The sequence below is a fragment of the Synchiropus splendidus genome, chromosome 3 (genome assembly GCF_027744825.2).
Source record: "Synchiropus splendidus isolate RoL2022-P1 chromosome 3, RoL_Sspl_1.0, whole genome shotgun sequence".
NCBI classification, from domain to species: Eukaryota; Metazoa; Chordata; class Actinopteri; order Syngnathiformes; family Callionymidae; genus Synchiropus; species Synchiropus splendidus.
In genome coordinates, this window is record NC_071336.1 from 25,708,395 (window position 1) to 25,852,573 (window position 144,179).

At 42.9% G+C, this 144,179-nt stretch overlaps 3 protein-coding genes across 6 annotated transcripts; all 3 read right to left on the bottom strand.

The window, feature by feature from the left end:
• Positions 1-13,074: 13,074 nt before the first annotated feature.
• rab18a (RAB18A, member RAS oncogene family) lies at positions 13,075-23,747 on the bottom strand. Its single transcript, XM_053861048.1, has 7 exons — positions 23,552-23,747; positions 20,848-20,903; positions 17,609-17,670; positions 17,350-17,422; positions 16,472-16,590; positions 16,024-16,090; positions 13,075-14,522 (listed from the first exon to the last, which is right to left on the bottom strand). Exons 1-7 carry the CDS (start codon positions 23,617-23,619, stop codon positions 14,353-14,355), a joined length of 615 nt encoding a protein of 204 aa, XP_053717023.1. The 5' UTR covers positions 23,620-23,747; the 3' UTR covers positions 13,075-14,352.
• Positions 23,748-25,012: 1,265 nt separating this feature from the next.
• itgb1a (integrin, beta 1a) lies at positions 25,013-55,369 on the bottom strand. Of its 3 annotated transcripts, none has more exons than XM_053859201.1 (16): positions 55,057-55,369; positions 38,464-38,524; positions 37,929-38,014; positions 37,033-37,252; positions 36,797-36,967; positions 35,758-35,996; positions 35,357-35,512; positions 35,191-35,286; positions 34,279-34,368; positions 33,991-34,131; positions 32,750-32,952; positions 32,437-32,675; positions 32,148-32,370; positions 29,356-29,591; positions 29,036-29,202; positions 25,013-26,915 (listed from the first exon to the last, which is right to left on the bottom strand). In XM_053859201.1, exons 2-16 carry the CDS (start codon positions 38,522-38,524, stop codon positions 26,850-26,852), a joined length of 2,394 nt encoding a protein of 797 aa, XP_053715176.1. In that variant the 5' UTR covers positions 55,057-55,369; the 3' UTR covers positions 25,013-26,849. The 3 variants fall into 3 exon arrangements, with proteins under 3 accessions (XP_053715176.1, XP_053715177.1, XP_053715178.1); XM_053859202.1 differs by lacking the exon at positions 55,057-55,369 and adding an exon at positions 43,910-44,014; XM_053859203.1 differs by lacking the exon at positions 55,057-55,369 and adding an exon at positions 43,787-43,935.
• A 5,438-nt stretch (positions 55,370-60,807) lies between these two features.
• Positions 60,808-110,671, bottom strand: nrp1a (neuropilin 1a). Of its 2 annotated transcripts, none has more exons than XM_053859270.1 (18): positions 110,239-110,671; positions 108,886-109,222; positions 107,867-108,041; positions 95,359-95,540; positions 89,412-89,639; positions 86,602-86,757; positions 84,132-84,298; positions 75,708-75,863; positions 73,404-73,548; positions 69,279-69,604; positions 68,248-68,392; positions 66,531-66,623; positions 65,899-65,949; positions 64,269-64,412; positions 63,926-64,203; positions 63,752-63,848; positions 62,809-62,862; positions 60,808-62,731 (listed from the first exon to the last, which is right to left on the bottom strand). In XM_053859270.1, exons 2-18 carry the CDS (start codon positions 108,950-108,952, stop codon positions 62,445-62,447), a joined length of 2,751 nt encoding a protein of 916 aa, XP_053715245.1. In that variant the 5' UTR covers positions 108,953-109,222; positions 110,239-110,671; the 3' UTR covers positions 60,808-62,444. The 2 variants fall into 2 exon arrangements, with proteins under 2 accessions (XP_053715245.1, XP_053715244.1); XM_053859269.1 differs by having other exon boundaries at positions 66,510-66,623.
• Between the last annotated feature and the right edge of the window lie 33,508 nt (positions 110,672-144,179).

Sequence of the window (144,179 nt, forward strand, 5' to 3'; positions counted from 1 at the left end):
CTAAACTGACTTAATCCCCGTCCAGTTTCGCTGCGAAGCTCAGTAAAGCCGCCGGATCTGGAACTAGCACAAGCGTACAGAGGTCCGTTCCGTCCTCATCTGCGTCCAACACCCAAACAGACCCACCGTGCAGTCACATGGAGAGAATCCTTCTGTTTGTTTGGACGGGGATGTTTCTCATGGACATCCTCAGAGAACTCCAGTACACACACACACACACACACACATGCTCAGACTGCTGTACTGGGATAATCAGGATGCAGACATGAGGTGGGAAAACTGATGGACCGGTGAAAAGCCAACAAGCGCTGCATCAACGTGGAGAAATCAAAAGGCGATTGTGGATTTCTGTGCAGACCATCACCAGCCTCTTGAACCAGCTGTGGAGTCTGTCCAGGGTACAAGAGCCACAGGGGAAAATCTCAGGAAGTTACTTCAACACAACTGTCCTACAGATGTGTGGTCAAAACTGTTAAAAAAAATCTAATACTGCAGCTCCTCTCCATAAAGGGGTGCTATTGTTTTTGTTTTTCGTCAGTTACTAGTCTCACATACTCAGATTTAAATAAAAATGTTAGATTTGAATTGACCAAGATATACTTAAATTACCAAAACGGCTGCTTTGCACCAAATATTTTTTGTTTTTTTTACTGCGAAACTACAAAAATGGCTGATGCAAACGGTCAGTGATTCCACTGCGGTTTCAACTGCTCCAAAATATGAATCACAGAGGTATTTACAGCAGCTGAGATAAATCTGAAACTAAAAACAAAACCAACTCACACCATCATCTGGGTATCATGGAAGCAGCTGCGTTTCAAGACGTAAAGCTGGAAGCCATGTGACGTCACATTAACTCCCGAGGAAGATGCCGACCAATAACACTCTTCTTTCACACTTCTGCATGTGTATAGCTGTCATTTCATCTTACTGATGCTGTAAAAGAAAAAAAAACATAGATGACTCTCTGACCTCTTCAACATAGACTTTCTTTGTTCTCCTCTCTGCTCCTGCAAAACAGCTTTTTTATCTTTCTTGTTTCGCTCCGAGATGTGCGACAGTGCTAATAATATAAAAAGACACTTCTGTGTGAGGGTGGAAATCACCGAAGACAGAGGGGAGGGAAAAAAAAAAACCCTTGTAAAGTCAGGATTAACAAATAAGAGGCTTGTTCTGATGTGGCGTTTGAACGTTTACACGCCCTCAAGTGGTTTGACAGCAGTTATAAGTAGCCTATCCACGTTTCCAAGTGGTGACTCTTTGTATAACAACCCAACACAGCTCCGTTCTAACAAACACCCCCCGAGATATAAACAGGAATCACTCAGGAGCTGGAGTGAGATGCCGCACTTCAGAGGCAAACAGAAGCCCTGAAACACAACGGCAGCCGGGGGAACATAAATAAGAGCGCCGCGGCTGCTGCTCTCTCAGTGTAATATTTTATCACAGAAAAGCTAAATAAATTCCTCAGTACAGTCAAGTGAAACCACGTCAATGCAGCAGATGTAAGAAATGGCAGCTGCCGGAGGAATGCGGTTTGGCAGCGCACGAGGCCTGGGAGCGGGTCTGGAGGGTCCTCTCACGTTAACACTTTGTATTTGGGAACACTGGGATGTGATGTCGAACGGGTCGAGGCGGATTCAGTTGCATTTGTGTATATTTGTTCAAAATGGTCAGAGATCCAGGTGGAAGACTGGGACTCTCCTACGTCCTAATTTCATTGAGCTCTTGTATTTTTAAGAAGAGCTTCGAAGGTGACCTTCTTACCGCAGCATCTTCGCGAGCTTGACACGCGATGAAAAGTCTTCCAAAATAAGTTACCCTCTTTCAGACTCCACTGTGTTCACTCTCCCAGATGCTACTCATAACTTCATTTTATTTACTTGTCCTCGCACCATCAGATAAACGCGAGCCATAAAAACATGTAGCGGAGCTGTCGAGATGAACAACCTCCCTGCGGGTGACTTGAGTTTCTTGAAAGCAGGTTGTAATTCTGTTTAGTGGGAGGACGCTCAGCGGACATCAATGCTGACTACGTGTGTCGGGGCTCGGCTATAAATTAATCCAACGCTCCTAACCACCGGTTCTGATGGCCTTTAAGGACAGCATCTCAGATGAGGACGCGACGGTGTCCTCAGGATGCCTTTCTGGAGATGATGCAGAGTAAAAACCACATTCATTCTCGGCATGAAATGTCCAAGGTAGGCAGCGACTTGGTTCAGAAGTGAGGGGAGAGTGGGATCTGCAGACTACTTCTGTGGTGAGTTGTAAGTCCTCCACTTACCGCCACAAGGTTTGACCAAAAGAACAAGACAATCACCGGCTTCTCAAGACTGTCTGGTTCCTAATGAACGGTGGGTATAACAGGAGCAAAAGCATATTTAATGAGATCTGATCTAATGACTGGTGCTGAACAGAACAACATTTAGAGTGTTAGAGTGATTCACTTACAGACATAAGCAATTTAAAAATCAAATTCAATGACATCTCAAAAGCTAAGACTGAGGACTTATATAAAACAATATAAATGTGGCAAGTGTTCGGCTGGACACATCCAAAGCAAAGTCAACCACAGATACAGGAGGCAACACATTTCTTTTGTGTGTCTCTGTGTTCTTGTACTTCTATCTTGGTGAGAAGTTTTTCTTTGTGAGAGTTTTTAATCAACAGTGAGGACATTTTGGCCGGTCCTCACATTGTCAAGCCTCATTTTGAGGGTTAAAACTACAAAATAGCTTGGTTATTATAATTGGGTTTTAGTTTGGTTAAGAGTAAGCCATTTGTTTTAGATGGTTAGGTTTAGGGTGAGGGTGTCAATGACAGTCCTCACTAAGATAGGAAGACTAATGTGTGTTTGTGTGTGTGTGAGACATCAAAAAAAAAAAAAAAAAAAAAAAAAAAAAAAAATATATATATATATATATATATATATATATATTTAGATATTTAGCTACTAATACTAATACTGTAGTGCTGACTGCCTGCAAGATGGCAGTCGTAAGACACAGGTCAAAGCAGATGCACCAACTTCCAACTACTTCTATGAGGGGACAACACAAAGTTCTGAGACTCGGCCACACAGTCCAATGCACCACACCCGATGTTCATCAATCTCTTAACTAGTGATTCCATGTAGGATCACACTGCAGTATGCAATTATTCTGGTCACTCCACTTTGTGGAAGGGATGCACCTCAACAACGCACCAGTCCATCTCTGCTGAGCTGCGAGGGAAACTGCTCTCCAGGTTTCTTGCCCACAGTGACTTCCACCTCTTTCCCCAAAACACTTTCAGGGCCAGAGATTTGAGGATGACAATGAGCTGAACACATCTGTGGGAGGTTGGTAAGGTGACCAAGATGATGGCTGTTGGACGGGACAATGTCAAAACTATTCGATATCCCCTCGTAAAACGTCTCCTTCACATTCCACCACAGGCCTCTGTGACAGCTGCTAGCAAGTGCTCCTTCCTCAGCAAAGTCACCGCACATCACTGTGATGTATATTTGCTACTGTCCTCTGTAAATATTTGAGCGGGCCACCGCTGCCTGCTGGGAAGTGAAGCTCCATGGAGCTGCACGCTTCATCCAAACACCACTGATGCAAGCAGGGTGTTTGTGAAAGCAGGAATATATGAAGCAGGGCAGTAACTCAGCAGGGTAATAACATGAACCATATTGCAACAGAACATGGGGAGCGGTAGACAAAATAGGCACCGCAGTACTGTAGCTTCTATTACACCCAGTGATTCAGACACGATGGCGAGGAGCACAGCCAGGCTGCAGGGCTTCTCATAAACGTAAAAACCGAGCTTACGTATCGTATAACACAAGTGCTGCTGTGGAAAACTATACCTGACACTGATGCACGGTGCGCTGTTGTCCGACAACTGGGGCCCGGGATTAGATTCTGGAGCAAGTCAAAGCCCCCCGAGCGACTTTAGAGGAGAGCAAACGAAAAACATTCAGAGCATTTCCTGGCCAGCAAGCAGGCTGCATTTGGAAACACAATGGCACAGTGTTCTACACACCTTTCCACTGAGTTCCCTTCAATCACCCTCACACACCGACACTAACCAACGGTGGATCCACTTTACTCGCTCCCATCTCACGTAGCAAATACCAAAGTCATGAGAGCAAAAAGGGTTTTTATTTTAGCGCCCCCTATCCTACACCTTGACACAACCACCGCCGTCCTTTGAGTGCACCTTAAACAAGCAAGCCGAGCCAAGCACCTATTCAGGGGCTCCAGGGAGCCAGAGATCAAACCGGCTCCCTGCCCATTAGCGAGACAGTACCAGCACTCTAGCTGGGCTGAACGACCCTGAACCGATGCGGTTACAAAACACTTGTCTGTTATTCTACAGAATCAGTATGGAAGGAAGCCCTGCTTCCAACTAGGCTACGGACACACACATTGTTTGAGTGAAACTGAAAACCAGGTACATGAGAGTTCTACAGTGTTAGTGTGACCTGGCCACCGCCTCCTTGGAGAAAAGGTTATTTGACTTGGGCTTGCTAGCAGGAGAGCAGATATGGAGGGTCGGATGATGCACTTCCAAATTAAATCACCAGCCTTGAAAGGTCATCCTGCGGTGCACAGACATGAAGCTGAACTGAGGCTTCAAATGTGTCACGTATCAACATCTTCAGAGAAACAGTGACCTCCGGTTAAAAACCACCAGTAAAAGGTACGTATCGTTTCTGTACTTTTCAAACAGACTTCAGCGTCTATATACATGCATCAGGCGGATAAGATTATGACCACTTTCTCAGGTGGAGTATTTTCCTCATTCTTGACTTCTGAATTTTTCTGTTTTCAATGGTCAAGAATTTAAAAAATGAAGTTCAACAGAGGTGGATTCAAAGAGACAAACCCAATAGTTAACTCAGACTCAAATGCTCACACTGACCAAACTACAAGAGCCCAGATCTACATGCAATACTTCAATAAAAAAGTGACTTACCTGGTGAGTCAAATGGATTCAAAGCATCTTTTAGTCAAGTGATTCTTAGGGCCGGGGCCCACAGTTGGGCCGCTGAAAGGTTTTTTGTTTCACACTTTGGGCCATGTGAACTGCGAGACGCTCAGTTTTAATACATTAGCCACATATGGTGGCAGTAGTGTGTCACCGAATTGACTTGACAGCTGCAAATCTGTGATAGTTAATAACTATGGAGTTGGTTCTTGAAAAGAAAAAAATGATGAAGTGATGCTGCTCTCCAACTGTAAAAACTGTTGATGAAAGCACCCGTTGAAGACGTTTTGAAAATGAATGACAACATTTTATGGCGATACCTTCATCTACACTTTACTTATATCTTCTCTGGAGTTTAAATAAAATATATTATTTTTATTTTAGGACATTTAGACATGGTTTTATGATATTTATATTTCCACTTTTCTCAACATTTTGCATCAAGTGTATTTTTTCTTTAGTAAATGTGATGAATATGTCTTGCACCTGGTTCTGCTTCTGCTTGGACTTTTCGATGACAAATAAATATCTTTGCGATGATCACATGGTTTCATGTCATTTCACAAGTATTGTTCATGTGCATGTAGATGAAATATGGTTGTTGGTCGCAAATGAAACCAAGAGTAATGAATAGAATGGAAGAGAATAGAATAGGCTTTATTGCCATTGTAGGAGATGATACAACGAAAGTGAGTGGCATCTGCCTTGTGCAACAGCATAATAATAAAAACTAGGTGGTAATAAAGTGCAGCGCTGTGTCAACAAAAGATGCTGATATGTACAGGAATTAAAAAGTTAAAAAGTTAAGGAGGTAAATGTTGTTGTTATTATCTATTACTTGAATGGGTCCCGAGCCCATTTGTTCGGGGAAAGATGGGGCCCGAGTTCAAAAAGGTTAGGAACCCCTTTTCTAGTCCAAAGTGCCCAAACTTTTCCTTCTTCGAAACATGTACTGTATAACATGTACTGATCATGGAAGATGTTGTTTATAACTAGCATGTCGTGCTCACACATGGATGAGGTCTGGTACAAACTTCAACATGTCGACTATTAAAGGTCTGAAGAACAGTCTTTTGTCCCATAATTCACGGCAGCAGTCGACGAAAGATAATGCTGGTTTTCCGTGTTTATTTATTTATGCATTTTTGAAGTTCTTGCCACCCAAAAAAAATCTGTAGTTTGGGCCCAAGGCATTGCCAAGTCTCCCATTCAGCCTCATGTTCAAACTTTTCCCGAGCCACAATCATTTAAAAGACGAAACCGTATATTTAAATCCACACTGTCTTAAGTTGTTCAGAGTGGGTCTCCTGGTTTTGCGGCTCACTGTTCACCCTCTGGTCCGACCCCAAGCATCAAATCATCTTGGCAAAGAAAAATAATCCATGCAATTACAACACAGGGCCCAGATTATTTATTTAAAATAATGAATTTGTTTCTATACATGCCAATCATTTCTCGTCGGGGGGAGTTTATTAATGTGGCTTTTCTCCTCGGTGCCGCGGCCGAGCCCCATCCGTGACCATGTTTGAGGCACATGGAAAACCAACCCCCCTGTTGATACAAAGTGATTAGTTTATTGTAGAAGCCCGCCACCTCCGTTCACGGCTATTAGCGTCCAGGTTGTCGTGGCAGCAGGAGACGGCAGCCGGACAATGACGACACAAGCCTCGAATCAGAGATGGAGAAGCAACAGGAGGCAGGAAGGATTACCAGTGATGAGATGATGGATGAAGTTGGTCCTGCTACCACTTTGACTGCAGGGAATCCTGTGCTCTTCCTGCTGCCGCTCCGTCCGCGGCTCACATGCTTGTTGCTCCAGTAACCCGAGGACCTGTCAGGATCCTCCCCCACTGAGAGGGGAGTTTGCTCTCCCAGGGCCAGGGCCCTCCTGCTTTCTTTAGGGCTTGGTGCACGGGGGTCGTGTTTTTGAAAACAAGACTGAGTTACAATACAATCATTTAGGTTGAAATTAGATTGACAGAATATCAAAATAAGTGGAAACTCAATTACAGCCTCATTACGGGCTGAATTTTCTAACATGGGTCCGGGGCCAAAGGTTCCCACCAAACAAGGAGGCTCGGTTCCTGCGTACCCCAGGACGGTTCTTATTAAGTTATGCAGGTGATTGATGGGTGGACGTGCCGTTCTTCCCTCGACGCGGATGTGGCTCCGTTTTAGCGATGACAGAACTCCCATTAATTCTTGATGCAGCTTTTTCCCAAATACGTTCGAGTCCATTCAGGTAGTGCGTCTGGCAGAGCCACTATTTGATCTAACAATATTGATACCAAGGCCACACAAGGCGTTCCAAGGATCATCAGAGCAGGCCAGGAAACGGGAGGTTGACTTCCCTGCAATAAAACAGACTCTCGGGCCTAGTGCAGGTCACAGCACTCAAAACAGATCAGGCATGAAACTAGACACGGCTGATGCCTGAGCGAACGTTAGAGGGACCAAAAACACATCGAGGTCCACACAATCAAAGTGTTTCCACCTGCAGTGACAGAGCCATCAGTTCTGGCCGGGCCGGTCATTAGCTCCCGGCGCACTCACCAGTAACCTAAGAGAGGCTTCTGGCCCACTTCAGAAGTGAGAGGTATTTTCCTTTACCTCACCTCTGACGTGGAACAGGAAAGCTAAATTAAGGGTATTGTCACTTTGGATTCAGCTCAGCTGTATATGCTTACAACGATGAGTGAAAGGTCGATTCATCATTATGTGGTTCCTTTACTTAGCCATTGATAACAGTCAACTGTTACTGGGTTGCTGAAAAGAGCCACATTGGTTACAGCACATCCCTGTGTGTCGCAAAGTTGCTAGTTCACGTCCGGCGTATGTCTCTCCTCCATGCATTTTTAAAATTCATACATTTTACTGTGATCCTCCTCGAAATATCAGGGGGCTTAGATAGAAATGTGTTCGCCATTTACATTGACATTTCGCAGGAATAGCTCTTACTTTTTCATCTTATTTCCTGTATAAACAATCATCTCAATAGCAACTTGACCAAAATTGCAGTCAGTTTGGTGGCTCAGTTGGTGAAGAGTTGCATGAAACTACAAGATCTGCAGTGGTACCTTGGTTTTCGAAGTCCCGGAATTCGAACAAAAATTTTGAGATTTTTTTGCTTCAGATTTCGAATGAAAATCCAGAACTTGAAAGCCCCTGGAAAAAAGCTGGAAAAACATAAGGTGCGCGGACCGATCAGCTGACCCACGACGCTCTTTGTTATTGTGTATAATGCAGCCTCTGTATGCAGACGTGTCCCGTTAGCTACATTTACTGACAGTTTTTTCTTCATATTGAGGTGTAAAACCTTTCCTGTCTCTGCACTGGACCGTGGTAGAGTGTCACAGGGGAGGTGCTGGAGCGCTCACTCCAGGGTTTGATGTCCTGTTGTGGGCTGGAGCTGGGACAGGGATGAGGCGAGTCTGGGACAGAGCGTGACTTGGTTTATGACTTTGTCACAGCCAAACTGCACAGAAGCGCACATTCAGAGCTGGACACACACCGGGCACCTCTTCACTTCTGGAGAGACGTCACTCACTCGGCAACCCCTCCCACATGCAGCGGCCACACACATAGAGGAACAGCCACCTGCAGCAGACACTCTACATTCACTCCTACAAAAGACTATTTTAAGGTTTGGAACGCATTATTTCTTTTTCCATTCATTGTAATGGGAAAAATCGATTCAGATTTCAAACAATTCGCTTCTCGAACGGCCGTCTGGAACAGATTGTGGTGGAGAACCGAGGTGCCACTGTATTTCCATCCACAGTAGAGTTACTTCTGTATCGGCGATGGGAGAGTCCGACCTCTGCAGAAAGCACATCCCGAAGACTCTCAATGGGGTTAATGTCTGAACACAACATAGCACAGAGCACAGTGGTTCCTGGCACTGTCACCTAGGAATATACCCACACAATCAAGGAAGAATAAATCCATTGATGGAATAACACGCTCATTCAGTCCACTCAGGTATTCAGCTGACACCACTCTTTGGCCAAATAATGCTGCTTCCTTTGGCCAGGTAGGCCATCATCTTAATTGTGGGTTTCAAATTCCATTCCATGCTGGACTCAGCAATTGTTCATTCTTTAGGACTCGGGAAAAACATCATATCACTCGCACACTACGGTGGCTATGGAAAACACAGCGGACGGTAATGTCCTGCTCGGAAAGACTGGAGGATGCAGTTCAGCAACTCTGGAAGTGGTTTTATTGAAACAATGACCAACCAAGTCGGGAAGTCATATTTTATTTGATCTCACTTCTAAAGGTCCCACGTCTCACTACGATGGTGATGTGTGTGCATGCAAAGGCGATGTAAAGCTGAGGCTATGGGTGACTAACTGTTATTAAAGATGAAATGATCAAATGTATAAAAGCGATGACCCGTAACACATCCCAGGGTAGACCTGTTTACAAGTAACATCCGACTTACGACTGGAATCGGTTCTGACTAACCGGTCGTAAATCAGATCGCATGTAAGTCAAATGCCATTCAAAATGCCCGACGCGAGGGTTATAGGTACGACTGTATAGGATACACCATGTCAATCTGTTGCGTTTTTAAGCAACTTTTTCTGTAGAATACTATTATGTACAAAGCTGTTTACAGCCACAATTGTCGTACGCGTTGCTGGCATGCTACGTGCTGCTGTGCCAGAGACTGAAAAAAAAAAAAAAGTAAAAAAAGTAAGCTGCAGGCTGTGGTCGTAAGTACAGGTGGACGTCAGTCGAGCAGGTCGTAAGTCGGATGTTACCTTGTATGGCAGTTTCCAGTGTTTTATTTGAGGAAAACTCCCAAAAGAAACAACATAGGTCTGTTACTCGCGGAACTAAAGTCATGCATTCCAGCTGGATATATGAAGAGATGGACCGCGTGACGACAGTTTGGATTAGAGAGAGATTTACATCAGTTAAAAAAAAAATCCTGGCGGAAACTCTGAGCTGCAGAACAAAAATAGGGAAATGATTTTGGACAATTCGCGGCACGTCAACCAGTCAGAGCCCAGATTATATGGTAACGTGTGCAGAGGGTAAATTCACCAATATTCTATGCAGTACTACCCAAAATGTGCCTTTGTATGAGACAGAAATGTAAAACAAATTTGTCTAAAGGAACATAAACGAAATGGTGTGTTCCTGAGGAGTTGTGCCATTCATATATATATATATATATATATATATATATATATATATATATATATATACTGAAAACCAACTGTCAGTTATTCAATAAATTCAACAGAATATATATATATATTCTGTTGAATTTATTGAATAACTGACAGTTGGTTTTCAGTCAGAGGAATGGTGCCACAAAAAGTCGGAAGTTGTGAGGAACATGCCTATCGACCCGTCCCCCAGCAGACTGATCTTTTTAATGCCAGCCCAGTTTGTTGCCGGAAAACTGACCATTTGGGGCAAACGCAGCTTAAAACCACTCTACAGGAGACATTTCTGTCTTGTTCTGTAATTGTGCAAAAAATTTGATTGAGCCTTTTTGTCTTAACTTATCTTAGACGCTCAAGTCTTTCCATAAATGAGTGTAGAAACCCCGATGATGGCTTATGTTCCGATTCCGCATGAATTGGGAGAAGCAGAAATGAACTGAAAAACGAAGTCGTCACCCGGCAACATCAGTAGCTTAACCCGCAACTAATGAAACAGAGTATCAACAGAATTAGAGTGTGAAAATTAGAATTTTCACGACTTGTCAAAACCAACTTCACTTTGCTCAGCACTCCAGTTCTTTGGACCGGTTCTTTGTGGTTCCATGTTCTTAGATTGTTCTTGACTATAACATAATAAAGTAGTTGGCTGTAAATACAAACGTTTTATGTTGCCAAATACTTATATAGATATTAAGGAGATCATACACCACGAGTTGTTAAGAAGACGATGATCTCAGAAAGACTGATGTAAGGGAATCAAACCCCGTATGAAACAAAATCCAAGGTCTTGTAACATTTTCACACTTGACAGACAGCATGGCCGTCTTCTCTAATCCTGAAGGGCCATCGCTGCCGTCCAGGGAGCAGAAGACTCAGAACTAACCAGAGCCAGATCTGTTCAGATGCAGACAGCAGGACAGAAAGTCGTCCATCAAACTGCCGAACAGAGCTGTGCAGGACTGGGAGCGCAGGGCGGGTTGACAAGGACATTTGGCATGTGAGCTATTGTGCCAAACACAGTTTCTCATCCTCCCTCATATCCATCACAGCACAGCCAGTGGAGGTCCACGGACCAGAAACCACAACGCTACGTGGGCTGCTGCCAACTGTTTGGCTTGTGACCCCCTACAGCGAAACAGTACTGAACCGTTGCATTTGTTTCTTATGTGGGCTGTGACTAAGTTCCACTCTGGAGTTATGTTCTTTCCCTCTGTCATTATATACGTTTTGTTTCACGCTCCGTTTCAGTTATTGGACAAGGCAGGAAGCGAAAGCAACGGCTGAGGTGGACTCGCAACCAGGATCCATCCCAAGATGGGAGCGACTCAAATCTGCCTTTAACATTCTGCCAAGTTTTCAATTTGTTCGGGATTTTAAACCAAAAGGAGCGAACTGTTATATTTCTCTGAATCAAAACGTCCACTTTTTTTAATAGAAACCAGCAGTGACAGGTTGTTGGACGACTCGGAGTCTCTGCCTTGTAGCAGAAGTAAAATGATGAGGATTAAACAAACACATTCTTAGTTACATTCTTTTAATTACAATACCGCCGTTTATCCGGCTCGTCACATTAGCGAGCGTGTTATTCTTCTTTACAGAGAATTATTGCTTTTGGAAAGTGGAAAATTTGCTTTGGACGTCAGGCTGGACCAGACAAGCGTGTGGATGATTTCCCCCGTGGGCTCCCTTCACACCTTTTTGACAGCTTATCAAAAAGAAAATAAAGTTGGACGGCAAACTGCTTGTTCCGAACACAACTTTAATGTGACTTGAACAGATTTTTTTTTTCTTAAAAAAATGAATGTAAATCCAATACAACTGAATGGAAAAAAAATCTGTTATACTGGCCAATTTTTCGTAAAGAAAAAAAATCAAATTACACACAGTAAACTGAGTAAAGCTTTTTCTCTCGTAAGAAAACCGAAGCAAAATACAAAGCTTCCTGCTAACCGGATTAGCATTTTTAGTTTGAAACTTCCTTTAAAACCTTTATTAATGATGAAGCTTGGAGCAGGTTTCAGAGCTCAATAGGTGCCGCTCATTGACACTAAAATGAGATTACAGCTTCATGAAGCTTCATTTTTAAACTATAGACCTAGGATCGAAAAAAAAAAAAAAGGAATGGAGGTCTATGGGGTGACCGTCCCATAGACCTCCATTCATGTTTTTCATGCTCTGGATAACACGTGCTGTAACCTCAATTTGAGTGATAAAAAATAATGTGGGTTTTGACTATGTTTGTCATGTAATGTATGATGTATAAATTATTATATGTGAGATCTATGGCATATTTCAAGCTAGATCAGTAAATAGGTTTTATCTCTCCATTGACTGCCGGTCATAGTTTTTGGTTAACTTGAGGCGGAAGTAGAGGAGCGCTCCTCATAATGTTTTAGTTGCAATTGTTGCATTGCGTTTTGGGACTTGCATGAGTGGAGCTGTTCAATAGCTTTTTCAGGACACGACAATCGCACCAGAACAGCTGACATTTATCCAGACTCAGAGCAGAGGAAGCGTGGCGCTGCGCTATGTTGCACCACATGAAGGCTTGCTGTTTGACTGAGACATACTTTCAGACAGCGGCCTGAGATGTGGCTGAAGATGAAGGATGTGCTCTTGCGGCCAAGACAGACCCCTTCAAAAAAAAAAATCACTCAGGAATGAAACACATCCCAGCGAAAGCACTGCTGAAGTGATGTGCAGCTGCAGCAGTGTTTCCTGAACGCTCTGCCAAAAAAAAGGATGATTTAGATAGATCACACGTCTGGTGTCCGGGGCTTCTTTGGACACTGTTTAAACAAGGGGTCTTTATAGTGAGGACAGGGGGAATGTGAAGGGCGCAGAGCAAAGAAGCCGTCACCTAACAGCGACATTTCCAACGTGGCAACCATGACAGCAGAGTCATGGAATACACCGCGAATCGTGGAAAACACAGAACTTCATTATGGACGAGCGTGGGCAGCAGTTTTCATTGAAAAAAAGAGGTTTATTCAGTTTAATATAGAGGGCAGGTCATATGTTTACATTCAGCTGTACAGTTCGTTCCTGAATTCTCCCGCTTTATTCCTAAAATACACACAATTTACAAGGTTCGTCGTCGAAAGATAACAGCTAGACTAGTCAAGTAAAAGTGAGACTCCTTTCAAGGTAACACTTAAAACCTGTTTTTCCATTTGCAGCTTAACATAAGTTAATAGGTAAAAGCCTGTAGAGAAGATGTTCGGACAAACAAAGAATGGCACTCATGCAATTGGACACGCAAAAATAACTTTTTCTTCTCCGTCCTCTTTTGAACTACAGCTCTCAGAACACGCAGCAACACATGGGCACAACCAACAAGGTCGCGGGTGCAGGAGCTTCACTGCTCCACGGTGACACGGGTGCTGTAAAATCCATTAGCCATGTAGAGCCTCTGCTTTTCACTTTCCATCCTCGGCAGAAGCAGCCACATGACTCACTGTCCTGTTTAATATTGAACACTTTCCGTTGTCCCCGCCCGGGTCCAGAAGATCCGAGGTGAGCGACCGCAGCCGTGATACCTCCGATATTGCCTCTCAGATCGAGAGCGTGCCAGCAAGGGGCACTTCATTAAAGCAGCGCAAAAAAACAGACATGCAATTCAAGATGTTCCCTTTTTTCAGCAGTGGAAAGCCTGCTGCTCGCCACACGCTTTGATTTATGCTCCTTCCAAAATAAAAAAGTCAATTTAAGTAGTGTATCCCAGACTAATGAGGCAGTGGTGTTAAAACGAAGACGTGTCACAAACTCTTAACCGAGTGTTGCAACGGAGGCGGTTCGGGTAGATCGGCCTGTCGGCGAGATAAGCAGCAAACGCGACATGGGAGGGGCGATGCTAAAATAAAAAAGGCATGAGGGAAACAGGCATGCGCAGGTCGGGGGTGGAACAGCCAGCATTCATCGCATCACAGTTGAAGTAGAAATGAAGTTTGCTTCCATGTTAAATCTCTCTCTAAGAAACTTCAGCAAAGGAAAAGCATCTGAGAGGAGAGCAGGCCGAGCCGGTCCAGCGCCGCGTGCAAACGTGTTGAGTGTGTGTAAACATGGGTCAAGTGTGTGGACGGCAGCGCTCAGCAGCGCCTCGGCCGGTGAGGAGATCTTTCATGTCGTCGTGAATGCTCAAGGGTCTGAAGCCGTTTGCTCATGTTGGGATGTGTGAACACGTGCGTGTGGTCTAGACCAGGGAGCAGTAGCCGCCGCAGGATCCGCCTCCTGCATCCTCGTCGCTGAGCTGCACGCCTCTGCCGTGAGTCTCGCTCTGCCACAAACCTGGTGTCTGGATGATCTTCTCCACCAGCTCCTCGAACGCACACTGCACTCCGTCTCTGGTCTTCGCACTGGCTTCTGCATAAAGGCAACATGGAGAGCTTAGGAAACAACAGTCACACGATAGCAACACAGCTGCGCAACTTAATAATTTAAGAAGCCGTTTTGTCACCATGCACAACAACATATTTACAAAAGGGGAACCTGAACGTCAGATTAGAAAAAAAGTTTAAGTGAATATTTATATTCACATATTTGTCAAAGAGAAGCTAAGTTTACAGAGGGGATATAAATGATCTCACATCAATCATGTACATGGTAAGTGAAGTGAGAAGAAGTGATATGTTGATAAGCAGCGATTTAGGGTTGACACAGGAGTAAAATGCACAATTCAAAACAGATAAATAATGGTCATATCATCCACGTAACCTTCACAAGACAGTGACTGTGATAAGTTGAAGTCAAAAACAGGGATTCCAGCTATAGCGCTTTGACCTGTTTAAAACGAGTGAAACCTTTTGAATATCAATAAAACACACATTCAACAGTTCTTGGATGAATTTGAGAAAAGTCTTATTACATTTACAAATATCTGGTCATTTAAACTTCTACGGTGCTGAGGTTGGCGTTACTTTAAATACGCCTGACTCCTATAAAAACGTTTGCTTATCCAACAACAAGGCCGCAACAGGCTGCAAGCAAATAGCACACATCACATGGGGAAATATAAACCATATTTAAATATGCAATTCTACCATTATTGTTCAATACTGCATTTATTTAGAACTTTTCAACAACTGGAATTCTGTTTTTACTACTGTATAATGTTTTCATAGCGTAAGACGACTGAGAAAAGACAGACATCTTCTGCTGTGTCATTACTGGGGAAGTTACCGTGCAAGAGTGGCTTGTAAAACTACAGGTAGTTCAGCTTGGCGGTAGCTTGAACAGATTTGTTTTTGCCCTTGAAAAACATAGTTTTTTTCAATACAACTGTCGCTTTAACGCAATGTTAAATCACAATGTATACACACCACTACAGCCTGCGAAAACTTGACATGTTGACATAAGTCATGACAGAATTGATGCATCAATGCAACACAAAGCATGAGCTCAAATATGGCAATGGCTCGACTTGCACGGTCAAGGCCACATGGTTTAACAACAAAAAATGGCCCTAAAAGTAGTCAAAGTTACTTGACGCAGGACAAAATATGAATGTAGCTTAAATACCAGCAAGATCAACTACATGCAGCGCAAGTCTCCATTGTCTAACTTGAGATAAACAAGACGCTAATGCCAAGTACTGTTGTTTAATAACTGGCTCACGCAGACATTGTTAATGGTCTTCAACTGGATAGATATTAGTTTCAATAATAATTTGACACTGAAATACAAAACTGATATTTGTGCATTTAAAAATGGTGTCCACAGCTGAAATCTGGATATTTATTTTGCTCAGAAAATTCTAAATTTAGCAACTATTTTATAAATAGTGGAATTCTTTGCATTTCTCAGCAAGTGCAGGAGTCACCCATTCGCCGCAGGTCTGTGGGAGTGGGGAATCCTCCCGACTTACCTATAAAAAGCATGGAATGTTTCCTTGCGAACTTCAGGCCCACAGATCTGTCTAGCTCGTGGTTTTCCTAAAACAAAGGGAGAGGTAATGGCTGGGTCTGCTGGGCGGAGCAGCGGGGAAAAGTGAGTTTAACAGACAAAGAACAGGACACAATAAATTCATAATAGTCTACTTAGAGGGCACTTTTGTCCCCACTGACTGACTCTGGTGTCTTGCTCGGAACAAGAGCTGCCAAAAGCATTGAGAGTGGGTCTTTTAATTCAGTAATGCGTCAACCAGCTGGGGAAAATTATTCTCTTTTGCAATTTAGCGCCAAGTTCTGTGGGATTATAGGTGTAGTTAATGAGGAAAAAAAGAGATGAAGACAGCTTCATATGTGATACATTTCTCTCCTCGCTTCATCAGTAGCCGAGCAGAAACATGAGAGTAAAAACCCTTTGCCTCCAACCTTATCTATTTTGTTTCCGACCAGCATTTTCACCAGCTCGTTTCGCGTGCAGTACGTCTCCAGCTCGTTCAGCCAGTTGTCCAGCTTGGCAAAGGTTTCCCTGCGCGTCACGTCGTAGACTGCAGAACACAGCAGATCACAATCGATCAGGATCAAAATTCATTTGGATTGTTCCAGTTTCATCTTGCGTAAATCATGATATCCACATTTAAAATCCTGTAACCATGATTGTTGTTGAGTGAATTTTGATGGTCTCTGGAGCGGCTCATAACGTGAAGGAATGAGAATGGCCCAACCCATTTGGTGACTGAACAATAGCACTATGTATCAACAACATGTAAATAAAGACTCTCTCTTCTTCTTCTCTGTTTGTTTTGAGTCTGACTGAATCCCAAAACATTCAACAACAGCTAAAATGCTTCCCGATTTCCTTCATTATCCAACTTTATTTTCCCATTCTTCCTTCTCTGACTGGCTTTTCCAACCTGGGCTGCATCAGATGTACGCAATTATATAAATGAATTCATTAGCTTTGAAAATAAATGAGGTGGGAAAGTGCAGTCGACAAAAACAAAGAGCAGACAATAACACGCTGGACGGTCTCAGCAGACAGAAAAAAAAAGGCTTCTGTTTCCCAACATCATTAGAGCGGGTACAAACCACAAGGCTGCAGAGGAAGTCTGTTTAAAAGTTTTAGGATTGTCCCTGTGAGTCTGCATATAAACAAGCTCGTCCTCACCAAATGACATAAACTCGCTGCCAGAGAGTGAGAAAGTGTGTGGGAGCCCAGTCGCAGGATGAAAATCTATCACTCTTTAAAAGCAGGTTTATGCCTAAAACACAGGGTCTCAGGGACAGACGTCAGCAGGTTGGCTTACCCAGAATGACCCCCTGAGCACCACGGTAGTAGCTGGGCGTCAGGGTGCGGAAGCGTTCCTGACCGGCAGTGTCCTGGAAAAGACAAAAAAATACATCACTTGAAATAGAGCAAAAGCTGGACACACGGACATGAACAACTCAACAGGCAATAAACGTGTTACGCTGTCGCCACCTGCTGGCGACTTGAGGTAACCTCTGACTGAGCGCCATGGAGATGCGATTGAGGTGAAATGAATCTTCATGAAGCTCGTTTCTCACCCAGATGGCCAGCTTTGCCTTGTTCCCGTCCACAGTGATGGTCTTGACTTTGAAGTCGACACCTGAGTGAGAGAAAGGTCAGTCATCGTCATGGTGACCTGGCTCAACTGTCACAGACATCAACTATCATTGGGGACAAATCCTCCATTTGAGGATCTTCATCTTCTGCTGACCTTGAATTAAAGCAAGCAACCGAAAGAGTTTCATGGCAAACAACACTTGAAACACTGTTTTTCTAACTGTTGACAAAAAAACCTTCATACACTTGCGCTTGCCTCACCAGGAAAACTTCCTCAGCGCGAGCAACCTGCGGTGTTTGGACGTCAAGTCGACTCAAGTTTATCGCTCACTGACAGATTCAGACGTACACGTGTGACCGGTTGTTTTCACTTTAGGGAGCCATGTTTGGGGCCAAAACAGAGAGAGAGGAGGCTTGAAGAAGCACAACACGCTCTCTATCACTCACACATGCCGCACACACGAAGGAAAACACAGACAATATTTTAATAACAGGAAATTAAGAAGGCTTTGAGATGACCTAAGAAAAGTTTCGCTCGTAGCCACTGGCCACTGGATACAGTAAGTTGAAGGTTACATTTTGTATGCAGACATATGCAACTTCTATTCAATATGCCAGCCATGCTGGCATGTCCCAAGACAACTGCTTTACTTCTAAATTCCAAAAGCCATTTTTGTGAACACATATATGGCAATACAGTAGTGCAGTTGATTCCAGCTACTTTTTTTCTTCTAACCCAAGTACTTTTTCAGTACATTTGCGTGGCTTTCCACTCCACAGTTCTCCCACAGGCCAACAACTGGACACTCCAGGAAGGAAGAGTCACCAAGGCTCGGTGATGAAAGTCAGTATATGTGAGTGAGTGTTTGTTGTCTGGCAACCTGTCTAGGATGTCAACCTGCTACAAGCAGCACCAACCCAGTGACATTATTAAAGATTGGTCAAAATTAAACAAAGCATGAAGATGCATTTGAAACACTATTATTGCCAACTATTTCCTGGTTTTCCTGCATGACAGTTCCCTTCCAACTCCTCCATTATTACATCACTCTTTACTGCTTTTTATGTTTCCATAATTTGAGAATAGTATAATTCACTGTCTCCATGTCTTTGAGTATATTTATATTATACATTAAAAGCTGACAAAATAATTGGCAGTTACTTGAAAGTAACTGCAAGGAACACAGCAACACTTAATCTCCTATTTCAATCCAAAGCTTTCACCCTAGCAAAAAGTTGAAACCAGTTTCCACCTCAAAGAAAACTATACGACCAGCTAAAAAAAAAAGTTTCTTACTTTGAGGCAACATAAAGATTAATAAGATTGGCAGATTGTTCTTCAGTCTGGAAGACTAACGATGTAACTTTCACTAAATAAGATCGACTGAGCAGCTGTGCCATTCTCATCCACCTCATTTATTTTCAATAAAACCTGATAGCTGTGGCTGCGAATGTGACGGCCATTATCAAGACGTTCAAGCCAAGAATACACAACAGTCGCTCGCAGAGCCGTGCAATGAACCTTCGTGACTTGGACTGCTAAACAAGTAAAGAAAACATTTGTATGACTTAAATGTTTTGCCCGTGGCTGAGCAACAGATATGTAAAGTGAGCGCGGTCGATGAAGCCAGCTCAGATCCTGGACCAGATACCGGTTCACTGGATAGTTAAGGGAGAATAATGGAACCCATCTGCCAGCGCCGGCACCAGTCTGAGCTTTGGAAACGAACAAACCAATGAGATGAAGTGAAAAATTCAAGACGGATTTGTGCGCTCATCTGCAGTGTTTTGAATGTAACAGGATAAACAGAAAGGAAGGTTTTATTGTGATAGCAACCTTTTGGAAAATCTGAGTCACTATGTTGCTATTTGGCGTAGAAAGTCGTTTGATGGGCTGAGAAATACTTTACCAGTGCTACACCCAAACACGGCTGCTAGGGTGGTACGAAATGGAACTGTGGACAACTATGTACCGCTTAATATTTTCATCCAAAGTCCAGACATCTGCAGAACCACCACCTCACTTTCCAACACTGTTTTTGTCTGAGATATTCTAGGGTTTAAAACCTTAATGAAATGCCTTTTAAACTCATTGGTCATGACTGTGTTGTTTATAGACAGCTTGAAACAAAACCAAATTTGGTGACGATGATTGCGGATGAAACCATAGGCTTTTGCGTCACCAGAAATGAGACTAGGAATGCAGTCACACTCCACCTTGCCTCAGGTGCACTACCTGTAACTAGTTATTACACACTCCAGACTAGAGCTTTACTAAATCTAACAGTATCTCAGACAATTGCCACGGTGAAAACAAGCTAGCTTTAAGAGCAATCAAACATTTCAGTTGTTCTTTTCCTTGGTGTCAATATGCAATATACAAATCTGGAGCTGCTAAACGCAACTACAGTTATTTCCAGACTATAAAGCACACCGCAATATTAGCCGCACCCGCTGAATTTGAGAAGGAAAACAGATCTTGTTCATACATGAGCCGCAGGTTCAGTGGTGCTGTCTGCACTGTAGAAAGGTCAGTGGTGGACCTGGCTTAAGAACGCTTTTCAAAACTAGTTTTGAAAATGGGGTCCTGCATCCAGCAGAAACAAGCTGTATAATACGGAGGGTCTTGATTTATCCACGCTCACAATAGACAAGGTGAAGCTCTCCAGCCGGTATCAAGTCAGCGGCCACAACCCGACTCGCTTGTCTTAACGTCAGACTTTTGTGCTGAATGCAATCATTTATTGACATTAAAGCCCTCAAAATGCCCAAAAGCGCCCAAAGTTCCGACACCACTGCCGGTCTCAGCGGCTTGTCCTTGATTCCAGATCTCCAGGAGATTGACTCTGTTAACGGAGCTGCGGACACGTGGGCGAAAACGGCGCATTTTGAGGGCTTTAAGGGTAAATAAAAGGCTCTGATTTCATCGCCTCTGATTTAATATGATTTCTGCTCGTAAAAATCCATACATTAGCCACGCTGTTGTATAAGCCACATGGGCTCAGACTGCTAGAAAAAAGTAGCGGCTTATTGTCCAGAAATTACTGAATTTGGAAAGAGTCATTTATAGCCAAATTTTCCACGGAGCTAACTCTAACTGAGGAAACAACAATGACTTCCATAAACAGATTGTTGACGCTGCTCTTCTATTAAAAATTGTTCCTTGAATGATTCATCACTGATTTTCAGTGTAACTGAATCTCACTTGAGTGTTACTCACCTATTGTTGCCGACTGCTCGGGGTCAAAGGTGTCATCTGTGAATCTTAAAAGCAAGCTGTTGACCAGAACAGAAACAAAAGGTCAGGTCAGTATAACTCAGCGACAGACAGGAATCTTGTTTTTTTCCCTTCTCTTCACAGACACAGCCATATCTTCTACTAATCAGGGCCACCTTGCACAATTTCTGGATGACATCATGGGGAGATCATGGTGAGGAGGCCAGGGTTCATCTCTTAGCTATGACTAATCAACCTCAGACACTTTTAATTTCCAAAGTCATTACGTGGAAAAGCTGTTTTCTTTCAACCCAAACAAAGAAATTTGTTTTACTCTGCAACGCCAACAGCAGGAAGCTGGAGCGACGAGTGTTTATTGTTTGAGATCCACACAGGCCGATGAGCTGCTGGTGCAGACAGCCAAGTCCCAAATGTGTTCTGTGCAGTTCATTGGTGAGGTGAAAGGAAAACGCTGAACTAGCTGCCAGGTGAAAATCTCCAGGACCATTCGGAGGCCTCTACGGGTCGACTAATGACATCTATATAAGCAGTTTAAAAGTGAGGGCTACCTGCTTGATGACAAGACAAGTGGAGCCTGAAAATATTCACAACAATCAGGTTAATCATCATCATCATTATTTTTAAGTATCGGAAAACAGGCTGGACATCCATCCCCAGGCTCTTCAACCAGTTCAGACCGTGACCATCTGAAGAGTGAAAGAGGAGCATCTGATCTAATCTCTAGCAAAGAAACCCATATGAAGAAAGGCTATTTAACCAGAGTAGAATTTGAATTTAGATGGTTATTTTCATTTTTTTTATGAAGAGGTAATATATTGTTTAACTACATCAACACATCATGTGAGTTACACAGCTTTAAATAACAAAACCTCTGCCAATAAAGAATCCTTGACATAAAAATTTGTGGATCCAGACGGTTATCCGGGTCATTCCCAAAATTCAATCATTTGTTCCATGTCCCATTTTACGTTCCTCTGGAATTTCATGAATAAGTGTAACAGTAACAGTGAATAATGCGTTTTTTTGAGCACAGACAAACCAACGTCGCTGAAACAGAACTAAAACTTAATTTCCTGACCGGACTCAAACCCAGGCCTCGGTGGTGGAGCGCAGAATCCTAACCCATAAATGTCCAGGGAGTATGAAGAGCTTGAACAGAATTCCTGAAATGATGACTAAACCATTCCATATAATTCATTCCTTGTTCCATTTTCAACTTTCCCTGAAAATTTCATCAAAATTAGGTCCATAACTTTTCAGGTTATTTAGAACACAGACAAACAAACCACCACTGTCGACAACATAACCTCCTTGGCTGAGGAAATGAATGGAAACTGTTTCATGAACTCAAATGATGACGGCGGGAGAATTCAATGACATCCACATTCAGAGGTAAGAAAAGTTATGTTAAACCCCAAAGCTGCATCGGAAGGATGAACGGATGACAACAGAGCAGCCAGACCTCTGCCTGGAGAGAGACAGTGCAGGAAATAGCTTATACTGAATGCAATATAACTAAACCTACCCAGTTTTGGAAGTGGCATGATGAGTTTAAATATTTAGTTGGAATATATTTCCAAGGTCAATTATATCTTGAGAACATTTCTAGAAGCTCTAGTCGGTGTTGATTGATGCAATACAAGACATCTTTTTAATTCACCTGTGCCAAAATAGATACACAACAAGGATGTGGTTGCTTTAACACCTTTGGTAAAGTGCACACCAGGTGCAACGGTTGGTTTGAACATGTGCAATAGTGCAGAGGATCTGACAACGGCTAAAGGTCGCAGGAAGGAACAAGGTGTCTCGAAGAAGCAGGTGGGGTCTGATTCAGCTGTGTTGTTTACAATACAGTACAGTTGGTAGAGGAAAAGAATCCAAGGCAGACATTGACTGATTGACATTGACAGTGAAAATAAGAGAAGCTAACCTACTGATATATGGCATAATATGTCATGGCTGTGTTTTTTTTTTTTTTTTTTTTTTAAATAATCTGAAATTGACTGCAGGTGGCAGTTTCATATTAAAGGTTAGATGATCACTTCAAAAAACCAAAAAATCAGTTTATCAAGGTGAATATTTGAAGTACATGGATCACCACGGTGAATCATATTTAAAGGACAAAAATCATCTTAACTTTAAAATGCTATTTTATGATGTGTGCTCATGAATACGTCACTCAAACAAGCAGGGTCTTCTTTACTGGTCACTGTTAAAAAAAACTTTTTTTTTTTTTTTTTTACCAACAAACTAAAGCACAAACATGTAACTTCAATGTAAGTTTTCAGGTTGACCTGTGTTGATTCCCAGTATTCTTGTGATGAGGACACCCACTTTAGGGTCCAGTGGGCATTAAAACCTCCGCAGTGAGGCATTGCAGTACGGAATTCTGACATATATTCATTCGTATATACTGCACTTGAACAACGTTGGTGACCATAACACAAGATTTGTGCTGTTTTCGAGGAGAACAAACGATGTCACCCTTGGATAACGGATGCTACCTCTGGCTTGCACGACAAAACACAAGTACTCATGCAACATACAACGGGGAAAAGCCGTGTTTACATAGAAAATAATAACCAAAGGTGACAAACGAAACAGTACAATACGCGGTTTAGCAACTAGTCAACATGTGGCTAACGTGCTAACAGCTAACGCCACGACATCGATATCGTTTGCTCACCTCGACTTGCCAACGCCACTTTCGCCGATGATCAATATTTTTAAGGTGGTTAGAACGTCGTCTTCCATGGTTCTTCGACGACTCGCTGCGGTCTTCTTCTGTTGTTAAGTAAGACGATGCACAAATTGTCAGACCGATGTTCCTGTTTACAGCTAGAAGCAGAGATGGTAGGTCCACTGTAGCGGTGAGATGTCTCACTCCCACCAGATCCTGCAGGACCTTCCTCACTTCCGTGTCTAGATAACGGTTACGTAATAACAAATCACTGGTTAATGTAAATGTAATTAATGTTACTGAGTAAGTCACTTAAAATGGATTAAGAATACGATAATAGAAACAAATGTAAAAGCTGGGTTTGGGGGGTAAGGAAGAGGGTGAAGTGTGGATCAATTCATGGGCGGGTGCACTGATGACGATGACCTTTAGAGGGTAAAAGGTCAAATAATTTTATGTGTCTCAAAACGTATAATACTTCGGCGCATGTGTGCATCTGCAGTTTATATATGCCCTAGTGTACTAAAAAGAAACATCCCCTTTATTGGTTATTGGTTTCTTCACTTCACTCTCCACTTTCCTCCTGTATAGCTTGTTGACTTTTGCTTCAAAATAAACATTCAACATGGGCAAAAATGAGGTAATATTAAATGAGAAATGTGAAAGGAATATTGTTAAAATGGTTTTGTTTTGATTTAAATATATTCCAGGAATATATTCCAGGAAACTCGCTGAGAAGTATTGCAGGGAAACATCTGTAACACATACTGTAGCGTCATTCTTCAGCCCAGATCTGTTGCTGGGCCAGGGAGTCTCAAGGATCTTCACAAAAAGTGGGCATTTTCAGTCAGAACTATATATATATATATATATATATATATATATATATATATATATATATATATAGTCATTTTGTTTGCAAGCATTCCTCACAGACATAAAATTATTATAATAATTTATATCATTAATGATTTGATTTATGATCCATTTTCAAGGTAAAACAATGTCTGTCACATATTTGTTTCTCCGCCAATTGAATAAGCCCTTAAACAATGTGTAATAACATAAATGGACCAATAAACAATCATTTTTTGAAGTTTGGTTTTAAGAATGAACAGTTTTCTCACACATTGATATTGTCCACTTCTTTTTCATTGTCTACAGTCCCAGTAAATAATGTAGCTGCAATCCACTTTAGATTCTGAGGAAAGTGGACACTGACTCCAACAACCACAACCTACTTCCCAAGGAGACTTGTATCTAGTCAGTCACCGAGCATGTCACCTCGTCTTTGCAGGAAAATTCTGCAGCTCCTCTAGGAAGACACTTTTGGACAGACCTTGTGTGAAAAATGAATGACGCTTCCCATTTATTACTGAAGTCCTCCCACACAACATTCAAAACAAGACGGCATTTTCTGTACTATGACTCATTCACAGCACCATCATATGTCATGTAGAAACACCATCAGAAACACATTTTGTACTTTATTTAATAAATAACAGCAGGGTGGTCGGGGGAAGGGGCATGAAAGACAAGGCACTTGGCAACATGGAGCATGAGTGGGTGTGTATGTGACGCAGGACTTGCAATGAAGAGTGGAAGCTACAGAAGCCGACAGAAAGACACATACTCGATGCCAGAGACAAAAACACAGGAGAGGACCTGAGAGTAATAAAGTCATTATAGTTAGTCAGTACATCATGTCCGCTTAGCGATGAAAATAACTCAACAATTAACCATCTGTGACAAGTGGAACACTGTGCCTTTGCGATCACACAATCTGAGCTGACATTTAAATCGCTTCCTAAAACCTTCAAAATACAGAACGCTTGATAGGTGTGCATGTTGTGACCAAGAAGAAACTGGTCACACTGCACCATGACGTCACAAAACAATTTTACTTTGATCTATATACTTGTAACAAATAAGTTACCCACACCGGTGCGTCACAGAGTGAACAGGACATCGCTTGTTTTAAATTCTGTGAAGGATTCTTTTTGTAAAATACACTTCGTTTCCACTGAGCAATACAGATATTGCTCTTCACCAGTTAAAATACTGTTTAAAGTTCCCTACATAACTCACACATAACACGTGTGTAAATATTTGTGTCATAAATTAGCGGCGTCATTAGCATCCTCAAGTTATTGCTAACAGTAGCAACAGCACACAAACATTCATGGGCTAGTTATTCATCAACATGCATCTGCTTTTTGAGAGTATGGTATTATTATGTGTAGCCAGATGTCTCTTATGTTTTGACATCAGAAGATCATCATTACTATGTAAGAATAAACAACACAGGCTATTCAAAAATCTGTAATCTGACTGAATATAAAAACAAAAACATAGAATAAACTGAAGTTTGATGACTTCTAGGGCTGGCAATAGATTAAAAATTTTCATTGCGATGAATCGCATTGGATGTGAGTTAACTCAGGATTAATGGCAAATTACCCACACATTTCCTGTCTGTACTCTGTGTAACTTAAAGGAAGATTTTATCAACACAAGAGTGACTATTGATGTTTAACATGTTATGCTAGTATGTTTTAGAATCTTTCCAGTGGCTCTGAGGTGATTCAAAGAATGTTCTTTACAGTATCTGTCATGTTGAATTTTGTAGTAAACACATGTTGATGACATGATAATATTTCATTGTTCTCATAAAACTATTTATGATTTGTCTAATCTCTTAATAAGATTACATATTCATCACAATACATTATATGTACGATGATTTCATGTGAGTCATTTCAACACTGGTTGCTACATGAATACGAGTAGGTTTTGCGTTTGCGTTTAGAACAAGTACCCTAAGAAAAAACAGTCATGAATAGTTGACAGCAATATGATTAAACCCTTCTTGTCTCAACCGACTCTTAAATCTTTCTGTGGTTTCACTATATACACACCTGTATAAGTCGAACTACCCACTCTGACGATATACATATTAAACTCCTCAGGTCCTGCCTGGACACAGAAACACACACGGGGACGTCAGTGCACACACGGATGCCAGGAGAGAGAAGGCCGACATTACTTTTACGCACATTGGGTTGATAAAAAAAAAAAATCATCCGCCTCAAGTCCTTTGGCAGCAATGACTCCAGCAAAAATATATATTCACATACTGTACATCTAAAATACCACGAAAAGCATATAAACGTGTTAGTAAAAATACAGATGCCGTGTGTGTTATAATGTTGAAGCGACATGAAGAATCGATAAAATAAATGTCCCTCAGAGCCCAAACTGAAGGAGAATACTGCAGTCGTTCCATGCTGGATGGGAGAGTTCATCATTTGCCTTCGTATTTGGGGTTGACCACAGTTGTGACGGCACTTTTGTAGATGGGGTTTTCGCCCTGCAGACAGAGGGAGATTGTTATTGAGTCGCCAGATGTACGACAGGCAAGACAAAACAGATTATTAGCTTGGCAAACATGTCAACACAGCAACGTTAAATACAAGCCATGAAGCCTGTTGAGCCACAAGAGAAGATGACGGTTGGCATTTTTGAATGAAGCATTTTCACATTCCGCTGTGTTGGTATGATCCTGAGGTGGGTTCAATTTTAAATTTCAGAAGAGGCCACATTATATATTGTATTGAGGGACCGACCAGCCAAAACAAAGGATGAGAAAATGTGAAAAATACTTATGACAGCGGAAAATGATTAAAATAATTCTAATATATTGCATGATTTTTTTATTTACTTAGTGTACTTTTTAAAAATTTTCTCAATGGTTTCGTTCACTTTATTTGAAAGGGGGACAATATTTACCAAGAGCAAAAATTTAAAAAACATTTTAGTTTACAAAAAACAACACAAACATTATAGCTTAGGGGAGTGTCACACAAATAAAATACCTCAGACATAAACAAAAAAAGATGAAAGAGAGAGAAAGAAGAAAGAAAATAAAAATCTTTCATGATCAAATCTTTAGCTTCACGCCACATAAATACAAGCAGACTCTGGAATATACAGATTTTAAAATATTTAAAATCTCATCATTACAATTACTCTGCAGCAATGTTCTGCCGCAGAACACACCTCCAGTAAATTCATCATTTCACACACTCATGCAGTCACACCAAGGCCTCAGTACTAGTAGTAGGTCACACTGCCTGAAATAAGAAGAGCGAAAGCACAGAGTGCACAAACCAGCAGTCCATGCAGGAAAAGAGGAGGAACAGTACAAACTTAAAGAGCAGCAGCTTTACGTCCATAGCTGGGGTTCTGGAACTTATTGATAGGACTCTTGTATATTGGGTTCTCACTCTACGAGTGGAGGGTGATGACAGGAAGAGGAGAAAGCAACAGGATAAAACAAGGCAGAAAAGGTAAGAAATGGAAATGACAAATGCAATGAAAATAAACATTTGTAATGTGAATCACGAAACACTACGATCCATATTACTACTGAATTGTTCGTTTGTAAGCAACCCACAAAACAGACCAATGAATTTGACACAGACTTTGAGACAGAATTTGATTTCGGTGGTTTTCTGCAGGCCCTCCGGGATTTACAAATGTTCTGAATTTGGTTTAAAAGCAAATACATGGCGGAGAACTAAACACAAGACACATTTAAATGGCTAAAATGAATCACAAAGATTACAGCTATGAACCAGGCTTGAACCTAGCAGAAAGAAGAAAAATGACACCAGGAGGTGGTAAACAACAGAACCTTTCATATCAAGTAAGATACGAAATGTATAAAAGAACGCTTTCTAATCTATAATATAATGTATGTAACTATCAGTCATTATGGACTGATAGTTACAGGAATCTAAATTTTTCCTTTATCCATTTTTCCACCTTTAACTATGGTGGTTTTTGTTAACATTTGTTACTGTAGTTACATAGCTATTTAGGTTATAAAAAACAGACAAACAAACAAAAAAAACAGAGGCAAGACCATCGAAATTTGAACACCATCCAGTTATAATAATTCCAATATAACTCCAATAATAATAATAATAATAATAATAATAATAATTATTATTATTATTATTATTATTAAAACTATGGTTAATGTCTACAAGAATTACTACAATTTGATTCTTTTAAGTAAAACTTAACACAGCAAAATCGCAAGAGGACCAAATGATGAAAAATGGACACTTGAAAAGGAACTGTGAATGGAACCACAGTCAAGGATTGAAAATTGAATTAGACAAGCTTTAAGGTCATGGAAAAAAAACTTGCACTGAGAGGTAGAAGTTGAAATGTTGTAATACTGTATCTAGCCACTAGGTGGAAGCAAACAGTAACAAAAAAAGAATGAAGAAACCACAGCTGACGTTCACACGAGCTTATATTCCACAGCGGCAGACACTCCCTGGAAAGTAGTGCATAGAATTTCAAAAGCAGTCAACAGAGCCTTTTCCTCGATGAGCAACACAGACAGACCGAATATTCAATCCACCCTGAAAAGTATGTGCCGCACTAAATTCCTGAAATCTCTTGCGGTTCACTCACCGTGTCCCACTTTGCGTTCATCTTCTCCTTCTCAAACTTGGCGAACTCCCGTCTGTCATGGATAATCATCAGCAGCTTCCAGATGAGCAGCAGAGCGAGGCCGATCAGGACGATCCCGGCGACGACGCCCGCCACGATGGGGATGATGTCAGGCCCAGAGGGGCAGTCTGCGGAGCACAGCGGGGGGAGTCGTTTGACAAAACAGTCAAACCATAACAAGTTGGCAGGTGGAAAATAAACCCCATCGAGCAGCTGTGCATACAAATGGCTTCAGTTTTCCAGAATCCAAAACACATTCCTCCCCAGGTTAGTTAGCTCACCCAGGTTTTCCACCACGTGGACCACCTTCTCTGTGTTGTTCTTCACGGCGTAGGTGTAGTAGACCCAGCAGTCATTGGCGTCGCGCTCCTTGCAGTGCATCACAGGGTAGACGTCGTCGTTGGGTTGGGGCAGCTTTTCCCGGTCCTTCACCTTGATCAGTTTGAAGTGGCTGCACTCTTCCTCACACTTCTCCTTAGTCATCCCGGTCCCGAACGCCCGGCAGATGACACAGTTTCTGGACACAGCACAGAATCGTGCTCAGCTTGAATCACATTAGTTAGTATGACAAACAATCTCTATCGTGTCACTACTTCATGCACTAGTTTTAAAGCAATTTTGGTCTAAAAATTGTTCTTGCTGAATTCATTATCGAACATCAACAATTAAGTGCCTTTTTTGTTTCTTCATATTCGAAACCAAATTCAGAACAAGGAAAGTAAATTTAAATTCATTCATAATTAGCACTAAAGTTACACCAGTGAGAGCAACTACAGTACAGTTGATTATGGCAGAAATGTGCTTGAAAACATACACAAAATGTACTTGTGCAGTGCTTTCATGTCTTGTTCTTAAGTGGAGGAAACAAAAAAAGAAAATGAAAAGCAAAGGATCACTTTCAAGGACTGTCCCAATGGGGCCTAAGAAGTTTCCTTTGATGCCAGCGTCTGTCTCCCAGACACATTTAATAGAAACTTCTGCCTTTCTTGGGGAATTCAGCTAATAAATTTGAAATATAAATAAAGTTGGAAATGTGAGGTGAATCAAGATTGTAGTTCATATTCCATCGTATTCAAATGCTAGCTTCATAGTGGACTGGGTCGGACCCAATCTCACAGAGAAGCTTGCCATACAAGCAAAGTCGGGCACTTCCTGCTCTGTTGCTTTATGTATGAACTGACTGTCAACTTCTGCTTTACCAGGGTTGCTGGCACCAATCCCAGCTGCCACATGTGAGAGGTGGTGGTCACGGCGTGTGGCCACTCGGTCACCCACATACGAACAATAAAGCTACTCAAGTGTCTTCAGTAATTTGTGAAATTTGTGTGTGAGGATGTAGCCAGAACATGCAGTGCATTACCTAATCTAAACATTTTTCTTGCAATTCAATCGCAGTTACTGTGCTATTTACAGTGATTTTCAGTCCACCAACTCTTCTTATGTCTGCTTTGTAAATGACTTTAGCAGAGCCTAAATCACATGTACTGATCACTCAACAGTTCTCAACAGAGCTCCATGTTGGTTTGGAAGTAACTCTAGATGGATCATACAAGTAGCCAAATTTGGCAGTGAACTTTGTGTGTCTTCCCAGCAACATCTTGAGGTGCTGTATTAATGGGTGAGAATGTGGAAACTGGTTTCACGTCAGTAATTGTCATCTATGGACAATGCAGCAAGCTTGAAGCATGAGCTCAGCTCAGCTGAAAGCCTTAAACCTTCCACATCTGAATGGCCTGCAGGCAACTTCATCTTGAAATAAACAATATGACAACTGTAACAAAAGCTTAAACTGTCACAGAGGTCAAACCTCAATCACAGCTCAGACCCGTGAGTCACACACACACACACCTCTATAGACCCTGTAATAAACCCACACATGACTTCTGATGATGACAATGAGAGTATTCATTCACTGTTTTGGAAGCGAGAAATTCTTCACTCTTAATTCCTCGGTGAGCTAATCAAATATACATATAAAGACTGAGCTATTTGAAATGTGCCATTAATTCTAATATTTAACATAAAATGTGGTTTAGTTTCATCTGGAGTGATGCATTTGTCCTTCTATTCTGAGGACTGGAGTTAGTGAAGGAAATGTTTTGCATACTTATATAACCTCAGTGTCTAATGTTCCACAGTTGGTCTCCAACAAAAATAGCTTTACTCTAAGCCTATTTTCAGTAGATGGTCCACAGAACATTCTGATTCTACTCGTGGGGAATTATGCAGCATGAACTTCAATAGTACAAAGGAATACTAGAAAAAGTACTAGAACAATACTTTAAAAATATCCTAAAGACCACGTTATATTATATGAGAAAGAAAAAAAATATTGCAGAGCAAAATAAATAAACAAACTTTCTTAAATATAAAAATAAAAACAGAGGAGGAAAAAAAAACCAACTTCTTTTTAATCCAGGGCAAAAACTAAATATTTTTAAAGGAACAGAGGAGATTCATTAAATGTATCACTGGCCAGAGAGGTCATGATAAAACTAAGATATGAATCTTATCCATCTGAAAAAAGATACAAATGAATACAATATATTGTTCTTTGTCTTTCAGCATTTCCTATCAGGGCTGCCAGATAGTCAGATCCTCCATTTCCACAGTAACATGGCGCCGCACACAGTTTCAGCAGCAGCAGTATGTCAGCTGATGTTTTATCTCACAAACTGCTTTGTACTTTAATTTTGTTGTACTTCTTCCAATGACAAATATCTACTGTATTCTATACTCCACCACATCCATGAACACCAATGGTTGTCCTCCTTTGATCTTTACCGGGTGACTTCTGTCATCACATCTGTCACTCCCTGTATGAATAGCAGTAGGGGTATTGTTTTTATGATTCTGTATGTATGTTTTCAATCTACTTTCGTTGCTGTCAGTCTTTTTGATCATCTGTTTTTTTTTCTATTCAATCATATTCAGTCAATCAACCATGAGGGCATCTTCTTATTTTGTTCAACCAAAATAATCATTTCACATGAAGAAACAAAAGTTTTATTTGCATTAAATGAAAAGAAACAAATTCTTCCAAATGAGAGAAAGACGAGTGGACAACACTTACTTGAGTTCAGAACACACTCCAGGACAGGTGGGGCATGTTTCGCAGGTCGGGCCTTGAAACTTGGGGTCAGTGCACTTACAAGTGCCACATTCGCAGACTCCTCTGCCGTTACAAATGGCCTGGTTGCTGGCCATACACGTGCTGACGTCCAAAGAGCAGTCACAGGCACTTCCGGTCCAGTTCTCGTCGCAGACACACACCCTGCAGTCGCAGCGGCCGTGACCTTCAAGACAAAACCTCCGCTCACTTCTTGTTTTGTTACATAGAGCTGCGTTGACTTGCTGCTCACCTCCGCACAGTTTGTTTCCAGAGCGGTCACAGTTGAAGTTGTCGCACTCGCAGTACTGACCGCTGTACCTCTCCTCCGGGTTATCCCTCACTTTACATTCACAGTTGCCACACACACACTCTCCATTGTTGCTGCAGACGTCGGTACCGTTGTCTTTGCGGCAGGTTCGGTCCATATCCTCAGTGGCGACGTCATTACTGCTGCACTCACATAACTGGCCCACTCGCCCTTCATTACACCTGAAAATGAAAGACGTATGAGCACCTATCGCTTTAACTTGAACTCCAGTTGTCACGCCAGAGCCGGAACTCACTTGCAGGCGCCACATTCGAAGGTCCCATTACCAAAGAAGCAGACCTCGCTGTCCTTCACGCCGTCCTTGTGACACTCACACTCACAGATGAAGTTCAGGGTGATCTCCACCTCTTCGGTGAATCCGAGCGGCTTGATTGTTATCGTCTCAGGCTTGCCTTGTTTTGGGCAGCCCTGAGACGTCACACTGATGGAAAACGTTACCTAAAAGTACAAAAAAAAAATACTGAAATGAATTGAATGAATTATTATTTTTATAGATGAAAACAAAAACAAGTGTTATTAAAGTGTCATTAAACACACAAGACTTTATAACTAGACTTGGGCTAGAAGTATACATTTGAAACTAGTAGACTAATACAGTAGGAGACTTCAGAGGTCGGCTTTCGATGTCGACCTTTAGGGAGGAGCTTTGATCTCATGTGGCCTTCTGGAAGACGTATTGCACACATAAACACGGGGAGGGTTTCAGTCAGACAGCGGCTGGCAGTTACAGACCCTGATGGTAGCGTCCATATTTCCTCTTAATGCAATAAAGCATCATCAGTTTCAATAACCAGAGATGGGATACATACATTAGGGTGACCTGCTCTTTAAAGGTGAAGCGTATCACTGTGATTTGTTTAAATAAAAACTGTTTCCCTCCAACGTTGAACCAAGGGAAAGCTCTTTTTTTTCTCATTAATGGCTTTAATAATCAATGATGTGGCGCTCGAACATAATAATATGTATGACAGGATTGGAATTAATGCTAAACTAATTATATGACCTACTTTGTCCTAGAAAATGTGACGCAGAAGTGATGAGTAGCATGTTATGCTGTGCATGATCCAAGTCAAAGAACAGACAGATCTGAAGCTGATGCTTAAAGACATCAAAGACTAATTTAATCCTCAGTGAAGGAGTCGCTCAGAAATCTTGGGGTCATTTCGGCCTACTGACCCCAGCTTTCACTCTCACAAAGGAATTTAACCCAATGGGTTGCAGTAGACTGTCTCCCTTTCAAGCCACCCCCACAGATTGTCATCCGCTGACTCTTTTGTGTCCAACAGGTCACCATGTGCTTGCAGTACAAACCATGTCGTTGGCCTCTCTAAATTATACTTATCTGCTTTGTATGAACAAACAAATGAATTTGTCAACAGAAAAGACGGCGTCGGTTAAATAAACATCTTAAAAGTTGAACTTATTGATAACAAAAAAAAAAAATTCAGAAACACAAAATCTCATTCCGTCTCTCACCTTATCCCCAATAGAGATATTGGAGCACTTCCGTCCATTTTCTCCTTCGCTCACCAATCCGTTCTTACAGCGGGAAGTATATGAGATGGTCACTCCCTCTGGAAGCTTGCTGTTCTCCAAAATCACCTCAGAAGAGAGAGACTGCCCAAAAGAATGGAGATAGCAAAATGAATGTTGTGATTTCCTGCAATGGAATGCCAGGTTTGTTGACATCAAGCCCCGACGCTTGGATGAAGTGTTTACAAAGAGATAAGACGGTTCCAAGACGCTGACTGTGAGAGGACTTACGTTGTAAGCGTCAATAATGAGGTTGATCACGTTGCTGGAGTTGGCGGAGAGCGTGCCGACCGCTGACTTTGGTATCAGATTTTTCAGCTCCTGTGGGGGTCATGTGAAGTTCTTAAAACATGTCACAAGAATTCCATCACCAGCCGTCAGGAGCTGTGCAATATATTTCTTTCCGTTATTCGGCGGCTGAACACTGATTCCAACCCCGTTATTATGAGATTGTTATGGTTCTGAAGCATGGTAAAGCTACTGTGAGGCAGCGTAATGAAAGGACGCTGATCAGAGTCAGATGGAGCTCAGAGCAGGAGGAAACAATCAGAGCTCCAAGACACTGCAAACTCACAACAGATGCATCGACCCGGGCACATTTATTTTGAAAACAGTGGAGGATCTTCAAAATGTACACAAGCGAAAACAGGCGATGAAAGTATGAGGAAGATAAGCAGCAATTATATAACAACAATGGCAACCAAGTACAACATTCCACACAGCACTGACTGAATTTGAAGCACTGCTATCGCTGACTGTATAATACAAAAAAATGTGTTAAGAAATAAGTGAAATTATTATCCAACAAGGGTTACTGTAAGCCTCAGAGAATTGCTACGCTACAGTTGGCCTCCAAAAACCTGCTGATTTACTCTGTAGACGTAGAGAAGGGCTTGTTCATGCAGTACTTCCTCCAGTACTGCAGGGGGAGCAGCTTGCAAGGGCTATGCATTGCCATGAAGTAACATATCTACTTTGGTGAATAATTTTCTATTGAGAAGTTGATTCTGATTTTTGTGCGATACAAAACAAATGTTCCAAAAACACTCCTCTTCAGACATAATTCAAGCGCCTGTAGTTGAACTTCAGAACAGAACAGTTCTGGCCCTTCCATCAGTAAGTTTCCTTAACAAAACCACCCACCTGGTAAACTGGCTGGAACTCCTCTGTCACCGCAAATATGGTCTGAATGTTGTTGTCACTCAGCTTCTGAACCAGGTGAGCAATAGAAGGGTAGTCCTATGGAAAGCAAGAGGAAATGAGAAGAGTCGCTCACAGATATGCAGGAGACAGTCAGACTCCTACTCACATAATAGTGGCTCATGGTGTACATGTTGTTCTCCAGGTGACACTTGCCATCGTTGGGCAGCACGATGCCTCCAAGTTTGCCATCGCCTGCAAAGTGGAAGCCGGCGTCGGTGGAGAAAACCAGCAGACGAGTCACATTCCTCCATCCGATTTGCTCCTGAAGCATGGAGATGTTGTTAAAAGGGAATTGAGGGAAATATCTGCTTCCACTTAGATCTCAGAGGGTAATGGAGAGCTGGAGGAATACTGCAGATTATCGCTGTGTCCTAATAAATCTCATAAACACCAACTAGTCATAAAACAATCTACTGCAGCGTATAAATGTGTTTATTGCTGTTGTATCCCTCCGAGCAAGAGGAGCGGAACTAAACTGCATAACAAAGGGGGAGTGTTTTTTCTTACCCCACACACAGCCACTTGCATGATGGCGTCGAACCCTCCCTCAGGGGAATCCAGGTTTCCAGAGATGTGCTGCTGGCCCACCAGCGTGTTGAACTTTTTACCGTCACTGGTAAGTTTCAGGACGTTCTTGTAGCTGAAGGGGCTGGTGCAGTTCTGATCGCCCGTGCAAGGGTTCAACAGCTTAGCTGGGGTCGTGCTGATGTAGGGCATCACGGTTTTCTCCACAAAAGAACCAAAACCTTAAAGGAAAATCCAAAGGAATGCATTTTTTGATAAGGTAAAATGACCCAATCGAGAGGTCAGTGAACTCTCAAAGGTCCAGTATATTTGTACAGGTCAAAGAGAGTTCACTTCATCTTGGGAGGTGGAACATTCTTTTGAGTGGGTGCAGTAAAATACGACTGCGTCATATGTCCATATGAGCATTGTACGGTCGATAGACCCCATCACATCCTTTAAGTGGGGATGACACAGACGTTATGTTGATATAATAAATTACATAAACGTCCCACTCGCCTTTCTAGATGCATTTAAAAAAGTAGGTCAATCTGCTGAGGTACTAAACTGCATTGACAACTATGAACCATGCACAGCATGACATCACTAACAAAGGACATATTTTCTAGAGTTGACTCATTCACAATGCGCATGTTTTTGTGGATATCAATGTTTAATGTGGCGTACAATAGCTTTCAAAATGTTTACTTTTTACATTAAATGCTAATCGGGATAGTGTAAAGCCATTAGAAGGTAGGAGTCCAAACATACACTGTCGTAGTCTAGATACACAAAACTGATGGGTCACGCGCTTCAACACTAATACAGCATATAGCTCAGTTCATACGCGACTGTGAATAAGTAACATATTGCAAAAAAATAAAAAATCCAAATCCAATGACGAATAAAGTTTGGATGGCAGTCGACAAGACAGTATGGATGATCCTGACCAGCTAAATATAAAGGTCATCCCTAAATCTTGTGCATCCATTCTTTCACTGCATGAAAACATCAGAGAAGGGACGTCAGCAGCTGCTCTTACCTATCCGAAAGTCAGATGTGATCTTCTCCATCTCCAGCATTAAACTAGTGCCCAGGTTCTTCACGTTCTCCAGGTCGTCCTTCATGGAGTATGAGAGGTCCATCAAATAGTAAAGGTCGATGGGGTAGTCTTCTGCCCGTTTGAACGTGAGGTTGAAAGACTGGGGCTCGCCTGCGTAGACCATGTCAGTGTCAAATATCCATGTGAAGTTGTGACTGACGTCAGAAGCTACTCACCAGATCGCAGTTTGAGGCTGATTTTCTGAGGTTGGATCTGAGTGATCTCTTCTGGTTTCAGTTTCTCGGCTCCCTTTTGGCGGTTGGTCACCTTTTTGTCCTTGAGTGTCTTGCGTTCTCCCCGTGGGTTCTCGATCATGTTCTCATTGCAGCCTCGGTTCTTCAGGGACTGCAGTTCGTCACATCTGGTGGACACAGTCTCCCCTCGTTCCAGGAAGTCCTAATGTTGCAACAAAAAATATTCAGTCAAATAACGGTCATACAAAAAAAAATCTGATTTTCAGACTAAATTAGAAAAAAGCTTTACATCTAATGATTCCACCACAAACACACATGCGATGTGAAGAAGAGGCCTCACGAAGTGAAAAAGAAAACCTTCAATCCAGAGCTGGTCACATGATCAGATGTGCCTTTCATCATTGAAAATAAATGGGGGAATCTTTTACAACATCTACAAATCCAAATGAACCTACATCCCAAAAAAAAACAAATAACTTTTCAGTTAGTTTGTTTCCAACCAACCTTGAGGTTCCATTTAAATACTTACTTATTCTGCTAGCAAACACATTAACAGCCCTAATACATGAGGTGAAATAAGAATAACAATAATAGAGGAAAAATATGAAGTAAAAATGAAGACAAAAAAGTGCACTTATGGGGACCTAAATACAAGGTAACATAAGCAACATATGTGCAATAATTAAGGTATAGTAAATAAAAAAATAATAATTTTAATACTAATTACTGATCATGGCAAAACCCTTTCATTTTAAATCACAAGAAACTGAGGATTTAATCAGAGCAAACAACGTAGATGTGAAGATAAAACAATCCATGACGCTACAGTGAATTGTCAAGGTTTTAACTTGGGTTGCTGACGTCTGTGATTCACGTACCGGGTCTGTACACCAGCCGCACTTGGCTCCGGCCTGGATGCACTCCCCGCAGTATTTGGCGTTGGCGTTGATGCACTCATTGCCCTCTGCATGGAAAACAAAGAGAGAGCAGAAGAGGAGGCCGAGTCAGTGGGCGCAGCGCTTTAAGCCCCTCTGTGTTTACACGTCAGTTCATCTGGAACACTGAGGCTCTATCGTAATTGGAGACAGTGATGGAATATTTCAGTCGTTTCCATTCTGCCGAGGCGAAGCAGCGGTTTTTGATGACGCTGCTTCCACAACAAGAGCGAATGAAATCCTGCAGGAAACGTATATGTTAAAGCAGTTTCTGACTGTTCTATTTTCAGTTTGGGACTTTGATGGCGTCACAGTGTTCAGCGTGTTAGCTACTGGATCAGTCGTGTGCACTGTCATTTGAGTGTATAAGGAGAGCCCTTTGAGAAAATGGCTGCCTCATTTCTGAACTTGTGTTTACCTCACAGCAAATGTAACAAGCAACCGACAGCCACATAAAGGCAGCAGACAGCAACCTTACCTTTCTGAGCGTAGCAGTAGACTCCCAACAGTGTTGATATCAGCAGCAGCTTCAGGTCCATCTGTAAGAACAAGCAATCATCAGGCCTGCGAGTGACACAACAGAATCAATAAGCTTTTGTGTTGATATCATTTTGACAAAAGCCGCTGTTATGCTGGCTCGTCTGAATGCTTGATTCATCACTTCCTGGACAAAGGGGGCGGCGATGGGCTGGGGAATGTCTCACAGATGACAGATTAAATCTCTAAATGCTTCAGTTATAATTGGAGCCCATAAATTATCTCATGACAGGGAGCTGGCTATTTCCAGTGGGTCACAGGGCAACAGGAAGCTGATAGGCTCAGGCCACTGTCACACATAAAAACGTATGGATTGCCTCACTTTTCCCAAAACCGTCGACTGTAAATAGCATCTCCTCTAATCGAGGATATCGATCTGCTGTTTGCAAGGGGACCTTTCAGCCAGACTGGAATCCACTCTAGAGAATGGAACCTGTCCTACAAGCAGGGTCACAGCAACGATTGCCATATGTACTAGCTTTAGAAATAGCATTGCTATATTTGATGGCATAATGCTGCATCAGTATTTAAAGAACACCAGATGGACACTTATCAGATAGCTGCATATTTGTGTTTTTGCCTTGTATTAAGGCTGGTCTGCAGCAGAAATTCAGCCATGCGACATCCGCCTTCAGCTCCTGGTAATAGACAATGATCGAATTACGCTAACCAGTATAGCCAGTGGTCGGATCTCTAGTAATAAGACCAGCACCCGCGACATTCAAAGGGTAGCAAAGACTTGACGTTGATATGTTGGCCAGACACGCCACGCAAGAATCAGTCTATACTCCTCAGATACCTTTGGAACAAACCTGTTGTACAAATTTATCTCCCTTCATAACCCACCACGCAAGAGAGAAGTTATTCTACAATATTTTTAATGACCAAAAAAACTGGATACAGACAAAAATGTAGTCTCACATAAGGATGTTGAAATTGCTGTAGGATGTTCTCATGAAAAATGGAATTAAAGGTATATTTTCTGTCATTCAGGATTCTTGAAACTGTCTCTATGTTTTACTGATGAGGCAAAACAGGAATGGAATGTAGAAACATAAAATTGGGGTGGCAAAGCCCAAAGGGAAGGAGAGGAGTAAGAAAGAAAAAGAAAAACTGCAGAAATTGGACACATTCAGAAGTACATCACAGCGATTCAGGCCCTCCAACTCTGACAGCGCAAAAGAACGAAAGATGGATCGGCAGACGGATTCGCTGCACTGTCACTGTGTGAGTGTGAGTAGCATCTAGATTGTTGTGAGGTCATATTTTTGGGTAAAAATTTTGTGGGGTTGTACCCAGGTCTATACCCCACCGCACCAGCCTGGTACTTATTTGTTCCACCACTGCTGTGAAATATAACTAAATATAACATGAGTGCAGTTTTAATGCACAGAGATTGATATTGCAAGTTTTCTGTAGCACCAAATATTTTTCCCTTAAATAATGGCTACTGTATGCAAATATCCTGATATATCGTTTTGTCAATTTCTTGGTACTACACAGCTGTAACCCAGAATCCAAAAAAGGATAGACAGAAAAGTGTGTTTGATTTGAGGCAGTGGAATGTCTGAGAACACGCCAGCTCTCACTTATCTAGAGCTGTACTAATGAGTGACAGCTGAGGAAGCAAAACCGTCAAATCTGTTGACCCATGCGTAAACGTCCAGGCCGGCTAACAACGGACAGGGTTTAGCTAGTAGATCCTGGGATGACAGAAGCAAAAGGCCTGCTATTGGCTGCCTATTTCAAGCAGCAACAGTCCCTCACAGCAGTTCAAAAACAACCTGGTTGTAAGCAGCCCAAATAGCGTAGCGTTTGCTAGCGTTCAATGAATCATTTGAACTTGCTGCTCCTGTTATCAGGACAGTGTCTGCTACCGGCTATTCATAGAGGCTTCATTAAAAGTCCACATTCCGCCACACTGCACTAATAAAAAGCTCTGACGTTCAGTGGACACGGTGTTGACTGATGCATTCCTGAGTCCGTGTGTGTGTGTGTGTGTGTGTGTGTGTGTGTGTGTGTGTGTCAGTGTCCGTTTATACAGACACGCAGACTGCCTGTCTAACAGACTCCCAGATTAGATCTCCACGGCTGTATATGGGTGTGTGTACGTTGTCCACATGAGATAAACACAGGGGGCAACCTCACACTGTCATAGCTCCCTAACCCAAGGTACCTTATTCATTCATAGCTTCCAAATCAAGCCTCAGTTTTGTATGCCACATACATCGAGGGCCCCAACTAAGGAATATTTTGGTACTCAACTAGTCACCGACTAACATAACAATTAGTCGACTTATGATCAAACGACGTATGGTAGAGGAACATGCCAACTTGGCCGGTTGTGGTTCAGTTCTCATTTATATCAGTAATACCAATGTGGGTCTTAGTTGCAGTGTCTGTTTGTTGCTGCTATTTTGGGACCTTTTACAGTGTACAGGTGAACAGGTGAGAAAACACAAGCAATTCGAGCAAAACACTTGCAGCCACGGTCTTTTGCAGCTAGGTTTTTTTTTTTGGGCCGATACCAATTTTTGCCATTTTTTTCTTTTTTTCTTCTCAACTAAGTCACACACAAAAATCACTTTTAAAGCAAATAAATAACAAACAATAAAAAAGGCAAAGTGCTTATTATAAAATAAATATGTTTTATTCCCTTTTAACTAAACTAAGAACAGATCAAACCCACAATGTAATCTTCACTCATCGCTTGTTAAAGACCACAATGTTGTCCTCATGTCCAGAGAATAAGTGTCAGGAGTCCAGGTGCGGAATTAGCCGTTAGCCTCTTGGTAGCGCTCCGTCTAGCTTTAGCATTGCATTTGAGTCTGTGGGTACACACTACACATGTCGCGAGCTGCAACTCAGTTGTCATTTTTTGTTGACGGTATAAAAAGTATAAAAATAAGAATTAGAATTGACCTATTATTGTCGTTTGATCATGATGACAAATCATGACCGATAAATCGGCCAGACAATCGATCAGTGCAGCCCTACTTGCAACTTGATGTCGCATAGTTTTTGACATGGAAAATCATCGGGCACCACATTTTCACAATATACGGTGCAACTTTTCTTCATGTCATCTTTCATGTCGTAAGAGATGTCAGGGTGTCCCAAAACTGAAAATTATGACAAATTGTTTTTTTTCAGCAGGACGCCTAAAAATTGATGCCTGTACAGTGCCACTATCGGAGTGCCATCATACTGGGTTCCATGAAAAATTGGAATGGGTCTCAGCAATTCTCATGTTACCTAAAGCAAATTTGGAACAACCTGTCTCAAATGACAAGCGAAAAGCCTGATCTCCATTGTATCAAAAGGACGAAGAAGTGTCCAAATGGAAAACCTCCAAACATTTTTTTTCTGTGATCTTCTATGCATGGAATGTGAAGTCAGCGGTCATGCATCTATTCCGAGGCAGACCTGTCATCTGACAGCTTCAGAACTGTGACTCACACAGCTATCATGACTTCCCAAACACACCTGAGCCCTGTTCAAAAGCGAGGACTGTCTCATGCCCTATCATTTGGCAGGAGACGGTGAGCGATGGCAGACAGTGTGGTGTGCATGACTAAAATTGGCTACGCTTCTCTGGCATTCCTCAGAGACTGAGTTCACCCGGACAAGGGTGGAAGCCTGCAACAATCCCAGTGAACTTTGGGAAACCTGAGCCAGGACACCCATGATGTTGCTTATTCAGGGGGCCCTATTTATTACACAGATACTAAATTTGTAGCGATTAATGATGCGGTTACAAATGCAACTGAGCCAAAGCATCCCCTATGAAGTTGGCTGCAAGTGAAATGTCAAAATGCCTCAAAGCTCATATCACAATTATGAAACCAAACAGAAACACTTAGCTTATATCATTTATATAAAATATATTGCTTGCAGTTTTCACATTGAGTTCACAGGAATGTCATTCACAATAATCCAAGTTGGAATTGGATGTTATCTTAGCTCGATGATAACATGAGGAGTTACCTCTTTTTCCCATCACTCCATCTCATTAATCATAAGAGAAGGGAAACATCTCCACAATATACCATCAACTGAAGCGGAACAAAAGCTGCAGCTTAACATGAGCCTCACACACTTCAGCGATGGAGGAGTGGATGTTCACTCCTTATAATGAAGTTGAATTAAAAGTTCCTGGAAGCTCCCAACTCCAGAAAGCGCTTTCATGAATAACCAGCAGCCAAGTCAGGGAGGTGGAGAGCAAATGAAGCACAAGTAAGGCGCTTGTTCTGGCAAGGAATTGCGGTTCTCTTTATAGGAATCTGGATGGTTGTTCTCCTCCAGACGTGTAAAAAAAAAAGGAATGGAAAAGAAGGAAAAACAGGAAAGGGCGGTGCACCACGTCCAACTCTGAGGGAAGGTAAGGATCTCACAAATGTTCCCTGCCTCTGCTGAGTAGGTCTTTTCTCCCCTCCAAATGTTCTCAAGCCCACTTGCATAGTTTGTGGTTCTTGAGACAAATCAAGCTCCATTATTCTTCTAAAAATGCATTCTGAAATTTGTCCGCCAAATACAGCTTAGTTTGCATAGCCTGTTGGTTTGACTCAAGGAAAGACTTGCTACACCAGCTGTGAGGAGGAATCATGCTCTGTTCTCCCCTGTTGATGTCCTTGGACACATCTTCAAACATTAAAGTCTTTCAACATCACACACCCTTGTCTGGCACTGTTCAAATTCCACCTTAGCGGCATGACGGTCCAGCAGTTCTGAGCAAATCCCTGGTTTCAACCAGATGCGTTAGCATCACAGCTGTGTATTGGTATTTTGCAATACAATATGTATCCCGATACAGGAGTGGTGATAAGATACTTTTGAATACATTGCAATACTGTTAATTCAACAATATAATGTAATAAGAGCCATCATTTAAGGGGGGAAATCAGATGATGAAGTATCATATCATGTGCATGAAAACAAGTTTACTGTTGTGATGATGTGGGTCCACCTACACTATCAGTCAACCAAACAAAATAAAAAAGAAAACATTAATACAGCACAAGCGCCAAGTATTTATATTAACTTGCACCTGCAAGTATCAACAACAACAAAGACATTTTCACACAATCAAGTATTGCGATATTTCAGCAAAAATATTGACACAGTATCGCGGAATCAAGTATTGCAATGTTTGACTGGATATATATTTTGTTACGCTCCCAGTTGGTATGACATTTTCTCCTATTAATACACGCAAAACCTTACAACACAGCTTTCATTTGATAACGTGACACGACGCGATGTACCTTAGGGTCGGGAGACTCTTCAAGTAGGGAAAACCTGGACGTCACTAATATCTCAAGAACAGTACTCTTATGATCCACCAGTAATTTTATACCTATTAAGACGAGATCTGTGCTGATACTCACATTAGCTCTTAGCTAGTTCAGTTCAGTCCAGGAGTGTGCAAAGAATGATTGGTTGCACTACACCTTATAAGTCTATATATAAGTGATAAGTCACCTTATCAGCAAAGGACGTTTGTCTGAAAAGTGCAAAGACGTACGGATGACCTTTAAAGTAATTTAGTCAGGATAATCCCACAGTCATATTTGTGTACTTTGTGACACTGCCATCCTATTGTCATTCTTTTAACACTTTGTTCCCACAAACACAATTAAAAGAAAGAAAGACTCACAAGCATCTGTTTTTGTATTCTGATGATCTCAGTCAAACACGCCTCCTTTCTAATATCTTGAAAGGTAGCACACCAATTCATTTTGTTTCTGTGCTGTTCTTCTCGTTCACCCTCAATAAGTCTCTCAACCCGACCACATAACTCAATTCTCTCCCTCCGCACAGAGGAAACCAGTAACCCCTTGACATTGCATACCCTTCAAACGAACCCTGGTGTAGGACATATCCGAGACGCCTGACACGACTGAAGGAGAATACAAAACAGTGTCTGTCTGTCCAGGGCCCCTCCCCGCCTCTTTCAAAGGACCCGCTCATTTGAGACAAAAGCAATGAATCAGGGTGCCCTCTGAGACCATGACGGAAGATGTGATCCTCAAAGTGCTCCCACTTACTTTCGCTGCCCCCTCCTCCCATGAGAGGCCCATGTGATAAATAATACTAATGAGACACATGTAGATGTCCTTAGTCCGAGGGGCTTCTTCACTGTAGCAGAAATGCAGGCCACACTTGGCCTGTACCACAAAGACGAATAGTTTCCACATGACATGAGCCAATTCTTTCACCAAACCATTCCTGAGAGGAAGATTTCAACCCAGGAATGGTAGCGGTCGTTCAAAGAATTACTTTCCAGAAATCAACTTGCAACAGTAAAACCCTGTCAGAGTAGGGAACGTATGGTCTTAGATGACCAACACAAATGATTCCTTTCTTTAGCCACTTATCCAAAAATGTGCCACTGATCAATTAAAAGTGAGGTTGTTCCAGACTTCAACCTCAATGCCATCCAAGGCTTCTGTCGAGAGATTTATGTACTCAAGTATGCTGTTCTACATGGACTGTACTTCGAGATAGAACCATAGGTCCATGTCACGTAGACTTCTTATCAAGTTTCTGGCCCATTTCTTGGCACAAGCTTATGGCAACAGCAGTCCTTCCTGGCACACTGTCTTGACTACATGTTTCCCGACCCAAGAGTGAATCACCTCTGCTTTAATACCTCATACAGTATAAGGAGAGGCACTTCAGATGATGTCAGCAATTGATTGTGTTTCAAGATCAAGATATTATCGTCTCCTGTCGTATAATATTACAATCCATTAGTCAATGCGGTGACTGGCGGGGGTTGTTTGTAACATCACAGCATTCAGTTTTATTTTGAGGTTAAAATGTGGAGGTGACTGAGAACAAGTGAGCAGGTCTGAGTTCTCCACACTGTTTGCAGCTTTAAGTCTTCAATTTTTTTAGTAACATTAACATCTGTTGCGAAGATTCAAGCCGCACTTCTTGTCAAGGTATAGCACTCACTTTAAGTTTATCTTCAGTCATCCTCATGTCGACAAAACAACTGCAGTGTTTTGGGGGTCCACAATCAGTTAACAGAATTTCCATTTATTTCAAAGGAGAAATTTTAACTCAGAAGTCACAGCATTTTTGTTTCGCTGTTCGACCCTCGTTATTTTCGTCTTTGCAATTTGGGTCAATTATTAAGGTTTCACTGAAAGTGATAATAACATGTCGATGCCACATATGGAAATGCACACACCCCAGAATGTTAATATACATCTTGGGATTTCGTCTTAATTGTCTAGTGAAGAACAGACGTAGTCAAGATTGTATGAATACTGTGGGAAGTTATTTTTCCAACAACCAAACCAGCAAAAGGAATATAATGAAGACATCTTCAGCTTTGTTCCTTTCGATCACAGTAGTCAGGAGATAAGCATCTAAAAGGCTAGTCATTTAGGGTCACGAAGAAGTTAAAACACAGAGAGTCATAGCTTGAGTGTTATAAAAAAGGGAAGCATTTTGCAGAAGTGCAAAGGCATAACATTCTCCCTCCCAAAAAAAAGAACAAAAACTTCCTCTTCATCTGGAAACCTTCACTGTGTGTCCATCAATTGATCAATGGTGTCTATCAATTTAATGTTTCACTCGGTACAATAATTGACTCATAAATAGTTGCAAACCTTTTTTAAACTTCCATAAACTTAGTAGCTGGGATAACACATCAGAAACCTACCATTTCTTTAGAAGGTGTCGGAGAACAAAACTGAACTTAGAACACGGTACTCATCTCATGCATTGCTGAAAACATGGAAAGTCATGCTGTATATGACGTTAAACCTGGTCATAAGTCAGAGCAGCTCTGTATAAAACCAAGCGACACCTTGACTCACTGATTTTCTGGGTCGAACACAGATAGTATTTGGGACTCTAGATCAGCAAACAATGGAACAGGATGGCCTTCAATGGCCAGAAAAGGTGATCATCAAACATCATTGTGTAAGCTACAGAGATTGGGGGACAAACGCAGGAAGTCTAGGATATGTGGCTGGAAATCCATGTTTTAAACTGACTGGAACCAACAGCATTTTGAAACAAATACTGGGTAAAATATTCAAAAAATATTCAAACAATGATAAATGACAGTGGCAGACCCCTATTTTCACTTGTCACTTGGCAGCCAGGGCAGTGAGATGCGACAAGGCAAAGAAGCCACCCAGGTGACTCGTTTCCATGACACTTAACCAGCTCCACATACCATTCTGCTCTGGAATTCCTCCACAGTATAACACTGGTAGCAGTGGCTTCAATGCCGGTTTAAGGGTGGTTTAAGAGATAAATCACCGCTCTTCAAGCTTCTGCTCTGCGTTTCACACAAAACACTTAGCCCCATGAGCTGGCTCGCTGCCCGGTCAAACCCCCAACCCCCTCTCTGTGGGACACAGACCAAAGATACACTCCTACAGCGGGATATTTCCATCCAAGGCCATCCCAGAGAGACAATCAATAACACTGCAGCATTGTTTTTTTCCACCCAAAATATACATACAGTTAAAAATGGTTGCAAAACTTGTTTACATCAAATCGATATTTATATTTCCAGGACATGGAATACTCTGACAAAGCCACAGGCCAAATCCAAACCACTAGTCCCAGTCTCATCTCTGTGTTGAAAATAGCTGAGCAGTGTTAACATGTTATTTCGGACTTCTCCACCTGGTCATGGCAATCACTCCCAAAAGCAGACAAGCTGACGGCTTGTGTGGAAACCCGCTCTGCCTTGTTTATAACCTTTTTCATTAATGCACTACTGTTTACAAATGCCGCTTAAAGAACGTGAGCTTGTGTTTGAAGACTTTAGTTCCAGCCCTGGAGCATATAAGCTCCAAACCAAGATTCTGAACATGGGCAACAGCTTTGTCTGACTAGGTTGTTTTTCCAACATATATACCTTGTTATTAGTTAAACAAAACATGCATAACTTAAAACATAACTTAAGCTTGATTTGACCCAGTGTTGTTACATAAAACACATGCTACTGCGCATTTATAACCATAATAATACAAAGGACGCACAAAAAAACAGCAACAATACAACAACACAAACAAAAATTTAAGCTTACAATAAAAATATTTCAGATATTTCGGTAAATAATTCCACTGTTTTCATCACTCTATTATTTTTGTGTCATATATTTACATCAATTCACTTGGTTGTCAAAGTAGTTCATTGGCGACTCTCATCAGCATCACAGTTCACAGTATGTTCGAGTGGTAGTCTCTCGATATGGGCCCTGTGATCGACTGGTTATCCAAGATGTCCCACTCCTCTGACCCCAGAGAGGCCCCAGAAGCCCATGAAGTGAGTGGTAGAAAACAAATGAACTCTTCATCACACCTAAATTTAATTTCGTTCAATTTATGTCATGAGCAACATTACTTGAAATCTGATGGGACCAAAAGCAAATATTTTCCACCGCAGTGTTCAACATGATACAGCACATATTTTGATCAACTATTTTTAGACTATGTCAAGCAAAGTTGAGAGGTCTCACAACTCCCCTTCTTTGGGATAAGGATTTACATTTTTTTTCAACAAACTCAAGTGCTTGGATTGTACTCAGAAGAGGAGATTCTTTTTTATTTAGTCTGGTTAGGGTCTGTGGTTGGATCATATTACTGTCTGTGTTCTCAGTATAAATGCTTGCTTCAGTAGCAGAACTAAAAACATAGCTGAATATATCACAGGCTGCGCTACAATGAAGTTTCAAAACCATCGGGAAAATACAACATCACCCATCTGTTTTGACTATTCACAAGGCTCGTCTGAAAAATAGATTTGTAGTTGGAGGGAACATCCCGTAACAGCTACCGCACTGAAGTGACCCCTGGTTTGGAGTGGGGGGGCTGTCTGGTGGGGTTTCCTGGCCGTGAGAGCTGAGCCCATGAAGCCAGGGGCCGCTGTACAATAACCGTCCCAGCTGTGCTGAGAAGGTCCTTCCCTTGCTGAAACACAGGAAGCTCCACTGGATAACGTCGGAAGCATCACGCTGCCATGGAAGACACCCACCGTCAAGGCAGCAGACAAAGCTTTGCTCATTTAAAATCAGATTTCAGAACTCTCAAAACTAGAGTTACGAAGCAGAACTAAGCAGAATCCATTTCAAATTCGGAGAAACCAAAAACACTAGCTTTTACCACCCAGAAAAGGATCACGGGAATATGGGGCCCACAAAGATAAACTTAGCTCCCAAAAGACAATGACTGGAACTTCGAATCGAATGTGGATTTGCGCCTGGGAAAATTAAAATCTAGTCAGACCAGGCTTTTAGCTAGGGGGCGTCTTGGGCGTCCGGCAGACCCCCTAAACTGCAAAATGTGAAGAAATGGACGCCCTCCAGCACTCAAAACCGGATGCCCTGTTTCCTCAGCAGGACACCCTAAATGTATCATTAGTGCCTGTATAATGCCCAACTCGTAGTGTCATCTCACTGGTTTACATTAAATTGTGTTTCTGTCTGGTAATTTTGCCGAATATGATCCAAATTTGCAGATTCTTGAACCTTTCAAAACTGTATTTTGGCCATCACGGTTGCCATATTTGCTTACCACCGTAATCTTGTGGTGATCCACGTCTCGCGGGTTGCGACACTTGCGGCATGGAAGTGCGCTGCTATTGATGGGATGTCTGACGCTGATGACAAGACGAAACTGCAGAACATTGCCAAGGGGACCCCTGCATCTCAAAGTTCTCAGAGTTCTTGTCTGTTAACGTTCTTTCACTCAGATGTTTGTTTATTTGTTGTTCATAATGTTATTTTGGTACAACTAAATGTTTACAGCTGTGTTTTTTACAAAGCAAGTTTTTAGTTGTCAGTCGCTAACGTGGTGTGTCAAGAGGGGGTGGAGTTAGGGGCAGGGTTATGGGTTAGGGGCAGGGTTTTGGACGCTATGTGTCAAAATCCTGGATAAAAGCCTGAGTCAGACACAGCTTCCTACCAAGTCAAACTGTCAGTCTTGCACAAGTGGTGCCTCAGTCTATCTGCTCTTAAGCCCAAAACGTAACCGTCACAATTCAACGCAAAACCTGCTGTCAAGTGGTACAACAGAAGCAGAGATTTATCCGAAGTCACAGTCAGTCAGCTGCTGCCTTGTTTTCCTTATACAGATGTTTCAGTCAACGTCTGGCCTTCGGTCAAAACAGAGAGTGGAGACACCTCTGATGTTTTTCTAGTGAGGCCCTAAACTCCCTGAAACTGGCACATTAATGACACTCACATGTCTTTCATTAGACCTCAGACCTGACACTTGAACTGGGGGCCGTGGGTTTCCGCTGCTGAAGACAAGGGAGAAATCTGCATACACCTAGACACACCATGTTTTTCCCTCGGGAAACCATAGAGGGACGGCTGTCAAGTTGAATTCCCTAAGCACATTCACCGGGCTACTGGCTGAACATGGTGCTGCTGTACAGTTTAATCAAGGTAGCAGAGTAGTTGATCTTCCAGTCAGAGAAAATGACGACTTTCCAACAAGTAGTTTACGACATCATAGATCCAAGACGCCAACCTGAAGATGCAGAAATGAAGATACTGGGGTTGCCACAGGACCAAAAAAAAAAAGACAAGGGAGGACAAATGCTGGAGATGTTAGGTAAAATGAGGAGAGGAAGACAACCACAGAAGGATGAGCGTGACAAGGGAGGACAAACAAGATAGGTTTGGCTGTAGGAGACTGACTTATGTGGCAACCTCTGAAGAAGGAATATTTTTCCAATTGCAACAATTGGAGAATTGGTGAAAGCAAGAAAGAAAAGGAAGAGATGAAGGGATATTAAGAGAAGCTGCATCTCAAAACATTTCTGACTTTTAAAGACACTTATTTTAAAAGACTTAAATAACGCTTTCCTTAAAGAGTGGCTATGGCATTCCCTAAATACAGGGTACGGAGTCTACCCCCAAACTTATGGAACAGAATGAGTTGAGTGGTATACAGGGTTTTTCTTGCTGTGAGTCGACCACACAGCCACATGGAATCTATCTCCACCCTGGCTTAGTAATGTTTCAGAATCTCTCAGTCAAAGCTGGCACTGGAGCTAGGAGAGTGGACTAGATGGAAAAAATAAAACCCTTAACAGAGCGATCAATTCAGAAGGAGAAAAGTTGACAAATGTACAGCTCTGAAAGCTCTCAATTTAAATCCCACTGGCGTCACTTCAACAGTGTTACTAGTAGACATTAAAAAATAATTCCATAAATGGTTAAGAAAAATAAAGATCTTCTGATTTCCAGTTGTGTTGATAGAGCGTACACTCGGACATAAACTCATGTCTCGCTTCATCATCTGACTGCAGTAGCTACACACTCATGTCACAGCCAACAATTCAGCCAGTCATAATATTAAGGTCAATCTGAAGGCTGTGTAAACATTTATTCTATTCTCTATCATCTGGTCCACATCAGGCAAAGTGATTTGTTTCAGTTTGCCACAAACTCCCCTCACACGTCGATAAAAAGACAAGACACAGACATTGATGATAAAGAGACAAGTGAAAGGAGTAGGCGCAGCCTAAAGGTTCTATTTAACTAAGTGATCAGTTGCAGAACTGTAATGCTGCAATGAAGTGTTGAAAACACAAGCTTGGCAGCTCATTTTGGGGTCCAAAGAGAGAAATTTGAATGTCTCACCAACGCTCACAGTTTGAAGAGCAAGAACTCAGATAGATCAATGAGCTTCATCACTTCATCAGCGGATGGATCACACGAGAAAAGAAGTCCCTACTTCCCTCAGCTTTGAAACTTCCGCCAACTTTTCCCTTCTTCAAAGCCTCAGTGGAAGGCACACACACAAAACCCCTCGAAAAGGAAGCCACCAGGAGCATTGCCAACACTCAATTAGCATCTCTTGAAGAGAGGATATCCCAAGCCTCAATCTGATCACTCGCTGAGACATTCTGCGAGAAAAAAATCATTTGACCGCTTGGTCTTTTGGGTCATGACCCACTGTACCCATTAATTAAAAGTTGTGTCTTTTGGCTCAGCTTTTTTTTTTTTGACTGACTCACTGACACTGCGACCTGGTGACTGAAGACACACAAGAGTTCCAGTCTCTCCCCTCATTCCTGAATAAGACCACCCTGGTGAGTGACTATGAACAGCTATAAGTTGTTGGTGTTCTTGAATTTACACACCATCTCCTCCATGGAACAAACCCTGAATTCACTTTTATCATTTTCTGTGATCCCTGGTATAAATACTCATGGCATGGCATGGCTTAAAAGTACTGGCGCACTCTCTGATTGTCAATCAACGTGTGTACATGTGGATGACTCCTCAACTCTAACATCAAAGGGAAGGTCAGTGGCTTGTTTGATGTTTTGGGTGAAGTCTCCCACATGATTAAAATGACTGCCTCAGCTCAGCTCAACTAATGAATCAAACCTGCCTTCAGGAAACTGAACCTTTCTGCACTAACTGTGTTGTTGTTGTTTAATTCAATGGTGTATATGTCTTTGTTTTTTGGGACCACAAGGAGGATTTATAAAAACAACAATTGGACTGTCAGCAAATGTGTTTTTTTAGGCAGGTTTTATTCAAGGCTAAGACGAAACATGTGACTCTCAGTTCAGCAGCATTATTTGTGCCAAAACACTCTTTTGTTTCGACTCACAAACCGCTTTCCCAAACAAAATCTTCTCTATTTTGGAACCGCTGTGAATGAAAGCCCAACATTTATTGTTTCGAGTCAAACACCAAAACATCTACAACAAACAACGTGACAGAAATGTCTGCCCACAGAAGTCTGTTACGAATCAACGACAGCCAACAAGAAGCTGGTACTGACAACCACAGGTCAGCATGACCGACACCATTCTTCTGTGCCGGGTCTGTTCTTAGCAGGCTCCGCACCCCTCAGAAACATGGGCTACGGTACAAAGTTGGGTGCTTACCACAAAACAAGCGACCCACCCTCCAAAACCAAGGACAGGCCCACCCCACAATCTAGAGACAGAAATAAGATCAAGCAGTCATTTGGTGTGAAAGACAGTGAAATGAATGGGCTAACTCCATATTTATGTGTTTGTGAATCCTACAAAAAAAATGATATTCACGAGAAGAAGAATTTTAAGAGCAGGGCAGATGTCACAGTGGTAAGATTGGACTTGAATCAAACACAAGATGAAATCAGTTCAGGAGGTGTTAAATATACTAGATCCTGCTGGGGGTACTGAAGTAAGTGTCTTTTGATAAAATACCCAGTAAATCTCAAGATTATGTTTGATACAAATGAGCCTTGATCCAGACAATTCCCTCCCCGACCATTCCTACTGAAGCGGTGCACATGAAGGTGCGTTTAGCTATGAGTTAAAGAAGCGCAGAGAGTAGTTCACCTTGTCAAAAAAACACACACACAAAAGCTTGCAGGGTTTCTCCATGATCAAACATATTTAGATCAAGTGGAAACATCGAAACAAACGGACAACGCGTCATGGAGGTGGACTTCTCATGATTTAAAAACTTGCATTTTCATTATCACCAATTCAGTAAAAGTCAAATCCTTCCATTCCTTGTTTTTTCATCACTTCATTATTGGTTGTTTTCCTTGTGACACATGACTTTGGTGCACAATACTGAATTCATTACTAATTTCAAAGTGCAACAAAAAGCTTCCCACCTTCTGGACAGCCTGAACTGACAACAGTCGATGTTTATAACGTCTACAGACATTAATCCAGATAAACCTCGGTCATGAGCGAACAAAGCATAACTGTTGAAAAAACCCGATCGCAATCTGTAATTTCTTTCAGTTTACTAAAAACAGGTTATGGATCCAGTTGATACTGCCTTCCCATTTACAGAGCTCATCAGAAAAGCAATATCAGAGTTACTAGGCCTGCATATAAAATCTTGGCCTATAACACCCCGAATAACCAACACAATTTAAAATAACATTCAGAGCCAAAGATTATGAATTCACATGTCCGGTAACAGCCAGGATTAAAAAAAGTGTGGTTTAAACAAAGGAAAACTTTTGGACGAAAAGAACCATTTTGACTTTCTTTTTCAGAACACACTCTCACCAGGAGGGGCGCTGTGCCCAGAACTGTTGTTTGTATGAGATTGATTCAACAACAAATAAGCAGTCACCGATCACAATAAGCTCCACAGTTCAGTGAGTAAGAGACTCAGCATGTCAGGGTCCTGAGTTGATTTCTTTTCTTCCAAAATGCTGAGAAAAATTCATTAAACGCTGCTGGCTATTTATGCCCGTGTCACTTCCTGCATCATGAGGTGTGTTGCCTCGGGCGAAACGTCACACCCCCTGCTTGTCACTGAAGACCAGGACGATAGCTACTTCTCCAGGCCAAAGCCCAGTCCGGTTGCTTTTACACTTACAAAGCACAAGACTGTGGTCTGCATTGGTGTGACATACTACCACAGGGACAGACAGCGAAATAAACAACAATAAATAAATAGCACAGTAAGATGTGAACAATGACAATGTGTGGTCCTGGGGAACAGCTTTATACAGAACTACAAAGTTGCCTTAAATTTTCTTAAATTGTTTCAGTCTATACCAACAAAGAAACCCCACACACTTCACTATGCTCTCACTGGACTTGTAGTCTCCCTTTGAAGCAGAGATGCTGGGGTTTGAACAGACAGACTGGCCTCCTCACATATCATATTTAAGTGCTCATTCAGGATCAGCATCATCAGTAGTTTCTGAGCCAGTTGCAGAGGGAACGATGTGCTGCATCATGAGGGTCCTCGTCGCCCTCAGGAGGAAGTGGAGGTCAGTCTCACACCACAGTTCAACACAAGTCTGTGTCACTCATTCATCACTTGTCTCCACACATGAGGTGCACATGGGGCTTGTCACATGTCCAGTGAAACAGCCTGGGTGGGGCGAGTGTGTGAGAGCTGAAGCCGACCTTGTAAATCAGGTGGGACCCTGTTGCAGCAGCTGTTCCCCAGGGGCTTGGGGTCGGACACACTCAGCTGGTGGCTCCTCCACCACCCCCCACAGTCTAACACCCGCCCGCCTCCTCAATTAGCTCCATCCTCCACACACTCCCTCCGTCCTCGCCTCCCTTCCTGCCTCCATTTCCCTGATTAAACTCCAGCTTCTACTTCTAAAGCGCCTCCTCCTCACGTCCAAAGATGTGTCTGTGCCAGTCGGTGGATGTTGTGACGCTTGTCCATCTCCCCCTGATCCACGTCCAGACATCTGGCTTCACTCTCTCGATCTGGATTTGTTTCCTTTTTGAGTCTGTGCTGAGCCGTGATCCCTAGACATCCATCATCTAACATCTGCTCCTGTGGTGAGCTGCAGAAGCATGTGAGATAACTTGGAGTTCTGTCATATGAGCCAGCAGACTGAGAAGGGGAGCCACACCAGTCTTAACATGGGTGACATGTTCCATTGATCCACTCAACACTTTGCATCATTGTGTTAGAAACACCATGATTATATGGAATACATTTCATAAATCACATTGAACTTTTGAAAACATCCATCAAAGAAAGTGTTTCATCCAACACCTGACTTATCTATGGATCAAAAGAGCGATAATGGGTACTTCTCGGGTTTACCTTGAGGCGTATTCCGGAGCGAGCCTTCCGCCCCGGGTCCCGCTGCTGATGATCCCGCTCTCTCTCTCTCTCTCGCTCGCTCGCTCACCGACGGCGGCTCGCTGCCCTGCTGGCACCGCGGCCACTTTCTCCTCCTTCGACACGACTCACCGCAGTTTCCCACCGATATTCATTCCTCTTCTCACCTTCCGTCGCGGTTTTCTGTTGAACTCACAGCGCGGAGCGGCGTTCCACCGTGGACCGTCACGGTTCTTGACAAGCGGACAACCACCACTCCGCTCCTCCTGCTCCGATGATAACTGTTGCAGTGGCTGCTTCCGGTGGACTTTTCAAAATAAAAACGCTAATACGTGGCCTCTGACTTCAGTTTTATTTTGTACGCACGTTCGCTTCCTTTTAGGCTCCGTTTTAGGCGCCATCATTTATAGACCTTATTAGACCTCATACGTCACTCTGAAACTCATGTTAAAAATGTTTATTTAAGAAATTAGTTTGCGTAATAACACGACTGACACCCAGAGAATTAAAGAAAATGCATTGCATTATGTTTATATTAATTTGGTCGTGTGTATTTGTTAATTCGATGAAAAAGAACACTCATAGATCCACAGCAGATAATAAAAGAATAGACTGACAGACAGATACATAGATCGATAGGCGTTTTGTAAATCCACTTAATGTTTATCCTCTGATACGTTTTAATTACACTGTTAAAAAAACAAAACTGAAATTTAAGGATGTTTTCCAATGGAAACAAACACACCATTTGTTTATTTATTGGCGAGCTGCTCTAGTGGAAAACTCTCCTCAGACGTTTAAAAAATGTTCAGGAAAAAAATAAACCATGTCGCCCAGAAAACCGCCGAATCCTGTTTAGTCCCTCGGGTGTGTTCCGCTCTTTATCTCAGTGTGACCCCCACAGGAAGCGCAACTATCTCCTTAGCGGACAACTGGAGGCTGAAAACACGAACTAAACACGTTTGTCCAGCTCGTTTGCAAGCTGAGGAATACATGTAACAGGACGCGACTTCAACTTCATGGGGAGAAAAAGGCTCTCGCTGAGGAAGTGATGATGATGATGATGATGATGATGATCAGTGTGCAGCCCCAGCGCAGAACAGGATGCCAAATGTTTGTCACGTGCTGTGGAGGACACCGGAAGCCGCGGGGTCAGTAGTTGGGTCACAGATGAGGGAGGCTACCTGGCAGGACCTTAGATGTGCGAAGCAGATGAGTATAAAACACCGTCCGTGAGGGTTAAAATCTCGAGAATGAAACGACGACCGACGACAGAACAATGTATTGAACATCGAAATACAGCGTGAGAGGAGACTCAAAGGCAGAAGGATGGAAAACGCTTGACTGTAAATATCTTTAACGCCATCTTGAGGCTAACTGGGTGCATCACACATCTATTCATGAGCATGTTTCAATTTGATCCAAGGTTAAGTTGAAATAAATCAGTAAAATGCTTCATTCGAGTCATACTTTTTATTTTCTGTACCATTAAAATATTTAAGTTCTTATTATTCAGCCGTCGACTTCAATCCTTGTGCGGAACAAAGTCTGTGATGTTATTTAATAGAAGTGAATGACAAAATTAGAAAAAAAAAAACACCGAAAATGATGGAATATGACTAATGATAAAGTTGTTTCCTCTTTTGGCGTATGTTGTCGCCATCTGCTGGTCAAATGTAAGGCTGCAGTGGCGACAGGCCGAACCGAGTCACTAAGGAACTAGCGCCACTAAGTGTCGCAATAGCAGCAGCTCAAGCGGCTCCTCCATAGAATACACTCGTTATTGACGACTGTGTATATTTCAGGAACTGCAGGGTCTAGTTTGCAATATCTTTCTTTAGAACCACACTAACCAGAGAGCCTGTGGGGAATGTGAAATCTTGTCCACACAGCATAAAACAACATCTTTCAAGTGGTCCTTATACCACGGCAACATGAGTAGACCCTCATCAGAACCATCTCAAACTGGTCAAATCAACAGTAATAACAGCTCTGCCTGCGTCACATAATCACAGACATGAAGAGTGAAGCATCATTTGGTTGTCATTAGTGGTCAGCATCCGCCCAGGCTTCCCTCACCGCCATCATCTTCCCTGCTGTGGAGGTCGGGACACATCTGCCCGGACTCTTCTGAGGATTCATCCATCAGTCCGCTGCTTAGTGACTCAACAGACGAATAAAAAAAAGGATGTTACCATTTCAGAAGGTTTACGATGATTCTTTATGATGATTCAAACCTTCTCCATTACGCAAAACTTCTGAGGAGACTCTGAGTTCTCATTAAATCTCTTCTTAACTGCGGTCTAATTACCTCATCACTTTGATGAATAAACCAAGCCTCAAGCTCAGATCTGATTCTTTGGGACTTGAGCGTGGTCAAGTGGTGGCTCTGCATGAATCACGACACACTGTTCTCAAATCGGGGTATTAGTCGGCCAATTGTGCTTTAAAATTATGAGGCAGATCAAAACCAGACAATTCCGGAGACGTGGAAAAGATGTGTGCTGAGATTTTCTTCTGAAGTAGAAGCAGAAAATTGGATTTGATCACACAGCCGAGCTCTTCAGAGAGGGTTATGTCTAGCACCTTGGGAAGTAGAACCAGAAAATAGGATTTTATCGCACAGTCAATCTCTTCCGAGAGGGTTACCTCTTGCAACCTGTATGTTGTTTATACTGACCAAGAAGTCTTGTGCTTCAAACACCAGTATTAGGTCTGACCATATGCAGGAAAATGGATGCCAGGGTCAGGGGAGTGTTGGGGTCGGGACCACCGCACCCAAGGCCAAAACGTGGCCAGAGCACTTCAAGACAGAAAAAACACTAAGACTTTGCAGGGGCAAGACTGAGTCCTGAAGAAGACAAAGTCAGAGGCTGAGACTTTCGATTGCATTAGAGGCAGCTTGACACAGGCAAATCTGTTTGTCTCCTCATCTCTGTGGTAAACGAGGTTCATTAGTGACACAGTATTGAAGGTTTACTAAGGTTTCATGAAACAGTGCTGTGATTTTCAGAGGCCACCAGGTGGCGCAGTCGGCTGTAAAATGCCCGGACTAGAACAAGTCATTCGATTAAACCTCACCGAATTTCTAAACCAAGAGTCTATCTAGTGGCCGCTGAAAATTAGGCCCCTGTTTCATCAACCCCGCAATACTGTTTCATGATGCCTCTCCTACGCATCACTAGACGGTAGCATTAAGGATGTAAACACATTGGAGAGAAGAAAGAAAAACGCCGCTGTCCAGACTTGTCCAGAGTCCAGCTTGGCTGAGACCATGTTTGAGTCTAAATGCAGTTGATTCCAAGAACATTCCAAAACCTTGAAAAATAATGTGGTCTTGATTCTCATTTTGCTGCAGTGCTACAACACTACCTCAGAGTACATGGGAGCAATGTCCATCCAACTAGGGCTATTCGCTAAATACTCCAAATTGTACGCCACCAGTTGGCAGTTTCTCCATCTGTGCACAGGAAATGACACATGGCTGGTGGAGCAACACTCCCCAGTTTAGCTCTCAATGGTAGTACCCAAACTGAAATGACATCAGAACTGGTGGGTTGAGCCATATGAGGATCTTCAGATCCCAAGGGACCAAGATACATATGCCTAACTACACCCTACACCCATGTTAAGGTAGATCTAAGAGGACTGCAACTTGGGACTTGACCCCATCCATGATGCATTTGGTTGATCAATGTTTATGTTCGCAGAGTAGTAACAAACCTAATCCAGTCATTGCACCACATAAGCGCAGGGGAACTCAAGGATCCTTTGCTGTTCCAAGAACAAGGGGCACATATAAGGAGGGTTGTCATCATGGTCTCCTACAAGGTAGTGATGAGTGGATGAGGTTTCATGAAACAGTATTGCAGGGTTGATGAAACAGCGTCCTGATTTTCAGAGGCCACTAGATGGTGCTCTTGTTTTAGAAATGATGTGAGGTTTCATTGAATTAGTTGTTCAAGTCCAAACATTTTATAGTAGACGGTGCTCACTGTTGGTCTCTGACACGACACTTTCATGAAAACGTATCAATCCTTCAGTACTGTGTCATGAAACCTCATCTACCCGTCACTACTACAAAGTAGCAGAGCAATAAAACACAGTGACCAACAAATAAAGTCAACCATCATTGCCACTTTAAGGCTCTGCTGTTTATTCACTTGTTTTCCTACAACAGCAAATTACAGAAGCAGTATTGAAAATAAAACTTCCTGTACCCTTTTTTTAGTAAAAAGGAAAAAAAAAATAAAAAGGTTCGGCACAAAAATGTAATCGACGGTACAAAACGGAGCGCTAAAATGCCGTGTCAATGACAGGTGTCGGGTTTGGAAAATTCTAATATGCATTTTTCAATAATGAAAACATCTGCGGGTTTTTACATTTCAGAATTATGTCACATAAAATCTGAAACTGCTTGTATATATAAAATCATGAAAGAATTTTGATTTTTTTTGTCATTTATTTCTGCATTTTTTTATGCAAAGGAACGCTAGAAACACATAAACTTTAAATATATTTATCAGTGCAACATAGTTTCTTTTGAGTCCACGCTACAGTATCCTGTTTTCCTCTAGCGGAGTCGACGTCGTTGGGGCTACAGTCCCTCTTTAGCTTAAAGCACAGACGTAAATGGTGTTGAAAAGAAGGGGGGACGTCAACTTAGGCATGAAATGTCTTCACCCCCCACTGAAGCCACAGACATTTTTGATTGTTTGTCTTTCAGCTGTATCCAGGTGGGAAGCCAGTGTCCATAAAACCTGCCAACAAAAGTCTCTGGATTTCCTCTTGAAAACAGTCATGCATCGCTACAGTTCATTCCTTGTTGTAACACATATGTTGGTTTGACAGTGTGTTGGTGAACCCCCCCCCCCAGAAAAGCGACCTTTGGTTAAACCAACAGACGGGTGGGGGAGGTGGTGATGGCGGTCAGTTGGCGCATCCTGATGACATCAGCTCTGACATCACAGCGTAATGGCTGCTACACGTAAAAAACAAAACGCTAGGACAGCAGGGGAGTAGCAATGGTTACGGTAGCACCAATCTTTCAGTCTCAGCGTCCACTTCTGAGGGAGCTGCTAACAAAGTGCTTTAAAGCTGCAGTGTCGCGATTCAGTGAACAATCCACTTAAGCTGAAGACGGTGGCGGATTTATTTGGTATGTTTGCAGACTTGTTTTTCTCTGGGCTACCACTGAAGAGCACACTGAAGTAGAGGGCTTTCACGCGTCACTTTCACTCGCTCTGTGCCGATATCACTGGGGTTGGGATTTGATGCATAAGAGGAAGCAACGAAGGCCGACAACTTGTCTGATTTTGGCACAGGTCTAGTACACAAACGCCTTTACAGCTGCTCTGTTCCTAAACTCTAAATTCAAGATGGCGGCACTTCTCTAGCTCAGGCTTCTTTTGATGCAGTTTAGGGTGTTTGTGAGCCATAGAAAGTTTAATTCGAGAGCTTGTACCAGTAACATAATTTTTAAAATGTGATGAACTCTTAGCTGATATTTCCTTTGTCACCACCTCTGATAGGCTGATGAGGCTTCACAAAACTGTCCTCATTTTGCAGTTTGAAGAATGATGTGACGTTTCTTTGAAGTGACTCCAAAGATTTTAGAGTCTGGTGAGCTCTGAAAGTGTGGACAGTGTTTCATGAAGCCTCACAACTAGCTTGACATGGGTTCCTGCTGAACTTTGGCTCCTCTCCACAAAGATTCTTTCATGGACATTGAAGGACACGACCCCAGGAACTTCAATTTGGGGACATTGGTTTTTCGATTTCATTCTGCACTCAGTGTTGTGAGACCATAAGTGAGGCTGGGAATGAAGCGATGGGAAAATGCCCTTTTGACTCTACTTGTTCTTTTGGCATCATAAGCATGGCTTCTTTTGCAATCCACTAACACCATAATGTCCCCAAATTACCATGAGACCTCTTCAGCCCTATTTAGAGATAATAGTTACTGACAGGTAGCGGTGGGCTTATGAGGCTTCATGAAGCAGTGTCTTCATTTTCAGAGCCCACAAGATGCCACTCTCTGCTCTAAAATCATTGGAGTTGAACATTTTCAAACGGAGACCGCCACCTACTGAGATCTGAGAATGAGGACACATCACTGGCCATGGGCTTATGAGGCTTCATGAAACTGTTCTGATTTTGAGAGGACTACAGAAGTCACTTTCTGCTCTAAAATCTTACATTAGTTTGACGAATGAAACCTCACATCATTTTTAGATGCTGCTTCATGAATCCCCAAAAGCATTGAGTCAGTCATGAAGCTATTGATTCCTTTTGCCTCATACTTTAAGGTAACAATAGCCCAAAACCTCCATTTAAGGTGTGTTAGGTTCAAAGAGATTACAGGAGACCCAGAAGAGTGAATGTCACATTCTGAACATCTAAAAGACATGTGAAAGCCCTTTGTGGAGAGATTAAAAGACTCACTCTCTCACCTTTCCCTTCAGTGTTTCAATGGTTGGACCTAAACTCTAGACACCGTCTCACGAACCATCTGAGCAGCTTCAGAGGTCATGAAAAGCTTACATCATATTTACACGCACACACAACGGCTGGGGAGAAAACAAAAAGGAATACTGCATTTTTTTTTCTCCATTTTTACTTTCTTTAAAAAAGGGCAATAAAATATATTAAAGTTATTTACACTGTGAGGACAGAAACAAGAAACACAAAACAAAGCGCTGGGATGGATTTGAAGATCCACGATTTGCAGGTATGGATGAGAATTTCCTGTTTTCTGCTATCAGAACTGAAGTGGAGCAGGTCAACAAGCTGGATGGACTAAAGGCACTGTCAGAAGCATACATTGTCATGGTGGGGATGCTCATGTTTGCGGGGATGTGAGGGGAGGGGGAAGGGGCGAGAGCCGTGGGAAATGAGCACACCCTGTATGCCACAACGTTGGGCAAATCTACAGTTTTGCCGGATATGGTTCATGTCGGATCACTTTCGGAACTTCACCAACTGATAATAAAAATCCTTCCTGGAAACTGTATATTTTTTTCTCATAAATTGGTCTCAATAACCAGCATCCGATTGTAAAAATGAATGAAAATCAAAATAGAAAATTAAAATATCATCTAAATCATCTGTACATATTTATTTTATTTTGTACACAGTGACCCCTACTGGTGGGATTATTGTTGTTTTTTTTTTCTTCTGTTTTTTTTCTGCAGCTCCTGAGAAAAGCATGTATCAGTCCAAACCTCCCACTGGTTCCTGAACGTGTCCCCTCTCTCGCTCAAGAGGAAGGCAGTCGTTTGAGTCTGCCCACGCATGGAGAGGATTGTACAGCCAGTCTTGTGCGGGCTCCGTGCGCGTCATCGAATCCTAAGCGTGAGCTCTGGCGCCCCTCACGCCTCCGAGTACGAGCTCTGTACGTTTAGTTTGTCCTTCTTTAGCTTGACGCCGTCCACCAGCTCAAAGTTATAGTTCTCCAGGGCTGATAAGTTCCTGTCCGACATGCCTCCGTGCGAGCAGGCGCAGTAGAGGACCACGCCGCAGATGGCGCCCAGGAACACCCCGAGAGCTGACATGGCGATGATGGTGATGAGGATGGGGTCCAGTGTCTTTAACATGTTTCCCGCGCCGCTGATCTGGTTGGTTTCCACGAAGTCTGGGTATTCAGTGATGTCCTCAACTGGAGAGCGGAGAAGAAACAGAGGTTAGATCGAGGGAACAGCCAGCTTCACCTCATAAATATCCAGCTGCACTCACTGATTTCACGGAAGTCGTCCTCCGGTAGCATCGGTTCAGTGGGCACGTCTGGGTCTGGTGAGAAAGAAATTCAATTAACAAACAATACAACTTTGATTAGAAATGTGTCGTTGAGTTATAGCGATCTCCACCGCTAAGCACGGCGGGACCTGACTCAGAAGCAAATGCTTTCAGAGAGGAAGCACATGCTGCTTGAAGACGATTCATGCTATACACTAATACACTACACACATAACATCCGACTTACGACCAGGATAAGTTCCGACCAACCGGTCGTAAGTCGGATTGGACATAAGTCGAATGCCATTCAAAATAGCCAACACGAGGGTTATAGGTACTACTGTAACTGTCATACATAATGCCAGATAATGAATAAAAAATAAAAAAGACGCATCTGCTGACATCTGCTGGCCGTGGTAAGTATGGGTGGACGTAAGTCAAGCAGGTCGTAAGTCGGATGTTACGTGTATGTAGATTTTTACATTACCTTCTGCTACGTCCATATGCTATGCTACATATGATGATCTGGCATCCAGAAACATGGTTGAAACAATGTCACAGGATCACCATCTGGTCAGGTGCTTGTTGTTAATAAGCTAATAAGCTAAGCTAATTGCTAATGCCGTTGATGATGGCGTCCATGAACACAAACACATAAACTTCAAATCAAGGATGACTTCCATTGGAGTGTCATAATATGGGAATTTCAGCGGGAAACCCAAAATATGGACGTCATCTTAAATCTACATCGATACTAAATACAAGTATGTCACCATTAGCAACCATCTGACCAGACGGTGATGTACATCGCGCCACTATTTCGGCCATGTTTCCTGATGCTACTCCTCAGCACGGAGGCCATCTTTGTTATTTTGTCGGAGCGTGATTTCAGTTTACGCTTTGAAACTTTATTTTACTTAATTTAACAAGGGGGGGTTGTTACCTTTACAGTCCGCCACGCTGAGGCCATTCAGAACTTTAATGTCGTCCACAGCGATGTCTCCCCAGCTCTTCCTCTCCACCAGCCCTTCGATCACCACCTGCACGGACGTGTGTAAGTCTTTATTGCTGCTTGAAATACAGCGGCAGATGTGCACTGGAACAGGATTCTCATTACCTGATAGGGCTTATTTGTGCTCGGCACCAGGACCCGACCTTCTCTCCAGCGGTTACCCTGGTGACCGCTGACCGTCCACAGCAAGATGTCAGCGGGTCCGTCCACCGTCTGTTTGCGTTGCTTGATGTGCAGCGTGCCGATGTGCGAGCCAAACATATGGTACCAGAATGACACGCACAGGTCTGAGTCTGGGGAGCTGACCACTGGGCTGACCAGCCGCGCCACCTCCGTCTCCTGAAGACCGGTCGCCAAGGTGTAGATGAAGTTACCTGAACCACCTGATGAAGGAAGGGGGTTGTCAGAAAGGCCAAATGATCAAGAGGAATTCTAAACCGCAGCTTACCTGTGTGATCCATGTTGGGCCCGGTGTTAAGAGTCGGGGTGCCGCTTGACTGGATTTGCCATCTTGAGCCGGTGTTCTCTGAAGTCCAGCTGCAGAAGGACGGGTCGTTGGCCCAGCCGAAATCACAGGCAAACCACAGAAAAGCTGCGGAGGAAAAAAAAAAAGATCACAGTTCATCACTTGGCTTTAATAAAAAGTGAGGCTCTGGGATTCTAACCCGAGGGCCTGTCAAGATGTTGCTGCAGGCGCAGTCCAGGCTGCGCACCATCAGTCCCCATTAGAGGGCAGTAAAGTACTGCAGGATGAAGCTGGTGCTGAAAGGCAGCATCAGAAAGAGAGGGCGTGGGGTAGGGGGGCTCGGCTAATGATCTCTTTGATACAAGCCTTGTAGAGACCACAGAAGAAATAGCAAGACTGCGCACAGAGACAGGGCCTGAACATCTTGTCCAGCTGAAAGAGCAACATTCTCAACAATCCGCAGAGAGTTTGGAATTTAATGAGAGTGGGGACTGGAGGTTTCAAAGCATCTATGGCAACAGCAATGGAGGGACACATTCCAACAATGCAGTCTCCGGTGAGCAGCGCTGAAGACAGATCAGGAGGGTTGTGAAATATTCAGACTGTGACCCAAGAATGAGCCTCGGTGAATTTAACACATCTGTCCTGGTGCGGGAAGAAAACCACAAAAAAAAAAACAGTCACCGCCATTTTTCAGTTCTGGCACAATGTTTTTTTGCCCGTGTTTTTGGTGTTCATCTGGAGTTTACTGTATTATCCAAACAAATGACAGTGAGGAGACGGAGGGTGAGACAAGACTTGACACGAGAAATTAGAAATGGCCGACATGTTTCACACGAAGAGAAACTCTCCTTCATGAAACCCTGTTTAAGAATGAAAGAAAGGTGTTGACTTCATTTAATCTTTCAGATGTTTTTTAAACTACCTTAATGGTTGTGCAAGGCTTATGAGGCTTCATGAAACAGTGTCTTCATTTTAACTAGATGCACTCTCTGCACTAAAATCTGTAGATTTTAACAACCATTTCATTGAAACCACGCCTCATTTCTAAAACAAGAGCGCCACCAACTGAGCTCTGAAAATGGAGACACTGTTTCATGAAGCCTCATCAGCCCATCACAAGGGTGTTACCAAGTGAAGACTCTGGGATATGTCGAGATGTGACGGCGCTTCATAAAGCTTCTTTTCCAGCCCACTAGGTGGCACTCTCTTCCTGGTAATCTTTAGCTTAGAACCAATTTTACTACTGCTGAGGAAACTCATTTTATCTTGATGTGTGAGGTAGATGGTTTGTTTTCATCCTCAAGATAAATAGATGTAAAATTCTGTTTCGCTGATATGATGTATCGCCCTTGTCTCCAGCAATCAGAGCATAGTGGGTGAGTGAAGAGGATCAGTGTACGGCCCATTAGCCAAGGTCGACGGGGGGAGAGCAGCCTCTCCGCTGGCTTCATCAACCTGCTGCACTCGACAGCCAGCTCACCTCCTTTCCTGACACACAACATTCAACCCTAGTTTGTGAAATTATTTTTGTCACTAATGATCAGCTTCCCCTGCATCACATGACCCCTAACAGCTTAACTGACATCCATTTAGCATGTTGAATTCTCACCTGGGATTGTATCCACCTCCACAGTCGTAGTTTCTGGCATTGTGGGTCCACCTGCCACAATGACACTCAGTTACGGTCACAGACAAAGCCTTGTTACACAACATCCATGCACCATCATGCCGACTGCTCTGACTCCGCCTTCCATCTAGCGCCTGAATAATACATCCACAAGACTGAGATGCTGCCATGCTCGTCATTGGAGACTGCTTGTTAATGGGGGTGCAGGCTGGGGGATTACTAGGTTAGTAGGCCAGGAAGGGTTGGGGGAGGACGGCCAAGGTGAGAGAGAGCTGGCGGGAGGAGCAAACAGGTGCAGTTGGTTAGAGCGAAGCTGAGCGAGAGTGCCCCCCGGTGCATGCGTGTGTGGTTGCAGGTGTGAACAGTGGAGGGCAGATTAATGGCTGTGCCGTGGAAGAAGCAGAACGCTGAGCCCAAGTCAACATTTATGAGCCTGCAACTACTTTCTCCTTCAGTTTTTCGCCTAAAAATCTCTCTCAGAAATGGAACGGATGAAGCCAGAGATTCCATTTAAGATTAAGGGTGAAGGAGGAGCAGAGGGTGGGGATGTAGGGAGGGGTTAAGTAGCAGTCTCATGAGGGCGATGTTAGCACCTGTCACATCGTAGTCATCACCTGTGCCACTGTGGCAGCTCGCCTGGTCGTCATCGCACTCGTCCGACGGTGTCGTGGTGGGGACCGTGGTGGTGGGGGGAGGTACCGTCGGAGCTGCAAGACACAAGCAATGGTTCAAATTCTTTTGTCATCTGCTTCAAAAATTCAGTCCCGAATTCAATTCATTGGCGCTGATGGAGTTCTGGAGGTGTGCGGTATAAATAGATCTCAATCTGAAAACATGATGCAGAGAGAGAAGGCAGGGCTGCCACAGCAGCCTATCATTATGGTCCTGCTCCACTTGGATGTGGGCAAGATCGAGACTAAGTTCTGCTGCTGCACGGCTGCCCACTGTTCCGAGGGTGCGCGCGCGTGTGTGCACACGGTGGTTGAGTAATGAATAGGCTTCCCCCTGTGCAGGAGGAGGAGAAGAGGGGAGAGCAGAGATGATGGAAGGTGTAGATAGAGACAGGCAGAGATAGATAGAGCCCTGAAAAATGTATGTGTACAGTATCTGTGTGAGGCCATGATGGCGCCTGCTCCCTCGGTCGGATGAAATATGAGGCTGATCAGCCCCTGTCAGATTCAGGGTGGGGGAGGTCAGGGATGGGGTCAGCGCTGCATCAGGGGAGCCTCTTACAGAAATGAGGATTTAGCTCTCCTGCCACTGAGCTGTAGCACCTGAGCGTCTGCAGGTGGATATTCCCATGTTTGGCTTGTCCAGTGTTTATATCTGCAAATGAGTGATATAATCTTCGCAGATATCCAATATGTAAATCCACCGCAGCCACAGACAAAGAGGAAAAGTCATGCAGGGAAAGGTGCGTGCGACGGGGGGCCTCTTGGGTGCTGTAATCCCACTGGGTCAGGTGGGCTTCTATTTGATCCCCTCTCCAAGTGGCAGAGCTATGCGGGCAGCTTTGATGTCGCCGACAAGTGTCCTGCGTCAGGATAAAGAGCAGGATCTGGACAGCTGTGGACTCAGGGAGCCCTCATGCACATCCTTAAATAACCAGCACCACAGTAAAGACTTTCAGCCATGACATTAACTCGGGTGATAGATGACTCACCTGGAGGAGGCTGAATCATGTGAGGATGTTTTAAGGTCTTTGGCCAGAGTTAAACGTTGACACAGCTCAAACTGTCAACAGAGTTTTATATCGCCGATGAAAATAGAATCATGAGCTGTTTGGACGCTTGTCTTCGCTTCCCTTCCCTTGGGAAACAATTTATGAAGGGATCAGAGATATTCCTGAAAACAACACGTCACTGATCCCTCTGAGCTGGTCATGTGACCGCCACTGCTCCCTCCTAGAGAAGGTGGAGCTGCCTCAAACTATGGTTGTGCTTCATTGAAATATAGATTCTCTTGAAAATACACGACAAGGTGCAACACAGGGTTGACTATATCTATGACTTAAATGTATTACTTTTGCTGTCAAAATACGTTTTAATGGTCATTAAAATGTGATGAATGAAGATGAATTCATTATAAACCCTCTCATGAAATAGTTTTTCTTTTCTTTAATCGAGTTCCTCCATTGAATAACAAAAGCATTTTTGTAACTTCCTTAAGGAAATGTCATGGCCTACTCCTGCGATTCCTTTCATCGGCATCTAGGAATTTTTCAGAGGCTTGAAAGGTCCTAAAACTACTCTGATCTTTTGGAGTCTAAGCACAAGTCATTGGGATTATAAAATGTTTGCTCTCCGGACAGTTTAAGATAATCCAGCTCACCTTCAATCTCGCAGCCGAGCAGCTCCAGTCGCAGGCCCATCCCAGCAGGAGTCGCTCTATCTGGGTAAATTCGGACGTAGCGGGTCAGCAGGGGGTCCACTGTCCTCAGCTCCGGAGTATCATAGTTGCTGTTGCCTTCGAATATCTGTTAAATAAGCAGGAATTGAAGAGAAGCATTTTAATCTCTTGCATATTCCAGATATCTAGGGCTTAAGAGCTATAATAGAAGCTTGGTCAAAGGAAACTTTAAGCTGCTACGGCCAAAAAAAATCAAGGAGAGATAAGACGAGGGCTGCGAGTACGAGAGATACAAGCCAAGAAGTTGAGATGGAAGTGGATTAATGGTTGCGATCACATGAGGGAGCGTGGAAGCAGGGATCTTTGGCAAGAGGAAATGCAGCAAACCTACAGATCCTCCTCACTCCACCCGTAAATCAAGCATCAGCCCTTCTGGGTCAGATTTATGCCCTGTCACGGAGGCTTGTAATTGGGGACGGGGTTTTGCAGCTCCCCTCAAAGGTGCTTGTGAATGATCTCCCACAGATTCTAAGTCTAAATGTGCGCATTGTCAAAAGCACAAGTGTGTTTTTGGTGACGGAGAGCTGATAAAGCCTGGATGGTTTCTCAGCAACACACTTCCTGTTGCCCCTTTTCCTTGTACATGGGGCTTCACCACTCGACACTGAGGGTTGAACTCAGAGCGGAATACAGAGGGAACTGTGCACACACTTGCAAAAGACTTCAGATGCTTATCCTAATGTGATTCAGGGCGCTGCAGAAATTGTCTGCCTGGTGAATGGAACTCAAGCAGGTGATGGAAAATAACTCAGATGGAAGTGATAATGTGTTTTTGGAGACCGAGGTCTGGTCTTTTTTTCCCACCAGATTGAAATGATGAGTAATCAACTTCAAAGGGAGATTTCACCATCAATGTGGTGAAGGAAAAAAGGAAATTATTTTTATTATTTTCTCTCAAATGAAGCGCCTAACCCACATAATTCAATGGTCCCATCCAAAGAGATCATTTTTACCTTCGCCTTGCTCCCGGTCACATCCTGCACCATCTTCCAATCGGAGCCGTTGTTGCTGTAGCCCAGTCGGAACTTCTTCATGAAAACCTTGTTCTCGCGGTGCTTCCCTCCCTGGATGATCAGGCCTTTCACCACCTTCTCCTCGCCCAAGTCCACCTGCAGCCACTCGCTGGTGAAGGGCTGAGGCAGCAGCGTCCACCCGGTCCGGCTGGTCAGCAGCCGGGCGTTCTCCGGTACCCAGCTCCGGTCGGTGTGAGAGGACGCGGTGATCTGGTTGTCCGTGATCAAACCCGACACCATACCCAACATGCCGTGGCACGGATACTCTGTCGGAAAAACACCCTAAATCAAAACACACACTTCAAAAGCATCCAAATACAAGTCGCTCCTGATACACGGAAGCTCCAGGTTTAACGTAGATCAAGCACATTTCAGTGATTTCAGACAAAAAAGTGACTTGGTCTGTTTATCCTCCATGATGTTCCGTCCACAGACCTCATGCATACTAAACACTCCGCCTGAGGCACTTGTCTCCAGGCAGCCAATTAAAACCCTCCTCTCCGTTCCTGCTTTCACCTCCAGCTTTCTGGGAGCAAATATTCTTTTCATCTCCCTCGAACCTCCCATCGTTACCAGCCGTACATTCCTGAACAAAAAACTCATTGTGTTGCATCTGCAGCAGAAAATTCCTCCTGCACTGCAGCTGTTAACATCTGTAGGCCTGTGTCTTCAAACACCTCATCGTTTGCAGACTTTCTTCTTATTTCTTTTCTCGTGTGAACTGCAGGCTTCACCAGGCATCACCTCATCAGCCTTTCCTCTGGTGCCATGGGGAGATAATAGTCCCTCATTTAATCTTTATCACACCCAATATGTCGAGGGCGACGATCAGTTCAAGGCTGAAGCAACAAGCTTCAACAGTGGAACAATAACTGGTGCTAACAAATGGTATCGTTCTGAGTAAGAGATGATAATATTTGGGTTCAAAAACCTGGAATATATGGACCATCCAACTGGGACCCACGAAGTCTGCAATATTTTAGTTGCCAGGTCGGCAGTAATTTCCAGCGCAATTCATAACATATTGATTAAAAAAAAAGGAAAAAATAGACTGGATGATCTTTTTAAATTTTAACATTTTACATTTTTGACTGTAGCCATGAGTTCAAAGTTTCAGTTTTTCATTTCATCTCCAGCACGTCATCGGCATCCTGCTCTTTTTGTAAACAGACAATACGATACACCCACCGATGACGTCACTGTTCGTGCCAGAACCAACTTTGGTTGGTAACTTGGTTCGAACTATGAACCAACTGAGAACACGGTAGCAGGTTCAAAACTGCGTTCAGGAACCGGAGTGTTGGGACCCAGTGATGTCACTGCAGTCTTGGCTCTATTAAGACAAATATTTCAGCTACTCATTATGACTAGCAGCGAACGAGTGTTGTGAACACGAAGGTGCTACGGACAAAACAGTTGATGCTCATGCTCTGCAAAGAAGCCAGTCACAAACACAAGTTGAATATTTTGCGCGTATTCGCGCATATTCCTAAAACCACAGTCAAACAAGAACTTGCTTATGTAAACTACTTCTTCCTTGCCAGGTTAGGTTGGTTTCAGTGGATTCATGTGGATGCCTGAAAGAGCCTTTTTTTAAACCAGCAGGTAAAATAAATGTGTATCTCTGGGTGGATGTATGGCACCACTGCGTTTCCACACCTACACTCCTGTCTTCCCCCTCCTTGTTTTTTGACTTGTTGAGTATGAGCTCCAGCAATGATCACTAAAATAAACAATAATCTTCCCTTTCATTCGCCGCAACAATTCTGAGACCATGTGTGAGTCACTTGTCTTCAGAAAAAAAAAGGGCGACAGCTCATATTAAACAATATCTTTCCGCCAATCTACTTCAAGCCTTCCGCCAGCATTTCCTCCCAAGACGCGAAGACAGCAATAACATATTTACTATGGGTTCCCACAGAGAAATAAATCATAGCTTTATTACATCTTGTGTGTCTTTGTGTGAGACAAAGTGTGCTCTGTTGCTCCGAGGGACTAAATGATGCCACTCCATCTGGGAAATGCCGCTTCGGAAACAAAGTCGTATTCAGAGCGGCTCCTCGGTTATCTAAGCCTGTTCTTATGTGGACCCGTGAGATAAACGGTCACCGCCACATTGGGGCAGACCAGAAACATGCGGTGCAGCAGCCGCTTTCCCTGTCTCTTGGTCTTGTTTGAGAGTGATCACAGGACCTTTTGAAGATAGAGGACGGCCGCTACAAGTGTGGGAATCAGGAAATCAGGAACGACTGTCCCGAGCTAAACAACTTCAGATGGGACAGCACACAACCAGAGAAACACACAAACATGCGTGTGCAAAAGGTGGTCACATACAGGTTTTGGGTGGAGCAAAAGTGGTTAATCAAAGATATATATATATATATATATATATATATATATATATATATATTTAAGAGTTCAGACTGCAGCATATTTACAAACAGAGGGTGGAGATTCCACTTATTAATGAGCAGCTGTGAGACTGAACCGTTCATATTTGTTGAGAACATTTAGTTACCAAATGTTGCGCAAAAGAAAGCCTGTTATTACAAAGTTTTTATGGTAGTTTAATATGAAAATGGAGAAATATAATCCAAGCATAACATCATCACAAACAAATTTCCCTCAGTGGCGATGGTTTCCTGACTCAGGGTTTTATTGTTATTTCATGTGAGCATAAACCAGATGGGAGCACGGTGGCTCTGTTATTAAAGCTATCAAAGATTCAGAAATTCAGATAAGACAGAGTGAGTCATGACTTTCCAGCATCCTTCATATCTGACTGGTGTGCTAACATGCAGCAAAGATGGCAGCATGTTTCGAGCACCCGGGGATGCTGACGTCACTTCGGAGGCCCTGTGGTGACTCTGATCTTGTGATGTGTTTAGGCTCTGGAGTGGTTTTGGTCAACAGCCTAAGAAACACGCCCCGCCTGGGCAACGCTACAGCGCCCCAAACCACACACACAACATGTAACTCAATACATTTACATTTCATATAGGGTCTTCTTTTTTTTCAGACACACAACATATGGATGGTGCCCACATCTCAACTAAAGTCAGTGTATAATAATAATAATAATAATAACAACAACAACAACAACAACAACAACAATAATAATAATAATAATAACAATAATAATAATAATAATAATAATAATAATAATAATAATAATAGACTAAAAAATAAAGCCTGAATGAAATTAATATTTACCTTCAAAAGGTCCAAAATATATACGTCTAAAATAAAAAAAAAATACATCTATGGATCATATAATTGTTGTTTGTAAAGTAAAGTGTAAAGTAATAAATTTCAATTCAGAATAAAAAAAAACATTTCAGATTCAATAAAATTCAAATGTAGATGATTTAAATATTTATTTTCATTGAAAATAAATACATAAAATAAACATTTTTTTTTCTCCTGAACAAAGCTAAGACGTACAAAAAAGATATTTTAGATGACAATATTCCTATGTATTTATACACCACTTAATGATGGTGATAGTATCACAGCAAATGAACTGCTATGGCATCAGGAAAAACATGTACTCCTCGAGTACTTTTTTTTTTTTGTTTGGAATTGTAACTATTCATTATTCGATCAAAAACCGCAGCTGATTATAGAAACAACAGCAAACCTTTGTGACAACAGAGGACAAAGATGAAGTGAGCAGCCAAAGCTAGAGCAGATGTGGGAGGCGGTGACCACACCAGAAGGAAGAATGGGAGCGTGTTGCCCACCCAAGCCCCGCCTCTCTCAGCCTGCCAGCTGTTGGCTCCATCTATATTGTATGAAGAACATCTAAACATGGGATGACATAAATAGGTAATTCCCCTTCATGGCCCACTACTCCATTATGCATCAGCTTTTTTTGGCCTTGGAGACAGACTCACAGACTGATATCATCACCTCACACCTGACAACAACCCAGGCGTCCCAGGACAGGAAATCAAACCTGCGATGCAACAGGAACGTCACCGATGCCACACTAAAGGCATAAATTATTAAACCCAACTCCACAATTGACTCAGAGCGTGATGAATTCTGATGCGCATTGCTTACCTGATATCTTACAGCCGTACACCTCAAAGCGAAGTGCGATGCCTGTTTCCCAGGAAACAGGACGGATCCGTATGAACCGCGTCAGCGTCGGTTTGGGCAGCATTGTCTTGGCAACGTCTGTTGGGTTGGTGTTACCTTGAAAAACCTGCGTGGAAGAGAGTAGAGATATGATTCAGCCAGACTGAAAAAAGCAATGCTGAATTACTTCTACAGTGACGCAGGAAGAAAAATTTGGCTTTGAATTAGCGAGGAATGAGCGAGAAAAGCAAGAGGCTAGAGTTGACAATGCAACACTGTCGGATTGAATTTCAACGACGAGTTAAGCTGTCACTTTTTCCGTAAACTTTGCTCCTCCGTTTCCTCTGACGCCGCATGCCGCGGCACTTAAAGGCCATGGCCCGTGAAACCCGAGGCAATATTTCTATCATGGGCTGCACCAGATTGGTTCAAGATGCCCTCTTTCTGTCCACCATTCTCAGGTCTGACGGCGCTTTTACGGCGGTATCTTGTTTATAGGGTCAGAGAAGTCACAGTTCTCCCCAGGGGGGGTGAGCTGACCAGCAGGCTGGCCACCCAGCGTAACAACTAGCAACAGGCTATCGCAGTTCATTCTGGGAAATTGAATCACACCGATGACCAAACACCGCCCCTGACCTCCAGTTAACCGAGCCAGCACACAACGGAAAATACTCCAGCTGGGAGGAAGACTTTCTTGTTTTGTTTTTTTTCTAAATGAAGTATCCCATACCTCGAGACACACTGAAACGTCATGCCTGGTCTAAATGGAAGCTCTTTCTTGAGAATGCCAGCTCAGCGCTTAAGAAATGGTGTCCTCCGAATAAAAGCACTTATAAAAACATGTCCAGCTTTGACACACAAACACACTCACACGCCACTCCACACACTGGACCAGGCACAGCTACCACCCGTGTTTTCTTCCGTGCTCGTCCCTCAGCCTCACACTTGGTGATATTTACTCGACACACAACCTGAGGGGCCAGACTCGTAACCCACTGGACAATAGAGGATGTGTTTAACCTCCAGATGGGACAAAACCTGCTCTGTTTGACAAGCTGATCAGCAATCAATAGTAGCGACCTGTGAAGCACTGGTCAAGCATGACACACTGTTTCTCCCTCTGCTCCCCCTTTCGCTTGAATTCTTTGGCACCAGCTGCTCAAACAGACGGCTCACCTCCCTCCTCATACCATAAAAGTTGCATCATTATTGTAGCTTTTTTTTTTTTCCAAACATGACCAGACAGAGAGAGAGATTCCATCAATGAATCATCTCTGTGGTTACTTTAATAAATAAAACCAACCGCAGTTCAACATGGAAGTGGCTGGAAGAAATGGAACAAAAACCTTCAGAAAAAAAAGAAATGTAACCTGGGTTGGCTAAGTCAGTGAGCATATTTCAATATGGTGCAGTCTGAAACTAATGAAATATCATATTTATTTTACTGAGATGTTGTGATAAATCATCAGAAATCAGAGTTAATTTGGATTAAATGGATTTTCACACAACAGTGTTTGTGTGTACAAGTCAGGGAGATTGTAAACATGTCCAAACCTTTTAGGAAAAGGGCTGGAGTTGAAATGTGTGGGGGCCAAACGTTCAGATTTATTCAGTTAAAAAGAATGCAACTGAACGTCACTACATAGAAACACTTTTCATGATTTCAAATATAACAAACTAAACTCAACTTACGAAATATATTTGTGTTTTATAACCGAGGGTCAAATTACACAAAGAATAAGGGGACTCAACAGCAGAGGTATCAGTACTTCGGTAGCCACTTTGTCGTGGGTCACATTAGGGGCCACATTTCTAGAGAGGGCAATGGCAACTTTGTATGTGCCTGTTAAAGCAGATTTTATTTTTTTGTAGACGTAAATCTCCCCTATAAACTAGGTTCAGCTTCCCCCTTCAGCCCTGGACCAAGAGCCTCAGTGACAACTCCAATCATGTCTAATGACCCACAGGGATTTTACACGGCATAGACCACATATTTATCTGAGACACACCCTATTTTGCAAGACAACATGAGCCGAGGGCTGAGAAAGCATGTCGAACAATAGGAACAGTTGTTCAGGTGTGTGTATTTGCTACACAAACCAAAGCTGGTGTTGGCTGAGGCCTCCAGCTTGTATTTACCTTTGACTTTCTCAGCAGAAATGACACTTTCAAAGGTTAGTTTTCAGTCTCCCCCCTCCGCAAGGACACACCTCTGGAATTCATCTTCCACAAATCCAATAATTTTAAAGGGCTGTGCCATGTGATGTGGGCGACAAACGCACTCACTTTTTGCTTGGAGCCCTCCTTTAACGTGATCCAGTCCTCCCCATTCGAGCTGACATCCACTTTGTAGGCTTTGACGTAGTAAATTTTCCGGGTCTCTTGGGAAACGGCGCCCTGGGTACCGATGGCTGAGACAAACCTGAGGAAACCCAGATCGACCTACAGAGAAGAAAACGAGAAAATAGGAAAATTATTTGTCTGAAAAAGTTGCGTGAAAACATGGCACGATTTTCAGACCTTGAACTATCAAAGACGATAGGACGTACGGCTACAGAATTCCTGTTGAAAATTCTTTCCAAGCCTCCATTCATAATTCAGATGAAGCGAAGAGTTAAAAATATAACCCCTACTATTAGAAGCACCTCTGGCCATGGCCGTTACCTGGAATTTAATGAAATCTTATTCACATTAATAAAAGAGACAGAGACGATGACAACTTAATTTCCTGAACTGGGAGAGGAGCTTATTGGATAAACCAGGACGTTGAATAGAAACCGCAATCACATATTCTGAATCGGCCGCAAGACGAAAGAGGCACAGGTGGAATGTCGAGTATTGTGCTTCGAAAATATGCAGAGCTTCATAAAGTAATCATGATCTGCAGTACATTAATGGTAAGCGGCTACGCATTCTGCCAGGAGAATTAGGGTCAGCAGTGGCCACGGCCAGACCCACAAGCCGGGATGAATATCTTCCTCTGTGTATTAATGCTGCACATGTATGCTACATTTGAAGTCCAGCAGCAAATACAAAAGCCAAGAACTAGTCTTTTTACAAGAGGAGTTGACTCAACTGACAGAAATTGTTAAAAAAAAATGGGTAAAAAAAAAAAAAAAAAAATATATATATATATATATATATTTTATATATATATATATATATATAAACATATATAGAGATAGAGATATATAAATAATTTCCTGATTATACTGCAGAATGCCAACTGTTTATCGTGTGTGGGAGTATACTTGTGTCACACCTCGCACAGCATGTTATTAGCAGTGGTGAATGGTTGAATCTTATTGCCTCATAAAGGAAATACAAGCCAGATGTGTAAATATATGTGTAATTATAATTGAGTCAAAGAAGAATCAACTGAATGAATGTGCTATTTTGCTGCTCCATTTTGGCTTTTAAAAAGCTCACATCAAAACATACACTACTACTCTTATTTTAAGGGCAAACAGATGGGAATAATAAATGAGGTTCTATCCGTTCCCCTCTCTGGCCATTGAAAGGATTTGGATAGACAGTGACTTACAAAAAAAGACACAGTGAGAGAGTTTTGTTCCTGTCTACAGGCTCAAAGGGCTTACTTGGTAAATCCTGCATTTTCTTTTGGGTCCACAAATACAGACAAAATCAAATCCCTTCTGCTTCAGAAGGTTCCCGTTTAATAATGCAGGAACTAAAATTCCACCCTGTTGGTTTAGCAGCTGGATGTGACAGCACAGGCTCCGGACATATTTGAGCGTGATTGGGAGCCATTTGCTTGCCTATTTTAGCAAACCCAAGTTAATCTTTAATAAAAATCCTGTCCCCGCAGAGCAGTTGTTTCCTTTTATATAGCGATTTGGCTGGAAAAGTATGTAACTCTTACAGTAGTGTGTGTGGAGTGGAAGGGGCAACACTTTATTTTTGACTATCGATTTCCAAGCGGACAATATAATGGTGAATAGTGAGTTGACAAGGCATCTTTTCTTGGAGGAAAACAGGAGTTATCGTAATCTAGTCAAGATGAAGTATCGCCAAACTCAGGCAACGGAACTGACATGCATCCAACAGCCCAGAATGAGCGCTCATTGACGGAAAATGAAGGTTTAATACAGCGCTTCAGCCTCAGCCTTGGTATTTAATATTGGAGGCAAAGTACATTTAAACATGAGACACGTGTTTTTCAAGGTGCAGAAAGAAACATACTGAAGTACGTGTTCCCACTGTGCCCACGGATATATGAAGAGAGATTTACCTTTTCATTGTCACCAGTTGAATAGATGTGAAACCTTTCCCTTCTGATTCATTGTTTCTGAATAGCATCTTTATTGGCTTCTTTTTTTGTGTTCAAGTGCTCCAGAAAAACATCTGGATATGTGAATTAAACACAGGTCTTTCACTGACTCAGAACAAAGCAGTCAAAGAGGAACCAAATGCTCGGCGATGAAAAGAAAAGCGCGCTTCCGACATCGATGCAGTGGAAGATATGACGGACAGAAGAACAAGGTCTCTGGTGAAGAAGTGCAGAGACTAGATCAATGGCCCAGACCCTGGCAGATAACACGGCCTGGGTAATGAGCAAAGCATGATTTATTAATGGTAGCTTGTTAGAGAAGGCACGACGAGGTCCGCTCACAGGCCGAGGTTAGGCAGGTCAGGAAAAGAAGAAGGGCCTCCGAGACGCTTGGGTCTAAGTATTGCCTTCGACACCACAGAGGCCGCAGAGAAAACAAACAGGCCAAGCTAATGATTACAAGTGGGACTCATTTCATCCCAAAGCCACGGACGCAGCTCGCGTAACTACATGCTAAAGACCATTCTTTTCCAGAAGTCACTGCAGACTAACAGTCTTCCAACCATCGAGATCAGGATGCAGAGATGTAAAAACCGCCCCTATACATTAAAATGACTGAAGTTGAGAGTGTGTCTCAGGCCGTCTGTATTGATATTCATAGCTAAGTGTGTTTGGACGGAAGCCCACCTACAGAGAAATGACAGTCCATATTCTTGGTATGCGGATAGACGATAACTCACACAGAATCTGCTCACACACAGTCGTAAACATGCCTGGCTGGGTAGGAAATCACCCAGATGTCTGAGAATCTTTCCGCAGCACCAGCAGGCTGAAATGTGGGCAGCTGAGTCCCTGTCTACTCCGAGCGTCCTCAAGCTTCAGCTCTCTCCATAACACACTTGACTCATTGGGTACGTGTTTTTCTCTGTGTCGAAGGGCACAGGAAGAGTCAAAGGCCCTTACCTCGGAACACCCAGTGCGCTGGGCTTCAGTCTTTTTACCGGCTAATGAAACCAGAAAAGCAGAAAAAAGTATTTATCGAGCCACAGCTTGTAAAGTCTGTCGCTGAAAGGCCGCTGTGTGTGCAATTAAATGAACACGCTGGAGTCAACATCAGGTATTTGAAAGACTGGAATGATGTAGGCGCTATATATTTCTGCGAGAAAAGAGTGGTGGGTCGTGAGAAGTGTAAACCACTGTTCTGTTTCCAGCAAACACAACGGTTAAGTTTGAAATTAAAACGCTTCTTTGTCACTTCCAACATTCTCACATCTCAAGTCTCCACCCTTGTCCCACCACTCCTCTTCATGTCCCCAATGAATATGAACCTCCTTCTTCTTCTCCTCTTTCCTAGAATTTAAATCTTCAATTATCTTCATCCAACCATCCACTGTCTCACCGCACAGTGATCCCTAACTTCTCCCAGGCAGGTCGCAATGTAGTACCCATACTGCTCCAATCCATTCCTTCAGTCAACTCTACCTCGGATTCTTTATAAAGGAGGTTCTAGTGATGGGCCTATGAGGTTTCATGAAACAGTGTCTTCATATTCAGGGCCCACGAGGATGACGCTCTCAGCTCTTAAATCCTTGGATTTGAACAGTCATTTTAATGAAACCACACATTATTTTTAAACCAGGAGCATGAAAGGCATCTTTGGATATACCTGAGCTCGCACAGATGAAGTTGACCATTTGGGACATTTCTGGACCCCAGTATTTGCTTAGTTAAAGCCAGGAAAGTACTATAATGCTGTAAGAACACATGCTTTATATCTTAAAAAAATAATAAATGTGTTTGTTTTTTTGGAATAATACACCAACACATTTGCAATATTGCTATAAACAACATTCTATTCAGTGTTTTATAAAGATAAATAAGGACTACGGATGAAGAGTCCCTTCAGCTTCGACTGTTTTATTGACCTACAATTCAGTTGCCATGAGGTTTCAGGCAGTAATATGTCCTCCAGGAGAACTTTAGAAGTGCTATTTATCCACTTCCCCTATAGAGAGAAGTGTGTTTGTGGCGGCGAGGCTTCCCCCTCTTATTGTGTGTGGGCTTTTGACTGAGTAATCGAGGCTCTAGGGAGTGTGGTTATTCCTCCATCCAAAAAAAAAAAGAAAGAAACAGGCAGTACCAAGGGTGAAAAAGAAGGGAGTGCATCAAAGCCAGTGCAGCTGTTGGTCAGGAAAAAAAAGTTATTTTGGATCTCAAAAGATGTGACGGCCAGATAAGGTCTGGAAGCTATTATAGAGTAGCTCAGGAAGCAAGTAAAACTCTGTGAATCAACAGGGCACGCATTGATAACTTATTCAGTTTTCAGTAATGTACTATGTAAAACACTGGATTTTCAGTCATATTTTTATTTAGCTCATTTATTTAAGGGGATAAAATAAGCCTTGTGATCCCCAGATTACGAGGAATGAATGCGGTATCATCGAGCGCAGATTGTTGTGTCAAATTTGAGTGGATTACATCGCCTTGTAGGATTACAACTGTTTCCTTCCTCATGACTCATCGCGCCCCTTTGTCATTCTTATTCACGCCACACACATCCGACTAAAGCTCTGAGTAATCTCCTTGTAGCCATGAGACAGCGTTACGGAGGGCGAGCCACGTCTGTGCGACAGAGGATGGTCATTCAGTGACCATGGGGCAACACAATGTGTCGCTGTCTGTGGTTCGAGACGCCCAAAATGACTCGCACTATGACTGAAATTTCTTCTCAAGGTACTAACACAGCGCTGACTCTTGTCTTCACACCAGGCAGGAGTCGAAGTGAAGTCGCACTTTTAGGCTTTTCCGCTGGAGTGTGGCTCTCAATCCCATCATTGATTTTCCAATAGAGAGTATGACCAGAGCGCAGCAAGGCGCAGACGGTATCCATTGTTTCCATTATACGGCCTGATGATGATCTCACCGGCAGCTGCAACCAACTTCTGCCTGATCGGCTTTAAGACTTTATCAACTGAGCCGCTGCTGTTAATTACCGGTCTGCGCGATAATGACTTATCATACGGCGCTGGAGTGAGATGAGAACCAAAGCTCATTGTGTTGTTTTTTTCCAACTTCTCTCTGACCCAGAAATTATCGAAAGCAGACTTGGATGAGAATGAAAACAGGATATTGTGAGGCCTATACAAACATGAGGATGGATTCTTTGGCTGGAGGAAACAGTGTTTTCATCACGGAAGTGTGCAATTAGAGGCTGTTTGGTTGGAGCTAAACCTGTTATCTTTGCTAAGTGGAACTTGTTTCTCAACACTGTGAGCCATATAGATCAGTGTGAGGAAATGAGGTCAAGGTGCCCCCTCCCCCCCACGTCCCTCTTCCCTATGTTGCTCGTATAAAGCTGCGACACAATCCTCTGTAATTGGCTGACTTTACCATGAGATTACTATCACTTGCAGGAGATAAATGAGCATGGTGTGTAAACAAACAATGTTGTGCTTCTCATGCTCTGTGCGCTCATCCATCAGGAAACAAGATCCACTATCTCTGTTCATGATTAAACCGTTGGGTTTGTTGGGGATGCCTTGTAAATAAAGCTCAAGCTGAAATTGACTCCTTCAACTGAAGGTAGAAGATGTAAATCAAGCTGCTGGAGAATGTTTCATTCGGACGTTTGATATAGCAAGTAGTGAGGGTGAGGAAAGCTCTCTAGCATTGTAGTAAAGATAAAGGGAGACCAAGACCAATTTTTTCATTGAAACTAAGAAGGTGTTCAGTTTGGTCTTGGACACATGTTTAAAAACGCAGTGCCAGTTGGCAAAAATGACATAATAGTAAAGAAAATGCACTCTGTGTCATATAGGCCTGAGCACTGTGTATTAGTATAAGCAGATTTTTCCAATAAGAAGCTTTCAGGTATCGACAGTCGGGTTCCCTCCTCGACTGAATTATTAATGTTGTGTATATGTGCGATCAATGGACACAGCCTCAGTCAGCTATCATTGAATTATAACGGTGTATTACGCCCATATCTCTGTTGAGGAGGATTGTTTCAAACACTTTTCTTCAGTTAGTTTATTACAGTATTCAAATGAGAGGAGAAAAGATTCTCTTCAGAATTAACATGCAGTGCTGCGGACATCGCCTTGAGTGAATCCTTCATTACCTCGAACTGATGCAGAGACGCCTGTAGCGCATCCTGTTCAGCTTCAAAAGAAGTCGTGACTCCTGCGGATAGATAATATGCGCATACAGAACCGAAGACCTCAATTCTCGAGGGGTTTGGTCAGAGACGGGGTGATGGCCAGATTTGAAAGGAAAGAATACGTTTGTTTTGAAGGATTTCTGTCTTGCGCTTCATCCTCATGCCACAAACCTCCCCCAAAGGACCTCTGTCCATTTCTGCGTATCCAAAGGGCTGATGAATGACCGAGCTCACCCGGCAACTCCACGCTACGATACGCGACCAATTTAATTACCTTGAGAAACGCACGTATCCCAGCGTCTTGCCCTCTACCTCTTCAGACATCAGAAAAGAAGGCGCATTAAAATGGATGACAAATTTGGAGTACGTTGGACAAAAAAAGAAAGGATAGCGCAGTCAAAGGAAGGGCTGCTTGTCATGAATAATAAAACCGCTTGCCTCAAACCGCAGTCGGGGGGATGATGATGAAATAAATAATGAATTGTTTACTATGCGTCTGATGCCATACTGGGATGATTTGTACGTGCCGTGAGGGCGTCCGAGCTTGTTGAGGCACCGAACACCGGCTTCATGAAAGCCGAGTGAAGAATTCCTCTTTTTAATACCACTTGTGATAATTGGTCCGAGCGCTCAGCACAAGTGCATCACGCTCATGGAAAACATAAATTACGCGGCAACCTCCGACTTGGCTTTTACGCTGCCTTTGAAATTGGAAATTAAAAGAGGCCCGCGCGACGTTTGATCGGATTAGTATTGGGAAATCGGCATGTCCATTAGACCGTGCCGCCGATGGGAACCCGGTTTTGCTGCCCTGTCAAAGTCTCAGTGTAATAGCAGCAACAAATTAGTCTGATAAAGAGGTTTATCAAGCTTAGTTTGACACATATGTAGACAGCTGTCCTGCACTGGTAGCAACAACATTGCTCTTTATATTTGCGATTTCTGTTTCAATGTGACCGTGCTTTTTTTAAACATGTTGATTTGACTGTTGTGTGTTTACTGCTACTGCGGCAGACCCAGTTGCAACTGTTGAATTGAATTGAATCTCCTCTATGGGATGAGGATAATTCAGAAGTGCTTGGAATCACATGAAAACACACTATGTTTCTGCCCTGGTAAAAAATGAATGGAAGTCTATGGGGATGCCTGGATCACACATATGCTGTACGATAAAAATGATGGAAGTTTCGACTATTGTTTGGAGCGTAATTTATGATTTATTTGCTTGTGAAAACACGCAATTATTTGGACTAAAACTCAACCCTTGCATGTTTGACGTCACAGCAGAATCCAACTGCAGTTCTGGCGAGAAAAATAAATCCTTTTTTGGTATTGATCTTACTGTTCAAGAAGGCTCTCCCACAAGCAGTAAATTGCTGCCTTGTCAGATCCAACTGTTAAAAAAAGCTTGCAACAATGGCTCCCCTGCTCGACTCGATGGATAAATAGATAAAGTTCATAAATGACTCAGTCCTGGAGGAAGTGGTGGAGATTTACTCACACACTTGCTGGAGCTGCGTACGCCAGAGCGTGCTAGGCGGAGAAATAGAACAGACATATACAAGTATGGGAGTGCATGAAAACCAACATTTAGACAAGCTGATTATATGAGTCTGGAGGCGCTCTGGGGGGCCCTGAGGACAATATTTTCATTGCAGAAAAGGAAAAGCTGGCTTACAGCACTCCCCTGGCAAATATTTTGTTTGGGGTCAGTTTGGCAATTTCCCCCCTGAGGGAAATGTCAAGGCCAAAGTTTTAAGCAGTGAAGCGAAGACTATTGAACACATGAAAAAAAAAAAAAGAAAATCAGCGAGGGGTCTTTACAAGGCCCGGAGGCTTAATAATTCAAACTATTTTTTGTCTGTTCTGGGCTGAATCCAAGTTCAATTCCAATTCCAGCCTACCCAAACATGAGTGATGGTCATCGAGTGTGACATGGGGTGAAGCGGGAAAGATATGGAGTTCAACAGCTGGAGTTGTGTTGACTCCCACCATCAAACCTGTTCTGTTTATGATGCAATCGCACCACCAGAAACTGTCAGAGAAGCACAGAGGCCTCACTGTGCTCAAGAAAGGTGTAGTCACTCCTAATCCAGCTCCCAGACTGTGACTCACTCCCAAAACAAAGTGCAGGTGGTCTATTTTCTACCTCCAAGGAACATATATTTCCATACGTATTAAGACATTCTGCATCTTTCTGCTTTGTGTTATCACAAAAAATATATATAGTGGCTTAAATCTGACTTTTCATTCACAGTACCTGTATCCACTCCTTGTTTGAGTCCTCTGCAGGGGTCCACGCATTCTCATAGTAGTTGAGTCGAGAGCGCTCTGAGGACCAGCTGGGATTATACTGGGATGAGGAAATGATTTGGTCAGCAGTTATCTCTCCGGATTCCATTCCCAAAGGATCGCTACAGTCAAAGTCTGGGGGGGAAAAAAAACACAAGAAAAAGCAGTGGTGAGATCAGGGGAGTGATGGGACCTGTAGTGGAATTAAGGCACAGTGCATATACTTCAAGTGTCCCCCTGAATAAGAGCTGATCTCTGGGGAGGAGGATGCCACACGACAGGCACTCAGCATTCACCAGAAAAGAAACGCGAATCAGTGATGCCTCAGTAAATCCTTGCCATTTCTCCCTCTACAGGTCTAATGGAAGCAGAGAGGGAGAGTCTCAGCACTACGGAGTCTTCATTAAACATTCAGTGTCGGCTAAGTTTAGGCCAAGATCAGCCCTTGATGTGACTTTCACAGTCTTCCCACCTCTGCCAGGATCGGTTTCCTCGTGTCCCAGTGGGCAGCTTGACTTTTTCAAAACAAAGGATTTCTTTTTTTTTGGCAACTTTGCCTCTGGGGAGATTTTAGGCAAATCTGTATTTTAAGGCTGTAAATCACACTCAGTAGACCCAGGGGAGGAGAGCGCTTGTGGTGCCTGTGATCACACGGGGCAGAGGTTTTAGGACATCCTGGGTTCCTTTGCAGAAGACTCAGGTCAGTTTAGGGTCAGGACTTTCAACCCCGTCAGGTCAGACATGCTGACACCGCTGTGGACAGAGCCACAATAACAGATGCCTAGTATGGCAACGTCTTTAGGTCAGAGAAAATGTAGAAAGAGAAAAGCATGTCATGGCCCTAAGACTCTCATACTGTATGTTTACAGAGATTTCTGAACTTAAGAATGCAGATTAAGCGTCAAGTTGTGTCGCGGCTTCTGTCCACGAATCCACACCAATGGGTTTCTCATGTGAATCAACTGAAACACAGGATTTAGTGGGTCAACGTGTGGGTTTACGCTTCAGTGTTGATTCACACAAACAAACTGCTGCTGGCTTTTACATAGGGCAACAAGTCTCGTATTGAAGAGCAACATTCTACTGTGACTAATGTGTTTGTAGATCATGCTGCGGACAATATTACGCTGACTAACACAATACAGAGGACCTTTTATACACATGCGATTCATGGTTATTGAACTCAATTCCTGTTCTACTTTACAGAAACCACCATGTAACTATAAAAACACCAGCTGCATCTTGCACTTCAATGAGGACTATCACTGAATGGATTCACTCATGCAGCGATACAGAAAGTACGAGAAGTTCAAAGCTCCAGAACATTCCTTAAACCTGCTGCTGTGCGGGACTGGCCTCTTGGCTATGTCACAACTGCGATCAGACTTTTAACGTAAAATGTATCGCTTTATATCTGATACTTTGTACTGTGGTTTTCATGACAGTGAAAGCAGAAGAATGGCTGAGAACAGTAACTCAAGGGGACGGCAGAAGAAGCAAGTTCGGAACACTTCACAAAGCCTGCATTCATCAGCTTATCGCCTCGCATAGATCTTTCAGCTTGACGGACCTCGTGTGATGCAGAGCGATGGAAGTCCACACGTGAACATGAGCATTTCAGTGAGATAAAAAAATAAGATTTAGAGTGTCAAGCATATTGATAACAGCCCATGGAAATAATACTTTTGTGATCTGATCACAGGGGCTCAAGTCAAGGAAGGAGGGATGAGATCAGCAGTCGCTGCACCGTTCATTACTGTGACATCGGTTTGGCCTGACGCGTGCATGTGTGTGTTCTCTCTCCCCTGCGGCCAGACAGAATCCTTTTGGGGATGATTAGTAGATTTGTTGAATGTCATCCATCTCTGTTGCGTTTCAAAGACGTTGACTTGTCTGGGGTGGTCCAGCCTCTGTAAAGATTTACGACGACGACCAGCGCTCGCACTGCTTAATGAAATGTTTCGCTGGCGAGCGTTGCAAAACAGGGTCGGGAGGTTGAGCCACGCCGACCACGTTGCCGCATGTTAAAGCCCTCGAGGTGTGTCTCGGATGAAGAGAAGTTGTGACACTGGCATTTGGAAACCGTCTGGCAACAGTGAAACCACCAAAGGTGGGGGGAGACTTAAAGCCATTCTTCAAATAAAGAGACAGGAGGTGTCTACTTCACGGCAGTTACGGCTTTGCACTTTACAGCTCGGTTTACACTTAATGTATGAAACATGCTACTACAGTGTGTCGACATTTAAACCACTCTTTTCGACTCGCCATTTTTGACCACATTCACAGTCATTCCGTCTCTCTCTTGCCACCCGAACTGTCTTTTTCCCCTTGAAACCTCTTTTTGGATTTTATTTTAGCAGCTACCTCACTCAACAAAAATCTTGTTGGCAACCGCTGCCTCTCTGGGATATAAATTCAGCAGCTTCCTGCCAGCTCACCTTCTGGAACCGTCCTTTCAATGACGGTGAAGTTTGCTGAGAAGCCCTCTTTCGCGATGGCGCTGTCAGTGTTGATTGTCAGGGCCATGATGCCGGTGTAGGAGATGATCCTGCCCGGGGTGTTTTGTCCACAGAATCTCCCAATGTATGGACCAACTAGAAAGAAAAAAAATCAGCTTTTACACAGTCGTATTTGCAACTCAGTTGATTCACTCAGGGGTGATGTTGGACATAGACAGTTTGACTGGTAACAGAGCAGAGCAAGACAACCAATGAGGTTCATGGATGCAGAAGGAGAGGAAAAAGATCAATATGACAAGGAATTACGTCATCCTCCATCTGTTTAACGGTTTAATAAAGTGGCAGGAACTTTCCTGTATTGATAAATTGATTAGAGGAAAAAAAAGTGATGCAAAAAACAAACAAACCAAAAACAAACAAACAAAAAAAACTTTCACTTTTCAGGACAGCATATCTATATGCGCCACACTACTATTTAATATGTAAACTATTTGGGTTCAATTCCATTGCAGAATTTCAGTTTTGATTTCCCAGAAGAGGCGATGACGTGGAAAGTGTCCTGCAAAAATAGACTAAATTTTGGCATAAACTGTTGCATCAAAAACATCAGATTCAGAAAGAATTAAGAAGTAATACACAGGACTAGTAAGTGTAATATGCTGCATAGGTTTCTGCCTGAAAACAACAGACAGAGGGAGGAGGGGAGCTAACAAGGGAGTCACAGAGGGCACAAGAGCATAAAGGCCTCGCCCTGTGCTCTGATCCATGTGCACTTGTAAGGGCGTATTGCTGTGCTGGGACCTGCAGCTTATCTGTGATGACTAATGCTGTGATCAGTGGCGGGTGACAGTCCTTCCTCCCTGCAGCTTCCTGTCATCCAAAACCCAACGTCTACATGGAAGGCAGTGGCAGGGCCCACGGGAGCCTCTGCGCCGAAAGGTGTGAGGCTTCAGATGCCAGGTGCCTGGTGTATGTGCGTGAGTCTGACTGTGCTTTTAAGGCCACTAAGACCTGGGATGAACAAATAAATGCCATCTCCAGGATTATCCGCATGACTCCACAGAGCACGATGAAATTTTAAAGAACCTTCATGTGAACTCTGCATCCTGCCTCACTCACTCTTGCTCAAGGAAGAAAGAGTGAGCCGCAGTTCTTCTTCTTCTGCAGTGTCTGAGGCACTCTTTGAAATGCGGGAGGATGGGGCAACTCTTTCTAGCCCTCTGAGCTAATGCACTATTGATCCAGCAGTCACCACAGGTACGGCCGGCAAGATCCAACAGTCTGTTCCTCCCTTCGCTTGTTTTTTAGGAATGCTGTCTCTCTCTCTCTGTCTCACACAGCTTCTTCAGTCTGCTACACAGGTGCACTTTCTGCTCTTGAACACACTCCTTAAAATGAACATTTTATTCAATTTAACAATGAGTGAACAATAATTGCTACCTATCACTTCCTCTGAAAAATCAATCGTAAACTCACCCCCAGAATTTGGGGGGGATTAGAGATGTTGGAGTGCGTTCTCCTTAAATGGTGCAAAAGTGTGAGCTGAACGATGAACTGCAGGTAAACCTGCTGCTCAGAATACTGATGCGCTCCAAGTTGAACGAGATAAAATTCTTTCAATTTTCTGCCACTGATGGGCGAGAAAAGCTTTCATCTTGTTCACATCAACTTCAAGAGGTGATTCTGCTCGCCAAGTTCAAAGCCTGTTCTCCGGCTATGAGCGCTTCACTTTGAACAACACCTGCCTTCTTGCCATCGCTCCCCCTCACCTGCAGGTTCTGGATCGCAGAATCACTTTTTTAAAAGGGATAATAATCTGCATTCCTGCCGGCGTTTATCGAGTCCAACCAGTGGTCCAGGGTGAAATTAGTGTGGGCCTTTCTTGTGGTTGTCACAAGAAGTCAGTTTCAAAAATTTCTTTCCAGTAAAAAGCTACTGCCTGGAAACCTATTGCTCGGTTACAGAGGGTGAGGTACCACTTGTAACCAGGACGTGTTTGGTGTTGGGCAATGACTGAGGAGTTCCCTGACAACTCTTGGATACATTCCGAGGGTAGTTCAGGAAGCCAGCAGGCTGTTGGCCTGGATAATACCACATGACTATGTAATTACACCTCCCATTTTGCTGGTTATAAACAGTCGACACAAGAAGCTAATGGAACCTAACAGGTCGTTGGGACATTCTTGGTCACCAACAATTCTGGCCTCGCTACGTAATTAAGAATCCAAAAGCAAGAATGTAGTCTCTGTGTTTTGGGGAAATTGGCCAATTGGATGCAGGGAAAGTTTGAGGTAGGTTTTTTTTAGCATTGTAACACCATGTGACACTTTGATTATAGTGTCTCTTCTAGAGGTATTCCATTGGTTGGAGAGGGAGAGTCATCGTACACTATGATGCTGTCAACTTGGTTGGAATGTTCAGCTGCAAGACCATATTTCTTGGAATATTTGACACCAGACCACAGCGATAAAGAGCCGAGTGGGATATTTTGGTTGGGTGAGATAGCCTGTGTTTATGAGCTGTGGTAGACCTGAAGTCTTTTCCGACATCCACTCGACTGAACCCAACACTGTATGTCAACTCTTAAGATTTATTCGATGTACAAAGTTCTGTTTGAGTCTTTTACGAGAGGCTAATGATGTTTTATTTCAGGTTTCCTTTATATTGTATAAAGTTTTATTCGTCTTAAGATGGTCTCAACAATCATTTGTGCACAAGTAGCCACACATTTCAGAGTACATCTTTCTCTGAGCTCCCCATAACAAAATGGACTCCAAATGATCACTCACCTCCAGGGAAACCATCCCAGATCTCTAGCCGGTCATAGCGGCAGAACACACCAGCTGGGGGCGTCGGGTCAGGCTCCAGCTCAAAGCTTTCAAACTCCAGAATGATCTCCGACATCTTTGGGGCAAAGATCATAAAAGTGCAGTCGAGATTGTTGGGGTACTTCTCCGGGAATCCGGGGGACTTTATGACACCGCTGTTGGACGTAAAATTTCTGGAGCATTCTGGACCTGAAACAAAGATGCAACGGCCGGTTACTAAATGTAGTCGAAGTTTTCTGAGTCGGAGGTGCAATAATGCAATAATAAATATCGACTTTATGCGCATAAAAAAAGAAAGAACCAGATAAGTGCTGTCAAGTGCAGGCAATCTAGAGACCGTGGCAGCAGAGGAACAGTCGCAGATGGGGCAGTTTGAATCCCAAATTGCAGTGAGTTATCCTTCCACGGAGCCTGTATCTCTCTACTGTCACTCATACAACTTGCTGGTCTTCTCAGGTACACTTAAGCTGGTCTGCAAGTTTTTTTTTTTTTTTTTTTTTTTTTGCGAGAGGTAGAGCCCCATTGATTTTTTTTCCCCCTTTTCAAAAGTACATGAGACATTTTGACTCTAAAAGAGTTGACATTTAGTTCAGGAGCCTGAGCGTTGTATTCCAGAATAGCAGCCACCATTAATTTAATAGCTTCCAACATATTTTCACAGGAAAAATTGAGAGATTTTTGCAGAGAGAAAAAGCCTTTCCTGGGTGGCAGCAGTTTGGCACATTTTCAGAGCGAAATGTCAGACAGTTTCAGTGAAGAAAAAACTAGATGCATGTCGAGCGCGCGAGCTGAGGCCACGAGAAAAGTGCGGCATCAAATGCCCAGGTCAGTGTGTAATATTTCCTGTGAATGTTGGCTCGGAGCTCGACTCGCAATTCCTTTCATCGTTCTCCACCGTGACCCTTATCTCAACACAGCAGCTGACCAGAACAAAATTGCTCTTTGGAAAGGGTTCACACAGCGTCGGCTATTGGTGGAAATATTCAAATGAAGGTGAGAATATTTATTAAGATTAGGGCCATACACCAATATCAGTGATTTCCAATCATACTATGCAAAAACAGAGTCCAGCAGAAGGACGTCCTCTGTTCAAGAGTTACGGTCAGAACACGTACTTGGAATAAACTGTCAAGACAAATCCCTTTTTGGCTCCAACAGCAAGATAATCATCCAACAGATGTTTTTATCTGAGGCCTCTGTGGGTTCAGGCCTTAACTCCTCTGCTTATACACTAAGACCCTGTATGGTGATATCTGTAGGAGAGGCTGAAGGAGATAGTGCGGGTGGGAAACGAACATGTGTGAAAGCCTTCATGGAGACATAGAAGAAAAATACACCCTGTTGTCAGAGGCAAACTCCCCACCTTTCACTGGCTCTGTTTTATCACTGCAGCTGTTCCTATCTCCTTTGGTGGATTTATCAGCTTAACGTTCAGGAAAAAAAGGAAAGCTTTTCATACGTATGAAAGGTTCAATGTAGGTAAAGCGCAGAGGAAGGATCGAGGCTTCCATCCAGACCAGGAACAGAGAGATCCTTGCAGCCGCTAACACGGCTTCTAAACAAACAATTTGAATTTTACGGCAGGAAATAGGAAGGGCAGGCTGCGAGACAACCTTCAACCTGCCACTGTCACGTTTACTACCAGCTGTAATGGATTCTTTTAGCTCTTCGCTTCGACTCAGCCCTCCTCCTCCTCAGGAGTAAACAACTGTCACTCAGCCGTGTTCTGTGAATTCTTTAAAGCCACTCATTTATACGAGCCCGGGATCTGATTTCAATCCTCAAAAGTGTTTGGGCGACGCTCATTCACTGTGATGACATGCGGTCCGCGTCCCAAAGACTCACACATATGTAACGCCTTTGATCAAGTTTCAGATCTGGATGAAGTGGTCTTTGCCGGGGCGAAACTCCCGAGCTCATGCAACTATCTTCCGAATCAAACTTGACTCTGAGCTCTACGATGACATTCAGTTAACAAAGTTTGGCTTGGAAATAGAGAGGAAAATATACCAAATTCGGCAGTGTGAATATAAAAACAGAATAATAATAGTAGTTTTTTATGGAGCCACTATTTCAATGAAGGAAACTTACAATGATCTGTGCATTAAAATTATTTTAAGCAGCTGAAATGGAAAGTCGATTGGAGAGTATCGACACAGTATCGCGCCCTCAAGTATCCCAATATTTGAGTATTGATATTTTCTTACAACGCGGTGCGGACGATTCTTATTTTTGTATTTTTGTAACTGTTTCAAAAGAAAGCACTTTGTCCAAACTTTGTAGCCCGTGTGAGCTGATATTGTGAGTGTTAAAAGCAGAGCGGGGTTTAGGCGTTAATGACTAGAACAACATTGCTCTGAGCAGCACTCACTAAACGTGACAGCGTCTTGCTATTTTCGCTCCTTGTGTCAACTACCAAATATTCACTTGTCTTTTTTCCATTTGCTCTGGCGTCTCCGTCGCTTTAGTCACGGTGATTAGCGGCTGGTGCCACGGAGGCTGAAGGTGTTGTTCTTAGAGCCCCGTTTATGTTCCATGATGTTTGTGTGGACGCTCATTAACCCAGACCAACCCCTTTTCACCCCCGACTTTTATGGCACTGGGGGGAGCTATAGCGTGCAGCCAACAGAGGGTTAATCTTTGGGGGGAGAATTGACTCCCGCTATCAAATATTAACCAGCAGACCAGAGCTTTTCTTTCACCACCACGCAAACAACATGATGCACTGACACAGCATTTAGTGACGCCACCCCACCCGCCCCTCTATGTCAGGAATGATGACACTGCTAATGTGATGGAGGCCGGAGGTACAGCGCTGCGCTGCCGCCCTTAAATAGATTTGTTGTCTTTTTCCATGGGCCCGGCTTGTGGGTGTGATGACAGTGTGTCTTTGTGCCAGATGTGACCTACACCATTAGGTCGCGTCATCCATGAAATCAAGGCTCACCATTCGGTTTCACCTCAAATAAACATCCGTGCACCTTGATAGTGTTTTCACAGGTGTGTTTCAGTGTGAAGACGTTTTATGATAAATATGAACCTTGCTGGAGAAGTTCACATTCCTCATTAATGTCCTTTGAACAGATTTGTTATCTCTTTCAAGTGAAACAATGTTGCGCAGCCTTTGCTAAGCAAGTGGCGGAGAGTAATGGGGGCGGAGGACTATCGACTGCAGCATCCTTTTCATTCACCCACTTCAATGGGCTCTCAGTCCGCCTTCATGTGGTTAGTCGCCGACTGCAGAGGAGCTGAAGGAAAACACATGTTGGACATGCACAGATACCCACTTATGTTTGAGGTTAGCACACCAGCTATGAGAGCCAGCTTGGCTACGAACACGCATGCTAATGATGGTGATCATATCGAAGCTGCTTTAGCTTAGCGAACCGGGCTACTATGACATATAGAAAGGAGACGGTCGAAATAACAAAAATTATTTCACATGACTTCATAAAAACACAGCATAGCGTTATATCAAAACAACTTTCATGGTTCAAGAATCGTACTAACTGATAGCGACGTTAGCTCGGCAGCATCTGTGAGTTGTCAGCACTAAAGCAATTTCATTTATCCAAGCAAAGTAAGGAAGAACGCACAAGTTGGTTTATTGTAGTGATTTGATGGCATGCTGTGTTGAATAAATTCTTGTTTTTCCCTTTATTTTGGAGCTACTTCTGGATGGCTCATCATCGACAACTCCATCTCCAAAACTCCTATTGTTCCCTGAAAATTGTCTTTTAAATATGATCTGAATTGTTCATTTATCTTATCAGGCAGACAATGCAGACAAAAACATAAAAATAACAGGCAAAAATGGTTTGTTTGCTGTGTTTGTATTGAAATTACAGCAAGATTAAAAGGTCTTTTGCGTCTCAAAAATACATGTGCTACCATTCAACATGCTTCTACACGTTATTCTGCCCTTACTTTAATCTTAATTAACTCTGTGGAGGGCTGAACCGACATCCAAACTCTGCAACTATTTTCCCATTAAACGATCTTCCAGGCTTCTTCATTCTGTTCCATCTGTGGCCAGATTCAGACGGCGAAGCGACGGCAGCCATTCGGAGGCCATGAAATAAATAGCCCGTGCTAATTAAGATGGTTAGATGGAAGAGGGTTGACTGACTTTAAAGTGGCCACAGAGAGCCGCAAAACAACCTGCTCTCATCCAATTACGACACTTTTCACTCCATGAAAGCCGTAACGAATGATGCCTGTGTGCTCAAGGCTATTTACATAGAGGCAGACCTTTGCATTAAACCTCTTTCTCTGGCTGGAAGTGCATCTAACTTCCGGACTTGTTGTGATCAGCAGGCCTGCACTGCGGTGATAAACTACTGGCTTCCTTCGCCATCATTGGAATACGCCAGCGTTTCTCCTGCGCCCATTATCTGAGCATCTGTGTATCATCATTAACGTTACATGTGTTAGCCAACGCACTGTTTTCCCAACAAATACGCCGCTCGCTGATAAACCCGGCTCATCAACTTGCTTTGTTGCTTGTTCACGCTCTCTATCTCTCTCTCGCACAAACCGGTATTAATTGATCTCATAGCAGTGCACTCAGCAGTGGGAACAGCGTGCAGTAAATTCTATGCATAATAAGAATCTGGATCTACTTAGATAGCGATACCCTCGTGGTGCTGGGCTTTGCAAAGGCAGGGTGCGAAGCATTGATGAAAAGTTGTGTTCAGGGTTGTGTCAACTTCTCTGTACAAGATTGTGCATGTTATCTTGCAACATGCTACTCCTTTCATTTCTTCCACGCCAGTCTTGTAAAAATGTTGCAGCTCTTTTATAATAGATCCTGCTTTAATAATGGGACGTGGAAATGGAGCGGATTTAACCAGACCATAGAGTCTGTCCGTCTCTGCGCAGATGAGCTTGCATGTATCAGGGTGGAGTACCACTTTGATCTGGTAAATTGAGCTAACTCCACCAGCTGCCTACTAAGACGATGACATATGTAAGCCTTGATACACAGAGACACACTAGCCTGGATTAAATGGAAGGCGGGAACCCTTCTGGCCTGTTCACCAACTCTCTAAGGTCATCGGAGGTTGTCGCTGAAGTCTGAAGGAGCCGTCGCCGTGAGAATGCCTGTCGTCTCCAGCCAATCTAAACAAAGGAAAGTAGCTGACCAACAGGAAATTCTTAGACGGCATATGCTGCCATCTGATTAGATATACATCCCCTGAGAATGAGGCGTCTAATCCCTAAACTGATAAGATGTTGCTGTTGTTTTCAGGCTGCGAATAGAGTTGGTTCGGTGCCAGTGGAAGTAAGGCAACTCGGTGTCCCCCCGGTCGCACTGGCACGACAAGCCAGCCTCGACACCTGATTCACCGTCGATCAAGGGAGATGTCAATAAGGTGCAGCGGCTCCGGCGAAAACATGTGCTGAACCTGTTAAACGCTGGGAATCATTTCCTCCACCAGCAGTTAATTATTGTTCATAAGAGCAGAGAACCAGTCCAAGCAACTTATGCTGAATCAATGCTAAGCGAATTACTGCACAATAATTCACGGGAGATGAAATGCGGGAGAATTATGGAACATATGGGACTATGAATCATTGCTTGCGCGCGGAGCATATTGCCTGCCATATTGCAATTGTATAATTTGATGCTCTGGTGCCTTAACTGATCCACAAACAAAGCATGAAATTAAATGGAGAGGTTGTTTCTTGCCCCATTATCGAAATCACTTATGTACTCTATTCTATTCACGTGACGGATTAAGTTTAGCTTGAAAAATCGGACATTTGTTGACGTCAGAAAACCACATGAGCTAATAAGCCATGTATTTCGCGTGACAGGCAGCTTGAAAACCTCGCATGAAACAAAACAAAGTAGTCTGTGTGCTGCTGTCTTTGGATTCTGCTGCCGCTTCGTCTGACCACCCACCTGTCTTAAAGACTTCATAGCGTATGGAGAAACCTGCTCCATGCGTCTCGTAGTCGGACACGAACTTTATAAAGAGCTGGTTTCCTGAGGAGACGACAGGAGAGGGGGCGATCTTGCCGCAGTATTTCCCCACGAGCTGACCGCTTTCATCCACGCCGTCCCTGACTTCCACATAGTCATACCTGCAAGAGAGAGCGCAGAAGGAGAGCGGAGTTAGCTGTTGAACTTCTCAGCCAAAACAAAGCACATCAACAAATTCTGAGGGGAAGAAAAACAGCTTGTAAAGAAACTAAGAAAGCAGGTGGGCAGCTGAACTTTCAGTGCGCTCGCTGTCGACAGACAAAAACGCACATGTAAACAGAGACACAGCCACAGAGGTTTCGCTGCTCCCAGCAAGTCTGAGTCATGTTTACGCAACTGACTCAATCATTGAATTTCAAATTAACATTTGGCTTCATCCAGTTCAGCTGCAGCATTCCGCCGCCTGTTCAACGGGTAAATGTGGGATTTTACTGATTATATTTTGGCCTTTGGGTTTGGCTGGCGAATAGAAAGAGCAGGTGTTAAAGCTATTAAATAAACCCACACATCACATTCAAATGGAATTTCAGACCCTCGGCTACTGTGAGGAGCAGCCGCATAATTAAGTCGGCACAGGGTTCAGTAGCCAGGGAGGAAAATAGCTTTGAAATGGGACTTAGGGGGAAAAGTGTACACGCACATCCACACACCCAGGATTCAGCATGCAAAACTAAATCTTGTACAGAAAGGGTGACCAACCGATGAGGGTGGTCTAAACAGCCTAAGGGTATCAGTATGTGACTATGTTTTTTCAGGCACTTTCGAAGAGTTTATGCTTTAACTCCGTTGGAGATCTGGGCTTTACTCAAGTGCCCGGCGTGTTTATGTGCAGGAGCGAGCCTGATGCTTCACACGACTTCTGCTTGCCGTGTTTTGACTGTGCGTGTGACGGCGTGAGCGCTGATCAGCACAGCAAAATTTCGCTTCAGGTTTCCTCTGAACCTAATTACCCACAACATTCATCCCTGCCAAGTGTTCCTCCAAGTTACGAAAACATATTGCGGCCCAGAACCGCACAACTTCAATAATCGTCCAAGAAGTAAAACTATAAACTACAGTATCCTTGTTTGCACTGATGTGATTCACCAGGGTGGCAATACTGACAGAGGAGGTCAGAAAGGGTTCAGTAAAAATGTTGAATCACCTTTCACAGAACTTCTTCCATTCATATGAATTTAGCAAATACACATGCAGTGTAGGACTCTCTCACACATTCCTTCTGCCCTACAGAAAGTATCAGCCTTCCGGGGAGAGCTGCCTCTTTTCTTGGTTCAGCTTAATTACCCGTACCAGCAAATCGCATAAGACAAGGCATTTGAACAAAATGATTTAGACATTTTTGACTCAAGGTTTGGCTTAAAGAATCGTCAGACTTGTACACACATGCACCCACCTCTGAGAAATTCGGTGCTCAGAATTGCTCAGCTAATGGCTCACAGAGAAGGGTGCAGAGGTGTTTTTCTCATCCGAATACGGAACTCAACATGAGGACTGCAGTAAGTGACAGGGCAGGATTGAGTGCATCTTAATGTAGAGCTGAACAGGAGCAGTAGCCCTCAAAATCGAGTCCCACAAGGTGATGCAGTGATGGATGACTTCACTTCTCTTTCAGCTTGGATGGACTGATCTGAGGTGATATGGAGCTGTCAGCAGCCATCAGGTGCCTCTTCCTTAACTGGTTTGCTTTGGGTTTCCAGTCTCAAGGAAACTCCAGGCTGGTCACGGCTAAGAATAGCCCGCAAGGTTCATGCTGGCTTGGCAAAACTTATAATGATATTTGGTAGTTTTTCTGACTAAAATACTGGCAACAATTGTAGGTCATAAGTGCAAGTTTGCGACTTCAATTCTGATGCAAAATGCAAAAGGATCATGTGAACTGTAAGCCTTCTGTAGCCTTGTTTCCTCTTTAACTAACCAGCTGTAGAAACGTCTTCACCTACATTCTTTGTTTTCCACGTCTTTATCAGCAGCAGCTCTCTTAATGTTGAGTTTCTCATGGTGTTTACAATGCCGTTCCCAACGCTGCTTTACGGCGTGATGGCCTGAGAGTCACCCAGTCATTACTTGGTTTACAGGTTGCCCTAAAGCAGGGTCTGGTTTTTGTGGAATTATTTCAGTGGCTTTTGACGGTTATTGATGGTTAAAGCTGTATGGTTAGTCTCAGACAACATTCTCTTTTAGCCATTTGACTTTTTACAAATAATGCAAGGGTCTTCTGTTTCTGCTGGTAGCACTAGCAGTGAGGGTATTTTCTCAGAGTGAGACTCTCAGTTGCCCTCTCATGCTCAACACAACGCAGGGAGCATCAATCCTTTCCTGACATTGATGTATCAGCAGAACGGTAATTTAACATGGAATCTTTATCAGCACAAATATCTAACTCCCACGCTTCCACAACTGCCTCTATCTGAGATCCCCATGGTGCAGTGGTGTAAAGCACATTTCTGGTGATTGTCTGTCTGTTGTGAATGACAGAGGAAGAACATTTATTTACAACTACAGCGAGAGAATGAGGCTATTTTAGTCTCCATTTCGACGTACACCTCCCGGAAAGCTGTTTATTGCATTTGCACCCTGGTGCAGCAGCAGCAGCAGCTTGGATGGCCCTCTTAAAGGCAACACAGCAGGAGTGGAGATGCCGAGAGAATATGCCCCTGGGAACTTTGCTGTGCTCCGCGAGAGCCGGTTTCCTCCTAAAATGGCTCTATTACTGCCTAAATGACTTGTGTATTAGCCCAAACACCATTGGTTCTACATCATTGGATCAGCACTATCTCGCTAACATGGCACATCCAGAGCTATATCTGGAGGAAATCATGAGGAAAGCACTTAATGAGGCTGTTGCTACTGAACTGGCAACTGCGGCAAGCATTGTTGAATGCAGCTCTGATCCACTGCTCTTAACACCTGTGGGGACCTGACATGGAGAGAACTCTTGACATTTAACAGGCTCCATGGCAGCACGCAAAAAAGGTAGCAGCGGGTTGTTATTTTGGGGATGACGTTACGTCACAGTACTGTCTTCAGTCCATGCGACTGTACACTGATACACAAGTAAGACCGTGATCCAAACTGGCGCTCAGCCACCTGCGGCTAACATGACTTGCCAATCCAGTGGGGAAATTAGAGCGGAAGAGAATGCTAAAGTGGTAAAAGAGGGAAGGAACGTATTTCACAATGACCTTGGCTTCACAGACTCAGATGTATTAGTGTGCCATCTTTCTTCAGGCACACAGAGAAAGCAATTCGCCGGTGTCAAACAGGGACATTAGTACCTCTACGCAAAGCCAAAGAGAAGGCGACAGAGCACCCGCCTAACAATATAGCTGCTATATTGCCCAGAGCTTTCCAATGAAAATAATCTCTCCTGCCTCTATAAATGTCTTCTTGATATGGTTCCACAAAAGCAATACAATTCAAGGCAGCATCAGCGCATGGCAGACTGGATACGCCTTACGTCTTCGGGAGCGTTTCTTAATCGGGGCATTTATGAGCTCAAGTATTCTGTTGGAAAACCTTATGACAAGGCATCTTTTGTGGTTCAGCTGCCTTCCTCCTCATTTCTTGGCAATTATGAAGTCATGTTACCATCAACATAAAACAAGCTGCTCTCGCTTGCTAAAACTAATGACTGCAAGAGCAGCGAGGCCAAGAACAACATAGCGGAGAACACTTGTCAGCTGTCCGTCCACCTGCACCGCCGAAATCATGCGGTAACAAGTGGCAGCTAAGAAGAAATCAGAGAGAACATCATGAAACCGTACAGCTGGCCCTCTTTCCTGCACCTGGACGGGACATTCCTCACCTAAATAAAATGCTCTCTCTTCTCTCAACAGGTCGCGCTTCCCGAGTTGAGCCAGTGACATTCATTAACCCGAACTACAATAGCAGGTTTTCTTTTTCTGGGGGCTATGTCCAGCTGTATTGCTGTTGAGCTGACAAAAAGGAGAAGCAGAACGGGAAAAAAAGGGCAGTAAACCAAATGTGCCTGCTGATGCTCTCAGCCAGTACCATTAACCCTAATTGAGTCGCTGACATTAAAAATCCTGTTATTGAAGCTCCATTATTAAAACAGAATCTCAGCCAAGAAGCAGAATCCTTCCCAACAAGTGTCTTAATATAAGTATTCAAGAGAGTGCAGTCCAGTTATTTCGACACCTGAAATGGGGTTCATAATTCGGCGACTCATGTGGAGGGATGATCCCGCAACCAATCCGCGCTGATGCACCTAGACTGAGCTTCTTATCGGTGAAAGGAGCAGGGCATGACTTTGCTCACCTCCACAGGGATGAACGTAAAAGGACATCTGAACCCATCTTCTTCATCGGCGCCACCTCCACGCACTCACTCATACAGTCTGTTCTACATTTTGTTTTGTGACTTGACTGAGCGCATTCTTTCTCCGTGACTGCAATGATCATTAGCATTGATGGCTATAGCATGCCACTATCCATTAGCGTTCGTAATTACACTCCTGAGTGACTCATTGTGGGCAACAATCATATGAATTTGGCTATTCAAACTCAATTATTGCATCTCACCCCTTCCTCTGCAGCTTCAACAACAATCTTCTATTCAGTTCCATGGGCCATGAGGAAGGACAGAGGAAGATGTCTGCCCCGAGGGGGATCTTTCGGCTTCACACAGAGCAGGCTGTAACTGCCATGAAATGCAGGGAAGGAAAGGGTGGATGGGCGGCGAAGGGGTGAAAAAGCCTAGGAAATAATACTGTCCACACAAGAAGCCACTGTGAGCAGACCATCTCCGTTTTCCGCCAGAAGCTCATATGTAGGGCCCATAACACTTAAACCCGTAACGTTATCAAAGAATGTTCAGCTGACCTACTATCTATTTTCATACTATCAGGCTGTGACATGCCTATGGGGACAAAGCAGCGCTGTGCACGCTTGAGTCACGATGCTGTTTGACCTTACATATGTACTCATGGGGATGTGGATACACAATAAATGACATGCTTCACGTGTTAACATACCAGTCTCAAATAGAAACGTATCTTCAGTAGTGTCATGTACACAAGACATCTGTAAAATCCCAAATAAATAGGAATAAAAGTGAAGAAAGGAAGACCGTATGGCAACAAAATGAAAAGGGCAGTGGTTTCTTAAAGCTGGGAAAGAGACACGCTTCCATTTCTGTGGGCCATTACAGGGCGGAATGGCTCTCATTTGTCCCACCTTGACACTTGAGAGGATCTCTTATTACGAGGGAGAGGGGGCCAGGCAGAGGTGAGCGGGGAGAGGGAGTCCTCCACAGGGGTCTGAGGCTCAGCTCAGATGCTGCTGCTTCATAATATCAATGAGAAGTCAAGGGTAAGAATATCAGCACTAAATGAGAAGAAAATATGTCACAATAATTCTTTGGACGGAAATATAGAAATGACTGGGATACTCTTGAATGGGATGAGCAATTTCGACCCAGTTGACAAAACAAGATGAATGAAGTAAGAAATAATCTGTGGAGCAGCATTAGCCGAGGGCTTATTGGGAAAGCTAAGGAACACTAACTCATTCATTTCCATGATGTCACAACAAGGCCTTGTTAGGGAGGCCGAAGACCCTCTCGCAAGCGAGAACGTTGAAGTCCCGTGTTGCAATCATGGGACCGGATCCAATGAACTGACCAGAGAAAAATCTGAGTGACCCACTCAACTTGATGTGGAAATAAGAAAAAAAAAAAAGCCAGTTGATACTCATCCAAATTGAACTGTATAAACACGGCATGGGATCTAATGGCGCTCCCCACTGGGTAATGAGCTGTGTGGGTGAGTTGCATGCTGCATTCAGGGAGGGCCACAGGAGCAAAGAGTTGCGGGAGAATAGTAGGAGGCGAGTTGAAACTGAGGTCAACTCGAGGTATGGCTTTTGGGTGCTGTTCAAAACTTTCCTCACAATGGACAGGAAGAAGAAAAAAGTCTATGTTGTATGTGGGGTGGCATGTGTGCATTAATAGGATACGGAAAAAGGAAGCGTACGACTGTAGATAAAATAGACATTTTATTTTAAGAGGAATTTAAAAAGACTGCTCTTAGAATACTTCTATTCTCAGTTCAGATCCCTTGTAATTTGCTGTGAATTTACTGGAATATAGTAACCAGAAGATTAGTAAATGAGTGTTGCCATGAATGAGCAAAGGTCAGTGAGGCCGTTCCCTAAAGATATAACTTAGCCTCTGAAATAGCGAGCCTTAGCTTCAGGGTAATGATGGCTATAACTGCGATGGGAATTATTCAATTAAGCACCCCATCCATCCCTCCTCACACTCCCTCCCTTATGCCTTTTCTCTGTCATCCCTGCAGCCTGTTAAAGGGGCAAGAGGGCAGTCTGCCTCAGCAGGAGGCTCCGTGACCCGGTCATCTGGCTGGACTTGCAGACACTTAGGCCATAAGCAGAGGAGATGTAAGTGGCCCCTGAGAAAATGTCTTGTCATTGTTGAGTGTCCGCTGACCTTATCCTTGAGACAAGTTATTTCTGGTTGTTAACAGGAACAAGGGGGAGGAGGATGATAAAGATAAGCAAAGCAGAGATTTGTGTTTTGGGCAGATAACAGTTGCTGCTTAGTACGGAACAAGAATGGGGACCAGCTGCAGGTTTGTTTAGCCATTTGCTAAAAGTGAATGACTATCACGATTCCATCCTAATGACCATTTTTCCTCCCTGCCAGGGAAGAAGTGTGGGTCTTTTTTTTCTCTACGATTCCTGAATAGGATGGGCTGTGTGGGCGTTTGCCAGGCAATCCATCTCCTACATGGTGCTAGATAGAGAGGGCTGAATGCTTAGAAATACAGAACCCATCCAAAGGTTGATGGTCAGCCAAACCTTGTCAACACTCTCGAGGCAAGGTGACATCGACTGGCCCTGCCATGTAAACTGAAATCCAGGAGCTTGTGTGTTTCACAGAACTGCTTCGACTTGTTTGTGCTTCTGCCATAAAACAAACGCGGAAATATTACTATTATTATTATTATTTTTCACACCGGGGGTATTAATTGATGGCAGTCTGAAAACAACCCCTCGCATCCAGCATCCATTGTAGCCAATTTCAAGAAGTGATTTCAAGCAAAGAGCAAACAAAGCAAGAGTCTGTGAGTGGCTCCAATTCAATCACGACGCAACAGGGCACCGCCCCATCAATCACTGTCTGACTTGCTGCCACGACTGGCTCACACCAAGTTGAGCGCTGGAGAAACATCAGCAAATCGAAAGCCTGCTGAGTAGAAGTTCTCTGACCAAAGTAGACTCCGAAGTACTTCACTTTTACGACAGCAGGAAACTTTACGTTGAGCAGAGGCTCGACGTGTAAACTGAGAGCCTCGCAGTTGCCAACACTCCCACTGAACCTGTGGCTTTGTAAGCACTGCGGGGTTAGGGCAACAAACAGGCATCGGCGGACTTAGGCGACATCAATCAAAATCACGCTGGCCTTTGAAGGTCGGACCACTGAACTCGACGTGTTTGACAAGTCGTGACACGCTAAATTAAAGAGTCCAGAAGTTCAATTCAACAGAAACATTTCTTCCTCCTCAGTCATTGGGACACTTCCTATGAATACACCTGTGGATAATACTCTATTTTAAGTCGCGCACTAGTGAACCGTAGAATGGAACTCATGCTAATGCTAACCATCACTTGTTTGAGCATAAAAAGTTGTGTGTCTATTTCTCCTCCCTCTTCCGTCCCCAAGACTTCTTCGTTCAAGTGACATCCCTCCTGTGGGGAAGTGGAATGACTCTCCTCCTGGTTCTGATCGGGTTGAGCATGAATCAAAGTGGTGACGGAGCAGCGGGGAGGGTGGCAGATGCCACAGCCAGAAAGCTTTTCAATCAGACTGCCCTTCCAAGTAGCGGCCAAGGTGAACCACTTCACTGGTGAATAGAAGAGAAAAAAAAAAACGCCCCTAACCCCGTGGTCCTTCACACGGGCACATTGTGCTGCACGTATGTCCGCGCGCTCGCGCTCATTAGCCAGCCAGTAACCTTTCGTGTTAAAAAGAGATGATGAAGAAGAAAGACAGTAATGCGAGAGAAGGTCAGCAGCTCTCTGATGCAGCATTTCTATATGCTGTCTTTCTGCCCTGTGCTGAATTAACCAGGTGAACACTTACCATTTATCAGCACGGTGGGGCTCATCTCGCGTTCAACGTACGGCAAACCGGATACTGCGTTGTAAATAGAATCTTAAGATTCACTGTGCTCATCTGCAGCCTGGTAAAATAGGATTTACAATGATCGCTGAGGTGAATTTAGCGTTCAATTTGAAGCATCACACCAGGTGCACAAGCCCTTATTTCGCTTTGCACTGTCACTTTGAAGTCCCCACGGATCTATTGCTGACATGCCCTTTAAAACCGAAGAGCACATTGACATCAGAAAGAAATACATCCTCACAGGTTCAAAGTATCTCCAGGACTCGGTGTAATTCCAAAGCGTTGTCCACTCAGACTCCAGGGTAACCACACTTCACGTTTTGACAGCTTTTAATGCCACATGCCTGGAAAAAAAAGGCTTCCTACAGCTCTCCTGACTTATTTATTTCTCTCCATGACAACTGCTGATAAACAGCCCTGATGTCCATCTCAACTGCACAGAGAGGCATAACAGAAGGAGCCGTTTTTCAGCCAGATCTTTTTGCTCCACACCGCACAGCTTGCATAGTTTCCCCTCAGAGTTGAAGAAGAATTTCAGGGAAGTTAGCAGGGGAGCTTTTCTTACTTTCGCTTCCCTAAAACAGGTGGCCTCCTTTGTTAAGCTCCAGTCATGTTTGTAGGACTGCAGTGGAGATCCGACTATAGATCCAGGACTAGGGTGACAGCTTGCCATCAGCTTCTGTTTGTTATCTGAGTCCTAGTGTGTTACGGAATGGAGGGGCAGAATGTCCACTGTGGTGGGTGCCCAAGACAGAATGATGCCTTCACAGCAGGGAAGAGGTACTCGACGGAGTGGATCTTCCAAGAACAAGGAAGAAGGAGGTTGAAAAAGGACCGGACTACATTTAAACCAAGGGTAAAAGCTTTCACATGAAGCTTTGAGTTACAGGTATCTGAAGGCAGGGGGGTCTTGAACTATTGACGCATGGTCAAGCAGGAGACCTTTGCTGACATTTCCCTCAGCCTCTCACACAAAAGGCTGCTTGAGAAGGCATTCCATACATATCTCAGCTGCCTACCACCATCCTGCTATACATCTTGATGAGCATTTAAATGTCAAAAGTAAGACCAGAGTATTTTTGTGGAAAACTACAAATACAGTGGGACAAAACGTCTCTACAGGCCATTTGTTTTTCCAAAGCTAACTTTTAAAGACACACCAAATGACAGTCTGGAAACACATCTTAGGGACGGATGCAATGTTGCAGTCTATTTTCACTACTGTAATTGTTTGTAATAGAAACATTTTCACCAAAAAAATTTGGCATCATAAGTGGCTTGTACCTACATCTACTCTACATGGATGAGTAAATTAACACTGGTTTGAAAAACATATATTTTCAGCGATAAATGTGTATGGTTGTTGAATGACCTGTGCTTTGCTGTACAAGTCTGAGATCCTTTTTTCATCCCTCAAAGTGACTTTGCCAAGGTACATTTTGTAGATATTCCCATCAACTGTCCAACAATTCATGCGTTGTTGCTGTTTACAAACACTATATAAGTTGTAATAAAGTCAACGGTGTCAGCATGTGGAATTCTCACAGGCACTTTCGTGACTCACAAAAGTTCCTTTGATGTGCTCTTCTAAAACTCGCTTCAAGTTAAGACTTAAATCAACCGAAAACACTCTTTTTCCTTTCGCATGGCAGCGCCGTCACAGCCCGACGAGCCTGACGCTGCTTATCTGATCACAGAGAAACAGACAATAACACCAGGCAGCGCAGGCATATCTACTTACTTCAGGTTTGCACTTGAGCCAAGCCTGCTCATTCCACTGATTCGCAGAGCAAATTGACTTCAAATATTTGCCTTGATGCGGGCTGCGCCTTCACCTCAGACTACATCACCTGCGAGCATGGCAAGGGTGGCCCCTCAAACTACACTCTGTGAAAGTCTACAACGGTGCGTGAAAGGTAAACACGCTCTGCATTCAAAATCACAGGGCTCACTTAAGTCGCCTTATCTCTGTGATGAAGTGTTTTCCTCCCCTGGCTCTCAGGATACAGGCCTCTGCACTTCCCCAAACAAACCTGTCAAGGGCGGCACACACGTGCAACAACACCGGCGCGGCCAGACTCCACTCAGGCCGAGGCTGTTTTTCTTTTTAAGAGCGCTACTTTGAGTGCTTCTTGTTTGGTTTGCTGATAACAGCCATGTTGGGGAACATGCGGTGCATGTGTGTTCCATTTGCCCGCTAATTTGATTGCAAGGCAGTGCAACCAAGCGTGCGTTGTAGCTGTGGCCTCCTCAACCTCCTCCCACTCTGCCAGTCCATCAGATAAGGGAGCCATTCTAGCGCTCATCAGTTTGCATTATGTAAGGACGAATTTGGTTAGAGCAGCTGGAACAGTAAGCTCTAATAGCTCCAACACAAATCTCAACAAATGGACGATAAGGGTTGCCCTGGTTACAAAAGCACTTCTGCCCGCTACTGAATTACTCACGACCAAAGTTGGGTGAAGATACGCACAAGTGGAACTCCTCATTTGTCCTCGTAATAGCAACAGCAAAATTCTTATAGAGCCATATTCGCGAGCGCCATCCTGCTAGGGTCCATTTTTTTTTAATGTAGCCAGTTGCAGTTACAACTACTAGTTGACTATTACATCAGTGTCCACTAGTTGCGACGTCATCCTTCTCTGAGCACAATCCACAGTAAAAGGAAAAATGGCCAAGGCTACGGAACCATTGCAACCCAAAATGTTGAAAGTATGGGACCTTTTTTCTGGACACATCAAAGGACACATACTTTTTCTACGACATTTTGAGCAATTGAAATGCAAATATAGTTTCAAAACAACATTTAACACTATATCAGTATGTACAACACAAACATGACTTGTTTCCACGCTACGATCAGACATGTTGGCATGAGCGTCAACCCCTTTGCGCCATGCACCGACTACTTGACTGGCTGTAGTAGGGTGACTTGTTGAGAGTTGCAGCTCTATAGCCAGCAGAAAAGCGGCGCAATAAACCTTCAAAACCACAAGACTCCTTTTTCAGTCCTTGCCAGAGTAACCACACAGATCAACAAACCAGCGGCGAACTAACATTATTATCCCTGACAGACTATTTCATGCACCATTTCGATTGTTACACCTTTTTAACCTTTAAAAGTGACAGATGGTTGAATTCACAGAAACAGCCCCCCCCCCCAACACCTTTGTGCTGCCGGTGCGTTTCAAGACACAGGAAATTCATTCTTCTCTAATTTGATTAGCCATTGTAAGTGCCACCCCTCCCTCCTCCGCTATCATTCTAATGCAGAATGGTGGACGGTTTAAGAGTCCCTGCGGTGCTGAAATCAGACCCAAAAAAAGACCATAAATCGAGAACGGCAATAAAATAAAGGTTAAAAGCGAGATTGGAATCAGGGATTATGGAGCCCTGCAAACAGATCCAGGGATCTTTCAGGAAAGACAAAAGGAGAAAGGGTCCAGGTCCTGGGTGGAGTGAAGATACAGTAACAGGATCCGGCAGAGCCCTGTACTCTCCGGAGCCCTGCAGCGTAAACAAACAGCTGAGACAGAGGCACCGACACACGCACCAAACCACACACACACACACACACACACGGACACACTGACAAGGCAATCAGAGAGGCGGTCTGCCCAGGCAAGGCTCACCTCGGGGCCGCCACACTGACACAGGCTCATCACATTACTGTCTCCTATTTCATGGGCTTAAACAGTCTTTCTGACAACAGGTTAGCTGCTTTGTCTGTTGTCGATGCCGCAGCTCACGGCTTACAAGTTAAACGGGGATCAGAGGGTAAATGTCACACCGAGATTATTTCTTGAAGTCAAAACAAGCTGGGAACCGTTTCCATTTACAACCCGTGGATGGACATCACATTCATCTGTCAGGCATGAGTCGCCTCGAATGATCGATGAGAATTAATAATTTCCCAAATTAAACGTTAAACACCCATCATACTGCGCAGACAAAAGCTAGGCTCAGCTATATCTTCGACTGAAGTAGTGCCTGTGCATGAGTAAAGCGCATCATTTTGGCCACTAGATGGCACAGTTTCCCGTGCAATGGCCACTACATGAGCGCCAGACAGTGGGGGAGCTCAACCTGCCCTTCTCACTGAAGAACAGTCACAATTTTTGTATGACTTTTCAATCCCTCTCTGTCGCTTAGAACCCTTTCATGTGAACAAGTCACAATAATGATCAAGTTGCCACACTTTCAGCACAATTAAAGCACAGAAAAACTCTCTTTAGTGGACACGTCTGCGACCTATGAGACTTACTTGCACTCCCTGTCCTCCAGGTCGAAATGTGGGTTGAAGTTAATGAGGATTCTCTGGTGTGGACCGGGAGCAGTTATCACCCAGACACACCGCTGGGATGGGGTGTAGGACATGGGGTATCCTGGCGAAGTGAGGTAGTTGGCGGATGATATTCTGATGTTACCGCCACATTTGTCTGCAAAGAGGGGTAACAAAGGCTTCAAAATGCATCTCCATTACACTACAAAGAAGCCAGTCAAACACTTTTCTCCACTTATTATTACATTTCACTTTTACAGCCTTCATGTGCAGTGACTTTAGTTTTTAGCTCTCCTACCTGTGTCTATCAACATTATTATATCATATAGTCTCCTACTTTTGTCAGCATTACATTCATCAAGTGATAGTTAAAGGCAAAAATAGCTATATATATATATATCTATCTATCTAGCTGTCTAACATCGACACATCTTATACTAACCCTTATGTACATAAAAGCTATTTAATGCATCAATAAATGAGAGAATCTTAATTAATAGCATAACGTAGTTAAAAACAACATTTTTCCATTTTAATTTGTAACTACGGACGTTTTTTTTGGACGGTTTTGGTTGTTAAAAATGACCTCTTATTGAAACAATAATTAGTCGGCTATTAGATTATATTCGGCTATATATTATTTAAAAAAGGGAAATGTTTGGATTGTATTGATGGACAAGTACAAAAAGAAAAAGAAAATTAATTCTTAAACATATATCGATCGCGTCTGAATTTGGCAAAAAGCAAACGAGAAAACACAATACGCATAAATAAAAGCAGCGATGTGTTCCATCCAATCCATTATTCGCTCATAAAATGTCAACGTTTTGCTTGTTGTTGAACTCTATTGTTTTGGCTGCGGCACTTTCTTCAGGCGAAAGATGTTTGCCAAAGATCGGGGGAGATCAGAGGGGCTTAATCTTTTAGAAAAATATTGGGATTAGTGTCCTCGCAGGGTACATAAAGGGATTATTTCAATGCATATCAGATGTCACACTTACCGTTTTTGAAAGCCTTGGCCACCAAGAGGATTCCCATGAACAGGAACAAAACTAATCCACAATGCATCCTTGTTGTAGATCCCAAAAATAAAGTTAAGGGTATAAAAAAATCGAACTCCACAAAAAGGCTTCTGAAAACGGCGAATTAAGTCACTTTAAAAAGAAGGTTTCGGTGGCCGGCATGGTGTCGTTCAGCACCGGCTTCCAAGCTCCTCAGCCGGCTGCGCTCCACTCTCACGCGCCGGTGGTGGCATGTCCTCTCCAGAAGGCAACAAAAAAGAGACCCCGGATTGACGGTCTATAGTCCGGTAACTGAAGCCAGAAGCGGGAGGTAATCCTGAGAGGGACAGAGAGAGATGGACCGGGGGTGAGAAAGTTAGAATTTGGAGCGAGCGCCCTGGACGCACCTTCGCAGATGAACAGTCAGGTGAGCGCAAACTGAAGCGAAGACCCGAGTAGTCAAGATGAATATGTTCGGAAACCTTTTCTTATATATGACCGCAGCTCCACACTGAGTCACAGCAACAGTCCGTGAGTAAGTGACATGACTCTCTCTCTCTCTCTTCCTCTCTCTCCCCCTCCCATCTCTCGTCTTATAAAAACGAGCAAGACATTAATGGAAGACGTTGTCTGAAAGCAGGACTCCCTCCAGGAATACAGCCACCAATAGACAAAAAAAAAAACATTTATTATTAAATAATAATGTATTTTAATTATATTTCATGAATCACATCAAAAAACACCGCTTTGAATATCAAATTTGATCTTTATTTTGTCTGATAAATGATCTGAATAAATAATTTCGAAAGCTCACTCTTTTACGCGTTATTCATATTTCAACAATGAATTTTAGGAGAAAACGGAGGGGTTTCCTCAGGATGTCCCTTTCCGCGTCTTTTTGTGACACACTGAACTACATAAAGTCACGCTCCATTATTTATTTTTTTCCTCCAGAAACCTGCTTTCCCAATCCATTTCGCTCAATATCCATCAATTCTTTTGTCCCCTCAGAATCCTTTAATGAACATGCTTTTATCTATCCAGATGCGCACATAGTAAAATAGTGCCCCCGACATCGTGGCACCATTAAAGTGACACCGGATTTTAGGGGAAAATCAATTGGAAGCGTGAATTATAATAGATCACTCGCTGAAAACTGACATATCTGGGTCACATATACTTGATTGTTGTCTTGAGAAGACTTAAAGGAAACGCACATTTTGAGAAAGGCTGATATAAACCAGTATTTCCAGCGATTTAGTAAATCGGGTTCATTAAAATTACCATCTGAAATGTGTGGTGTAGTTCAGTAATGAGAGAAGAAACATGCATTGTAGCAACTGTTGTGTTCACCTGCGTCTTATGGAGCTCCAAGACCCGCATCCAGTCCTCCGCCACTTCCAAAAAGAAAAAAAAATGAGATGGTTCCCTGTTGAAATGAATGGGATTTTTTTTTTAATAACCCCGCTGGTGAATCAGGTCGGGGAAGAACCACAGCGCAGCATGCACCAGCACTCCACCGCGCAAAGACGCGCAGCCAAGCCCGGACCCCTCGCTCGGATCCCGGCGTACGCGCTCGTCTGTCCCCCGGTCTCTTTCCTCCGACCGCTGCTTCTCATTCAGCTCAAAGCAATCCAGCCACAGACGAAGGAGATCAACAGTCCCGGCAAAAAAGTGCCATGCAATACGTATAAAAAGCAAAAACTGGACCAAAAAAGTCCTCCTAGATTCAAGCGAACAAGTTTCCCCTCGTCTGTCTCCGTGCGCCGCCGCTGTCGCTCCTCCACTGATGCGAAGGCGAGTGTTTGAGTCACTGCCAGCTCCACACGCCCCTTTACGAGGATGTGCGCGGCGACGTGCGTGTGCCAGAGTGTGCGCAGCTCCCCGTGCGTGTGCAATCGAGATGCAGATTCCACCCAGCTGTCTCTCCCTCTCTATCAGCCTGTAGCCTTTTATTAGACGCATCAGAAAATCACATTACAAATATAAAGTGCTAAGCCGTTGGCGTCTGAGAGCCATCTTCAATGAGATCCATTTGTTATTTTGGATCTCTTTCTTGTGTTTTTCTGCGCTTCCAAAAGCAGGTTTCATTTGACACATTGCAAGCGTGTTGCGGTAAAGATTATTGGGGGCAGTAAAGTGCACATCACATGACTCGGTTCATTGAGAGGATCCCTTTTAATTCTCCCAGTAAAGAATTCATAAGCACTGGTAAACTATAGCACAGGTTTAAAGGTATTTAAAGGAGATTGTTTGTTGCAAGTGATATGTTTTTAACAACTTCAATTTATTTAAAACAAGCAAATAAATGGCTATCTTAATAAAATGGTTGAAATCTTGTCTTAACACCTGTCTGTAAAATACTTTCTCTAAACTGATGGCCAATGTAGCATGGCTGTTATTCACTTGGAATGACCCCCTTCCCAAAATAAAAAATAAATAAATTTAAAAAATATTATAAAAATTATAAAAAAAATATCTTGTCCAGAGAGGAGGAAACTTCAAGTACACAATTGTTTATTAAAATATTATAAATTATATTTATAAATATTTCCTTATACTATAATATTTCTAAAGCTACATTTCATACCATTTGGTGGCAGCATTCTTTGCCTTGGGAGCCACTGGTGAAGGGGTTTGCCTCCCCTCCCCCCTCCTGCTCATGGTTTCCACCCAGAGCTGATGAGCACAACTACACATGCAGGTGGAGGGGTCAACCCGTGGGGATTCCAATCTCACTGGAAAAGCCGAAGACAGCAGCTTAGCAATATGCTCTCTGCCTGCTGCTGGAGTGAAGGTGTCATTCACGCAAGACAAACCTGGTCAGATGTATCTGAGGAAGCTGGACGGGGGCTACTGATTTCCTCATGAGGTGATGGTGAGATCAGGGTGGATGGTAAAGACTGAGGGTGTAGCCTTGGTTATGTTATCATGAGGTGGAGGTGACTGCAATAAGCACCTCCAAGATCAACCGCTCTTGCTGTCTTGTGACAGGGTGACAGTCTTTGGTACGACTGGAATTCAAGAGAAGGTTTGGGAAGGGACCAGTGATGTGCCATTCACTGGTCCAAAGAGTCTTCAGAGGCTGTGAAACCAACTGGTGGATTAAGATTACAGTTGCTTTCACCCATGACTGTGTTGCGTACAGATACAGAAGGAGTTCTTCGGAGGATACTTGGCTTAACTTACCCTTGTTGGCGATGTTCACCATGTTTTTTGACTCCATCAAAGTGCCTGGCTCAAGGTGACCTTGACATGAAATAAGGGTGTCAAACTTAATCACACATGGAAGCAAAACTTAAAACACATTCCAAGTCGCTGGACAAAAACCGTATTTACTGAAGGTAGTGATGGGCATCTGAGGCTTCATGAAACAGCAGCGTCATTTTTAGATCCCACTAGATGGCACTCTCTGCGCTAAAATCACTGGCTTTACTCATTTTTAAACTGAGAGTGCCACCTAATGAGCTCTGAAATGGAGAACTGATGTTTCATGAAGCCCATCTCTGATTGTAGGAGCATTGGCTTTTCAGGTTTTCATCATATTTGCCAGCATGGTTGTTTCCTTTATTCACCTTTTTGTTGTTGTTCTCCATATAATGTATAATCTCCACTTGCAAGGAGGTTAAGCCATACTATGAATGCATACTTTTCGTATAAATTGGTAAATGAAGTGCATTTAAAGCTCCTGTGGGCCACATAAAATGACTTTGTGGGCCAAATTTGGCCTGCGGGCCCAGAGTTTGACACATATGGCATCAATCTAGGGAATTAAGTTGAATAAAACACCCAGAAAGAAACCCAAACCAATGAAATTTTTTTCTAATGAAACGTCAAAAAAGGTCACAGTATAGTCTATAAGCTGTGAAGTAAAGCTAGAGGATAACTCAGAGGAACATTCTTTGCAACAGAAAAATGCTGACGTTGAAACTGTTGTAACCATTGCCAACCACTCTTTCCACTGGTCAACATAAAATGGCAGCATTGCAGAAAGATCAAAGCTCAAATTGGCACCGGCGATTTAAAAAAATGTTGTGTTCCTTTCAAAATTCCTCGAAGATTTATCAACTCACTGTATCCATAAAAAAGGGGGTTGATCTTTGCTGTCTCTGTCAATCACTCACTTGGACTGAAAGCCGCTAGTGATGGATGCCTGCTCTTATCCTAAATGTGAAATGAAAGCATTAATGACAAAACACAGGCGATGTCTGGGATAATGAATCATGAAGACAGCTTTTCTTTTCGGAGGATAAACATCAGCAGAGGCTTGATCGGGCTGCTGTTGATGAATAGTCTGAATGTGTGTCACTGGCTGCGCGCGCTGTACGGATTACTTTGACTTTATCTGACAATAGCATGTACAAGCTTTCATCATCGGACAGAAACTCTGAAACAGAAGCAGCGTGAAGGCTTCCTTGATGGGTCACTTTTTTAATTCGTGCTCAGCATGGAGATAAATATTTGACGGCTGATAGCAAATATGTTTTGCCAAAGCTTGTTTTGGCAAGGTGGCGACTGTTTGGTTTCGAGTGGGAAAATAACAGTGGTGCTGTAGGGAGGGACGGCAGCTGAGCGCTCTCGCTCAGAGGAAGGTTGTCGTCTTTGCTAACCACCGAGCCGTTGAGGTTAACCCGGACGGAACCTCTCTGTTGTTTTACGGTAACTCGAGAACAAGCCTTGCACTTGCTGGCCTCTGTGGTTTGGGAAGTTCATGACCTGTAGGGGGCATCAACGCTGAGGAGCAGGACAGCGGATTGCTGTCATAAACAATCATGACGGTCAGCGCGTAAACAAACTGGTCTTTGATCGATGAATCACTACTTAGAAGGCAGTTTTCTGAAGGGGCTTTAGAGGCAGAAACATAAACAAGAAGATATGGATTCAGTGATAGCAGGAGTAAGCGAGATGATATCGCGTTAATGATCCATACAAATGTGTATTTTATAGAGTTGGTGTGTCCTAAGGGGCAACCGACAAGCACCCACCTGGGGATCATATGGTCCTGACAGGCTTCTCAGGCGTCGGCATTTCTACATTATATTCAGGAGGCATCACAGTGAAGCTGAAATCTGGGTGTTGCCGATAAGCAGCTTGGCAGCAGGGATCTGAACCAGTAGGAGGTGCCATAGAGAGGCCAGTGATGTGAGTGAGTGAGCTTGCAAGACAGGTTGTGACAGCATGGGTTTCTATTTTAGATCGAATTTTTAGGCAAAGAAAATAGGATTGTGACGTTTTTTAATTGACTCGAACGCAAGCGGGTGAAAGGGACACCGAGATTTTGGGCGATCATCACTCCATTTTTCTACTAGGGAGCGAGGCAGTTATCCGAAAGATGTGTATATTTGGAATTTCCCCTTGTGGGACTAAGGAAGTTTTATAGGACACATTTGATGACATCATAAAGACATGTAAAGACATAAAGACTTCAGTCACAAGTGGTGACGGAAGAACTCTAACTGGACAATACAAAAATACTGATACAGTCGTCTCCGGTTTCGGGTTCCACCTGCTTGAACATTCATGAGCCTCATTCACACAGTGCATGAAGACATCGGTACAGTGGACAAAGATAAGAGCATATTGCTTTTACTCCACAACTGGGAGGAAAGTGTGGAATGAGTGACTTCATTCCCACCGAGGCCCTGGTCGTCTTTTGTCTCACTGATAACACACGCGAAGCAAGAGCGCGGCATCTCTATCAAACGCAGCACTCACAGGCTTCTGGTGTCGTCGGGATAACAGCGCGTCAAGTCATTTCACAAGGGCCCGTGCCATATCTGAAACGACGGGGCGATTGTAGGGGAACAATAAAAGAGCCATTTAAAGGATTTGCCTCTTCACATTTATCCGCACGGTGATCTTTTAGTGGAGCCCTGATGAATAATTAGCTCCAGTAAAAGGCAGACATTTTATAGGTGCTCTGCGACTTGATTCCATTATCCTGCCCTCTGTTCACCAATGGGGTGAGTCCAGTGCTCAGGTTTGAACTGTCTGGCACCGAGTCAGAGCTGGAATTCTTAATAGACCCTTCTGTCTTTTGAGTCGGTTCCAAACTTCTTTTGTGTTGCACTACTCAGGACTGAAGTAGTGGAGCACTGCTCCTGCACATGAATGGTGAGGGTGGTTGTCCACATTGTTAGAGTCCATATTTGTAACACACATCACTCAGAACACTATGACCAACTTAGTGATACTTGCCGCCAAAGACAAGTCAACGGTAAAGACCACAGTTAGCCACAAACATGGGTAGAGTTGTAGGTTCTGTGAGAGATTTGTCAGCGTGGAGTCGCTCACACCTTTGACCGAGTTCAAATTCCTCAGCAGTGTGGTTCCCAGAAATTCCTGTACGAGAGGAATATGCAACAAAAAGTTGCCCATTGAATTTGTGATGGGCTGGTGAGGCTTCATGAAACATTGTCCATACTTTTAGCGCTAAGCAGGTGGCGCTGAAGTCTTAAATGTAAAGAGAGGTCTCATTGAAATAGTTGCTCAGGAACGAAGACCTTTCTATGTAGTGGGCACTGAAATGAGGGCACTGATTCATGAAGCATCATAAAACAAGATTCTGATTATTACAAATGTTATTTTCAGAATTACGTGTTTCTATGTATTTCAGCAGGGGAGGAGGATTATGTTTCGGTGGTGGTTTGTCAGTCAGTCTGTCTCTGTTCAAAATCACGTCAAAAGTCATGGACGGATTCGGACGAAATTTTCAAGAAATGGGAAAAGGCACTAAATGATTCAATTTTGGGAGTGATCTGGATCATAGTCTGGATCCAGGAAAATTTAAAATATTTCCTAAACACTGGCAAATTTCACTGTTTTTGGTATTTGTGCTGGATTGTCATTGAAAGCCAGGATTTTTTAAATGTATTTTTTTGGACTGAAGCTGCTTGGCGGAGGTTTGCGCTCTCTCAGTGCTTCTCTACTTTCGATTAACTGAAGAAAAAAATGTTAATAACGTCATATAAACTTTCTCTCAAAGGAAACTGATTTCAGTGCTCCATCCGTATGATACAACATGATATCTCAAACATCCATAATAAAGGAAAGAAATGCCACTGCACTGATGGATGCAAAACGTTAGCCTGAATAAGCAAAACAAAAAATGAATGTGGAAAACTAAAGTGGTTGTGATGCGCTGTCAACCCAGCGCCCAGGGTGTTCTCTGCCTCCAGGCCCACATAGTAAAGGGAATCAGAAAATAAATACATTTACATATCAGAGTAAGAGCATCATTTCAACTTTCCTTCGATCCTCTTTTATTATCAGTTTAATGATCGATTTCACTATTTCTTAGTGGAGGAGATAAAAGCAGAAATATCTGAAGACTCTCATCAAAAAACTATTAGTTAGTCCTATAAAATCCTCATGGTTGACAGGGCTTGTAAAAAGAGCGACAAAAAAAGAGAGTCAAATGATGTTGACTTTCATTTACATTTGATAATTGAAAACTTGTTTACTCCACGGACGCAGGAGTTCCCCACTTGCATAGATATGCGCTCGCTGCTGTATTCCACATCAGCGTCCAAGGATGGAGGGAGTCGAGCTAACAAGCAGCAGCTGGGTCCATATTTTTGTTTGCAGCTGCACAGGAGCCCCATGTTTTCTGCTCTGTAGCTAATAATGAGTGGGCGCTGTGTGCCAGTTCTGATGTCACTGCGCCCGTCCCTGGCAGTCCAGGTCCACTTTTTCTACAAGCACCATTTCATCATCCAGTGTCTCGAAAACCTTTGATATATGTGGCATCTCCAACATCCTGGCAGGTTTAATCACTTAAAACAGGCTTTAGTGAGCTGCAGAAATACATGTTTACAGAAAACAATTCACATAAAAGTCCTCCGCTAACTTACGCCATGCACTTGTAGAAGTAAAACATTGCTTCAATTAGGTTTACAACAAGATTGATCCATGCATTAACGTTAATGCACAAGTGAATTGAAAGAGTTTGTGTCTTGGGACAGTTGCTCGTGTGCGGCACACTGTGAAGCAGAATAAAAACACATTACAGATCTTCACAGTGAGCTTTCCATCTGAAGTCAAAACACTACGCCATGGTTCACGTCAGCCACAGGATCCAGCCACGATGTGTGCCACAACTTTCACTGGAGCAGTGGTCGTATATGGCTGCTCAAATGATGTACTGTATATTCCTGGCCTCCCGTGAGAAAGCTCTGAGAGGTCTTTGACCTTTACATTCTTGTCCGTATGAACATAGTGGCCTGGGACTGGATTACATGATCACTCAAAATCTGAGCATGAAAAATGTAATGAAACAGTTCATGAATAATTCATTTAAAACGTCAAATTCTGGGGAAACCCCAAGCATGACCAACTGGAAAAGCACCGCTCTGCCATAGAGCTCATCACATGACTTTATCAAAGCCGCTATAACAACTGGCATGACTCGAGAATCGTGTTGGTTGGCGATAAAAGCCACTTTACTGAGAAAGTAAAGTGAAAAAAATCTGCAACAAAGAAATACCAAACATTCAGAGACATAAGAGAATCAGGAATCTTGTCAATATTTTTGTCATGTAGTCGCAAGTAGAAAGGGGTTTTTCTTTTATTGCATCATTGAGCAACAACACCAAAGCCACCTCTAATGAAATAGGACTTCAAATGATCTGAGAAAAACAAGACTTCTACACATCTTCTTGGAACATCTCAAACTGACATGGCATGCCAGCTCAGCCAGTGGGCGTGGCTGGAAGCTGGCAGAACAGGCAGGAGTCCTCTTAGGAGGGAACTGCTAGTCTGCCTAATGCCGCTAATAAAACCACATGAAACCTGTAAAAATTGTAATCTAATTTATTGATGCCTAACTAGAAAAGCACTCAGAGAGCACAAACCTCCACCAATGAACATCCCTTAAATACCAGAAACTTGATTCCCGGTCAGTGATGGCGCAGAATCCCAAACCCGCTGTATAGAGACCTTGAAAGTGTGTATATCTTGCATACTGAACGCCTGAATTCATGGCTAACAATGATCCGGATCAGTCCCAAATATAATGTTCCTTGCACCTTATTTTGAACAGAGACAGACAGTCTCGAAAACAAAACCTCCTCGGTGGTGGAACTGATGCCTAAGCTCCAATAAACAACATAGAGAGTTGGTTTTGTAGCAACTGATCATCCAAACTTGGCAGGAATTCTAGTCCTTCCAATTGTTATTATTATTTTCACTATTGTTCTGACTGTTTTATATCAAAATATATGCCACATTTTAACATCCAAAAATTGCCTACAGATTTTCTTCCACTGCTTCCTCATATTCCAGGGCCGTGAGAGGACACAGCCTGTCCAACCTTATTAGGCAAGAGCCCCTGCATTGGTCACCAGTTCCAGTTGGACGGTATAATATATGTGTCATTGCTTTTTAACCAGTCATACTTGAAGTTTTTGCAGAGTGAGAGGAAAACAGCGTGCACACTCACACTTACTGTTCTCCATGTGGGGACATGCCATTGACTTTCATGCTTTTTCCAGGCTCTCACTCTAAACCTAAGCACCCAAAACAAATGGCTAACATTAAGACCAAAGACCAAACTTAAACCCAACTGTAATGACCCAGTTATTGTGAGGTTTGGATTTTCAAATTGAGGCTAAACCTTGTGGTTTCAAGCCACAGGTAGGGGTGTTTCCAAGAAACATAAAAGAATGTATTCTGTCCCAAAAAAAAATTTCTTCAGTCTTTCTTCACTCACACTTCAGTGCTTTTATTAGACATCACATATTTTTCTGATAATTAACCTGTCATTATTTCCATGCTAAAAACTTTACTTCTGTAATATTTAAGCTGCTTGTCATGCGTGCCGTATATCTGCAAATTCCAGAGCGATGCTTTTGTCGTGTCAGCGATCGAAATATTGGAACAGCTTGCGATAGTTCCAGCCCACCTTTGAATCCCCGGCGACACCGGAAACACACCTTCAGACTTTTTAATGTGAGTTAATCCACTACGTGAAGAAATGTGAAATAAATCAAAGGAGGTGGCTTTATAAACAAAGCACGGAGTGACAAACAAGCTGGAGGAAATCGGCTCACTCTCTGAGGCTTTGGGCTGAAGACGGGGAAACAGAAGAGACCCTGACAAATCCCTGCTGACTCTTGAGCAGGGGGGCTGCCGGAGTAGGAGGGTGGGGGCGCTCACTCAGATCAAGGTCTGGAAGAAGTGCTACAAAGACAGTCTTTCTCCAGCATGGCATTTGGGCGAGGTGAAACTCAGTGTAGCGGAATTAACAGGGGCAGAATAAAGCGCTTCTGATGTTTAGAGACATTAATAGTAATACAGGTTGAAGAGAAACGCAGGCGGGGGGGAGGGGGTGTGAGAAAGAGGGCGTGGCCGTGTGAGCAGAACCAAAACATAAAGCCATGGCTTCATTAGAAGTAGAAACATTTACAGTGACATTTACTGAAGCGGAGAAGATGTATGAATAAATATGCATAATGTTGCCGGGAAGCATCCAGAGCTTCTCAGGGGTGGAAGGAGGGTGAGAGTGATGGATTCTGAATTAATGATGAGGGAGAATAGTGGCTGTCTCCCAGCGAGTCTGTTGGTGTCGACGCGCGTGGAGCTGTTTGCGTGTGTGCACCAAGTTCATATCCAACTCGCTCCAGCGGCACCACCCCAATTTCACATCATCACTGATGGAAATTGTCCGGATCGCAGACACCTCCCTGAATCACGCATTCATTTTTACAGAGATTCGCAATTGTCTCGACTGCTTCATTACATTTCTGGAGAGCCAGTCGCTTTAGCTTCTCTCTTTTTTTTTTGGGAAGAGATATTTAAGTTTTTCTTTTTCAGACAGTTTAATGTCCTCCCCGCCGACACGCACCACCCTGCAGTTGGGTGGCTGAGATGATGAATATTGCTGCTCATCATCAGAGGGAGAAGCCCCAGAGAGCGGGGCAGCCGAGGAGAGGGAGGTGCCGAGGAAACTGAAGGGGAGAAAAGCTATGTAGGTCATGAAGAATTGCACGGGGATATTGCTTCCTCGGCTCACAGTTTGCCGAGCTGATCTGATTTTGTTGAATTGACCCAACTTGAATTATGAGAGATTACCCTCCTCAAACCACCGAGGTGACTTCTGTCAAAGCTTTCTGTTCCCCGGAGGACCGGCGTTCTGCCGACAAGATGGCTGCACTTGTAGATAGGCATTTGTTTTCATTAGCTTCCAGAGGAATATGATCGCTAAAGCTTATCGGCGTCATTAGTAATATGAATATCTATTCAGGTCAAGGCAAATCCATGAAAAGACTCACAAGTCCAGACTTTCTCCTCCTGTCCACATATTTATCCCAGTATATTGTATGTACTGGACTTTTTTTTGTTTCATTTGAAACCCTTTCAAACCTGATTTTAGAGATTCTTTCACTAGTCATGTTGAGTTTTTGCGGCTTAAGTATGTTATTGTGTGAATGTCTCTTCAAATCAGCTGAAAATATGTTAAAAAAAAACTAGAATAATTGAACAATCTCAATTGTTCGCACATCTTTACTCATCTCTTTCACCGTCTAAAACATTCAACCATAAAGTACAGAAGCTTTTGTCTCCTTCAGAGACAATTTACATGGTAGATGGCACCACAGAAAGAAAATAATAATAACAATAATTCTTCTAATCGATTATTGATATCTAAACTAAAAAAATATATAAATATATATTTTATATAAATATAATAAGTAAGTAAAAATAACATTGTTCAAGAATACAACTGACATCCAAATGTATGAAGGTTCTTAATTCAGTTTCTGATGCTCAAGCAAAGAAGATATAAAAAGAGAATAAAGAGATTAAGAATTGAAATCTGTAGATTCATTTTAGAGATTCTTTCACTAGTCATGTTGACTTTTTGCAACTTAAGCATGTTATTGTGTGAATGATACAGTAGTCTTTTTTATAGTCAGTTCACAGTTCTTAGTCAACTTACTTTATCTCAGCATTTACTCTACAAAAAGTACCACAGTTATTCGTATACATTTAGACTCATGCTATTCTTTATTTACCAATGACTTCCCACCACTCTGATGACAAGCTATTATTATTTTATTATTTTTATTTACTGCTTTTATTTCACATTAACTGTGCATGCATCAATTTCAATGGTTTTTCTACATGCCTCCGTCGCTTGGAAAACTAAACCAAAACCTGAAATTGCAGGGCTGAAGGTGACACGTGAGTTAATAACTAAATACACCAGTAGAACTGACAGTAAAAAGTGAATGTTTGACTTAAGCTTGTGTTGAGAACTTGTATTTGGTGGCCTAAAATACTTACTTAAGTCGATAGAACTTTAAACGAATGACAGGCATTTTAGGCAACAATTTGAGTGTGAGCATAAAAACAGCAACACAACATATAATACGTTTTTGTGCAGTTCAAAATCCATACTAGGGCAAACTCATCGTAAGCTAAAGAAACTTGAAAGTCTGCATAACTATTATTAGATGAGCCTGAAAAACATGTAGCACGTTGCCTTAAATTTTCCTATGCTCCTGCACATTTAGAGTGTATTACATTCCGAATTTAAACTTCCTTCAAAGTAAGGCTACTGCAGCATGATGTTCCAGTTGTGGCCCAACCTTTTCTGCTTTCTTTCCCACAGTTAAAAAAAAAGAAAGAAAGAAGATGTGAGCGGCTGTCTCTCCATGTTTGCTTTGACATAACCCACCTCATAGGAGCTTGTCCTGGTTGCCCCATTACGGGGTCAGGGAGGTCAAGCAACATGGGGTTTAAGGCGTGGGACCCCCTGAGCAGGTCGCTAGTCCATCGCAAAGTACATTTAGACTAGTGACCACTCCCACACTCGGGTCTTCAGTTAAACCTCGGTATGTTTTTGGCAAGCAGTGGGGAAACGCACAAACTCTCAAGGGCCCAGCTTCCTCCCAAACCAGGGTTTGCTGTCACACACGGCAGAGGATGCTATTATTTTAAGACCAGTCAGACGGCCTGGTGCTGCTTTTACGACATTAATTCAATTCTGGATCTGAGACTTTCCCTGATGATAGATATTAATGATGAAAGAAAGAAATTCCCAGCCCGATAAATACACAACATAAACAACTGAAACTGACATTTTCAATAGAATTAAACTGCACTATGCTCCAAAGTAAAAGGGTTTTTTGTTTTTTTAAAGCTAAAAATGTGAGTTTTTTTTATCGGCTTTTTCATCATTGTTTATAAAGATGGTGTACATAAATATGACCTGAAAGTTACAGAGAAATACATTCAAATTTTGCAGTAACTGATGAATACTTTTGACGCACCCTGTTTTATTTAAATATTTTTTTTATTACAAGTTTCTCATTTGGATGCTGAGAAAGTTTGTTTCCGCACGAGCAGGTTTTAAAGAAAGGGAAGCACGGTTATTAATATTTAATGATGTTTACAGCTCTGTCGCCGACAACAGAAATCCCCCCCCACCTCCTCCCCTTTCCCCCCAGGTCCCACCTCTTTGTGGAGCGAGCAATTACCACAACAGGTGGTAAACCTAGTTGGAGCCTTCCTAACTTGTGTGAGGTTTGAAGCAGAAACCTGATGCAGCAACTCCGCAGCCACAAAGCGCAGCATCCCACCAATTAAGAGGAGGAAATCCAAAACAATAGCGGCTCAGCGTGCGATGCTAAAGATTAGCTGAAGCAGAGAGGAGGGTGATGCAAGATGAGATGCTGCTCTTTGTTGGAGAGCTGCTGCAGGGGTGGGACGCCCCCCAGTCCAAGTAGAGCAATTACATAACACTGTTTCCCGCTCAGTGCCTTCTCTGAAATAAAGGGGGAACTTTCCGTCAGTCACAAGGTCTGAGAGTCACGATCCACAGACGATAAAATGTCGTGATCAGGTCATTCTAAAGGCAATTTGTTCTTGGATTATTTACGGAACTGAGCAAAGAGCAGGCGCTAAGAAAAGATGATGTGGGTGATGTCAGCGGGGAAGTACGCCGACATGTCACTCACGAAAGGCCGCTGACTTTCACAACGCCGTCAGAGATCCGAGTCACGAGAAACACTGGGCACAATAATGACCATTTATCCATATTAAAATAAACTGAAGCTTGTCAAGCTCATGTGATTTATAACTGTTGATCTCCGTGACATGGGATTTTAGATGCCACACATTCTGATTCTTTTATGTTTTTCCCCTGCATTAATCAATAAATGACAGTTTTTCTTTTCCATGAAGAGTTTTATAGCAAAAATATTTGTAAAAACATTTGTAAAAAAGTATTGATTAAAATGCATTTAATTTCCTATTTTGAACCCAGTTTAAAACACAATGCTTTAGACCTCTATGACTCATGAGGATTCACTTGTTACAACTGTTGTTTTTGTTGTATGTGTTGCTCATTGAAATGTAAAATCTAAATAAAGTTAAATAAAAAACAAAAAAATAAATGAATGTCATTGGTTTTTACGCTAAAAAAGTTACTTTGAGAAGGAATCAAAAACTATCTACTTCATTAGAAAAAAAGTATCTTCAGATCAGATGAAAAAAACAACAACAATGAATAATTGTCTCGACCGTTCTTCATCTTTCACCATCTAAAACGTTCATCCCTAAAGTACGTAAGATTTTATCTCCTTCCGGGACAATTTGCATGGAAGATGGCGCCACTGAAAAAGAATAATAATAACAATTCAGAACAGAATTCTAAATTGATTATAGGTATCTAAACTAAAAATAAATCAGTAAATAAAAATTATTGTTCAAGAATAGAACTGACATCCAAACATATAAAGGTTCTTAATTCAGTTTCTGATGCTCAAGAAAAGAAAATATAAATAAACCTCTTAACATTTTTCAAATTTGTTCAATTACGTTTTTTCCAAAATAGTTTGAGAGGAATACCACACACATAAAAGCCTTACTTTCTCCTTGGTCACCAGATAAATCATACACCACAGGATCATGCTCTTAACCCTGAGACCATTTTAACAATCTGACAAAGAATATATAATGCATATTATCAGTGGCCTCACAAATCCCAACACAACGTCCTGAAGATAATGGCTTCTCCATAAAACATTGTGACATGCATGCAGATGCATCTGTGAAATTCATCAAGAATTGAGTCTTAACCAACCAAAATAGGCTTTTCAGAAACCTATCAGGCTTCCTATCAGATATGAATACAACAAGCACCTTTTTTCTCCCTCAGTTGACTGCACCACTTGACTCCCCTGGTTGCTTTCTTTGTCTGTGCCAATTACATTTTTCTCTCCGTCTGTCAACCCCGATTTCACTCCCTTTCTTTTGGACTTTTTCTTCCACACCCCGCCTTCAGACTTCACCGTCTGAGCTGAGCACCACTTCTCTCTCCGCCTCTCTTTTTACAATCAATTCCAGCTCTCATACATTTTTCACTGATGTCCCTTGTTCTGCATTTGACTCTGAATACGTCTGCTCCGCTCGGGCTCTGCATTCATTTGTCTCCGTTGGGTCTCCTCCCCTCTCAGTCCTCGTCCAACTGCAGCTCTTTTTCATGCTGTCTATCTCTATTTGTCTGGCCAGACAGGTTGGTTTCTCCGAGGACTGCACTCTGACACAGTGAAATGGAGTTAGTTTGTTCCTGCAGTGACGGAATGGCCTGGCAGTCGGGATAACAACTCCTGATATTGACAGAGACGAGAGAACGGACTTCTGGGGTCACGGCGAAGAGGCAGGAAGACGTGAGTGTGAGCTTAAGGTACAACAACACAGAGTGAGAGTGGACAGAGTTCTGGAAGCAGCTGTTGACACAATGAGCAGTGCTGAGTGAGCCGTTTCCCTTCACCTTTGGTTAGATGGCATTTTCTCAGTTAGAAGCAGGGAAAACTGTGCTAGAATTGGTTCAGTGAAAATGCGTACAAGCTGAGAAAAATATTCCCCATGCAGAAGGCTGAAGAAGGTTGAAACTCCAAGGGATATTTTGAAGGAGAATAAACAAGTACAGTACGAAGAAAATGACTCTATACTTTTGAAATTACACCCATCTAATGACTATAACCACTGGCCTGGACCTTGAGGAACTGAGAGAGCTCCATCGCAATGAAGGTGAGGGGTGAAGATGGAGGGAGGAGAGTGAAAAAAGTTCAGGTGTTTGGGGTCAGTTAAACAGAGCAAGGGTGGGCAAACCGGTCCTCACACTTTAACCAAACACACTGACTTGACTTGACCTCTCGAACGAGCCCGCCCCTGGCATCAAGGGAGGCGAAGAAGAGAGTGCAGGCAGGGTGGAATGCCTGAAGGCAAGTGTGACAGTGGAGAGTGTAAGAGTGTAAGGGAAGCTTTACAGGGCAGTAGTGAGGCCTTCCATGATGTCAGGGTTGGCGACTCAGAGACAGGAGGCCGAGAAAGAACAGATGTTCAGCGAGACACTTTGCATGGAGACGTTTGGAGACAGAGTTAGGGAGGTCAGATGTTTTGGAGTGGTGGAGAGGAGAGACAGTGGTGGACAAACTATTTTGAAGACACCAGGAAGAAGAACAAGAGGAGGACAACCATTGAGGTTCATGCGTACAACCGTTTTGATTTCATTTATGAGGAACATAAATATTTGTATGGCTCCCTCAAGACTGACTCCACAGTCTGAGAAGTGACATGGATTCACTTGAATAACTAACTTGGTTCAAATGCTATTTTCCTACAGAGTGCACATACTATGATATTCCCAAGTAGCGACACAGACACAGTCTCACTCTTACAGTAGCACATATTGACTATTGTTGAGTGGACTTCATCCTCCTCCACGGAATCTGCCGCATGTTGACACATTACGCGGCTGTAGAGAAGTGGCCGCTAGTTATTTAAACAGAAGCTGCTATTGATACAAACTGATGAGCACAATTCCTCTGTGGCTTTATCAGAAATCCACAGTATAAATATCAGTTGTATGTTTTGGACCTGCAGTTTTTTTTTTCACTTCCAAAGCAAGGCAACTTAAAAAAATGAAATGTTTAAAAATGTCCTAAAACATGAACATTTTTAATATATTTTTCCAAAATGTTGTGAACGCTGACATGGACGATTGGACTCGCCAGCTTCTGGACAGCAGACAAAGTCGAGCTCCGCACACAGCAGTTGTTACAGTCACATTTTATGGTTAATTATGAGGCCTTTATACTTGGAATAACAGCCAAATGGATTTGATGGCTATGAAGCTCAAGTGTTCACTGACAGGACATACGGCCAAACACATTCACCATTCCAAAAAAAAAAAAAAAAAAAAAAAAGATCTGGAGCCTGGCGTGAAAACGCGACATCACATTCAACTGTCAACTGTTATGTTTGTTTGCCAGCAGACTGAAACAAATACGCATCGACTGACAACTGTGGACTGAAATAAATCCCATTTCAGTTTTTTTCTGCAGTGATCATAAAACTAGCAGGAGACTGCTACAGTGAAGTTGTTGACCTTCACCACTGCGAGTGTCCCGGTCAGAGCGAGTGGCAGGATGGCCTTGCTTGCTGCCTCCTAAAGTCGCCACAGCTTGGCGTGAGATGCTCTCCACAGATCACAAACATGATGCCACCAATTGATTTACTGTCGCCAACAGTGAGTCGGCTTACAAATGAAGCATTACAATATTTGTGATGCATTATAGAGTAAAAATGGGCTGCGTCATGGTTACAAATGAAGAACAAGTCGCAGACTCATTATCAGAACCGCTGATAAATAATACCTTTCCCCGGTAAACATGTCAATACCACAGGCTTTTCTCACGGTGACAACCAATAACCACTGCAATGCTCTTTGATTTCAGCTGTATTTGCTCTTACAGCCGAGCGTTGAGAAGAAAGTATGAAATCAGAAATGTGGAGCGTTAAACAGATTATATAACTCAAAGAACCTTTCATGGCATCTGTTCTTCAAAAGATACAGCATCTACTGTTCCCCTTATCTTCACTGCCAGTTTAACATGACATGGATTTGAGATGACAAAAAGGAGAGCGTGATCAATGTGGGAGAAAAACAGTTATACTATAGAGTCACGTCAAGACATGTGCAAAAAATTATTCAAATTATTTGGAAGTATAAGACAACTTATACAACAGACATCTTAAGAATGAAATACAATTGAAGTGTGATGTGATAACTACATTACAAATTAAGCACTGCAAATGTAATAAAATAGAAAAGTCCCTCTCAAAATAGCCTTGTCTTCTTTTTTTAACGGTCATATTAGGTTAGCAGAGACAAAGCAGTCTGAGAAGATAGCGATACCGCAGGTTAGTTGGAGCTCACGCACATGACTCTGTGCTTAAAATACTCGGCATCTATCACAAAACAGAGTCTTCCGAATATTTACTTTCATTCAAAAACCTACGAGATCCAGTCCAATAGCCTGCCGAAGGAAGCATGGTGACGATGATGGTGGCGCCATGATGCCCATGGCAGTCAACCGAGGCTCCGGAGCGCTGAGTCTGGCCCCTCACTTGAATTAGTTGAGCATTCCATTTTTGCTCCACATGCTGCCAGCGTTGCCATTATAGACCAAATATGACGGTGTGTTTAAGTTGTAGGGATGGAAGGAATGTAAAGGAAACATGACAACTGACAAAAAAAAAACAAAAAAAAAACATAGGTTACATTTAGCGCAACATTTTTCATTTGCTCTTTGTCGCTTTGCCATTTGAATCGTGGTACCTTGAGTTGATTTGTCCCTTCAAAGAATGACAAGTTTCAGTTACAATGTTACACTTGTGAACAACAATAACATTCCAGACAGAGGCTGTGTCCCAACGAAACTGGCCGGACTTTAGATTTGCATTTGCCTCAAATACCTTGGGATGATTTGACATTATTTCATTGGCATTACAGAGTCACATTCAAAAATCAAATTTTTACAGTACAATATTGATGTTTTCTTGATTTTAAAATGACCACGGTACAACAGTACGTCACATCATTCATGTGAATTTTGGGAGCAAACAGACTGAGAATGCAGCGACACACCGGTGGCAACGCAGACATTGTTAGTCTTAAAGTCGAGTCGCATTCTGAACCTCTCATCTTTCCATAATCACAATCCTGAATGTTTACCGTGTCAGAAGGTGTTGTTTGTCTCCATCCCTGCCTTTGTCAAACTCAGTTTCCAAGCAACTGAAGGGCAAGACACGGGGAGCGAAGAAGCCGAATAGAAGGTTGCAGACGGAACTTGACACGTTTAATGAAGACGGCCGGGCAAACAAAAGGAAGGAAGGCAACAGAAGCCAGGGAGCACTGCGGGTCAAAGTGAAGTACTGTAGGAGTCAGTGGAAGAACCTTATAGCTGCTTACGGATCGCCTCCCTGTCTCTCCACAAATTGGAGCAAGACCAAAATCTGGTCTTGATATATGTGGCAATAAAGTTATTAGGGGGCCTCATGGGTGATTCGCTTCAGGGGGTGATTCAACAAAATGATCTCACTTAGATATGATGCCGCTTTGGAAATGGCTCTGACAGCCTGCCACACCGAGCCCCTAACAACCTCAACCCTCCGACAGCACAACATATGGAATGCTTTATTCAAGTCGTCATGAAATGTTCGGAATTTTATTTGAGAAACTAAGAGAGCCGGTCGGTGACGGAGAGGAGAGCGTGGAAAATACTGTTTCATCGACGTTCGTGGAAACATGTGGCACACAGCACTAGATTTAATATGAAAAACCTTCCTGACTTGGCTCAACAGAGTTGGTCCAACAAAAAAAAAAACAAAAAAACAAGGTCATATCGCATTGAAGAAATGTTCACCCTCATGTTTGAGATCTGCTCCCAACAGTGGGGGCCATTGCTCAGCCTTCTTTGTTGAAAATTAGATCATCCAATGACATGTTGCGTGCTCATACGAATTTTACACTGAATTATACTGGTATCGAAGATAAGTTGAACCTTCTAGTCCGGTGGGAGCAAAGTAATGTTACTGCCAATGGTTGCTGAAGTAAAACGGATCGACTAGTTTCAATTGAAGCCCAGGAAAACATTTTTTGTGAAGTACATTTATGTTGTGTACAGCACAAACTGTCCTGGAATGGCCAGGTCACGCAAATCACAAGCAATGCAATTGTTGACATGCACGGATGCAGAACAGGAACTATAAAAAGTCAGTTTAAACGTGACTCGATGTAAAATTTTCATTTTGAAAAGCAAGAAAAATAGAACGGATATTGTTGTGTTCAATCATCTTAAGAGCTAACCAACAGGATCAGGGTTAGGGGTTCGATTCCGGGCAGTAATTGAGATCACGAGTGATTTAAATCACATCTAATTCTAATAGTGAGATAACAGCAGCTTAATACTGACCACCACCTAAATATTTGCTAGCTCAAGGATGTTGTTCTTGAGCTCTAAAGACACTGCGGCGGCAGGCGAGAGACACCCAAGGCAGGAAGTCAGTCCAATACTGGGTCCAAACACACACTCTCCCACCACTGAGTTACACGTTTTTAAATTCAGGGAGGCAACCAGAGTGACCAGAGGGAACCTATGCAAGCTTGGAAAGAGCATAAAAACACCCCTCACACCTTTAATGTCAAAGTATAAATATAAGGGAAATCCGTTTTATATCAAAATAAAAGCATTTTATAAGGCTGAGAATGGCAGTCAGAGTCTCGCTGGAAGCAGCAAATGCGAGACACATGTTCTCTTTGAACACGTTTGTTCTTGAAAACAAGCAGCAGAATCGAAAATGAGAATCACTCTGTTGAAGCCGGTGCAGGCTTGAATCTTTGTGCGTCCAGCCAACATCTTAGAGGAACTGCTCAAGGGTTTGTCCAAGTTGTTAAAGCAGCATCAAATGAAGAGAAACTCTCAGCTGCTGTGTCTGTCGTAACAAGTATATTGTATCTTTTTTTCTTGTAAAAACATTTTGATCTATTGCACAGTGAAAACCACAGATAGATCTGGAGCCATCCTGATGTTGAAACCTTTTTTGAAAACAATATTGAAGAACTGCTTTTAAAATGTTTCATTCAGTGAGTTATAGATTAGATGTAGTATTTTACGTTTGATTATTAGATTTGCCACTTGCTGGATATATCATATCTGGGATGTTCACAGATGGGCCTCGAGTGGTGCTCAAACAACAGGCCTTTTCCCTTTGCGTGACAAAAGTGCCCACTCTGTCACCCATTTTCTTTACTCTTCTTGTATTCTTAAATTTGTAGCACATCCTCACTTCCATGGCATAATATATAGATGTTGGGAAAGTGGACTTTTGTGTCCTATACTGACGCCGAAGGTCATCTTCAACGTTGCATATTGACGCATCAGGTTTTCATGGCTCCCCTTTCATTCTAGATGGAATATGTAAACCCCTCAAAAATGGCCGAGTATCAGTCATCGTGACTTTCTGACGGCACCGTCAGTGAGGAGGAGGTGGAGGAGACGGTGTCATACAGCCGACGCGGATCTATGGCACCTCCGACCTGCAGCATCAGGCTGGAACACATGGTATTTGTGCAATCCACTGAGGCACTTTCCTGTGCCTCAGAATGTAAATTGACAAAAACAGCTATAATACTACTATTAAAAACAATATTTCTTTTTGCAACAGGTGCCCTTTTTCTGGCTTGAGCACCAGCCCCCCAAAATACCTGTGCACATGCCGGCTCACCAGTAAAAGTGTGCTACTTCTTCCTCTCAAACATGGGCACATAAACACACTCCAAACACATTCAGGCCATGAGCTAAATATCAAGCTTGGAAGTTGTTGGTGGCCACTCCAGAAAGTTTCAGCTAAACCCACCAGTTTGGCGATTGCACTATTTCCAACCCACTTCAGATGTAATCGTATCACTGGCTCCTTTTATTAAAAATCTTATTTCAATATTTTGCTCTCCTGTTGGAGTCACGTCTGGGGCCCCAGTGAATGACACAATCGCTTGATATCTTACTCAATTGAAATGCCGTGAAGCAATAACAATTTGCTCCGGCAAACAGATTGCAAATAAAGCCCGTCTCCCTGAGCAGTAATAAAAAGCCTCATGTGGACGAGGTTATATCAGGACCCGGAGAAATCAAACAGATAGGATGTGGAGTCCTCTATTCCACTTCTGAATAGAGCGTTGGGTTTACTGAGTAAATATTCAAACCTTAGTCACGATAGCTTAAGAAATAAGAGGCAGACGCAATGAATAAAATAAACCTTAGTGAGGTAGAACATTTGGCTCAAGGGATTGAGTTTTGGTGGACAATATTTTCATTTGTTTACGGTGAAGACTCATGGAGCCAGCATCGTTTAAGGAGAGGAAAAAAAAAACGTGATGACGGTTGACAAGATAATTAGCTTGGCTGTCAATACGTCTGTCGCCCTGAAGGACGTTAAATAAAGGAGCTCAGCAAATCTGCTCAATTTGGAATCAAATTTGGTGTCTTGTCCTCTTTATTCAATAAATGTTTTGAATATTCTCTTACAAAAACACAACCCTGGACACTAGCACCACCCACCAAGTGTCTGTTGTATGACTGATCCATGGTTGTAATAAACATAATAAATAAGGAATAATTATCATATAATAAACTATTGTTATTGTCAATAATATAGTATTGTGCTAAACTAGAAAGGCATTATTTAGTTTACAAGGGACCATTTCTAAAAATAATAAATAAATATAAATAAAAATAGAATAATACATGGAACCAAACCCCTTTCTTGTTACAGTTGTCCTAAGATACCATCAACATCAGAGCCACAGAATGGAACAGACAACAAGAGTGATTCATTGCTTCATTCCTTCACGCACAAATTGCATCTTTATTTTTCCAATTTTCAACGGATGGATATATCACTCATATATCCTTTACTAGAGAATATCATGGAACACATATGTATATTATATACATCCAAATAATAATAATAATAACAATAATAATAATAATAATAATAATAATAGAAGAAGAAGAACATTTTTGCGACAGGTGCCCTTATATTGTGGCACAAGCCACATGTCTGCCGATTGTGAAACATTTCCTACCACTGTACAAACTGAAATACTGTGGAACAAATATTTATGTTCTCCACATCCAAATGGTTCACTACAGCTCCTAAGCCCCTTGATGTTATTCTGGGTTTAGTTTGTCAGTTTCTGTGGGAAGAAATATGAATGAATTTCCCCCCACAATTCTTTGGCCTAGTTCAGATTTACTTCACGATTTACTTGACGCAGATTTAAGAATTTGTTTTAATTCATGCTTGTCATGTGACCTCTAAAGACAATAAAAAGTTAACAATAATCTGCTGCTTCAAGAGTGACAATCGTGAGCTACCGAGAATCAGACAGCTGATCGAAATGTTGATTAAATTATCATTTGACAAGAAATGATTCTGTGAATGTTGTTCATAAATCAAAGCCAGCGATGAGCTGCTTCCTTTAGCTTGAAGACAAAACAGTTTTCCAGTCACATCGGCGGTGAGGTCCGTGCCGCTGGACGGCTGTTGAGGTCAACAACTACAAAACAGGGCTTTTATGAAGTCGAGCGTTAACCTTTAACCAGGGCGGCTTTGAGGTTGCTGCGTACACAAAGGCTGACAAGGTCACACAAGCAGGCCGCCGTGTCCGCATGCCTGCGGGACCAGGCTCCACTTTAAGGAAGAGATAACCTTGCTATGCAACAGAGGTCCTGATTCTCCAGGCTGAATGAGTCACCGATTATCTCTGTTGACCAAGATCTGGACATGAAGTGTCCATCAGCTTATCTGTCACCTGCCCTCCACCACCAACACAGGCACAGTGGAGCCGTAAGTGAGTCTGGGCATGGTAAACAAGCAGGAGCCAGAGGTCCCGCTAAATCCTGTGTTTGTGAGAGGGGAGTTCACAGAGAGAGCGAGTGTGTGTGTGTAGCGCTAGCCTGGAATGCATGTGAGAAAGTGGGATGAAGGTATGAAGAGGGAAGCCCCTCTCTTCCCCCAGGACGCAATTAGACTTCCCTGTCCGAACTGCAGTGCAACATGGCGCTGAGTCTCAGACCGCACTGCTTCACTAAACCTTTTGATTAACCGACCAGGGTTTATCGAAAAGCTTCCCCTTCATCTTCCCGCGATCATGTGCCTCGCAGTGGAACATGAAATATTATTATCGAAAATCATCGTGACAGTGCAGAGGACTCACTCTTCCTTGTAAACCTTTAATTCAAGTGAATAAAGCCTGTGTTCTTATTGCAGGGAGATAAAGCGAATCATATTTTTCCGAGGTCCCAAAAAATGTTAATGTGCGAGTGTGAAATATAATATTCGCATTATTAGGCATAGCATTTCCGCTTGAGAGGCGATTATTCTGCGCTCTTATTTCCTCCCGCGTGAAAGATAGTTGAGTTAACCACACGCAAACTGCACAAAGCTGGCAACTCTTATCAGCTCATCAGTTCTAGCTTGTGGACGCTGCTCCAGAGAAAGCTGCCATTGTCTTTCACATGCCAGTAAAATATCACATTGCTGTTGTTACTTTCTTGATCTTTTTCAACTTCATTAAAGCTATTGAGCGCAAGTAATTTTGATAGTCACACACTACACATTTTACATTACATGAACATCAAACTTCGCCACCCAACACGCCACATGACACTGGAGCAACACACCATTCTCTGGAGAAAAAAAATGCAATACAAAAACAATGGAGAAATGAATAGGAGCTGAAACCCAGTGTAAATACGCAAAGGAAGGAATAGAGGGAAATTAAAGAGTCCGTGTTGTCTAGATGTCTTTGATCCTGCCTTGTGGCTAGTTAGCTGCAATATGATACAGATTGTGTCTTGTTTATATGTCGAACATTATTATTACCGGAAAAAATAAAGAACACACATCAGTGGTAATTTTTAACGAAAAGTATGTCTGGTATCTTGTACAAGGATAAACACAAATTCGATTCAACTGGAATTGCGGGAGTCTTTCTTATTTTATTTTATCTTTTTTAAGTATATGCTGTTTCAAAATAACCCCCAAAAAATTGTTTAACAAATTTCAATTACATTTAATAAAATTGTAGATTCGTCAGTCTTAGTCCCAAGGTAGTTGTTGTCATGCATTTAAGGAAATAAAATAATTGTGGTTGTTGTTTTAAGGTTGCTCAAGAAGCTTCGGGAGTATTCCCATGTTACTTCAGGCTACCAACAATCTCAATTGAGGCCCTCAGTCTAGATAGAAAATTCCACTTTGTGTGGATATGAGCTGCTTGGAGGAGGTCTCCGCTCTCTTAGTGCTTTACTGGTGTGAGCACATCTGTTTCTATATCGACTGTAGTGAAGAAGACACCAGGACATGTTGCAGAAAAAGTGCTACAAAGAGAAAGGACAAAGTTATGAGAAAATTTGGCCTATCTTCCAACACTTGGTTTGCATCACTTCAACTTCCCAACGGAGAACAAACAAAGCAGTTGACACATGTAAATGTATTGAGTTTTTACATCCTCCAGAAAAAAAACCCAACTCCTCCACTTTGTCTGTTGGCTGACTGCGTTTGACTTCCACATGCCACCATTGGAAAAAATATATAAAAACAAACTCAAACTTGGATCAGCTTTAATCATGTCTCCAGATATTATCACTTAAAGTGTTGTAGTCACTGCGCTGTTTGACACTGTTTGCTGAGACGGAACATCATTATTGAACAGGTATATTCAAAGGAAAAGTCATTCATGTGACATTTGAAATGTCAGTCTCCATCTCAAAGCGTTGTTTTTTTTTTCTCTCCGTACCTTCATTAAAATAACCAAACAAGGGAGAGAAAGTGTCACAATCGTGTCTCCTGATAGCCGCACTCTCGCCGCGCTTTAATGAAGCCATTTCATTTTTTCAGCGGTGGAAAACAAATGTGTCATTTTAATCAACACTCGTCGCTTTATTACTATCTTCTCCATCGAACCTCACCTACTCCATTTCCTTCACGCTCGGAGCTGTCACGTTGACCTTGCCGTGCCCCGTCACCCTGCTGCGGCACCGCTCACATTATTACACAAGAGAAGGAAGTACGTTTGGTAGGGGGTGCGACTCAATGGGGGTGATGCTAATATTTCTCTGCACTCCCAAACCTTTTTCGCCAAGTCCCATAATGCACTGCAACAGCCAAACTCACAACCGAAAACATTAGAGCCGAAGCTTTAGGGTTAAAATCCTTGTCTAAAGTGGCTACACATTTGGAAAAGCCCTGCTCTTGCGCTGAAGCTTGTGTCTTTACATGCTGTTCTCTCCTTCTTACAAGAATTACATCCACTCTTTTGCTCTTTACTCCATTTCTTCAAGGAAATTACCCTCCCAATATGTTGCTGTCTTTTATTGCCAGCTTTGTACTGCTGTCAGTCCGCCTTAGCCCTCGCTCATTCTCCGACTCGCGAGCGCGGGTGATGAAGATGCTCATTTCTCACCCCCCTGGAGGGTCAGATTGCAGTGTTGTGCCATTAACCAGAAGTTGCGCTCATGCCTCGGCATCTTATTAACATATTTCATCTCGGTGAGAGGAGCTCAATTGCAAATGTTGTTTTTTTCCCCCTCTGCTAGTAATGTGTTAGCCATGAGTTACAACATCTTACAGTGGTAATATGAGGGAATTATGCAGCGGTCCTCATTAGGAGCGGAGGCAAGTGTTTTTGTATCCAATTACACCATGAAAAAGAACAACTAAATCCTTGGCTCCATGGAGAGGGAAGGCCACACACACACGATCAAAGTTGGCCACTGAACAACGCACTTGTTTGGATGGTGGAAAAAGCAGCAAACTGCCTGGATGTCGTCTTCAGTTGTCACCGCCTCTGCTGTTTTTGACTGTTTATTTCACTGTAGCCTTGAACTGAAGTGCTGATTTTTACTGACTGCGAGGGATACAGAATGATGAGGGAACAAACTAGAGTCCAATAGTTGAATTTAATAACACAAAAAGAGTCCAACAAATGTCCAAAACACAGTCACAGATGTTGGACTATTGAATCCAAATGTCTCAATAGTCCGAAATCCACAACGTCCTCTGAACTGTGAGGAAACAAATGAGCAGCCAAGGAAGCGCACATGCATGTTTACAAGGCAGGAAATACAAAAACACAGGATTCTGAGAGTCCATGTAACAACAAGCAGGGATTGTTACCAGGCTTGGCGACCTGGCACAGACGACTGGGACCAGGTGGACTATAAAGGCGGCTGCCTCCAGCAGGTGATTTCTGCAGGTAGTTTCAGCTGTGTGCCATGAGTTTGCCAGCAGAATGCAGGAACAATCGAAACACAGAATAAAAGAGATAAATATATCAACTAGAAAAGCACTCAGAGAGTGCAGACCTCAGCCAAGCAGCTCATGTGTTTTCCACTGAAGTGAAGTCATTCTTGATGTTGGTCTAGAGCAGTGCTTCTCAATTATTTTCTATTGTGGCCCTCCCAGGAAGAAGTAAACGTTTCGAGCCCCCAACTCTCCACCGCCTCTGTAAATAGTATGATTTCTCTACAAAATTATTACAAGTACATCTGTGCATAACATTGTATGCGTCAAGTTATATAGATCAACTTCAACGAAGAAGAACTGTATTAACATTGTTTTTGTCTGGAACAGAAAAGACTTAAAGTGCATCAATTTGCCTAAAAAAAATAGGTTCCAAGGTCCCCCCCCCTACTATTTGAGAAGGACTGTTCTGGAGGAACATTCACGTGGTGTGGGAAGGTCTCAGTTCTGAGGTTGGCAAGCTACTAGTGACTTTCTACAGCAAACATAAGCTTCCGATGTGAAATGACCAAAAGATTTCACACCAAAGCCTCGTAAAAGATGGGTTTACCTTGTCACATATTGGTGATAATGCAGTGGGCTTCTGTGTACTAACTATAGTGAGGCAGAAACCTTCTGTGTTGCATTTTGACTCATTTGACTTTTGTGTTGAATCAAATGTTTCCCCTCCGGCAGCATTTCTTGATGTTCAAAAGAATGGTTGGGGTTAAGATGAGGACGTGAGGGTGACCATCATGTGATCTTCTGGTTACTCTACTCGTGATGTTACTTAATATCCTGTATGTATATCAACTTATGCGATCACAAGTTTGACTCATGGTGCTGAAAAGAGGGCACAGTGAGTTAAGCTCCCAGGTACAAAGTGGCATCAATTTGTATTGCAAAAGCAGAACCTTGAGGAAGGGCACATCCTGGCTTTACTCTCAGCATCTATTAAATGCTCCTGTGGAGGTTCTCTCAAATGAATCAAACACGCCAATGTGATCCTCAAAAATAATGAGCTGTCACAGTCTCTACAGCAGCACTAACGCTCCAAATATCATGATGGAAGGGACCCCATTCTTGGCTGATATTTATTAAAACACATGGTTGACCGTGCCTCTCATCCATTGTCATGATTCTTTGTTGAACGCTGCTGTTCCGCAGCAACCTTTGATCATTGTGAGAAGGAAGAATGTGGACGCGACAGCACGAGACCAGTTTACCCTGACAGCTAGGAAGAGCACCGGGCAGGGTGAAGAAGACAGCAGCCAAACTCCACATTACACTTTGACCCCTGGTCAGAAGCATTCAGAAGTGCAATATGAGTCACAATGAAAGCTGCATTTTTATTTTCCCTGAAGACATTTTATGAGATAAAATCATGCATCACACAGAACGTAGACGCAACAGGAGGCAGCTCAAACCCATGAATGCAGACACAAACTCAAACCCTGTACACTGAGCCCTGCAACAGAAACGCTCTCAAAGAACGCAAGAACACACAAACCTTACTCACACAAGTCACCAAATAAAATAAACCCAACAGAATTCAAGACACACAAAAAAAACCCAGCAGACATCGACCCAAAGTTCTTTCCAAAACATCCACATAAGCAAAGCAAAGGACACAAACCCACACAGATTCTCACAGTCAAATGTAAACGTACTTCCTAAGCTTGATAGCAGACGCTTGAGTCATCTCCATTTAGACTCATCGGAAAGGAGTCTATTAAATATACAAGTTATGAAAGCAGTTTTATGTTGCATCAACCGTGAGCTTTATAGCATGAGGGTATCTCACAGTTCCTCCAGAGTCTGATGCCGAGAACAATCGTACAGTGCAGAAGTTATTTGCTTTTATTGCATCCAACCGACTGCAGACACGGCAACAGCAGATGAAGCGTTTGCTTCACACCATTAATGGGCACCGGCAAGCTTGTCGTCAGTGGCTCACCACGATGGAGCTAATGATTCCTCATCATATCCAGCAGGTAGTAATTAGGCCTTTGTTACGTGCTATCACACTGTTGATACAATAGACGGCTCTCATTTGTTTCCTGCCATCGCAAAGAGCTAAAGGAGATGATTCACTTTAACAGGTGAGAATTAAAATTACGAGACTGAAGAGGACGAAAGCGGCCTTTATGTGTTCACCACTGATGTTTATTCATGCTACGTCTGCGCACCACATCACCATTCCAAGCAATTCATCTGTATCAATCCAGTGTTCTTGACTGCTGCTCATGATCCAATTGCTGTCTCGGTTGATACACAGCGGCAGCAGCAGCAGCAGCAAAACAAAGAGCGGTTTGGAAATCGTGCCACAAAGAGTTGATTGCTTGAGTGTTTTGTCTGCAAATGTTTTGGTATATACATAACAGATGATAACTACTGAAAGTGACAGATTTTTTTTTTCAAGGCTCTCAGAGGAGTTTTAGATGATGCCGCCGACCATTTACGCAATTACGTCTTATTTTCACCTAATTTTCGTGGGAAAGTGTGTATTCAACGTCCAGACGGATATGGCTGTCCATAACAAAGACGGACGCGTGATCACAAGAAAAGCAGATAAGAAAATGGCATCACAAGCTCTGCATCCTCTGTCACGAATATATATACGAACGCAATACAAAGATTTGACGTTTAGTTTGTCCACTCAAAACATCTATAGTTGCTTGAAAAACACTGATATTCGGGTTTCGAGTCTATTAGCGCGGTGTCCATAACAGCTCACTGGGTGGGGCATTATTGCAGAACTTGAGTTTCAACTGTTGCAGTGTGTGATGGAGCTGGTGTATAAGTGTTAGCATGGTCAGATACAGAGCAGCTCCATCTTAGTTAGCAGTGTATAGCTAACCACGATTAGCATCTGCACATGAATCTAGCAATGAGTCCCTGGTATACAGTTTTAGTTGAGTTTGAAAATAAATCTTAGCCTAAAATACTAGACCTGCATTTCAGACTAGTTGCACTGTTGAGCAAGTTTCTGAACCTGTCTGTGACACCTTCTTGAGACATAGTCGAAGCGGACCCGCTATAAAAGCAATACGATGCGTGAGAATTACAAGAAAGGGAGAAAACCGTAAATGTTGATATTTTTCAAATATTTTTTTTTAAATCGCCCAGTCCTACCTCATACAAAGAAAATCATGTACAGTGGAGTACCATTATGAAATACTGCAACAAAATGGGGAAATAAAAAATAGAAAATAAATATTGTGAACTATTTAAAATTAGACATTTTCTAATTTATAATATTTATTTTCCATTTTTTAAAACTTTACTTTCAAAATTGTCATGAGTCAGGACGTGGAGCGGGACCCAAGCGCAGTGGTGAAAGTCACAGGAGGCAGGAGCGAGTCAAAAATAATTTTAATCATCAACAACAAAATCGCAACAGAAAGCATCACCGAACCAGGAGAAACAAACAAACTCAAATCTGGAAACAGATTGACAAGAGTACAATGAACAGAAATAGTGAAATCACAGAACAAACCAGGAAACGCGGAAACAGTGGAAGGAACTAAACTCTAACTCAGGCACCAGGGTTTCAGAGTATGTAACCAAAAATGAACAAACGAGAGCACAGCGAGGGAACAAACAAGGAGAACCAATTTACCACAGGGAACAAAAGGAGAGCGTCACCGAACCGGGAGAATCAAACGGACTTAAAACACAGGGAACAAAGGAGTTGAACACAGGAACTGGAGGAGCCGATCACAGGGAGCAATAGGAGTCAATCTGGCACACGTTGCTGAAGTCCAGGTGCTCTAATACTCAGGTGATCAGGGGTTGATTGGCTCCAGCCGTGTGCCACACAAACAGGAAGAATGGAGGGAGAAAGCAAAACAGGACTCACAGGACAAAATAAGAGCAGAATCATGACAAAAATCAGTATTTGATCAAGTCAAATCGTGTTTTTATTCTTCTCAAAAACCAATCAATATCCAACGTTATTAATGATTCAATCATTTTAAGATGAAAAAGCAACATAACGACAAATTACGACATTTTTTTGGGGGTCATTTTATCGTCTTATTGAGGGCAACATTTGGCCTATGAACCTTGATCATGACAGGCCTGGTGTAAAAACAGCTTTGGTGTCAAAATAGCCCTAATATGAAACAACAACGACGGCTGAAGGCGGTTCACTTGAGACCGAGGGACGTGGTTTTTGCATTTATTTTAGATTGAAGAAGTAAAGCTGCAACGTAATGGAACTATGCATAGTTGAAAGGTCTCCATGGTAACGGGTACACTACAGTGGTGCAAGAGGGGTAACAAGTAATTACATTAAGATGCTGTGTCTATGACATCAATCACGTAATATCATCATCAGTTGCTACATTTCTGTTGGAAACAAATTGCTGCAGGCGGAAATGTACTTTGAACTCTTATCATCGCCCTCAGTCTCCCGGCTTCACTTTGCTCGACTTTGAAATTTCATTGAAAACACTGTGATCTCAAATGTTCCTCCTTATTTCTTTCCCTAAATGCTTCACACGGCACTTTACCAGACACAAACACAAATCACAAGTGATCACATTACCTTTGCCGACGTGTTTGCCCTTCACTTTTTTTTTAATACTGACGGTGATGTGAAACAGCAGTTACTTAGCTTTAATCAACATTCTTTTTTTTTGTTTCCATCAAACGCTGCCTGTAAAATCACCTCAGGTCCACGGGATGATTCATTTTTGGAACTCTTCTCATCGCCTCAGATGGCTGCGGAACTTCTCATTCAGTGAATTATTACGACTCTGACCTCATGACTCCATCTGGATGCAACCACTTTTTAGAGTACAAAACAGCTTGCAGAATCAAAGCATGTCTGTGGCTGATATGTTACCCTGCTGAACACGTGTTTCCTCCGCGATGCTAACACGCTCAAAACCACCAACACGAGATACTTCCTTAGATTAAGAGCCCTGGAGTGCAGAGGCTCCAGCGTGATGAATGAAGTGTTGGCGCTTCCTCCCAGTAACATATTTGCTGTGAATGCATCTCTTGAGCCACGCGCCAGCATCTCCATTGTCCTCTCAGCGCCGATGCTATCAAAAACAACGAATGTGTCCCCCTGCTTTATTTTCTTACAGTCTTTCATCAGCAGGAGCCTTTATCTAGGAGGTGGAGGAAAGGGAGTGTTGTGACATTTATCGCTTTGTTGGTGTGCGAGGAAGTGAATGTGTGCGTGCCGATTCTTTATCTCTGAGGAGCCGCTGATACAACTGCTGTTAGCAAAAGATGAAGATAGTAATACGCGCAGGAATGTCAGTGTGTCGCCACGATGCTGAGCGCAGTTTGAATTTTTTAGCATTAGTGGTGATAAAGTTTGGCTGTCAGGAGCCGCTGCATGAATGTTGGTATTTTACGCAGTAAAGAAATACTGCGCTTAGCAATTTAAACTTTCACCAGCTCGCTTGTGATAAAATATAAAATAAAATAAAATAAAATAAAATAAAATAAACCTGACAAAAGTCGGCAAGAAGGAATAAAGGAGTTGCCACCTCATGCTGCGAGGGTGGACAAGTCTGCAAGCAAAGCAAGTGAAACGTTTATATGCACAAAAGACAAAGACAGGTAGTTTGCGCAGTATGTCTTGTCCATTTACTGGTTTGACGAACAAAGTGTTGTGTTTGGTCGGACCAATTCTGTGAGGGTGAAAACTTTATTGACGCACATTTTTCGCTGACAAATGAATACAAGTATCTTCAGAGGTACAGAATTGTCAGGTTTTGGTGCCATAGTAAATTGAACCAATAACGAAAAAACTAAACAAACAAACAAAAAAAAAGAAGAAAAAGCTTAGAGATAGAGGGAGCAGGAGCTGCCCGACTGGCTACCACTCGTACAGGTCATATAGTCCACAATAAATATATTGTGTTTGTCTATTATAGCCATCCACTTACTCGTAATTCAGTCAGAATTCTTCAACCACTGTATCTCAGCCCTCATTTAGTCATTGCACTCTGAAGTATCACTCCGATTTTTTTTTTCAATTGCTATTATTGGCTGAAGTGTTTCAAAGGACGGCAAAATGTACTTTCATCTCAACATCCGTACAAGTTCAAAATAATATCAGTGTATGTCAGTTCTCAGCTTGCAGTGTAATGGAGAGCGGTGCCCAACCATTCCAGTCTAAGTGTCTGTTTTCACATTGCTGTGGCCTCGTAGTGACCAAAAAGGCAGGAGTTTTAGAGGAAAAAAAGAGCTGAATGACTTCATCCACAACGACATTTAGCTGTTAATGATTAAACCCATGACGCCCAAACAGTGCAAGCCTCTGGAAGTACTTACGGCCGGACCACTTTGGCTGGCAAATGTTGCCTTACTGTGCATTGTGGAAGCACATAAAAGGGATTCCTCCCATTTTTGTTGGGGCTTTCTTCTGGTTCACGACAGAACCTTACAGCAGCAGCTACATAAATCAACACAAACAAAACATCTTTCCGAGCCATAAAAGGTCTGCTCTCAATTATTCGTTGCTGGACTCTTTTTCATCTTCCGCACGAAAGAGTTCATTTCTGAGAGATCAATTTATTTTGACCGCAGTTGTCGATGTTTACCAACATGTGAGGCTTCGCAGCAGACAGTGTCAAATCTGTGCCTCCTTTCATAAAGAAGCCACTTAGATGTTCCCAGAACATGACCGCCGTGATGCATTGTCCGTGTCAGACTGAATGAACAGCCGCTCATTCAGCAGACATGTAAGCTAATGAAATGAAAAACGAAAATGTAAAAACTAGCGTTGAGCCGAGTCGCGTCTGTCTGCCAGACTGAGGCGGCCATATTGATGAGCTGCAGGCTGCTTAAGTGCTAACGGCTGATGAAAAGTCATCTGTCAAATCACTGCTTTCATCTGCTGATCCCGCCTGGATCCGTCAGCTCGCCGTTTATTGACACTGGATGGATTGATGAGTGTTTCTGAGAGCCAGAGTGACACGATAATTCCTCATCAACACTTTGAACCAACATACAAGCCAATGTCGTTCAGATGTTCAGTGTTTTTTCCTTCTCTTCAGGGTGTCATTTCTCAAGTCGAACAGATTCATGCCTTCAACACCGTGATGATACCGACCCAAAATGTCGTAAAGTCGTAAACATCCGCCACCATCTGATGGAAGCTGATCTTATGATGTTAAAACAAGGAAAGAAAGAAGCACCTGAAGGATCAGTTCTACGTTGAAGGACATGATTCTCAGTCTTAAAAAGGAGGAATGTCCTCTCTATGTTTGAAGGTGAGGCCCTGCCTACATTGGAGAATTTCAAGCATCTCTTGAGTCTGGTGAGTCTGAGTGTCGGTAGGATGGAAGATAACTGGTGCAGCATCTTCATTCATGAGCAGGTTTTATTGCTCTGTCTGACTTAACAAAGGGCTACACCTTTTGGCTGAGCTCTCAGACCAAGTTCCGAACTCACTGCACACAGATATACAAGATGGTGTTGTACGATGTCCTAAGAGAAAGACAGAGCAGTTCACTGATCTGGCAGAATGTCCAACTCCGAGAACACTCCACACCATGACCATGAGAGACCATGGCCCTTAGCTGTTCTGAAAACACCTATGCATTACTCTTGAAGTGCAAAGGGAGCACCCGAGTTTCCTCGTACCCATGACCCATTTGAAAATGCCTCCAGGTGGTGGACTAGGCAGCGATCACTCTGTACGGGGTGCATGATAAGATGGTCTGCGGCTCCTGTCTCAGACCAGAGGAGGAACATTCACAGAATAAAAAAAAAATTGGAAACTAGAAAAGTGAAAAGCACAGGCCTCCATCAAGATACTCATTGATAAACAATATAATTTTTACTCAATATCATCGAGACTTCCTGTGTTTTAGCTACAGTACGTACTATAATTTTATACGTAAGAAATATGGTTTTTATTGCAGGTGGCAGTAACCAGTTGCGACCATGAAAGGGCGCCACCAAGAGCGAAGAATTCCGTCCAAAAAATTTTACAGAAATTTGTTTCTCTGTTTGTTGCTAACAGTGTGACAGACAGAGAGACAGACGCAACAGACAGAGACAGATGCAAATGTAGAACAAAAGTGGTACAGATCTCCCTCTACTGCACTGCAACAATCATATTTTTAGTTCAGTACAACCATAAAGCATCAGTCAATGCCATGACCAAAATAAAGGTGGAGCTC

Excerpts from the sequence above, each read along its gene's own strand:
- itgb1a (XM_053859201.1), bottom strand. The coding sequence starts at position 38,524 with ATGGACCTGAAGCTGCTGCTGATATCAACACTGTTGGGAGTCTACTGC. Across the intron at positions 32,371-32,436 it reads TGGAAACAAACTGTGCGGAG|GTCACGGCCGCTGCGACTGC; the intron begins GTGAGCAGCAAG and ends TTTGTCTTGAAG. Across the intron at positions 29,592-32,147 it reads GGAGTGTGTTCTGAACTCAA|AAACTGTGTCATCTGCCGGG; the intron begins GTAAGTGTTGTC and ends TGCTGTGTCCAG.
- nrp1a (XM_053859269.1), bottom strand. The coding sequence starts at position 108,952 with ATGCATTGTGGATTAGTTTTGTTCCTGTTCATGGGAATCCTCTTGGTG. Across the intron at positions 95,541-107,866 it reads CTGGAGGACAGGGAGTGCAA|GTATGACTATGTGGAAGTCA; the intron begins GTAAGTCTCATA and ends TCTCTCTTGCAG. Across the intron at positions 62,732-62,808 it reads GGACGACTTCCGTGAAATCA|TTGAGGACATCACTGAATAC; the intron begins GTGAGTGCAGCT and ends TCCGCTCTCCAG.
- rab18a (XM_053861048.1), bottom strand. The coding sequence starts at position 23,619 with ATGGAAGACGACGTTCTAACCACCTTAAAAATATTGATCATCGGCGAA. Across the intron at positions 20,904-23,551 it reads AGTGGCGTTGGCAAGTCGAG|CTTGCTTTTAAGATTCACAG; the intron begins GTGAGCAAACGA and ends TCTGGTCAACAG. Across the intron at positions 16,591-17,349 it reads TGCTCAGGGGGTCATTCTGG|TCTACGACGTGACGCGCAGG; the intron begins GTAAGCCAACCT and ends TGTGTTCTGCAG.